Source organism: Strongylocentrotus purpuratus, unplaced genomic scaffold, assembly GCF_000002235.5.
Source record: "Strongylocentrotus purpuratus isolate Spur 01 unplaced genomic scaffold, Spur_5.0 spur5_scaffold_18, whole genome shotgun sequence".
In the NCBI taxonomy this organism is placed as follows: Eukaryota; Metazoa; Echinodermata; class Echinoidea; order Camarodonta; family Strongylocentrotidae; genus Strongylocentrotus; species Strongylocentrotus purpuratus.
The window spans coordinates 14623923-14768101 of record NW_022145603.1 but is presented as its reverse complement, the minus strand read 5'-3'; the positions used below and the strand labels follow the sequence as shown (position 1 = coordinate 14768101).

The following is a 144179-nucleotide window of genomic DNA, read 5'->3' as shown; positions in this document are numbered from 1 at the left end:
AACGCATCATAAATCTCGCAATTTGCTCACTAAATGCAAAGAATAATGCCGATGACAGACGAAACTCCCTTGCCGCTTGCAATGGCTACACTATAATAGAGTCATTATGTGGGATCATATTCAATCTTATACTGTACTGTAAAGATATAGTTATAATGGTATGTGTATTCAACGGCATAATAGCCTTGGCATAGTCTTTATGAATGGGTGAAAAGATTGTGAACATTTTAACACTCTGCCATAGACGGATGTATAATTATTGTTATATTTATCAATTATTATTATTATTATCATTAGTAGATGTAGAAGTAGTAGTAGAAATAGTAGTAGTAGTAATAGTAGTAGTAGTAGTAGTAGTAGTAGTAGTAGTAGTAGAAGTAGTAGAAGTAGTAGTAGTAGTAGTAGTAGTAGTATGATTACTATCATTATTATTATCATTATTAGTATTATTAGTATAACTATCATTATCACTAATACTACTACTGCTACTACTATTTTTATCATTATTTTTGTCGTTTTAGTTGTTGTTGTTGTTGTTGTTGATGCATTGTTATGATCGTCATTACATCATAAAAATGATGGTGTATTAATTACAAATTCGAAATGATAAAGGATCAAATTTGCAAGAGAGAATCCGATATACATCTTCTAGCAATCTAATACTCTTTGATACATGTACAAATTATGAACCTAACATTAGCTTAATTTTTAAAAAATCTCTCCGATCAACCCAACACCTGCGGCATATTTGTACGTGCTTTTTAAAATTTTTGTTGCTGTTAATGTATTCTGTTTTGTCTTGATTTATGTTGTTTTATTGTTATATTTTTTTTCGTTTTTAGGCAGTCAACTGGTTCATATGTGAACGACAAAGGGAAAGGTAGAAACAAATGAAGGGCAGAAAAGGGGAAAAGAAGGAAAGGAAAGCAAATAGAGATTTATAAAGCGCTCAACGAGAGTAAAGAGGGAGGAATTTTGAAGAAAAAAGAGATATACAGGCCCAAGAGTGAGAGAGACGGGGGGAAGAGAGAGAGAAAGAGAGAGAGAGAGTGAGAGTGAGAGGGGAGAAAAGAGAAAGAAAAGGAGAGAGAGAGAGAGAGTGAGAGAGAAAGAGAGAGAGAGATGGAGAGAGAGAGAGAGAGAGAAAGAGTAAAGTGCATAGATAAGGGTCACACAGATTGACTGACCCGGAGCCATGCAATTTTCGGCATACCAGCATGGGGTAGCCTGGATCGTGGTCCCTCGAAAAACAAGTCCTACGAAGACCCCCCCCCCCAATCAATTGAATCATTTTTTTAAAAATCCCTTTGTGTAGGAATGAGTGGGGCGTAAAGGGTACATACCCCCCCCCCCCCACCCACCCACCCACCCCCACCGAAAATGAAATGCCAAAGAAACGAATCAACAAGAACAAGAGAGAGGGTAAGGAGAAGGAAAGAGAGATGGAACGAGATAGAGAGAGAGAGAGAGAGAGAGCGAGAGAGGGAGAGATAGAGCATATATCGCTGGTCCTTTCACAACAAGTCCTTCGAACCCCCCCCCCCCGTCCCGTATTCCCTGTTGCCCTGCATTTAAAAAAGAGCATTTGTTTGAATTCATAGCCACAAAAAAGTCATTTTGTTATACCTTATCGTTTTCTGTCTAATAAAGAATAAATATTAAAATGATGAATGCTAAAAGCTTGAGAAACTGTTACAATATGTAAACGCACATACTACTTGCATGACGCTTTGGTCACGATATCTTTTTACTTGAAGAAAAACAATGAATTGGAGTGATCTGAATACAAGTACTTGGAATTTGAAGAAGAAACAACAAACGGGGGAAATGCATATTATGTCATATTATCTGCACTCATTAATTAAGAGTGCTGCACCGCACCTCAAGGGAATCTCAAGGACATGTTATCATCTACTTAAGATTTCATGCAGAAAAAGGAAGGAGCAAAAGGAACGAACTGGGACCCGTTTCACAAGGCTTTTTTTCAATGACAAATTACAAAAATCAATGACAAATCTACCGATAACCAATCAGAAGCAAGGAATTCACTAGCTTATAACAACAACTGTCATTTGTCACTAATGACAAGTTTTGTGAAATAGGGCCCCGGCCTATCAAAATATTGATGAAGAGACTGAACTCTAGCAATTTAATAAGCTTAAGGTAAATCAAGCCTTTTTAAATGACGGGATGGAGATTATACATGCCACCATTATTTGTTTAAAGAGTAACATTTCTCTCGGAGGAGGCCTTGTTCATAACGAGATTCACAAGATGAGGTGCATTTCGAATTTCTGCATCACAAAAATTGTCTGCTAGTGGATGCCACGATCATAACGAGGTACGCTCCCGTGCCAATCTACCCCTCCCACCCACTTCATCTCTCTATCTCTGTCTCTGTCTCTCTCTCTCTCTTTCTCTCCCTTTCTCTCCCTCCCCCTCTCTCTCTCTTTATATATTTATCTATCTATCTATCTACCTCCTTTTTTCTCTCTCTTTATCATATTCTTCGCTTCTCTCTGTCCTTGTATATATGTATGTCATTCTCCCCGACTCGCTTTCTCTTCAATCTGTTGTTATCTGTCATCGTCTGTGTCCCCACCCCTCCCTCCCTCTCTCCCTCTCCCTCTCTCTCTTTCTCTCTCTCTCTCTATTTCTCTTTCTCCCCTTCTCTCTCTCCTCTTCCCCCTCTCCAAATCTCCTCTCTCTTTCTCTCCGGGTCGCATGTTTAGCAGGAGCTAGAATTTCACCGGAGGCTTTGAAGTCGCCGCGCCAGCGGACCCCGTTCACTCCCTTGAGGTGGAGCGGTAGGGGGGCTGTTCCACGGACCTATCCAGAACCAAATTAGATTTGTAACTCGTTCTTTTTTAATTATTTTTTTCTCCTTTCCAGTCAGGCCCGGGGCAGTGTTGTGATACAAGATTTTTTGTGTTCGTCCTATTTTGGAGTGAAGTTCAAAATCGAGTTTAGGATGGACGTGCCATTCTGTGTACGTTCGTTTGTCTATAACTAGTATAGACCGTATTCGGTTGTCGCCCGTTGAGGCATCAAGTCTCTCTCCCTCTCTCTCTCCCCTCTAGTGCTCTCTCTCTCTCTCTCTCTCTCTCTCTCTCTCTCTCTCTCTCTCTCTCTCTCTCTTCCCCTCTCTCTTTCCTCTCTCTCTCTCTTTCTCTCTCCCTCTCATCGCTTCTCTCTTCATCTTCAAGTCCTCCCCCTCTGTATTGACTCTTCCAAAGACGATATACATGTTTCGTTTCGTTTCGTTTCGTTTCGTTTTGTTCTTTATTTGCCTTGCTTTGTTTTTATCATTTTGAAGCTTAAAACAAGAGAAAAGTGTGAATTGCAAGAAAAGAGGGAAACAATGTGATCATAATGCTTTCTTCAGTTTATTAAAAAACCATCAGGTGATGAAATTATTTTTTCTTGGAGGTTTTTCTGGAAACTTGTGTACAAACTAAAGGAAAACTGCATGCTTTATATTTTAAACTCTCCTGTATGCTTAAAAACTTACAGACTTTCACCTGTTCACATAAAATAGTCTATACAACTAGGTAAACTCACGTGACTGTAAATTGTTTCTCGTTAAGACTCTCTGATCATCTCACAGGAAGATTTTACACAATAAACAAAGAATTCCAATTTTGTTAAGTGTATCAAAGATGATCATCTCCTTATCTTTGTTCGTTTATTTCTTATAACAATAGAAATACATGTAATATATAAGGATTGTATTGATCCGAACCCTGAGGTGGTATTCTTGGCTGTCACAGAGTAACACATTTATACAGAGTATTGACACTGAAATATTTGAAGGTTTATCGTTTTAAAGTCTGGAGATATAAACAAAATTACTTGATGATATTGAGTTGGTTTTAATGAAAGAAGTAAATGATAGATACAAATAGGTAACAGTTTGAGCAAAATCGGATTAGAAAATAGGAAGGTAATGAATTCTTAAAGTTGTCATGTGAATCACAAATTGGCAACACTATGACGTATTTTTCATTTCATTTCATTTTCATTTTTTCATTTCCAACAAAATACAATACATAATAACGAATACAATGTAAAATGTATACAAAACATAGTTACATTGGCAATAAACAAATCTTAATAATAATTTATACATTTTAGGAAGACAAAAAATGAATTTTAAAATTTAACTGCATTTATATTTTGAGGAAATGGAGAGGTCCACTGAAAAGCAGAGCTTGCAAAATGTGGACCCCTCAGATTTGTACGTAATGTACGAGCTCCTACCCACTTTGCTCTGTACAGAAAATCTAATAAACTTTCATTTTCTTAGTTATTGATGACGGAATAGATTTTTTTTTATACAGGGTTTGTATAAGCAATAGTTATATTTTGAGTATTGTATGATTGAAATTGAAAATATCGATTTGTTTAAGTTTGTTAGTATAGGGCAAATGGGAGGGGAGCTTAAAAGATAGGTCACAGAGTTGCCAATTTGTGTTTGATAGATTGCACCTTCAAAAATTCATAACTTTATTATTTTTGATATGTTTTACTCAAACTTTCACTGACCTGTTTCTTTAATGTTTCTGTGCTTCAACCAGGGTAGACTTCCCCTTTAAATCTCTACACACCTCCTTTGTTTATAATTTTGCACTTGTCATTCTAGCTTTTCATCCGTTCAATCTACACCTTGGAAAATATACATTCTAATCCCTTTAAGAGGTCAGTTATGTCAAATGATTAATCAGATTAATTATTTGTTAATTAGCTTGATCCAATTTGAAGCACTAAACTCTGAAGCGCAGTTGCTACTATCAATCCTAATGATTACGTAACCGGTCAACCAGGGATCGCTAAGTCGGAAATCCTCACAAAATCACGGTTGGGGTTGTGTTAGAACGAGAGCAAAGGATTAATTCCGGCTCTCTCAACACTCACCCAGGCATGTACATAAAATGGCGTAGCCGCGGGGATGTGGATACGGGGGCTTTGCCCCCCCCCCCCTTTTTTTTAAGAGAAAGGTAGAGAGGAGGGTGGATAAGGAGGTAGATGGAGAAGGCACTATTAAAAAATCCCACTCCTACACCCTCCCCTTCCTCAACTGATTTATATTCTCTAATCCCTTCCACTGGTTAACATCGAAGCCACATCCCCCCCCCCCCCCCACCTTGGCACCAATGTCTTTCAAGTCAGTTTGACCCATAATACACTACTAATCTATTATAATCTAACTGAGGTAATCTCCAATATGATCCTTTACCTTAACGCTGCTTGGTACATTTTGAGAACTTAAAAGTACTGATGACAAAAAAATGACCTAAAAATCGATGAAATAACACGTAACAACTAGTTTATAAAAGAGTTAATTTTTCTCCTTTTAAATATAAACTCATGGAGAAAAAAAATCACCTTTAGTTGAAGTTGTCAAGAATTACACATAGCCTATATGTTTTTTCACCCAATTCGATTATGAACAATCATGACAATAACAACATTTCATTTTCATTTGGATCTAATACCATCTAACAATTAGATTGTTTTGTGTTTAGTTTGAGACTTTGGGTGACCTTTTTTTTCATCTCCATTTCCATAAATCACATGTTTTAATTTTGTTTGTTTTTAATCCACTAGACATCGTTTCGATAGTTCATTAATTACGTTAACAAACATAACACTTGGCCGATTATGAATAGAGTCATGTACGTATTATTTGCACGCTATCATAACCATGGTACAATATGAGAACTTAAAAGTACTGATGACAAAAAAATGACCTAAAAATCGATGAAATAACACGTAACAACTAGTTTATAAAAGAGTTAATTTTTCTCCTTTTAAATATAAACTCATGGAGAAAAAAAATCACCTTTAGTTGAAGTTGTCAAGAATTACACATAGCCTATATGTTTTTTCACCCAATTCGATTATGAACAATCATGACAATAACAACATTTCATTTTCATTTGGATCTAATACCATCTAACAATTAGATTGTTTTGTGTTTAGTTTGAGACTTTGGGTGACCTTTTTTTTCATCTCCATTTCCATAAATCACATGTTTTAATTTTGTTTGTTTTTAATCCACTAGACATCGTTTCGATAGTTCATTAATTACGTTAACAAACATAACACTTGGCCGATTATGAATAGAGTCATGTACGTATTATTTGCACGCTATCATAACCATGGTACAATATGATGTAACACTTGTTTTGAAGATAAATAAATTGTTATATGAATTGAAAAGATGGATTGCAGATCAAATGTGTACCTTACGAAAAATAATTCCGAAGCATCTCCTTAAAAGGAAAGCAATTTACAGTCTAGGTATATTGTATATATCTTTTGTCGAGAGGAAAATCATGTAAGTTGATGATGATAATACTAGTGATAGTAGTAGTAGTAGGGGGAGTACTACTAGTAGTAGTAGTAGAAGTATAAGTAGAAATAGTAGTAGTAGTAGTAGTAGTAGTAGTAGAAGTAGTAGTACGAGTAGTAGTAGTAGCAGCAGTTGTTGTTGTTGTAGTAGTAGTCGTAGTAATAACAGTAGTAGTAGTAGTAGTAGTAGTAGTAGTAGTAGTAGTAGTAGTAGTAGTGGTGGTAGTAGTAGTGGTGGCGGTTTTAGTAGCTGTAGTAGTAATTATGATGATGATAATGATGATAGTACTCCTGCTGCTACACTATTACCACGCTACTACTTCTCATAATAATAATAATATTAATAATGATAATGATGATGATGATGAAGATGATGATGATGGTACAACAATAGTAACAATTTGATAATATAGTGAATAAGTTCTAGGCCTATATATATTTGTGCGTTATCAATATGTGAATATTATTGGCATGAACAAAAAATCTTGTTAATGTAGTCTTATCACGTGACTTTCAAAGAAAAAAATAATGGGTAACAAAATTATTCCAAAAAAAAACGAAGCTAGAGTCTGTTTCCTAATAATGGAAGAGAACAATTATTGTGAAATTACATCACAACATTGTAAGTATAGTAGCGAGACTACATTTATACTACGAGACACTTTTTAATTGGTCACAATCATGATTCAGTTACAAATAAAATATGGGGATATTTTTCATTAGTTTCTCAAATTACATGTTTATTTTGTTTTTTTATCGGACGGAATTCAACTGAGAAACATAAATTATAAAAAAATCAAATAGTTATCGTATTCAATGACATCTTTCATGATTTTGAAATCTAACCTCAAGGTTTGGTTGCAATAAAAAAAATGGTGAAAAGGAAAAAAGAAAGAGGGGGCGGGCGACGGGAAAAGAAGATTACACAACCCCTCCCAACCCATCCAATTATGCCATTGCCTGGGTCAGTTGCATTTCAACCCCCCCCCCTCCCCAATGTTTATGGTGCCCCAATTTCCATGTCATCAGTGCCCCCTCCTCCCCCTCAACCCCCTCAATGACTGGATCCGCGTCACTCCAATGGTAAAGAGCCGGAACGAATGCCAGAGCTATAGAAACAAAGGATTCAATCAAGACCCTTGTTCACCACAGCCTGATATATGTCGCTCTATTTAAAGTCTGTCTTCACATTCACCCGACTAGAAATCAAATCAGTCGAAGAGTCTTCGTCGCCACCTGCCGCAATTCAAAATTTGCCCAATTCGACCCCCCCCCCCACACCCCCTCCCACCGCCATCATCCCGATGAACATCTATGCTTAAACCGGAGCGAGGGAAGACCTTTGCGCAAGCAGACGACCAGCAAAATCTGCGCGCCTAAATAAAATTGAACCCTCTTTTCGAGATCTCGAACTGTCATACTCTGTCTCTGGCCGCGTCTAATCTCATTACTACATCAACCCCATTTATCCACCCTGATTATCATATCAACTCTTTATAACAAAGCCACGTGGGCTCTCGTCCCTTGTTTATGTTTACTAACCTCCGGGCTCACCTGAGTCTTCGAGAGGAAACGATTAATTTCTGAGAATTTTGAAATTTCCCGCCGACTACTCACCTTTTGGGAAGGGAGAAAGAAGAGTTTTGGCAGACGACAAAAATATCGCGTATCGTTTTCTACATCACTAATCATTACCTCCGTGCAGCTATCGCCTCATCACGCACAGATTGTCGTCGAGATAACTCGCCGCGTCAACTCCTCTCCAAACTCGAGCGTTTTCGAAGACCCTTCCTCGCTTTTATTGGACAAATATTTTAATCAATTCTTCAAGTTCAACCATTAATTCCAAATTAAGAGCTTTCTTTGTAGCTCCAGTTTCTCGGCCTGGCGTTTTGGCGGCCAAAAGGAATTAGTAAACAACCTTGGATAATGCCGAAATAATAGCCCCTGCCAAATTTTGTGTTTGATTGTCGATTGTTTTTACGCGGGAAGGTGCGTACAGTGCCTCGAGTAAACAACATTCTTCTTCATGAACAGGCGCTATATGATGAAACATCCTTGACAGAAACTCCAGGTTTGAAAGATTAATTAGAAGCACAATTTTTCAACGCTCACCTTGGCACTCAAGTATCGAATTCTGGCAGTCGCTTTCCATCACAATTCAAACATCATTTGCTAGCTAGGTAAATAGTCGTTATAGTGGTTTTGTAAATCCTTCTAGCTGCTTGTAAGGGATAGCTGAATCTTTGTTTTTATCTTCGGAATCGCATCAGTAAAATCTGGATCCTATGTACAGGATGATTTTCAATAATGCCAACGGGCAAATGCCCGATGACATTGTCTCTGGTTTACACCAGAAATTACCATACGTGGGACTGGGCCCAGGTTCCGAGGACATTGGAGCCGGCCAGCATCAGCTGCTACACCACCAGCGGGCCGGCATGAGCGGTGGACTTTCGGCGATGAGCGCCATGGCTGCCTCACACCGCGGACTTTCACCGTACAGTACAGAGCATTCAATCGCTGGCATCTTGAGCGGCAGGACAAGATCGCTAAGTGGGTCCCCAGGTAAGTGCTCTCGATTTCCATCCCAAAATAATTATTATTACCCTTACAAAATGCACGATTTCACACAATAATCACACCAAGAACAGCACAAAAATGTTGCATTACTTGGAAAACATGCTATGTTGTTGATCGCAGCGCCCGCAAACCTGCCAGCTGTTCTGAAGATGTTTCTTTAAAAACAACACCCGCCTGGTTTCGATACAAAAACATCCTTTTTCATCTCGCCTCCGGTAGCTCTAGATTCTATCTTTTGCAGCATGTTTTTCACTTGAAATCAGTAAACATTGCTTTTACATTAAATGCTTTATACTAAATGTACAAGAAAGTGCAAGAACCATGTTTATGATAATGCAGCCCTCGATTTTCTTTTTCTTTTAGGGGCTTGATGAGTCAATATCATTAAATAAAAACAGTGATTAACATTTAAAATACGTATATAATTACCTTTGATTTTGTATAAAAGTCAGGCAGAGGTTTAAAATACACACCTTGTTGCGTGTAACAGAGAAAGATATTGGAATCGGATTTGATACCGATTTTGCCTCACATCTTTTTTCTTCTTCTTCACTTGTGCACTGCCACGTTATACATTACGCCAGACGGCGTTACGTGTTATAAACTCGAAAAGTACAGGAGGGAAGTCGAGTCATAATAATGATCACTCTATATTTGGATCTAATTATAACTTGAATAGAGCGGAAACCACTCTCAGAAGATGAATCAAACAACTCAGGAGTGGATTTTATATTAATGTGAACACTTCATGTGGAGTGGAATCAACGTTTAAAAGATAGTGGAAACCACTCTAAAAGCTTGATTCCACGGCTAGTTTGGAGTGGGTTTATGTATTGAGGATCACTTTATGTGGGGGTGGTATCCACTCTAATAGCCCTACTTCAATCGCTACTCTGGGATGGATTCAAGTTGAATGATTCAACTATGATTTGGAGTGGATATATCTACATAATTTGGAATTAATTCCATCATTATCAAGAGAAGATTAAACGCCAAGGAAGAGATCCGTCATAAATGACTCTAGAAATAATGGATCTCCTCTCCTCTGCATTAAAATAGTAATTGTGCCATCACGTAAGGCGGATGGAAGGTGTTAATTAAACCATTTTCGCATGCTTATTCCACTGTCTTTGTGCGCGCACGTGTGTAGTCTATAGCTCACTTAACCCTTGTACTACCAGCGAGCGATACGCCGTATATAAAATCTGTTGCCTTGGGCATGCGTGGTGGTGGGCGGGTTTAGCGAATGGCCGTAGCGTTACACGTCACTTTTTGGTAGCTCAATATTTTGTATAGACCATGTCGACCCTATTATGTAATCTTGGGTCAACGTTTAAGATGTTATCATCTCATCAATTACGAAGTAAAAATCATTCAAATATTAATTTTATAGCATTCTTATTATCACAAATATTTCATAATCATCATCAATCATCATTATCATTTTTCTCATCATCATCATATTCCTCATTATCTTCATTAGTATTTATACCAATTACTCTGATTATTATTAATAACATCACTATCTTTATGATTATTAATATTAGTAGTATCATTATCATAATAATGATTATCAAGCATCGTTATTGTAATCACACTTTACATGATTACCAAAGCTTGAGATACTGAGATGGAAAGCCTTTAGCGTCATAAAGCATCTATCTTTACAGCATGTTTTGAAAAGAGAATTATTGTCATCTACGAAACAGTAGGCTAAACTCGGTTCAGCTGATTTCATTTTCATGATGATTATATAATGTCGAATCCCCACAATCACGCCTCTCATTTATAAACACATCCCAGCACCTTGATATGGGTATATGGACCTGTACAGTGTTGTAGCAATATAATGCCTATGGCAATCAAACATCATTCACACCACTTTACTTTTGTATCGTGGCAAAATGCCCAGTTTTCTTTCCTTCGATTTCGTGTGACATGACTGTCTGCTCCTACTAATTCACCTACCAGAGATGTGTTATTTATAAACCCGTTGAAACCAATGCAATTTGAAAAATACCCAGGTCATTCTTTTTGCCTAGTAAAATTTAATAAAACTTCCAGATCGCTATACTATTCCCTCAATGTTATATAAGCCCAAGTAAAAAAACACATACGGGAGAATATGATTATTTGGAACATATACAGAGGTATAACATCCCTCGTACACCGTGTAAAAGATAGTTTACTGGGTGAGATTTTGTGCATGGAGTAAGTACGTACAATGATGTACAACGAGGCAGGAATAGCAGTGACGCGTCGCCTTTATCCCCCAGCGCTGCCCCGCTGGTTCCCCGTTGATGCGGACCATAGCTGCAGCGGTCTGGTGCGGTTTTCTCAATTATTGGCTCGATAGACGGCATAATGACTGATATTAAAGTCTGCATTCCAGCGTCTTTAAGTAGATCAGGGAGACTCTCTTTAATAAATCATCTCCTTCATCATCATCATTATCCATCAATTTCTTCATATACTTACACTTCTTTCTCATTCAGCCATTGACGTAAAAATCAAACAATGATGTCCAATTATGTTTTGATGCCAACCTTATGAATAATTTAGATTTAGAACATAAATACAGCTAAAAGAGAATAAGAACAAGATTTAATGATTTTACTACTTAAAGTATTTGTCTCAATAAAAAAAGGATATTGCCTGGATTAAACATGGGATAAACTTAATGATCATTTATTGTAATATTAACATTAAAATACATCAATGAGATGATACCGATATAAAACTTACAAAATATTCAGTTTTTCTAATTTCAATAAAAAAGTGTACATTTATAGAAAAATAACCCTGGCAAGAAAATGGTTCCGTGACGTATTCATGTAAATGTAATATCAAACTTTGCATTATATTAATCATTTTTATATCTCAAGTTCATATAAAGAATAGTTTCGACTATTTTACCTGGACATAGTATATCGAGACGGTCGTATTGCTGCCAGGAATATTATATCCAGTGAAGGTGATCTTTCCATTATGTCGTAAATATAAGCCAAAGTTTTTAAATGGTGGCCAAGAAAAGAGAATAGAAAAAAGAAAAAGATTAGAGAAGTATGAATGCATAGATGGTTGGAATTGAAATTACATTACACGCCAAGGATTTTGAGCGCCAGGGTCGAGCGTAATTGTAACTTTGGGCTTGCTTCCATTTTAAGCTTCTTTTCCCCGAAGAAAAATTACAGAGATCAAATTGAATAGACACCTAGATTATATTAAGAGTATTGACATATATCTTGTTAAACGTGAAGGTCTTCTTCCTGTATGCTTGTTTCTAAAATAATTATGTGTTGTTTTGGGATTTCATTTCATTATTTAATCTTCTTCGACTTTTTAATCTTATTACTCTTTTCTATCATATTCCATATCTGTTTTCTTTTCACCATTCTTTTTTCAGTCTTATTTTTGTTCCATTATTGCTCTGATTTCTTCAATAATCAAACTTTAATTTCCCGACTTGCTTCGTCTCGTTATGATTTAATATATTCTTCTTTTATTTCTGCATTTGAAGATAATAAATAGTCTTTGATCACTATATTTTCTTGTTTCTAGGTTTGCTACTTTTTTCTGATCTTGATAATCATTATTAATTTCCAAGTCTCCTTGAAATTCTCCTGACCCTGAACTGTATTCTGGTCATGTAAACTTCACAATTTTTTTGTTTCATAATCTCATTTTTCTGTTTTCTTTCATCCCGCTGTTATTGCCCCCCACCCACAAACACACACACACACACGCACACATTTTTTGGGGTTCATGTTTTATTCCTCCAAATAAACTGAACAAAAAAACATCAAAACAATTTCGTGCGCATAATTATGCACACTCACACACTCCCACACACCCACGCACACACACATACCCAGACAAGCACACACCATAATAGCATCACCCCTCCACCATTATCAATCACTTCCTATGGCTAAATCCCCTCTAACAATGGAAACAGGTAATATCGGAAACAAAATATATCTCGAACCTTCCACATTGGAGCATTTCGCGTCGCTTATTAATTATAACATCCGATTATTTATACCAAACGCTAAATACACTGCCCGGGAAATCGAGTCCGGACAGAGAAGTTGCGTTTGAAACTGTTCCCAAGGCGAACTGCATCGCCCGAAGACCAGAATCGTGCTGCTTCTCTTCTTACCCTTTTTTTCCTTTTGTCTATCTTCACTACTTGTTTATCAGACCCACCCCAATATCCTAAGAGTAATTGATTCTCATTAAGACACTTCCACCCCCCTCGCGTCGACGGGATGGTGGGAGATAAACAAAAATGGGTAAGAAAGTTCAAAATTGTAAGTTCAAGTCACGACAATTCGTACCTCATTTACGTTATCATCACGCTGCAATCAAATTAATGATTGTATTGTGTTGTATTGGTTCATTGAGATAAAAAAAAAAAATCATCGAACATGCAGCTGAAAACTTTTTTTTGTTCAATTTACAGAGTAAAAAAGTACATGGCATACAATTACATTGATAACACATTAAACGATATAGAAGACTTAACAAATATTAGGTATATTTAAATACAATTTACAAGTTTCGTCGATAATAAAATTGTGTCATATCATTCATGATTACATATTGTAATCAATGACTGAATACTGTCTGTTCGCGTCTATGAGATGGTGGAGAAAGAAACTGGGTGAAAATTCCCAAAATTGCAGGTTCAAGTTGAGAAATTCGTATTTCACTTTCGTAATGCAATCAAATTAATGATTGCATTTTGTAATTTATGATTGCATTTTGTAATTAATGATTGTATTTTGTAATCATTGCTTGCATTTTGTAATTGATGAGTGCAGTTCAAAATCAATGAGTGCATTTTATGTTCAATGATTGCAATTCGTAATCAATGATTGCATTTTGTAATCAATGATTGCATTTATATTCAATGGTTGACTGCTTGTCACCAATGATTGCACTTTGTAATTCATTTAAATGTATGAATTATTCTTCTCTGCTAATTGAGTAAGGAGAATGATCCATTAGTTTTAACCAATGCAGTTTATAAAGTTTGTTAAAACGATTTTTTGTAATGACCAAGAAAATTACTCAATACAAAAAAGTTTATTTCTGTTTTTTTCTAATCCACATTTTTTGAGCATCACTCACCATACTCATTATTTTGAAGATTGACTTTTGAACTATAGAAATATCTCAGTCTAAACGAATTATATTACATGTAGTTGCAAAGATATTTAGTTTTCGCTGTATAATGCTGACAAACAATGCCAATAATATCAAGAAATTGACCCGGTGTATTTCTGTTCAAACACCTTGAATCTTGCATATTGCCCCCTGCATTTTACACACGAAGAAAACGAATGAAAGCAAATAAAAGTTTGTCTGTTTCGGGAGCTGTTGTATATATTTCTTTGAGTCATTAAAAAATCAGGGATGCTTTTTTGTTCTGAGTTCAAGCTGGATGTTGCTGGATATTTTCCAGCCAAAATTTTAAAAACTGTCAGTTCCTTGAGAAAAGTTATTACATCACACTGAGTCTTCCATGTCTTCTGACCATCCCCAGTCAAATACAAAACAAGGAAAGTAATTTTGGCAAGCACTCAAATTCGATTGTCAAAAAGAGCGTGCATAGAATGACATCAGAAAAACTAAATTAGGTCCACTACAATGAAAGGTCAGGCGACAACTTCAAGAGGGAGAAATGGATAGTAACCCAGAGATTAAATCTTGAAATTAAATGTAAATTAACAGTTTAATCATGACTTTTTTTCTTTTTTTTTAAATACCTAGATTTGTACATACATGTAATACTAAACTTTTGAATGCCATTCAACCCAACTAATTGTTCTTCCCTTTCTCTCACCCTTTTTCTCTGTTTAACTTTCTCTCTCTCTTTTCGGCATTCAACTAACAGTTTTAAGAACCATAATTGTACTACCATATGCAATTCTCATGATGATTAGGAACCACTTTCGTGGTGTTGGATTTGATGTAACTTCGCAAAATACAACTCAAACATTCACTACACGATGTCATTTGCCTTTATGTCATTTCCACCCCTCTCATGTATTCCTTTATTTTTTACATACTCATTACTATTTCACGTAAATTATTCCTCCAGATTTTAGAGACACTAAAGAAACAATTATACCCGATTCGAACGATTTTCGAATCAAAATGTTATAAACTCGCCTTTTCATTCTCTAATTAATACCTTTGCCATTATTGGAAATCAATTTGTGTTTGAGCGAAAACGCACACAGCGGAGAGAGAAAGTGAGAGAGAGAGAGAGAAAGAGAAAGAAGAAAGAAAGAGAGAGAAAAAGATCTTGATTTGGAACGAGCCTGTTTTGAAGCTCAGTGGCGTGTGGGTCGAAATCCTCAAATTAACTACCATTCATATTTTCATTCATATTTTATGCGCATTGACACACACACAAAAGTGTATGTGTGGGCATATACATTGATATGTCTGGAGCCCTAATTATAGCCTGGGGGAAATGAAATTGCACAAACAGTATCCCGAGTACGTGAGGAAGATGTGCAAAATATGACTCTGATATTTTCAAATCCAAAATATATCTTCGATATTTTGCAGATTTTAGGTTTCTTGGTTAATCTGTATTTTCCAGATATTATTGGATACATCGTACTGGCCCCATAAACACGACGAAAGAGATAAAATATCGAATACGTTTTTTCACCCTTCCCAGTTGTAGGCGAAACAAATCATCCAACGTGTGATATCTAGCATAATATTCGGTCGAATAAAAACATGCATTTGTTCTTAAAATTCAAAGAGGTTAATGAATCGTGGAGTTGGATGTCATACAACAATATCTGTGTAATTTATTCTTTGCTTATTTAACACTTAGCATGTACAGTTAGGGGAACGATACAATTTTTTTCCATAAGGGATTTAGTTAATGAGGGTCCTTATTCTACAAAATACATAAGCATCAAAACGTTAGAGAGAATAAATAAACATTGGATGATTCGGAATGATTTGGCATCAAACTGCTGTCTTCTTCTTGTAGACTCTATAAATCTTGCATAACTAATTCAAGATGGCGCGTAAAATGAAAATATTATGCATGACCAGACTGACCAAAATTGAACGACTTTTTTTACATCCAAAATAATTATGTAAATGATAGTGATGAAGATGGTGGTGACGATGATGATGATGTGATGATGCTGATGATGATAGTTTTGATGATAATGTTAATGAAAATGATAATGATGATGATGACGACAACGATATCACACAACATGATTCGTATTCTGTAAACTACTGAAGCATCAGAAATATAAAATAAAAGTGCAAATTAAAAATGCTAGGGAATTCGAATGATTCGGCTGCAAACTTTCTTGGAACATATATCTGTAGACTCAATAAATCTGGCAAATGTAATTCTGTATGGTGGACATATTAGCCATCTTATGATCTAAAATAATGATGACGATAATGATGGTGGTGATGACAAAATGAGACGATCACATATCATGACTCGTATTCTATTATAAACAAACTACTGAAGTATTGAAATATATAATATAAAACGCTGGAGGATTCGAATGATAATTGAATATGTTACTCTAATTGATTTGTCATAAATATTTGCTATCTGTATTAACTTTGCTCGCAATGAATTCTCTTAGCTACATGTCTTTGGTTTAAGGTCTTTATATTCCGTTCTTAATTTGTAACTATTTAAATACACTTGTACTTGCTTGTTTTTTACTTTGTAAAGCGCTTAGAGAAATTTCGGTTTATTATGCGCTCAATCAATCTATCTTTATTATTATTATTATTATGATTCGGCTGCAAACTTCTGTTTTCTTGGAGCATATCTGCATGTAGACTCAATAAATCTGACAAAAGTAATTCTGTATGGCGGACATATTAGCCGTCGTATGATCCATAAATCATTCTCAATTTGCGGACAATTATCGATTTAACAAGCTGGGTTGTGGCACGAGTATGTGATTATGAATTAGTTCTTTTACAAGAAAGCATAATTGAATTGCCACCGAGTGTAATAAACTCGAATATGATTTGTTTATAATGATTGTCATGGAAATGTTATGTTTGGGCATATTATGGATGTCCTTATAAAATCTATTGAATGTATATTTGAATAAAGATTAAAAAACCGTATGATGAACATTCATATTTTCAAATTACAAAGCAATCCAGTCTGGCTTAGTATATATGCCATTTATTAATGATACAAATAAAATGAAAATTGCAAGTAAACGAGTAATTCTTACGTCATACCCTGTCTTGATGACGTATACAATTTTTTTCTTCTAAAAGAAAGATAATCCATTGATGTTTGAAATCCATGCTAAAGAAATGTAGGATTGTATCATTATTAATCTACCTCCTGTCAAACTATCGTGTTTACAGGGGATTTGATGTACATAAATATCTTTTGAAGATATTGTGGTAACCAAAATAATTAACAGGATCATATTGTATACATTAATTTATAATTGCTGCACTTGCAATTATTGTATCTGTTCTTTGAGTTAGTTATATGATCCACTTTAAATGACATTGGGCCTGTATTGTGTTTGTTTGAAGCACAGCTGAATCTCTTGACATGTATTCTTAGGGTGTAAAAACATGGAGATTTTCAACTTGAAGCAAAAATTTTATCATTCCTCTCGTATGTTGACACTTGGACAAATTTGTAGGTTCTACATTTCTCTAAAATGTTCAGCGTTTCAATATTATCAGAACCTCGCTACTTATCAAATACAATTTTTGTTAAAATCATTATTCGACAAAAGTAAGGGTGCTTACGAAAGTAGCCCTTTAAATATAAATGATAGACAATTTTATTGGTCCAAAATGTGATGGGAAGCTAAATTACAATGGCTCGATTGTAGAGCAGTGGTCTCATGACGAGGAGGTTTAGGGTTCGAATCCACACCGAGTCATCATAAAACTTTGATCATGTTCGTAAGGCATCGATTCTCGTTTACCAATTCACTCAAACTTTGGTTGCTTAGGTTCCATCAAACTTGTTAGCCAAGAAACTTTGGGAAATCGGGTAGAATCTTCAATCACAAGGCAAAACCGTTTTTTTGCGGGACTGTATAGAAATGTTTGTATGAGTACCTTTAAACCTGCTTACACGATGGATTAGCATTGTGGCTTTGGTTTGGTTGTTGGTTGGTCGGGTTTGCTGGCTAGCATGGCCTGGCCCAGGCAGCTAGGAGAGCATCGTCATCGGGTGAATAGATAGGTGCTTCGCTTCAGTCACTGTGTTGATGGACACCATCAAAAGCTCCATTGTTGGGCCTCGATCGCTCGCGTCACGTGACCGTTTATAGATGAGACAGACAAACTTGAACGCGAGCCCGATAATTGTTTGTCAAGTTGTTGCTTTTTTTTGGCTTTCACCCCCCCCCCCCCCCCCTCTCTCTCTCTCTCTCAAATTTGCCCCATCGTTCGCTTGTGAGCTATCCTTTTCCCTCTAACCCCCTCTCTCTCTCTATATATGTATCTGTTCGATACTTTTTCATGTCGATTAGTCTCTCTCTCTTTCTCTCTATTTTTCAAATAGGACCCCATGCCCCTATTCGCATTGAACATGTATATAACCCCCTCCCCCCCCCCCCACTCACACCACCCCTCATTTTGGACTGAAAACCCATCAGTCATCGGCACAGTAACATCCTCTGTTTGCCCGTCATGGATCACTCAATGCCACCATTCACGAGCCCAAATCAAACTCGCACCACTGATCTATTCTTCAAACGTGTATCTGGCAGGGCTATCCCATCTTTCCCAGTCGAAAAAAAGAGTAAGCCAGCTTGCCAAATCTGTTTTGACCCCCATCCCCCCTCAGGTTCAAGTATAGAAGATTAGACTGCTTTGTAGGTCGAATTGGATGTTGTCTCCTTTTAAATGAAGATGAATTTTGATGAGTCTTGATTTAGACTGCATCAAACTTCAGAGGAATAGAAGAATGAAACTAGAATCTACATTTTATATATTTATTTATTCACTTATTTAATTATTTCATTAATATTCATTGATACATCTACTTATTTGTTCATTGATTTATTTATCTATTTGTGTGTTTACTTATCCAGTCTGATTATTTATTTATTTACGTATTTATTCATTTATTTATTCTAGGCTTTCAATTGTATTTATGTAGGTATTTTACTTATTCATTAATTCATTAAATGAGTTAAGTTACTCATTTTTTCATTCATTTATTTATTCACCTATTCAATCATTCATTCATTCATCCATTCATTCATAATTTTAAATATTTCTTTCTCAACGTCTTTGTATAAGTCCAACAACATAGATTACATACACGTGGCGATACAACTGTACAAAATGCAGGTAAAATTATGATTAAAAATATACATACCGAGTCTGGATGCTAGGCAGCTAATATCAAAGGTAGTGCATGATGGTTCGAAAAAGGTCATGATTGAATTCACGGTAATCAATGCGAATATTTCGTCGGCGAGTGTTTCTATTTTCGTCGTTAAACGTGAATGAATGCTCTACGGATTACACCAGTAGGCAGGCGCGGATCCAGGATTTCTTAGGGGAGGGGGCCCAACTTTTTTTTTTTTTTTGCTCCCGAAAATTTGAAAATCGCGCCGGCCGAAAAGTCGCTCAGTGAGGGGGGGGGGGGGGGTACAGAACACATTTTTTTTTTTTTTTTTTTTTTTGCTCCCGAAAATTTGAAAAACGCGCCGGCCAAAAATTCGCTCAGGGGGGGGGGGGGGGGGGGGGGGGGGGGGGGGGGGGGGGTAGTGAGCACATTTTTTTTTTTTTGATCCTCAAAAAAATTTCAATTTGCACCCCCCCTTGAGCGCCAGGGGGGGGGCCCAACCCCCCAAAATCGTAAAAATCACGTGATTTTGCATGATTTTTTTCTCAAGGGGGGGGGCCCGGGCCCCCCGGGCCCCCCCTGGATCCGCCACTGCCAGTAGGCTATACTGGTTGAAAGTCATAGAGGTCAATGTTTACGTATATTCCTGTCCATAATATACTCTCTTCGTCACTGTTAGCTTGTCTGGAAGTATCTTGCACTTGTAATGGTAAATGGGCAGCTAGGATAATAATGAAGAAAGCAATTTTCGCCATATGATGTGATGAAAATGTTTTAACTCAGTGAAGCCTCATCAGCACCAAAGCTGTTCTTCTTTAGGGCCTTCTAATTTATATAATTACTGCAGAAATTGCCAGAGACCCAGATACACCATGGTGGAGAGTGGCAAATGCGGATAAATGTTTTACCATAGAACGGTTGTCCTAGCTGGGACTCGACCACCGGACCCTTGGATTGAGATTGAACCACAATCCCATGACACCTCAATCAAATTGTTTTAATAATATCGCAGGATGTTTCAATTCATAAGTATAATTTACAAACATTGTAGTTATACTTAAAAAATAGTAAACGATTGGAATATTTAACAATCAGACTTAAAAGAGGTATTCCAAACTGTATTCAAATATATTTTCTCTTTATGAACCATATAATGTGTCTTTAAGAAAACACGAGATCTCGACTAATCATTCGTCTTATACAAAACAACCATAAATTTGTAAATTTTGCTTATATTCTTGTGAATTCACAAGGACTTTAGGAGTTACTACAACAAGATATCTATAAAAAAAAATACATTAAGGATGGTTAAGTCCTCTTTTTATGTTGCTAATCAAATAATTTAGTTTTCTTTCGAGACACCCTATACTTATCTGTTTGTCGCTGCTGACATAATAGTTGTGTTGTACATATTGGGGTGACAAAATCACTTTGAAGAACGCTTTCTCCCCGAGGAGTTTGCCAAGGTATAAAGGCATTCACATGTTTTACCACAGCTTCCTTTTGCTTTCACTCTCCCTCCTGGTGGCCTCCAAGTAATTTATCCCTCTGGATTATTCGTGCGACCAAACTTTGATACTAAAATCTACAGTAGCAGCAGATTCTTAAAGACGACGTTCAGCACTGGCCATACAAATTTATTCTGACAGAAATTGTCTATAGCTACTACCTATCACATTAATATATTGATAATAATCAATTATTTATCTAAAGAAAGTCTTATCAGCACAAGTGCTGTTTCTTCCTAGAGGGCACTGCAATTTGAAATACCAATTCACACCTGGATAGAGAGTGGCAAATGTGGATAAATGTCTTGTTAGTAACGGCCTGGGATTTGAACTCTCAACCTTTGGGTTGAGAGTCAAGCGACACCACTACACTCCTACGGTATTTGCATTTTTGGAATATTATACAAAAAGTAGGAGCAATCATATAGTATCAGATTTTGAAGAAAAAATCTTTAAATATCAAGCAAAATTGTCTACACCGAAAATCAAGTGAAAAGGACACTGTACACAAATAAAAATAAATGGGACTACACGAACACGTATTATTAGAATTAATTTAAAAGATCTCTTTCTATTCGTATTTGACTTCTAAAAATACTTCCAGAGCAATCCCTTAAATCGGACATTGATACCATGGATTTTGTCTCAAATGGAATGAAAAGAATACGAAACTCACAACTTATTGTCACCTTTAGACAGAACTCGACTTTCTCTTCAAAACCTATTTGACCGTCTGTGTCTTAGGATGCTAATCTCAGTTCAGTAAAGCGATATTGATGCTAGGTCAGGAGAGAGGTATAGATTCTCGACCATAAAGAAAAAGAATTCTATTGCAATTTGATAGCAAACATGATTCAAGAAATCAATCTAGGGCGATTTCAATAGCCTTGTCAATCAGCTATTTATTTTTTTTAACACCCAATGGCATAATTCAAACATTGGTATCGAAATCGCCTCAAGTTTATTTCTAGAAAGTCTTTCCAACTGGATATATATTATTATGTATTTAATATATGAGACTTTTGTTTACATTTCATGCTGATCACGAAAGGCTACTTGTGTGGTGTATAGTTGGTCGAATATTTCTGTACTATTATACCAAAAGGACAACACCGAATTAAGTGTTGATTAATGCATTAAATGGATCTATTAATATCCTCATCTCTAAAACTCAAAAGTAAAGATAAAAAAGGTTGCCTAACGAACTTTGAGATTGAAGAATGTTACTATGTTGGGCAAGCTTCAAGAAAGTGGATAGGTCGACAATATATGGTAAAAGCAAAGACTCCCCCCCCCCCCGCTATTATTATGGCGTTTCGTAGCTACATGTATACCATGGATTTACTTATGGTAGGCCCTACAAGATAATTAAATCGGAATTAACAAGTGCAACGTTCTTTCGTAGTATGTCTTTGGCTATACGATGGATTTTACACGTCTGAAAGAGGGTATATGTAGTCTGTTGGTCAGCTAGTAAAATCCATGGTCAGTCTGTTGGTCATTCTACTGGTCACTCCATTGGTCAGAGTAGTTCCATGGTCTGAGTGCTCGTCTCAACCCTGGTCAGTGTCCAGGGCCCTGTCATGAATGTGCAGCATTACAGGACCTTGGTGTGGTCACTCCCCAGGACTGACCCACGGGGCTTCCGGGGGTCACCCATACTGACCATGAGTCACCGTCCACACACACTTAAAGAGAAAATTGAGTTCTGATAATTAAAGATAAAGTTGAGTTCTGGTCATTACATTGTGAAAGAAACGGTGTGGAATCGGTCAGAAAAAGTTGACCATGTAGCATATAAGTATTGGTGTGTACTGCAAGGTTCTATAATCATCAAAATGATAAGAAATTTGGCCCAGTCTCGGTAAAAGTAACAAGCACTGTACACAGAAAGATGTATATGGGATTACACAAACATGTGGCATAAAAATTTGGCCCTCATTTTTAAGCCATTACATGTCATACTTAGAATATGAAGGCATTTGAAGAGCCATGCTTTTCAGGGAACATTTTTTTCTCTGATGTTCTTCCACACTTGCATAATATAATAACAATGAAAACGCTCAACAATTATTTTCACCTCTCCCCAGAACACAACCTTCTCTTTAAAAGGAGAAGAATCATTCATTAGATTCCTCATTCTTATAATTATTTACCCTTTTTTCTCAATATGCTTTATTGATTCCTTTTAATGCATAACTCATACATAAAAAATCATCTGAAATACAAAAACCAAGAAACAGTTTATAGGGCAGAAATAAAATAGTTGCATGTTTATCTCAGCTACGACAATGAATTATTAACCTACATAAAATAATTATTGTTATCATTTAAGTACATATTATTTAGTTTGGAAGAATATCATAGTCATGATATTAGAAATGTCCGCTGCAAAGACTTGCTTTACAGATGCACTAATGTTCGACATAATTTTGAAAATAAATACATGAAAAGTTTAAACAAAATATTTGTGTATATTCCCATATACCCATTTTTGTTGAAGGAAAAGAATATTTAATAAGATTTTTCATTCTTATTATGTGAAGAATATCGTAGCCATAATAGTAGACATGATCGCCAAAAGACTGACTGTCCAAATTCCCTCTATCACAATATATAGCCCAAAGTTTGTTTTTTTTATTTGTAAGCATTACTGCGTAGTCCCATAAACCCATTTTTGTATTTATATTGAATGTGATTTAAATCATACATACGCTAGAATCAAACATAATGTAGAGAGAAGAGATCATGCAAATTTCACGATTTTACTTCCAAATGCTCATAAATCTCAATGCCATGAATACTGCATATCGTAGTATTAACTTCGGTAGAAACGTAGAAAAGTAGAAACTATAAAAATAAGTTAGATTCAAGATTCAAGATTCAAATAAGGTTTTATTCATGACTTGTCAAAAAGTCCACAGACTAAAAATGCAAGTTTACATCAAACATACAATCATATAAAAAGCAACATATGTACATATATATAAAGATAACATAGCAAATGAGAACAAATATAGAACAATCAATAAATGTTTAAATCAAAACATTAAAGTAGTGACAATAACAACAACAACAAAAAGAACCAAAAAAAATGAATATTGCTAGCCAAAAATGAACAAGTAAAATGTTTGCAGATACGTGAGTTCAATTAACTGTAACATTGGAAAATTGTGATAAAATGCAATACAAATTCCGTTCAGAAAGTATTAAAAAGTATTAAAAAGTATAGAACATAAACCTATTCTATCTTGTAGGACCAAGGAGGTATAATGTTTTTCGTTTAACTAAGGTTATAAATGACGTACTATCTGATCTCATAGGCTCGACAATATGTCTACTGTTTCTTCGCTCTTTGTTCTTGTTCTAAAAGTGAGGTTGGATTGTCCTTGCTTCGCGCGTGAATCAGCATCCCAAACAGATGTCATGAACTGGCTGTTATGACATCTGACGAGTCCTCTTAAATCTGCGCCCTGTTTTATAAAACTTGCGATCAATAACAAGGTACAAAACCTGTTATAAGCTACTGAAATCGGGCATTCGATTGGCTGAAATCAAATTTGTCATAGAAATTTAGCATTTGTTATTGATCTCCCATGTGGATTTACTGACAATTTGCTGGAAATCATTTAAATGGAATGGTCCGTGTTCTTTTTAACCTCCTGAAAAATGCCTAAAACTGGATTACATGGGTCGCGGTTAAAGTCGAGCAGCGCCACCAATGTCCTTTGGCTAGACATTAATCTACATTTGCCACTCTCCACCCTTGATAAGTCAATGGCTACCGATAGGGAGAAATTCCTTGACGCATTGCGAATCAGTTATAGCAAGGGTAATGATATGATATTTTTTATTAATCGTATAGTATAGAGTATATTCATATACATGTATTAGCTGCGCTATAATAACTTAACCTATTATTAAACATGGGTTCTTTAATAACTTAGTTTGTTTTTTTCCCTTCAAATCTTGCAAATATGCCAATAGAAGATTAATAGCTTTTGCTGTGTACCTCTTCTCATCCATGCTTACCATTATCTCTTTCTTTCTCTCACTATCTCTCTGTCACCCTTGGTAGGGGGGGGGGGGGTTGGGGGGGCTTGGGGATGGTGAAGACGGTTTGTGATTCATATCTGTGAAGGCAGGTGTTATTTTGTGGCTTGTGTGACGGTTAATCTGCGGATCAGTGTGTGTCTGATCTAGCCTGACCCGACTATACCACTATTCTGTTTCCCCCCTTTGTGTGGATGTGTCTCGTGGTACAGTGGTTCATTCATGTGACTTTCAATTCCAAGGGTTGAGGGTTCGAATCCCAGCCTCCGCAAGACATCAATCCACATTTGCCACTCTCCAGCCATGCAGGTGTAAATATGTACCTGGCAATTATTGTCCGTGTAGTCCCAAAGTAATTACATAGCATGCATGGACATATTGTTTTAAGTCATGCACCCCCGCTTTTCTACATTTTCTAAAAACGTGAACATACAATACAGTACAACTGCACGTCTTTCAAGTGTGGTAGGGGCCGATATCCATGTCAGATCTGTTAATATGAATGAAACATGATATAAAGCAACGCGATCAACATAATGTATTCGGCTTATTTTTAAAGGTTAGCGAAATTCTAGCTAAAATAATGTCGTTGTAGGCAACGACAATTAGACCTCCGTATATCCCCACTTCGCGTTTTCCTGTATCCTTCACCCGCCCCTATTTTCGGCAGTCGCAGGGGTACGCCCCTGCCAAACAGCGGGGGCGGCAGCTACCCCTCGATGTAGCCCTACTCGTCATCGCATCAGTCATACATCAAACTGATCGAGACAACCCTTCTCCAGCCGTTTAGTGAGTAAAACAATTGAGATCGCGTCACGCATGCACTGTCACTTCATAAACTTATATACGCCATATTGGCAATAGACATAATAAGTATAATGAATTGTAATTAAGTGCCATTAGTGTTGTCTTAATCGTTGTTGGTAATACATTGGCATGTGTGTGTTTGAGTGGGAGTGGCGCCCCGGTCACACTGCCGAGTCGACTACAAGCCTAACGATAACCATAGCTGTAGCGTTCTTATGACCTATATGAAGAAGAAAAAAGGTTCTTGCATATCGGGTACCCATTTACATCTGGGTGGAGAGTAGCAATGTGCATTTCTGTCCTGCCAAATGACAATAATGCCGGGTGGGATTCGAACCCTCAACTTTGGGATTGAGAGTCAAGTGAATGAACTACTATACCACGACACCGCCACTCTTGACGATTGCCAACATCTTTTATCGGGCCTACACTCGAAAGGTGACCAATTCTCCTGGCGAACCAACTATTATGGGTCTTTAATATGAAACGAGCGTAGGCTATTAAGGTTGGGTATATACGCCGGTGGATGTGTTCATCCACTTATTAATTGGGCTAAGAATGTGAAGCTGTCTTGTAGTATGACGTGATCAATTACTTCATGAACGTCGGGACATCAAGATACCTTAGCCCTAGCGCTCTTGCATCTCGAGTGCTTTTCTACAGTCAGCCATAGCTGCCCATTATGATGTCATCAGGCCTAAGCTGCTCCCTCAAGGACCAGCTGCATGCACACCAGGCGTCACTGCGTTGACGTAAGACTGTGCCAGTGACTGGCGCAGTCTTTGACGCATCATGATATGATATGATATAATGGTTATTTTACCTGACTGCTAAGAAAGCATTAATGCTTGTTAGTAAGCCTTCAGACGGCCGACGGCTTTAGGTCCTCTCCGAGGGGACTGGTAGTGAGGACTAAGGCCAAAACAAAATCATTTGGTTGTCCTCGACCGCCCGCTCGTCATTTTCGGGCCGCTCGTATTTTTTTTATTTTTTTTTTTATATATATTTTTTTTTAATTCATTTTTTTTTTCTTATTCAATTTTTTTGGGGGGAGCAATCTTAAATGCCAAACATACCATTTTATGCATTTGCAAGGATCAAAATGCGTCCCGTTGCCAGGTTGGTCTTTTCAGTATGCAATTAGGTATTTATTGAACGTGCCATTTTTATTTTTCTATGTCAAAATGTCGTTCATTCAAATCAGGTTCTGAGCATTCTTAAACTCATTTTAAAGCCCATCTGTACTAGTTTACAGGAGGGATTAGACCACCCTGCAAGGTCACTGGACAGGTGTTTATCTCATCAAATCAGCTCTGAGTTAATATAAGATAAAGAGGATAATGGGGGACCAATGGTCACCGATTAGGCATCATTTGCTACATAGAGGGCGCAAGTAGTTAAAAGTAGTACAATGGCGATTTAAAAGGTGCTGTATTTCAAAGCCCAAATACTTTCTGTGTTGGTCTTGATATTCATTGTACATTAAACTAGTCTTTTACCATATTAAAGTGTTTTTATAGACTTTGTTTGTTTAAATGCTTGACAATCCCAATGATTTTTTTTTTTATGGAAAAAAGATCATTAAAAAAAAAAAAATCAAAAAAAGACACACAAAAAATGAGGTTAAAAAAAAAATTAAAAAAATCCGCCCGCCCGCCCCTACTCCAGAATAGCAATCGAGGACAACCAAACAATTTTTTTTTTTTTTGGGGGGGGGGGGCCTAATGCCTTACCAAAGGGCACTAGATAGAGTGACATCATTAAAGAGAATGCTAAATGAACAGTGCAAACTTAACATTGCATTCATAGTGTATGGGATAATTTGTATTCACATGCTAACAGAGTAATGGTTAAAATTGAACCATCTATTTATATTATGCAGCTTATAGTTTACAAGAAGCTACGAGAACTTGGTTCTGGCGAGCCGCAGGGTGCGGTCGTTGGACCCCTACTATTTACAAAGGTGACGTTACATCACGCGCAGTCTTTGACCGTGTGAGCGTGAACGTTTTTTTGATAGCTCTCCTAGCAAGTTAGCGTGCAGGATTATTATGTTTTGTTGGCTGCAGTCGCTAGCTCTTCCTATTCATATTCAGCTTTTGCACGATACGCACGCGTCAATATGAATACCTAATCTATTCTTATATCAGGATAAATCAGATCAATGATTTTCATGCATTGTTGAACCAAGCAACAAACTCAACATGCATCACGGCGGTTAAACCTGAACGTTGCCGAGCTGCGGAACAGCTTGGCAGGTCATTATCCTGTTTTCGTTGTTTTGGACATGTTGGCCCAGACCAAGTGCTCACCTTGCCAAGTCCTTTGTGGAAATGGAACTGTCAAAGAGCGAGGGAGAGGGGGGAAGAGGGGGCAAGAGAATGAAAGAAAGGGAGAGGGAAAGAGAGAGGGAGAAGATTCATAGAAAAAGTCTAGGTCATTCGGTCAATTGGCAATGTTCCTGCAAAGTTTGACATTTCCTTACAACTGATATCCTTCAAAGGGCCCCTTTAGACAGTTTTGCTCTTCTTCTTCCAACAACTGACAATGCGTTGGGGTGTTTTTGGCTCGCTAGGTTCAACTCAGTGCCAAGATGGCGGCTATTCAGAATGAACGGAAACAGAATGACACGAAAATACAAACCTTCCTAAAAGTATCATGTTCTGATTTTCTGCTGACTCGAAATTTTATTATTGTGATGAACATGCACTAGAAGAAAAAGCAAATACAAATTTATCCACGCATACGTATCCTAGTCAAAGATGATGAGGATAAATCGAAGTGATAGATCGTTCAATGGGTTTTTTTGTTTTCTGTAAATGGTATAAAGTTATAGGACTGTTGTTTCAAATAACTAACTGGGGTTTACAGATATGACCTCCTCGACATCTTACCCCCGTAGTTCTACCAGAGGACCAGTGAATTTCAAAACATTACCCCTTTGCATCTTTAGAGCTCCTGGGAGCTGCCAGAGATAGTGCACACAATGTCTGTAATTGCAATAGAATCCCTATAAACACCCGGGAATATCCGATGCCGGAGGAGGGGTTGAATGCCTGACCTCCTATCAGAGACCAGTACATCTCCAAACATTACCCCTGTCCCCTGCATCTTTAGAGCTCCTGGGGGCCGCCGAAGATAGTGCATACAATGTCTGTAATAGTAAACGAAGTAGTATAAACACCAGCAAATCTCCGATGGCGGAGTATAGGCGTTGTAAATACATGTATGATCTTTCCTCGACATCTTACCCGGTGCCTCTACCAGAAAACCAGTAAATCTCCAAACTTAACCCCTCTATTCTTTAGAGCTCCTGGGAGCCACCAGAGATAGTGCACACAATGTTTGTAATTGCAATAGAATCACTATAAACACCCGAGAACATCCGATGCCGGAGTATAGGGGTTGAATGCCTGACCTTCTACCAGAGACCAGTAAATCTTCGGGCATTATTACCTCTCGCATCTTTCGAACTCTTGAGAGCCGCCCCGGCGATCACAGCGCGAGCATCTCACGGGGTACGTGTTTACAACAAAACTTTTCCCCCGGATCAGCCGGCCACGAACCCGCTCTTGACATGGGACTCGTGAGGCACCACACAGAGTTTATCAAGACCAGATGTATTCCCTGCCCCCATCTCAAGCGTCACGATTTGGCCGGTGGGCGTAGCCAGGGGAGAAAAGGGGCTAGGGGCACCAAGAACAAAAAACCGGGCACGTCCACCAATTATCACCCCATTTACAGCATCATGAATCGGTCTGTAGGCGTAGCCAGGGGAGGAATGGGGCTAGGGCTCACCCATCAATATCGCACCGTAAGAAATAAAATAAAGGTTGTCACCATGGTCGCAAAGTGGGTTGAAGAAATGCCCCCATAGAAGCCCCCCCCCCCCCCCCCCCCCATCGACAGAAACCATTTCACCTTGCAGCACTTCTTCTAAACCAACTATTCGTTATCATCCATCTTCCCTCCCCAACGTTTCTGCAATCTAAAAATGTTATTACTATCGAAGTCGATAAAAGACCTGATAACCACCATCCCCTCCCCAACCCCACTTATGCCCAAGCTGGGATGTATCCTCTTCCTAACCCCTAGTAGTATCTATCAAGTCTAACGGAAGAAGGGGGATTTCAATTCTAATAATCTTTCACCGATTACCATTCATTGTACACGTAGATGAGTGGAGGGGGCTCAGCCGGCCTGTGACCCCCCCCCTTTTTTTTAAATAAATCAAGTGGCATCCCTGAAGTACACCATACAAGAATTAAGTTCTCCCTACCCTTCCAATCTTTTCAAAACTTCGACCCAAAAGTCATAAAATGTGATTCCCAACCCCTTGTTTTTTCCTTGTTTTTTCATAGGGGGCGCTTGTCAGAGATTTTTCTGAATATTGTGCCTCCCCCCCCCCCCCTTTATGACAATCCCGGATTTACCCCATATTCATCGTGTCAGTTTGAAACATAAGCTGAACCATTTGGAATCAGGTCACCCCACCCCTCACGACTCGAAAAAAAAATCCACAATACCCTCATTGATGATGGTCCCTAGATCAGTTGTACTTTTTTGGAACATTTGGGTTCGTGAAGCTCCGTTTATATCATGATCATATAAAGCAACCAGATGAATATGTGGTATCGTTGTTCCCTCTCTCTCTCTCTCTCTCTCGTGTTCTCTTCCTCTCTTTTTTAAAACTGTTAAACTCGGTTAACTCGCCAATGGTCACATCTGCAGTGCACGGTTTCTGTGAAAAATGAGATCAGTTAAAAGCTTGTTTTGGCATGCATCCACATTTAAGATTTCTTGTAATGGTGGTCTTTCTTGGGAGACTCCTCTTCAAATAACGTCGACTCGTGTTTTCACTTTGATATCTATCTAAACATTCAGAAATGAAATAAGTTTCCCTAAACAACAAATATGTGTTGTGTTCTCTATCGAATTTCAATTGTCTTCAAAATATATCCTCCGATCGACCACCCAATAAGCTAGCATGATCTCGATGTCAGATAAACATTCATTTTCATAAACATATCTATAAACAAAACACAACCCGTGGTGTCATTTCGAAATTCGATATTTCCGTCAAAGAGGGACTACAATCATAAGTCATTCTCGCCAACATTCGCGTTCAATTAGCATCCAAAGAATGGTAACAAATGGTAATTTTAGAATCGTCGTACATAACAGCCCCTTGGGGAATAAGGAGAGATGTGGTATTCTACCAGTCTGTCCCAGTTTGCCTGAACCAAATATGATTGGTTGGAGAGAAAAAAGAAAGAAGAAAAATTTCAACACCAATTATTTCTTGACGGGACCACCTAATGTTAAAAATATAATTCCTTTGGGTAAGTTTATAAGAAATTCGTACAATTTGGGGGAAATATGATAAATAACCAATCAGTGTGGAATTTGCATTGGTCATGAATTCAACATCAGTAAGGTCATATTAAGTGGATTTATATTCGTCAGATTTATGTAAAATGATGATCATTTTATATTGAACAAAAAATGGGTACATAATCGCTGATTGATAATGATGAAAATTTTGAATTCGTCTTCAATACTGATTAGGCGGGTAAATGACTATACTTTGTATTTATAACCACATTTCATATTAAACCGTGATATGACATATGGTAGGTAATTTGTCCTAAGGATGTTAATCATTGGGTACTTATAGTACCAGACTTACCAGTACTACTCAACGACCGATTTCTTAATTTGACTCCAGTCAATATGTCAATTTGATTTGATAATCAATTAAATGAAGTAAATCATTTAATCATTATGGAGAGATTTATTTATCCAGGGTTGCCATATCACTATCAAAATTGCAATTATCATTATCATTACCCCAGCATTGCCAGGAGCCCATTTACACCTGGGTGGAGAGTGGCAAATATGGAATTAATGCCTTGCCAAAAGACGTGAATACCAGGCTGAGATTCGAACCCTAAACCCTTGGCTTGAGAATCAATTGAATGAATCACTATACCATGGCACTTCCACAACATGAAATAAATGAAATCAGGACTCCTCAATCCTCCCTCTCTCTCTCACATGGTGCACCCGCAAGCCTACTGTATATGAAATAAATTGCTAGATATTAATTGTTTCATGTTTTATTTTTGTTTAAAGCACATCGAGCACATCAAGAGGGCATAAATGATTGTTTCTAACACTGCTGGTCTATCTGTTTAATATAACTGGGAGCATTTAACCTAAACAATTAAGACAAAGACAACAGTGTGAAGCGCGTAGAAATGATGCACAGGTATATGGGAGTCGCGATAGCCGATTGCTAACTTAGCTCTGTCCGTCCCGAGAGATAGAGGGGAGAAAATTAATTGTTCCACGGAGGGGAAACGTCTCATCTCTCATCAACGGGATAGAGAGAAAGAGGGGGAGAGAGAGAGAGATAGAGAGAGAGAGAGAGAGAGAGAGAGAGAGGAAATAGTGGAGATGCGGATAGGGAGAGACAGGGGGCTATGAGAAGGAGAAATACAGAGGAAATTCATAGGGAACTGAGAAAGGGAAAAAGATAGATACAGAAAGGGGGAGAGAAAGAGAGAAGAGCTGATGGAACTAAATAAATAATAGCAGTAGAAGTAGTAGTGGAAGTAGAAGTAGTAGTAGTAGTAGTAGTAGAAGTAGTAGATGTAGTAGTAGTAGTAGTAGTGGTGGTGGTACTAGTAAAAGTTATAGTAGTAGTAGTAGTAGTAGTAGTAGTAGTAGTAGCAGCAGCAGATGTAAAACTAGTAAGATCAGCAGTGGTAATAAAAAGTAGCAATAGCCCCACCCTTCCCCTAGAAAATGGGGTGGGGATGTAATGGTTATAGGAGAAGAACATAATTACCGAAACCCCGCGTACTGTAGACAAAATGGGCTATTTTGGGTTTGGATGGTCGCCCCTCCTCTGGGGCATAAATATTATGCTGGATACCCCACTGAATATTGGAGATAAGTGAGAAGCATTGGATAGGTACACTCTTTAGCAGTGCTTTGTAGTGGAACGCGCGCAGACAGCGTGGCGCCGAAATTGGGTTAAAGCGTAAATCGGTTGACTTGTGCTCAATATTATATCATGATAACCTATGGCAGTTGAGAAGTGTTGCATTTGGGGGAAATGAAGTGACAATAACCACCCCATCCTCCAACAATCGACGAGCTCTTTCTTCCCCCCCCCCTCCTCTAATAATAGTAAATAAATAAATAACTATATAATTATATAAATGAATGAAATATATATAAATGAATGAAATATAGTACATCCGACACAAACACATGACGTAACAATGCAAGATGAATTTCGGATACGCTTACGTTGATATATTGTATTGATTGTGAAAGTCTACTCTTGCATACCAATGCTTTAACTTGATTTTTAAACGACGATGTATTGGATTACATAGGGTATTTATATGTATAAAATCTAAAAATACGATTCTACCCTTAAAGTTTCGAAATGGATGCGTTGTTGCCATGGAAGAAATATGAGATTATTTTCCAAACGATGACAAAGGGGTTATTTATGTAGTATTTATTTATAGCTGATGCTTTAAGAGGTCGATTCTACCTTTAAAGTTCCTTAGTGGTTGCACGGTGGTGTTGTTGCCATGGAAGGAAAATGAAGATTAGTTTCGGGATGTTGATCAGGGGTGATGAAAGGTGGATGTGTTGGTATTATGCCTGACACTGTTTGGAGTATCACGTCTGTTGCCTTCCTTTCTCTTTCTCTCTCTCTCTTCTCCCTCCATCCCTCCCTCCCTCTCTCTCTCTCTCCCCCTCTCTTCTCTTCTCTCTATCCATCATTTCTCACTTTTCTCTCTCTCTCTCTCTCTCTCTCTCTCTCTCTCTTTCTCTCTCACTCTCTTCCTCCCTCCCTCTCATCTCTCTTCCTTTCTCTATGTCTTTCCCTCCCTATCTTTTTTCTCTCTCTGCATGTCTGTCTCTCTCCCTCTCTCTACCCCTCTCCCTCCAACTCTCTTCCCTCTCTCTCTCTCTCTCTCCTTCTCCGATCTCACTCTCTCTCTCTCTCCCAAACTTTCTCCCTCAATATCCCTCCCTGACTCTCTATTTACAAGTATTTTCTACCCCTTACAGACTACAGGCCTTTGTCATGTATACATTCGATTATTTTGTTTATGTTAATTGTGTCACTTAAATTTCACAGTTACCCCCCCCCCCTCTCTCTCTCTCTCTCCCTCTCCCTCTCTCCCTCTTTCATTTCTGTTTCTTTGTGTCATCATTTTTCTTTTCATGAATATCGCTCTTTCCTTGAATGGGTATTTTTTCATCCCAGTTACCGCAATTCTGAAACATGTAGTCCCACACATTCATTTTCTTGACTGTTAGCCCCAACCTGCCTCAAGTTGCAGTCTCCGTGGCCACTCCGCAGCAACCACACACAAGAAGTTCTAATATTCTCTTCTAAAATGTTGAAACCGTAAAAATATTAATCTTTATCTAAGGGGGAACTCAAGAAATTAACAACTTCCCTAGTTTATTATGATATTGCGTTCTATGCTTAGTAAAAAGCACCGGTTTTGGTCAATTAACCTAAAATTTGTACACCGGAAGTTTGGGAAAGTCATACAAAGACGAACATGGAGATGGAAGTTAGAGATTCCTACAGACGATTTTAAACACGCTAACATTTTGACTAATTACATGAATATCTGGTATTCAACTTATCCGTATACCGGAGAGTATGTATACATATAAATAAATACATTTGATACCATCACATCCTTTCACGCGTTCAGTCTTTCCGCTCTAGTTTTTAAAAATCGATAAATACAAACGTGAACAAGCATATAATTTTGTCCTCCTCAGTTTTTGTTATTTTATTGTTATGTATTTTTCTCTGTTTGTTTATTTATATTTATTTCGTTGCTTTAGTTTAACGCCCCGGTGTCGACATAGCCTTTTCAGATTTGAAAAACTTTACTGTCATAAATGATACCACACATCCCAATTTATTGTGAAACATATTTTTGATCAGTTATGATGATTCGATTAAACAAGTTACACGTTTTGTGCCTGACTTTCTGACGCATTTTTCTCATCATAATTATCATTGCCCCAAACCAGCGTCAAGCCACATACAAAAACTAATATATGTCTTTTTTCTCTCCCTCTTCTTTGCTTCATCACACTCTCAGTTTCTATAACTGTTATTGCCCCTCGTCCTCTCTCTCTCTCTCTCTCTCTCTCTCTCCCTTTCTCTCTGTATCTATATGTGGCTGTTGTCTACTCCTTCCCCCTCTCTTTCTCTCTCTCTCTCCTTCTCCTATATAAATGAACCAATCACCGATCATGAAATTAAAGAGTTAATCAGTGAAGAGTAAGATTAGAGAATGATCCTTAGCTTAAGTCGATTAGTTCAGAGCGGGCCGTTTGAACGCCACGGACAACCCGGGATCTAATTGGTTAATTGCACAGATAAATACCATCAACCCTTTATCTCATTTACAACCGCGAGTTATTCTTTTCGATGGTACCCACGTCCACTCTCTTCGCCATTCTGCTCGCAATATCGCCCGGAGCTACAGGCGCGGTGTTTGCCGCTTCGGGGCGTTCGTCCCTGATCTGCCGCGCCGTAATTGGCTCATCGAAAAAAGATTGAAAACAAAATTACTCCGCCTACCTTAATTGAAGACACGCGTGTAGAAAATTAATGGTTACACCCCAGTCGCGATTTCATTGACGGGATAGGGTTAAGGATTGCTCTATGATAATAAGTACATGTTTACGTTTGCACATCTTGTTTAGTTATTGCATCAGTTTACAAGTATTATGGGTAGGGATATCTTACTTTTCAACATCTGAATGAATAATTAAAAAACGGACACTTATTCAAGTTAATTGATTCCTGGGGATGGCAAATTCCTAATGCTCCCACAAACGAAAATAAATCAAACCTGTACTCGTGATAATAATATGATGATGATGACGATGACGATGGTGATAATGATGAGATAAGGATAAGTAACACGAGGCTCGTGAATGTATTAGTATTTGTATGCATAATGTCAATGTCATTAGGATTATCATATACAATATTGTGTTAATTATTCATGGAGGGGTGCTAAGTAAAATATGCAACCATGCATGAAAAGAAGAACTTGTTTTTTTAAGTATATTATATCGTGAGATTAAATCCCATTATCATTATGTAGATCAAAGTATCTTGAATTCAGTTTAAAACATTTCATCTTGTAGCACTGGCAACAACAACAAAAATTCTACGTCGAGATAGTAGCTCAACTGCAACTCAAAGCATAACAGTATGTCAGAGTATTTAAATATTGTTTTCTTGGCAATGGGAAACTTGAAGACAAAACTCAAAACAATGCCATCATTACCATTTCTCATAAAATAACGAGAAAGAAAATCCCTCAAATGTACGGAGATATAAACCTTCATAGTTTCTTTTCTTCCAAAGTTACTATGGCAACTGTTGTTGTCTACCAACATACTAAAGAGTCACTGCTGTCTCACCTAATAAATCTGCCCCTCCCACCAATTTAGGAGTAAAATGCGATGAAAACGAAATCACCCCCAAATCGTATCACTTTTAAGCACATCAGCGGCAGACAAATAAGGCGCGTAAATTCCTGTTGATTTTAGACAATTATTGAATTTGGAAAAGTGGATTTGGTCGGCTGCAAGCTACTCCAAGCGACCAACGACCGCGTAAAAGGATAAAATAGAGAAAGAGGGGCTCGGTTGCAAATTGGAACCAATTTGATAAGCCTCCGTAATTGTATTGTCACTATTTTCGTAGCCCTTAAACCCCGTTGATTGGTTAAATGCTCAGCGCAAAAGTCGGACAAATCCGATAAAAGAATGGACCCAGTTTCTATGTTATGTCTTCCCTGTTTCTGTGTACTGATAAAGATGAAAAAGCGTAGTACAATCTGTCATGTTCACGGTTTTTACGCAGTTGGCTGCATTTGGCAGACGATGGTTGAATGTTGTTGTTCATGTGAAATTTATGCTATAAACTCTCCCGCCAAAAATATAGCGAAGATGCATTCGGGCTTGTTTCTTGTGCTAGGGTATATTCCTTCTCGTAAAAGCGAACTCCCCCCTTAATACTGTAATAACACATATGGGAACAAAGAAAGGTTACATGTATGGTGTAAACACAAATGAATTTTTATTCAACAATTTTTTTTTTTTAATTCATTATGTTATTATTATCAGCATTAATATTTTGCTCGCTTGTCGGATTTTTAAGAGATAACGATGGAAATAACTCGGTAGTTTTACTGGCGGCCCCATCCTCCCTTCCTCCTGGCATTTTTTGTGTCTGCCCATGTAACAAATAACGTTTTCAAGAATGAAATTTCGCCGTCCATACGGAACCAATGTATCTCTTTAAAATCGACTTTTTGAACTGGCACGTGGAGAAAAGTAATTGAATGATATACAGTCTTAATCTTATTCCATGTATACGGCAGTCTCACCACCAAAACCGACCAATTCTCGGCCGTTCAGGGGAATGTAATTCTTGTTCAGTCACTGTTCGTTCATGTTGGTGTGACGGAGGACATTGGAGCAGTGACTAGAAAATTGCGATAGACGGACATGATCGGAGAAATTTAACGAAATTGATTTAACTTTGACCAACCGAATTCCCGACTGAGGTGTCCGATTTAATCGGCTTACACCTTTCCAAATGACCGTCCCTTCGTTTAAAATTGATTTCCCAATCATCCGATTACAAAACGATTGACCGATATCTCCTGAGAGAAATAGTCAAGTGCTATTTGACCGCTTGGACAAATTGGCTTAGAGTGTCCGTGGCATGTTATTGTCCAGTCGTTATCAATCGGAATTATTATTTCATAAAAGGATTTGATCCGGTCGTAGGTCAGTCAGTTGCGATTAGGTGGACACTTTTTGAGACTGTATACTGGTAGTGTTGCTTCTGAACAAATGAGGGCCAACTGTCCGTGTTATACTGGATATTTATGTATACTTTCTATTGTGTAACTTTATACCTTCGACCCTTTCCTCACGGCAGGTAATAACTTCCCTAAAAGGAATCACTTTTCCATGAACATTTCGGCAACTTGTAGATTATGTTATTGAATATTGAATGGTATATCGGATTTCTTGTCAAAATTACTGTTCTGTTGGAAATGAAAAATAAAACTGAAACTGAACTGAAACTGAAACTATGTGACAACCAGGATCATAATGTACATGATCTGTATTTAAGTCTTGTGGGACATTACTTTAAACGTACCATAATATCGTTACAAAATATCACTCATAATGAATTGCAACCAAAATGTACACAATACACACTGGACGCTGAAACAGTCGCCATGTATATCTCGCAAACAGTGAGATTTTGCGAGATTTTCAACGCTTTTTTTGGGTATCTTTCGATATTCGAGTTGCATAATGCCTTTTGAGAGGTGTTATTCGAGGTTGAATTGAACCTATCATTATAAAGTCTGAATCTCATAAGCCAGCAGGAACAATGTATATTCCAGAATTACGACTTGTTATTGAGTTTGCATATTTATGAGGCTATAGGCCTTAATAATTATACAAATCGTACTTGCTTATGTTATAAAAATACTATAAAACGCTTTTACATTTTCTCTCGTTTCGTTCGGTTGTAATCTATGAAAAATCACGAGGCTCCTTTGAATGGACAAAAACATACCCGCTTTTTTTTTAACTTTTTATCATTTTGATCAGCATGACCTAATCTGAAGGTGATGATGGTAATTTCAATAATGGTGACGATAATGATGATGATGGTGATGATAATACTGGTGATGATAATGATGACTATGATTTTGATGGTGATGGTGATGATGATAGTGATGAAGATAATGATGAAGATGATGATGCTATTGCTGGTTTGGGTGCTGATAATCTTTAAGATAGTAACAACGATGATAAATCACGAAACAAAATGGCGAAAAAACTCAAACTCAACCCAAAATATTACAAGACACTCTATGCTCGACCAACGCTACAATACAACCCATGGCAACGAAACATATGCTTTCATCAATGTCAAACTTTCCCAATCCTTCCCCAGCGCACACTTGATCAACAAACTCGTATGTTTTCAAACATGCTCAGAGCCTCAGACCATAATGGTGGATGATAGCTAAAATATCCTATGTCCCAACCACGGTGGGCTTAGCATATTTTCTTAGCTCCATGGGTGACAAATTACGAAGGGATGAGAGAGAATGAAAAATGATGACAGAGACAAGCGGAGAAAATCCTCGCAAAAACAAGGGACTCAGATTCACGTGTCTTGTCCATAGAAAGGTAGAGAGCGCAAGCCATGGTCTTTTGGAGCGGCACAGCGGTGGCTCAGCGGATCGCTACGGGAGCGCGCCGGGGGAGTACCGGCATCTGTCGCCGCTGCTAAACTCTCTTCTCTTTCAGTTCAACCAATCGGTGCACTAATATTAGATCGCGTCTAAACTCAGTCGGGGGTCTGATGTTGTTTTCTTTCTTTTATCCTTCTTTTCTTCTCTTTCCTTCTTTCATCCTTTGTTAATTTTTTTCTTATATTTTCCTCTCTAACGCTGATTCTCTTTTTCTCTCGAATTCTTACTCTCTTCTTTCTCTCTTTCGTTCTTTTGCCTTTTTTTTCTTGACCCGTCTTCCATTCTTAGTATTTTCTTATTGTCCTCGTTTCTACTGTCGATTTTCTCTCGTTTTCTCATTTCCTTTTTCATTCTCCATTTCATTTTTTCCATTCTTTGACTCTTTTCACTACAATTTATTCATTTATTTATTTATTTTGCTCTTTTACTAGTGCTAGTCGCTTTGTTTGGATGATTCCCTCCTATACTTAACTCCAAATTTGAACTACATCCTTTTTTATTTGTCTTTAACATTAACAATACATTGCAATACACTGGCGAATAAAGGACGCTGTAACAGTCCCGAGTACCATTGATAAAAATAATTGACACTCAACCTCCCCCGCCCCCCCCCCCCCTCCTACTTAGACTCAGAAACGTGTCCCGATTTCAATTCTTAATTTGATCTTGTTTGAAATGTTTCCCAGTAAATAAGCACAAAAAATTCGATACCCTTTATTGGGGGGGGGGGGGGTTGCTCTCCTCCTTCTTCTTCTTCTTTTCTTGCCTTTTTTTCTCTGTTGTTTTGTTCCTTTGTTATCGTTTGTCTTGTTTATTTTAGGGCTCCCCCTCCCCATTTTAGAGACATTTTATTTTTTTAAATCCCCCCCCCCCTCTCATTACAAAGCTTGCAATATCATTGTCTAGAGCGTTAGCTTCGAAAGATAGTCCACTCATGACGTAGAGCAGTAGTAAGAGTAGCGGGCAAGACAAGTGTTATCAATTTAGCTCGCTATCATTGGTTAATGGGCGACAATTAAAGAACGGATTTCTTTGCTTATAAGTCATTACGGAGACAGTGAAACCGCCCGGCACGCCTCGGACGTGTATACACATACAACATCGGAACAAGACTTAAAGAGAAAGTCGAGTTCTGGGAAAGAGTGACAAATAATTTGTGGGCTTTTTTATTCCTTTTTATGATAGTATGGAAGACAATCATAGAACAAAAAATGTTCCCTTTAAAGGATGGCTTTTAAAATGCCCCACAATCGAAATATGCCAAGTGATAGTTAAACGTTTTGGACCACACTTTCATGCCACATGTTTGCGTAGTCCCGCATAGACTATTCTGTGTACAGTCCATCTGACTTTTCAGAAACTGGGCCAATTTCTTATCATGTTAAGGATTCAAAAACCTCACAGTATACACCATAATATACTCATGTGCTACATTATCTACCTTTTCCAATCGCTTCCACGAAATTTCTTTCAAAATGCGTTCGCATGGCCAGAACTCAAATGTATCTTTAACATGAAGGAGGCGGTCTCGGTATGTACTTTTTCACCGGCGCATAGGAATATGGCGTGACACAGGCATCTTGGTCATCTTGTTTGTATTTATCTTATTTCCTTCGAGACTCCTTGAGGGGTTTAAGCATGGCTCAAGATTCCGACACCTGGCAAAAAATTGTTTTGGGCAAAGTACTTTGCCCACATGAATTAATTAATTCATTTAATCATTCATTCTTTTCTTTTATGATATATGTATATTTATGAATATTTATATTGATTAGAATTTTAGTTTATTCATTTATCTATGACTATTCGGTCTGCTCCACTTTCAAATAGCTCCCATATCCCCCCTCCCCCCCTCCCCCCCCCCCCCCAACAAAACCCTCTCCTTCTCTCTCTCTCTCTCTCTCTCTCCGTCTATCCCTTTTCAATTCGGCATGTGTATCATGTTTCAGAAAGGATATATTCTGCCCCATTCACTACACTTATCCTCCGGGACTTATCCCCACACCAACCCCTATGAACCCTCTAAGCGCGTTCCCCTCAAACTCCCTTCTTTACCCATCTTCGGCGGATCAGATGGCTGCACTATGCCCCTTCACCACACTAATCCCTACTCGACCCTCATCACCCCCTCTTTCAATCACCGCGTACCCCTCGCTTACCCCCTCAAACTCCCTTCTTCACCCCTATCTTCGGCGGATCAGATGGCTACACTATGCCCCTCCGCCACATTAATCCCTACTCGACCCTCATCACCCCCTCTTTCAATCACCGCGTACCCCTCGCTTACCCCCTCAAACTCCCTTCTTCACCCCTATCTTCGGCGGATCAGATGGATCATAGGGGGCGAGGGAACGTCCCCTGTGTACGACCACTGCACTTTCGCGTGGCTTGGGAAACAAGATACATCCGTAGTATCTCTCCCAAGAATGAGATCCCGTAATGAGTGAAGACCATAGATAAGCCCAATCCCGACTCCTAAAAAAGTTTGTGCTAAATCAACCCGAACACAGAATATTCAACATCCGAACTGGGTACTATAGAACAAGCTTGGATCACGGCCTTCGTCAGATTGATGTATTGACATGGATACCATTATGATCGACTCTTACCGCATCTATTTCGGTCTCGTAGGCTGTCGGTTTCGTGGCCAGTCGGCCGGTCTCGGGCTCTGTCGGCTTCGAGCGTTGTAACCGCACTTTTTTCAAACTCGGATGCACTCACTCTTTCCCATCCTTAGTCTATGGTTCACAATTCTTCCGATATTGCAGGTCCTTCCTTCTCTTACTCATCCCGTTCTTAAAACAATCAATTAAGATAATTGATGACGAGCCCTCTTCGCTCAACACTCTAATCAAAGACTCGTTACACGCTGACGTGAATAAGATGGTTCGACTTGACCAAGACTTTCACCATGTCTTATCTAAGTCTTGGAGGTTTTTTTTTTTATCCCACCCAACCTATCTGCTTCTTTTCTCTTCTCGGTCCACCTTTTCGAAGAAATTGCAATAGCATTCATTATTGAAATTCAATATTGTCCTGATTTAGGTTAGAGGGTTAGTGTAAGGGTTAGGTTTCATGTGACTTTCAGACGAGGGTTTTTGTTGCTCCTCAGGTATTTTTCCGTGGAAAAGCTGTACGTGGCGTTATGGTTCGAGTGCCCAAAATCAGATGTCTCAAAAAAAAAGAAAGATGAGAAAAATAAGAGTAAATGAAAGAGAGAGGGCGAAGGGATGGGAGAAGATAAGAACACCACACCTCTCCTAATTTCGCGTCCTCCAGTACTAGCCTTGTTTCAATGAGTTAGACAACCCCCCCCCCCCTCCCCCACTCCCTCTTCATACGATACAAGTGGCCCCTCCATAACTGGGCCCACAGTACACCATTATACATCTTCAATCTATCCATATTTAACACGATCAAAAAGACTTTGAAGAAGTCCCCTGACCCAGGAAATTGCATAAGTCTTTGCGATTGTGTTATTAGGGACTTTTAGATTTGCGTGGACTGATACGTGCGACGTCCATTCAAGGCAGTGCATTAAAAGGACGTCGACGATAGCAATTCCCATTGTCTTCGTGCGAATCTAAAAGTCCTTTATATTCAACACGATGGCAACTAATTTTGACCAGGCAACCGAGGACGTACATTTTCGATAACATTTAGGGTTACGTTTTAAAAAGCATGAATAAATAAAATTTGAATAATCCGAACAGAATTTTTAAAGCAATGCAGTAGATAAGTAAGTGTATTGACATCGACATTCAGTTGAATTCATGAAAGTCAATGCAATCGTGTTATTTGTCATGTATACAGTCCCATTCGTGCTCTTTCATGCCATGTCTTGGAGGTTGTTGAACTTGTCTGCGCTCTCTATAATAGATCGTGATTAAGGTTTTGATAGCGTAGAGCTTATTCAATTTTCTTTCCACAACTTGATACGAAGGACCAGGTTCGGAACACAACAGGCGGGAAAAGTTCTCACGATTGTATAGATGCCAGAGAAAACTAGATCAGTATTGGTGGCGAAGCTACGGGGGGGGGGGGCACAAGGGGACAATGCCCCCACGCTAGTGCGAAAAAGAGGAGATAATGACAAAAAAGAGGGAAAGGGAACCTAGCATAAATATCAGGAACCGTGGTGTATCTACAGGGGCACTGAGGCACTTTCCCCTAGCCCCATTAAATGGCAAAAAATATAAAATTAGAAAGAATGAGAACCTTAAATGATGATCGGGAGATGTGGCGTAGCTAAGAAGGACACAAGGGGAATGTGCCCCCCCCCCGCACACACACACACACAGAAACACACACAACTTTTCTTGATCATGAACAAATAAATAAATTTAAGCGAGGCACGTCATAATGAAATGTATGCGAGGACCCAAAGCCCAAAGAGAAAAATTAATCTTCTATTACCGCCACTTTTCTGGGGACGCGATATAGAAGGAGGGAATGATGTTGTCTACATTTAGATATTACATAGTTCAATCATTATTATTACTATAAGTTGTAACTAATGTTAGCGAGCTATTCTTGGTTGTGAAGGATGTGGATTCTATACCACGGGGGCCATAATTTATATACGTAGTCAAATATCAATTTCTGGAGTATTTTGGTAAAGGACATGAATATTTCTAGATATCAATCAAAGAAAAGTTTAATTTTGCGCGTAAAAATGGCGTATGATTAAGTGTTCATTTTCTACAGCTATCCTGGTAAAAAAAACACGAAACTTTCTCGATGTTTACGTAAGAAAAGACTTATTTTATACACTTTTTATGTCATCAAATGCAAACTTTCTTCAGTTATCTATCAATTGTTTTGGTACAAAATGAAGTCGTCTTGTTCTTTGTAATGTAATATACATTTATATTCAAATTGACTGATGATTTTACCATAACATTACCACAAGAATGAGAAAATCAGTTGAATTTCAAACCGTGTAAATGTAGGAAAGATGCCGTATAAAATATGTACAGAACAACTTGTAGTAGTATAGTGGTGGTTATTTTACCCGACTGCTAAGAAAGCATAAATACTTGTTAGTAAGTAACCAGTACCAGTGATGCCTTGTTGTCACAGTTTGGGATATATATTGTGTTATAACCGTCTGATATTTATTGCAAAACTTTTTTTCTTTGACAAAGGCAAGAGTAGACTTTTATATTACAATGGTTCCTTTCTAGATGCATAATACATTCACTGAAGGCAAACTGGATTTGTATTTCATATGTCCAAACAAACAAAAATGAATATTTGGGAGAAAATATATTCTCACTTTACGTTCAACGCACTTTGCGGGTCCTTTATGTGTATTTCCTGAGTTCGCGGACCCCCATCGTTGAAATAAAAACCGTTTAATTTACGACATCTTTCATAGCATCACCCTGCACCTGACCTCAGCGAAATATCTTGGATGAGGAGATAGTAAAGTATTTCATAGCCCGAATGGCGGCCTCAATTTCCGTCGCAGCCGTGTATGATTAAAGCGTTTGATGCAACGCTTCCCAAAACGAGAACACCTTGCCGCAATTTGCGACCTGCCCTCGGCAAGAGTCACATTTTTATGACGAATTTTTCGTTACGGTAATTTTAACTTGAAGAGATTGCATTTGTTTGCGAGTGTTTAAGTAATAGGGGGACTATTCCCTCCAGGTCCGCTAAAAAAATATGGACCGTGGTCGGTCTCTCGACGCGCGCGCACGGATAAAGGCCAAGGAAAATTACTTTCGTAGGGACACGACTGCAGTTGGAGTTTGAAAAAATGGCTAAAGAAAGTAGACATGTATTATACAAATACATAAGTGTAGATTATTTTGTCTTCGTGGATCTGAACGTTTGAGAATATTGTCATCGAAATTGCATGATGTTGTGAGCAATTTAAGTCCTAGAAGAGGGACTAACGTGTGCGAATTGATGTGGCGTCGTACCGTTCGTACGCTTAACTACAGACGCATCGAGGCCCCGTCGTATAAAACTTACTATTGGAGGTAACTTTGCCGTTCCTGGTAACTTCCATGCATGAAAACCTGGATTTGATGGGCAGTTGGGTGAAGTTGCCATACTTAGTTAATATTGATAGCAAAGTTACCACCAGTGGTGAGTTTTATGCAACGTGGCCCTGGTACAGTATTTTCTCTAGCTAAAATATTGTATATACCCCGCTGTTCTGGTATTATGTACCAATCTTTTGACCACTTTAGGCTCAAGCAGGAGCAATTTTTATTTTTAGAATTTCATTCTCGATTGAATCACTTTCACATTCTTTTCTAAGTCGGGTTTAATGGGCTGAACTAAAGCCAATGGCACAGGAGGCGTTACTTTGCTAACGCGGGACTGTGTCTCTGACTTGCGTTGACGTTGACGCACCATGTGAAAGATGCCGGTTCGTAGTTCGGGTCATGCGCTTGAGATTATTGACGCATTGTGTCTCGATTGAGCAACCAGGGTGCCTTTCTCGAAACCGTCATAAGTCTAACTTCGTGGACATCCCGTTGAAACGCGTGTTAATTCTATATCGTGTGTTTCTATAGGGTGTTCAAGAACTAAGACTCGTGACGGTTTCGAGAAACTAGCCCCAGACGACCGCACACTACCTACGACAAATGAAATCCCCGCGCTTTTCAATCAATCTCTTTCTCGTACTACAAAGTGAGCTTGCGGACAGAGGAGCTACGGAGAGTAACACCGCCATATTATGTTCCATTTTGTTGACAACCTACTCTCCGAGATTTATGCGTCGGGCGAACTTGACAGAGCGCATAATACGGGATGAAGTTTCAATGGTATTACGTTCCAACACATGTTCTATGCGTCCAAACGCGGCATGCCTCTCATTCCCGTGGTATGACAAGCCCGGCTAAGATTGCGTCTGTCGCGTAGATCCAGCGAGCGCATGTATTACAAGACCCCCAGGACTCCTCCGATGGAGACCACCCAGCTGCACGGTAAGAGCAGTCGGGCTTTGAGAGTAACAGCGCGCGGCTTCGGCTGCTATACAGAAAGAGAGAGATATGATATGAAATATGGAAAACAATACCGACCTCCTTGCAAAGCGAGGCCTTGTCAAATCTCTCCGCAAGGCTCACAAATTATATGTCTCCTTCTACGACTGTCTAAATGCATACCATGTCAAGTAGGAATAGAGGAAGTGAAAAGTACAAATTGCAATTGACCCTTGGTAATTGCTTTCGCGGTAGTACCCCTACTTGCACCCCCCCCCCCTCTTCTTTCTTTCAATCACCAGTCAAAGATTCTGAATAACTCTTACAACCGACGACAAATAAGTATGGTCAATGAAGATGATGAATTACCCCGACAAAATTCTAGGCACGTGGGACTATTATACTGAAATATGGTACATGCTGTATGCATGGTTTCACAATGGTTATAACTGTTTATACAAAAATAGGCTCCTACCACACATCGTCTCATCAGGAGACGTGATGGCTCAGTGGTAGAACAGCGGTCTCGTAACCGGGAGGTCCCGGGTTCGAAACAAAGTCGGTAAGGCATTAATCCTCATTACCAATTCCCTCGAAGAGGATTTAAAGCCATCGGTCCCCTGATTGTTTACCTACGAGCATACACGGGCTTTCCTAGCAAGTGTAACGTTCTTGAAATTTCTTGGAATTTAGCTGTCTCCCCTGTGTCATATCTGTCCGTTTTGCAGCGCTCTTCTAATAATTATGCGCGTTGCACAAGAGGCGTCATTCGACCGTTAGAACTCAATTAGCCAGTACGTCAGTAATTGAATGACTGAATGTTTTCACGTTGTGCACTATGCCTCTCTCATGTAACGCGTCACTACGTTACTCCTACGTCAGATCTATCATCTACGTCAGTGTTCCTGCGTCAGCGAAAGGAGTGACGCTCCGCGTGCAACTGACATGAGGAGAAGAGTGAGTGGGTGTGTGTGTTACGCGACATTTGCTTCGGGTTTAAATTCCTCAAAGATAGATTATTGTGAATAGGGTTCACATTTGGTTTTACGTTAGGTTTAGGGTTAGTGTTGTAGCTGGGTTTAGGTATAGTGTTTGGTCTATACGGTGAAGTTATGAATGCGCTTAGTATAGGAAACTGATTGCGGAATATAAATCCAGAAGACATTGTTTCAAAAATGGCCTTACATGATCGCGAAGACTTTCAAGAAATCAACCTTAGGCAACTTCAATGTACAAGGTGATTACATAATCCGAACAAGATTTCCAAAGACAATTGACAATGGGGTATTGAAATTGCCCTTAAGTTGGTTCCTCGAAAGTCTCTACGATCGTGTGTTGTACTTATTTTAGGAAAGTACAGGTATGATATGGATCAAGTTTTATCTGCCGAATCACATTTTCGTGTTTGAAGTTGGACGATTCGTTTGACTGTATTTACTTTTAAATCATTATCTCGATAAAAAAAATCTGTGACGAAGCTATAATTGCATTGTCTTCTGTGGAATGTCGTCGTCTATTGCTCGCACGCGATGAAAAAAAGTGTGTTTGTGCATGTTTTATACACCCAACCCTCGGGCATGTATGGTGTCCTCAACAAAAGACGTAGAAATAAGAGGAAAATCTGAAATTATTAACCCGATAGCTACTGCTTTCGAAAATCACCTAACGCAATTTCAATAGGCTTGTGCGTCAGCTGAAATTTGCCAACACGACAGTGCACTCTAAGAAAAAGGGTGCAAAAAAGGGTGCAAAATAAGAGTTTGCACCCTTTACATAAAAATGAACCCTATTGAAGGAAAAGGGGTTAAAAAAAGGGTGCAATATAAGATTTTGCACCCTTCCCACAAAAATGAACCCTAGCAACCCAAAAAGGTGCAAAATAAAAGTTTGCATATTGCATGCATATTCATGATTACTTTCCACGTGTTCACATAAAAATACATTTATCATATGATTTGTTAAGCAAATTATGACAATGCACATCAATTTTGTGATTTATATTTTCCTTCGGCAATCATTAACCAATAGATTATTTTGTCTGATCATGTTACAATTACATTCACGTTTTAGCAATATATATATATTGATTATATGATTACTAACCAAAAAACATCATGCATGTTTAATATGTATATGTGTACGAGCAAATGTCACGAGTATTCCTCGATGATGGGTGCAGGATTGAACCCCTTAAGGTGCTGCTATTGCATCGGTTTGCACCCCTAAAGGAGCAGGATTGAACCATTAAGGGTACTAACATGTCTCCTAAAAGGTGCATTCTGGCACCCTCCTAAAGGGTGCAGGATTTAACCCCTAAAGGTGCTGCTATTGTTGCATCGGTTTGCACCCCTAAAGGTGCAGGATTGAACCATAAAGGGTACTAACATTTCCCCCAAAGGTTCAATCTGGCACCCTTTTGAAGGGTGCAGGATTGCACCTTTAAAAAGGGTGCAGGATTTAACCCCTAAAGGTGCTGCTATTGTTGCATCGGTTTGAACCCCTAAAGGTGCTGCTATTGTTGCATCGGTTTGAACCCCTAAAGGTGCATAGTTGCACCATTTTTTCTTAGTGTGTGACGTACATGTATTACGTAATCAGAACATGATTTCTATGGGACATACAATAGGGTATTGAAATTGCCCTTGAGTTGAATTTTAGAAAGTAATTGCGATTGTGTTAATTGAATTGTAGTTAGACTATGATTTCGAACCGACAAAAATGTATAATATAGAAGTGATACAGAGTAAGTTTTAGTATTGTGCAGGTCTCAGTAATAATGGTTTGTTAACTGAAGAGGTATCGCTGCTTAAATAAACGTATTAACAAATATATATACAGGTATATATTAAATCAATTAATCAATAAATAGATGAATAACTTAATTAATTAATAAACAAGGAATCAAACTTAAATGGAACCATGGCTTTGATTTTGAAAGATTATTTGAGGAAATATAATATAATATAAATATAATTTTAATTCAAACTTTCACCAGTCTGATTTGCTGATGTTTCTGCTTTCTTTTAGAGTATTTGTCTTTGAAGGTTGGATTTCCCTTTTAAAAAGGACAAATCACAGTTTATAATTAGTTTTAGACATCTTGCTATTCATCAACTAAGATAAAAAGATACTCTTGAAAAGTTTTTGGGACCTTACCAAATCTCTGAGCTTTTGAAGACAGGGCAAAGTGCAATGGCATCCGTTAGACTTGCTGTCCGAGAAATTGAGAGACAGGGGGAAAAATCGAGAATCAAAATACATCTCGAAGAAGGATGACGAATTAAAATAATCACGCAATGTGGATTTGTTTTTCTTGAATCATACTTTTTCCTCTTCCTCGTCTACTCTCTTCCTGTCTCTCGTGCTACTCTCTCTCTCTCGGCTGCTGTTTTCCTCTGTCTTTTCATCTCCCTTGTACGGTCTAGCTTTTTCTGTCATCCTCGTTCTTTGTCTTTCTGTCAGTTTGCCCCCCTCTCCGTCTTTTTCACCTTTTGCTTATTTGCCCCCCAATGCCCCCCTCCCCTCTCCTCTTTGTGATAACTCTTCTCTCTGACATCCCTCCCCCTCTCTCTCTCTCTCTCTCTCTCCCTCTCCATCTCCCTTAAACACATACACTTTCTCATATTCTCTCTTACCGAAACACACACTCCTCCCTCCGCCTCCCTCCCTAACTCTTTCTCCCTCACTTCCCTCTCTGTTTCCCTCTCTCCCATCTTTCCCTTTTCTCCCTTCCCTCTCTTTCTCTCTCTCTCTCTCTCTCTCTCTCTCTTTGTCTCTGTGTTTCTCTTTCTCACTCTCTTCCCTTCCCCTTCTCTCTCTCTCTCTTTCATCTCTCTACCTCTCTCTCCCTTCAACCCGGAGAGGAAGCTTGAAGACGGTTTCCTCTCCCCCAATTCTCGGCGGAGTTCCCGTCTTAGCCTGACATCCAAACATCCCAACGATCCATATTTAGTCCAACTGACTCACCAAAAATACTCTCATCAATCTCATACAACCATCCATTCCTTTCTCAAAACAGTCACGGAAACGCAGAAATCAGTTATAGCTCGAGCTCCGCTGTCAAATATCCTTGATCGCAGTAGAAGAAAACAAGTTCAACTTTGAACTCTAGAACTAATGTTTCGAATGCAGACCTGTTTTGTGTGCAATAGTAAATCCAATAGGCATGATAGGGTGCACTTTCTATCACTTCTGGGCCCTGTTTCATAAAACTTGTTAAAAATAACAAATGCTAAAATTGTATGACGAATTTGCGCTCAGCCAATCAAATGCCACGATTTCAGTAGCTTATAACAGTTATTGTAACTTGCTATTGATGACAAAATTTAGTTTTATGCAACAGGGCCCTAACATGGCATGTGTGATTCCTACCGCCGAAATCTTCTATTAATTCAGTTAAAGGCCCACTGCACTATAGCTATTTGCGCCCTCTGTATAACAAACAATGCCTAATCGGTGACCATTGGTCCCCCATGATCCTCTTTTTCTTATGTTAACTGAGAGCTGAGTTGATGAGATAACCACCTGTCCAGTGACCTTGCAGGGCAGTCTAATCCCTCCTGTAAACTACGGCAGATAAGCTTTAAGTAATAGATTTCAAACCAAAATAATTGCAATACAATTTATTATTGTGCAGAACATGCTAAATGTTTAGGAAAATCCAAGTAGTGGAAAGTAGTAGCAACAATGCGTAATATGTAATTTAGCATGCAGTGGGCCATTTATGATCAAAATCACTCCTTAAGATTGCATTGAAACCAGTTTAGTTCTTACACTAATGTTTCAAGCCAATGGACATAGATAATGACTACCAGTTACAATGAAAATACGAATAACATGTACGTTTAGACTCTTGGGTAATTATTTGCAACAAAAAAAATCATAAAACTATTTCCATAAAGTATACATTGAAAATTTGCCTTTCAGCGCCTCGATTGTAACTTGTACTCAATTGGAGTACTTCACTAAAATTTACGATGAAAATCTAGATTTGTATATATCTTAATAGTGAAGGCTATATGAAGTGCTTACGATTTTAAAAAAAAGTTGTCTTTTGGGTCTTGAATTTGAAAAGGGGGACACAAAATACAATAAGCAGATAAGGGGACACACGTCCGTGTGCATAGGAAAGGAAGGTGAAAGACAAAAGCAGGGGGGCAGAGTGAAATCAAAACTCGGAACGAGTGATGGAGACATGCATGATGGGAGGTGTCACGTGACCTACCCGTTTCCTTGCCAATTCTCTCCCTCCCATCAAGAAGCCTGGCTTTGACACTTGAGATATGTACACAAATATCTTTCTTGCAACAACACCCACTTCACGACACGACATGAAAAGTATAGAAAGAAATACTGAGAGAGAAAGAAAGAAACTCCTCCTGCCGTGGCTTCTGCGTAGAGTGCGGAAACGCACGTCAGGCTCACCGACATTTTTCCATCTCCAACGGGCCAACGCAAGTTGACACCGGGGAGGATGTGGGGAAAAAGGCTTAGGCGTCTCGGCAATGCGTGTAGTCCCTCGGTTCTTTTGTTTTCACCGAGTTGCTACATGTCAATTATGTGGTCACGTGGTGGATAACCAGTGATAACAAAAAAGAAAGTTGCTCCAAAAAATGATCCTCAAAGTAAAAATACTCTATAACTAAAGCATTAACAATCATTACAACCATAAAGATAAAAAAAAATGTCAGGGGAATGATGCCATGATGTTCCTTTTGACATAAAAACAGGCATCAATGCAATCCAATCCGAATGATATTTGATATAGCGCTTTTCCATGCTGTTAAAAAGCGCTGCACACTTTGCTCCATACGTTTGTGCCACTTACACAATAACATATCACTTCAAAATAACCATGAAATAACAAACCAGAGGAAAAGTCAATACAATACAATCCATTGTCCTCTAACAAACATGACTTGTTTTCTATTTATTTTATGTTTGTATGTTTGTATGTATTTGTATGTATTCCATGTTTGTATGTTATTACTTTAATAGAAAGAAGGGGGATGGTTCTTCTATTTTCGAGAGTGTTATAACGTTCCCGAAATCTCCGTCCAGCCAACAAAACCAATGACAACGAACAATAAAACAGACATGTTTAAATAAATCACTTTTAGAAAGAGCCGAATACTGAAATGAAGCCTGTATTTTGTTGTGATGTTTTTTCTCTCGGAAGACAGGCACTGCTGAGCGTACGTTTGTGCTCCAAAGTTTCCGAATTGCGTAAGGATATGCATAGGCAAGATGGGCGTTTGGTGTTTAAAAGTGGGGATGTACTAGCCCCCCCCCCCTCCCTCCATCCCCATGGGTACTGGCAAAAAACTTTTCTTTTTCTTTTTAAATCATGATTATGGCTCATTGTGCTACCAACATAATTATGATCATATCCATATTATCGTCTAAATATAGGAACCAATATCGAAACACTTAAGTTGAAAAATTCCGCATAAGGGAGGTGAAACCGTGGCATTTACTACGCATCAATATTGCCTCGTCACACCCAAAAATCCCCTCTTTAAATGTTTCCCGTCTTCTTTTAATGTCTTCTTTAAACGCCTCGGGTTCTCCCCGAAGACACGCAATCGTTTTCAGTAACGGTGCACACATCGTTATCTTGCCTTCTGTCCCATCTATAGACATCTATGTCAGCTAAGGGAAGGATGAGTAAGATAAAATCCTTTCCTGACCAGAGCTCAAATCGAGTGTCTTCTTTCCTGTTTTTTATCTGGCAAGTATTTGTCACTTTTTCCGACTGTCAAAATCATCTTCATCAAACTCGCAGAGACATTTTTTCCTTGGCTTCTCAAAAGAAAAGTAAAAAAACAAAAACGACAAAGACCTTCACACGCGATGAACAAGGTAGACTGTGTGTAGTTATGCAGTAACAGTTATACAGCATATTTGAAGGAGGGGTAAGGGGTCACTCCCCCCCCCCCCCTCCTCCTCCACAGATTCTAAACATAGATGTTGATCAGGTATTCTACGATTGTGCACGGAAACATATCAACATAATTATAGAGGCATTCTCAAAAGATGTTTGTGGTGGTCTAGTGGATAAGTCACCGGTTCGAATCCCTGCCACAGCACGAACGTCTTTTGGCAAGACATTATTTTAATCCACAATGGCCACAGCCGATCCAAGTGGGGGTAAATGGTACCTGGCAGAAAGTAATTCTATGAAATGCTTTAAAGCACCACCCAAACCCCGGACATGACCAAGGCAAAGGTCTTGATACGCCATTGCAACTTCGCCAAGATGGCGTCGGCGTTGCCGAGGCGGGAAATTTTTCAATTGACGAAACATGGATGTTGCGGTCCCTTGGGTCGTCTGCTGTAGGAAAGAGTAAGATGACCGAGAGAAATCAATGTTTAGCGCGACGGTTTATCTCTTTTGGGCTGGGTTTATGATGATATCATGTAAGGTTACCATGGTTAAGACCCGAAGACCTTTTTTGTCGTGATGAAGCAAACAAAAAATTGTTTCTGATCATTCTGTTTGGTGTTGTTTTCCTTTTGCTGGTCTTCTTTTTCTTCCTCTTCTTCTTCTTCTTCTTCTTCTTCTTCTTCTTTATTTTCTTTTTGTCGTTAATCTTCTTTTTCTTCATCTCCTTCCTTTTCTGTGTTTATCATTTTTTCTTTGCCTTCATCTTCGTCGTTTACTAAATTTCTTCTTGTTCTTCTCCCTTTAATTCTTATAGGTTTTTTGTTTGTGTTTTGATTTTCTGTGACGGCTTGATGTCCCAACAAATTGTCATTAATACTTCCCTTCTTATATCTTTTACTCGATCTTGTTTAATGATTATCAAACTTCATTAAGGTAGGACCAATTCCCCCTCATCTCCCCCATCTCTTTCTCTGTACAATGCTTTGCCCTCCTATACTTATGTGTTGTATTCATTTGCCCCATCATATCATCAATCTCGTGAAATTCCTCATCCGTTTGCTTATTTCCTCTCACGCAGAGCTCAACTTAAAAAAATGAATCCTCGTTTTGCACACAATTCATTTATCATAAAGGTCGATTCAATACAAATTTTAATACCAATATATTTGATTTGTGTAAAGGTATATTAAACGACAATGCATCGTCTAGTATTCAAGGTTATAAACTGTGTCAGTTTGTTGCGATTCAAATCCACGACACTCCGTTCAGTCTGAAATAATGTCGCGACCTCATCGTGCAAATGGGACCAAAATCGAAGAAATGACGGACGGACAGACGGGCGTTTTTGGTCTCGCCTTTCGACGCCAACTCATTGCCTTTCGCCCCGCCTAATGCTGGACGAGATTCTGTTACCTCACCGTAGCGAGCCGCAAGATATCCTGTTCAAAACGCTAGGGAAATCGGCCGCTTCTGGTGCATGCCACCAATTATGTTTTTGGTGTTTTTGTTTATCCCAAGGGGTTTCTGACACTGGTGTATTTGCATGAGCATCGCCACGGGCTGCGACACTGCACACTTCTGATGTCGTGTAGATATTATACGCTCAAAGTGTATTTAATTGCAGGGATTCTTTTGTAGCTTAATTAGAATTAGCGCAATGATGTTATTGGTCCATTTCTCTAGCCCCCTTCACCCCCCCCCCCCCCGAAAAATGTTGAACACCGCCTTTTCATCGCTGCTATCCGTAACCAAATTACTGTTATGGGCTTTCGTACTAAAGTCTTATTTTTTCCTTTCAAAGCAAATAATAATGTCCATTGGACAAACGTGTGTTTGTTTAAAGCTGTTTCTCAGTTTGTCAATTGTTAAAATGGCACAATGCAAAAATTCTTGAGTTTATCATTATAACTGTGAAAAAGATGCCTGTCTCTGGCGTTATTATTGGGCATGTACGTCTATGAATACACACGAAGCGTAACCTCGAGTGTGTTATCGACTGCTCTACTCGAAGGCACTAAGACCATGCGTCGTTAATTTAACGCAATATTTGCACTCCTCACTTTACATTCACTTTGTTTACGTACGATGGCATCCTGGCATGGTGCGTCAAAGACCGCGCCAGCTGCTACCTGACGCAGTCCTGCGCTAGGCTGTAGACGCTCTCGTGTGATGCCGTTTTCTGACGCAGTTATACGTGAGCAAAATGACGTACTGTGTGCAACGGGCTTACACTATAAACATGACTGACAAAGAAAGCGGACAAAATATACAGTTCCTCAGGTAGACAAAGGAACATCCCTTCACTGCTATTATGTAAAAATGTGTAGAACAGGTGTCACATGCATATTCACATTTTTACATAATAGCAGTGAAGGGATGTTCCTTTGTCTACCTGAGGAACTGTGTATTTTGTCCGCTTTCTTGTCTGTCATGTTCATAGTGTTACCCCCCCCTCCCCCTCCCCCCCCCCTCTCTCTCTCTCTCTCTCTCTCTCTCTCTCGAAGCGCGTCAAAGATCACGCTAGTCGATAACGCAGTTCTGCGTCAACCAAATGACGCCTTGTGTGCATGGGCGTTATTAGAAATGTGATGTTTTTCGACTCATCTCACGGATATGTTGCATTTGGAACCAATGTCGGAATGACATGGTATATAGAAGACGGAAGGTTTAATCGGTTTAACAATGGTCACACTTGAAGAACAAATTACTTAATGATACGATGACAAGTTCTTGCGATGGGGGAAGTCAGATGGTATTTATAGTCGCGCTCATGATTGCATTTTGAGAATTAAGTACTTGTTCGCGTTACACAATTAAACAACGCCAAGTAGCTGAGTGGTAGTGTTAAGAAGGGGAAAACTTCAATTCCAATTGAAACACAATTTGCGCTTAAACGAATTACCAGGAGCGCACGGCGCGCGGACTGAAAATAGCGCCCGTAACGTCATGGCCAATTTAGGGAGCAAAGGAACTCGTCAATTTTAAGTGTAAATTAATGAACATCTTTTCAAGCCCCGCCACCCATTTGTTTTTCTCCTGAACACGGGCATGGCGTTCCTTCCTCCTTCGGCTTAATGTTCACTCCTTAACAATGGTTCTTGAAAGAGTTGGAGGGGAGTTCCCCCTGGTTATAGGGGGACAATTAACGCATCCTTGGTGGAGGGGACCCCTCCCAGTCCCAGCATCCGGCGTTTCCGTCTCCGAGTAGACTTAACTCCACAAGCGACGGAAGGACGTGTTTAATATTTTCGAGAACCCAACACGATGACACATACCCCGGGACTACACGAGGGCTTCGCGAAGTGAGAGAGGGTTGACAGAAATGAGGGAGGAGGAGAAACAAGAAAGTCAGACATAAAACAAAACCTGAACGCTCATGAGGTGTTTCGACAATTTTAATTAGGTATTGGTTAAACAGACCCTCAGCAAAAAGTACAAGGCACCAAGGGCAGAAGCCTGAGTCTCCCCCTTTGACTACATAAATCTTTAGACAAGACGCTAAATTGGCACACGAGGCTTGATTGGGTCTCATAAGTCGGTGGTAGCTTCACATCGAGTGAGCACAGTCAGTGGTATCTAGCCAAACGTAAAGGACATTAGCCGACGATAGCTGAGGCTTTCGACCCAATTTGATCAATTTCATTACAATCCAGGGAGTATCGTATCCGAGATTTTGACTCCAGCGAGCAGGGCTCGTTGTTAGCTCCTAACAAGACACTTAAGTTAATCGCTCCTTAACTGAATTCATCAGACTCAAACAGAGCTCCTAAGTTGGAAAAAGGCCACAAACTATTGTTGCAGACATTCCTCAGTGTTAACGCACAAACGCGCTATATTGAGCATCAAATCTGGTTACTAATCGAATGCAATTAGACTCCATACGGGGCTCAACATGATTAATTTATTTGGATATTTTCTCGACCGGGATCACCATGATATGGAAAGCAGAGAAGGAACGCCTATGGAGGAGTCTAGCTATTGTTCGTCGTCTGTTCTCCCAGGTAAATACCAAATCAAAACAAAGAAATGTTTGTTTGTTTTGTTTTGATATCTGTTTGTAAACGTCATAATCATGATCAACATCTTCGGCATTATCGTCGTTTTCGCTTTGTTATATGAGTACCTATAGTTGAAATATACTGGGAGAAGGAGGAATGAAGCAAGAGAGGCAGAGAGAGAGAGAGAGGGATGAGACTTGTGTGTGGGGGTGTGTGAGAGAGAGAGAGAGAGAGAGAGAGAGAGAGAGAAAGAGAAAGAGATAGATTGAGAGAGAGAAAGAGAGAGAGAGAGAGAGAGAATAGAGAGGAGAAAAGGTGAGAAGTAGGATAGTACAGCATAAACAGATAGAGAAATGGTAATGGAGAGAGAAAGAGAGATATCTGGTGAGAGAGATAGAGAAACTGATAATATGGAAACATTTTAATCGTGCTAATCATCTTCAAATTAGTTTCAGTGGCGATAACGACACCATTTAAACTCATGTCTTCAAACCACTGAAGTTAACATTTCATATTTCCTATCTTAAGATTACATGCCTATGTTGCATGTGTGGCTCGTCAGCTCACTTGCTCCTGTCCAACAGATAGCCCTGTATGAAAATGAGGGGAGCGAAACAAGAGGAAACTAATCAAACAACTTTGCAAAACAAGCAAAGAACTCCAGGTATAAAGTAAAAAAGAATCACTCATGTCGCTAACTAACTGTGGGAAGGTTTGTTACATATACGAGCTGGAAAGCGAGCTCCTCAACGATCTCCATATACGACCGCGAAACATACCGACATTAACGTCATAACTAAATGTTTAGAGATTGAAATACGATATGATTCCGACTTCGAGTCCTTGAGTTGACGATTTCGAAGAATTCACCATTTGTATGCCATTTTATTGTATAAGAAGTTTATATCTACCTTAGATTTGATAAGGACATTATTGAAAGTTTTTTTAACAAAGATACATGCTACGATGGAACAAGTTTGACCAGATCATGTGTACCTTATTTGGAGCAATGATTACACAATAATGCATTGACACTGTCGTTGTTGGTTTATTTTCACATGACAAAATCTGTCATACATACATCATAATTTGACCTGGGGGTGTTTCACAAAGATTCTAAGTTGAACTTATCTCTAAGTTGGACTTAACAATTATGGAAAGTCATTAGCATCCTTGAAAATATTTTTGTAAAAGTTATTTAAAAAAGCATAAAATGTTGATTCAAATCATTTATATTTCATTTTATCAAGGATATTTCACGTTCTTGATGTAGAATTTATGAAAAGTCTAAAATACTTGAATTTTTGCTTTTGAATATATTTTATTTTAAGGCTACAAATGGCTCTCCATAATGTTTAAGTCTAACTTAGAGTTGAGTCCAACTTAGGATCTTTGTGAAACACCCCCTGGGATGATAATGATCTATAATATATTAACTTTATTTAGCTGTTTATGGTCTCTGTCTCCTTGGAGATATTCCTTGGAAACCTACACACATTTGACTTTATTAGTAAACCGGTCTATTATTTATCAAAATTTAACATTGTTGCGAGAAGAAAAAACACTTGACTTCGACACCTTTAGCGAAAAGAGGGATGTGTCACCCCCAACGTTGCATAAATAGTACACAGGGTTCGCCGACCTCTGTAGATTTGTTTTGTTTCCGCGGATTACCCTCCAAGATCGTCTACCGAGAACCAGAAGGGCGTTTTTGTAGGGGCATTGACATATTCAGGCAGTCACCCCGATCATGTCATATCTGTTTTTAGGGTGATTCGGAATTCCCTCATTTTAATTTGGATAAATATATTTGTTTAAGCTTGAATCTATTTTAGCAAACAAGTTTAATGTCATAAAATGTGCGTTTCGTGCATTTACAGATGGTAAAGGGTAAACAGAAGTTATGTAAGCGTTACACAATTCCTCTTTTATTCCATCAGGGTTTTACTTTATTCACCATTTATTTTATACGTATAGATATACCAATTTGCTACATGCTCTTATATTGATGTGTCCTTTTTTATTGCCAGTATCATTACACAATTAGGCGAAAATCAACAATTTGCTTGCTTTGCTTGCATATCGTCAAATCACGGAATGGGAGGGGTGCGATGTTACACCCCTGCTCCCTTTAGACTCCCTTGACCTAGGGGGTTCGTTAGTACCCCTCACTCCAAGTAGAGGTTGTAGCACCTTTTCCTCCCCTTTCCCTCACCCCTTTGAACATCACTGGTTGGTTGCTTCATTCTTTGTTTTTGTTGTTTAGTTTGTTTTGTTTGTTTTTGTAGTTTTGTCCATAATTGAATAAAAAAAAAGTATATTGATCTTATCATGTTTATAGCATCATCAAATCTCTTAATATGAGGGGTGCAAGCTTACACCCCTGCTCCTTTCTTATACACCCCTGGTCCTGGGGGCATGGTCATTACCCCCTCACTCTAGGCAGCCTGTAGCGTCTCTTCCTCCCCATCTTTTGTTCTTGTAGCGTCTTGTCGACAACAAAATCTTGCCTCCACACGTCAATTTTTGTTCTTTACTAGGAGGATGTGGTTCGTTATTTTCTACGGACGAATATATTTGGGATTCTTCCTCCCGACCCCCAAATTTGGCGGGAAAAATTGTTCTAATACTAGAGGTCAATTGTATTTGTTACAATGTTCTTATGCAAGGCTATCATAATATCCCAAAATACAGCTTTACGTGTAAGAGGGTGAATCTGATTTCGCGAATTGAATATGTTTTGGTTTTATGAAGGCATATTTGATATTGGGATTATTTGATGCACGTTCTCTTTCTTAATGTTGTCCCATGTTTCTATTCTTTTCTCGGGCATTGTCAATATCTCAATCTCTCACTTTCTTTTCGTTTCTTGCGTTCGTCGTCTCCCCATTTCAACATGTTTAACTATCTTTCGAAACCACATTTTTGTCCGTTGCAAAGTATTTTATATCTTCGTAATGAATTTCGTGGACAAAAGCTCTCATCGTCGACCCCGACGTCTATGGTTCTATATCGAAAACGACAGTGATTCGATGGGCGTGGTATCAGACAAGTAAAATTTAATTTCTTACACGAATCAAATGGCGTAGCGTAAATCAGGGCATTAAAGGGGCGCTTGCAGTACAAGGGAGGGGTGGGGTCTTATTTGGTGGATGAAATGCATATTTACAATGCTATTGTTTAGGGCTTTGTCGTTATATTTATTGTAATATTCTCTTCCCTCTATCCATTATTTTCTATCTCCCACCCCCCCCCCCTTTAAACTTGCATATACTTTATTCTGCATGTTATATGAGGGGCACATGCCCCTACCGCCCCCGCCACCCTGGCTACGCTACTACACGAATGAACGGAACATTCGAGAAGTTTAAACGAGAGTTTTACCACGTACGGGGTGTCAAAACTTCAACACGCATTTTAACTCCTTAACCCTATCTCGTTATCACGTTAACTCGGAGAATGGCCAACAACAAAAAAGGTTCCTTGTTTTTCTTTCTGCTATCCATTCTGTTTTTGTTTGGATCGGTTTGTTGTGTTTGTGTCATGGCTTTGTAACCGATTAATGTCTTCGACGTTTCGGCCCCTCTCCCATCCTCTCTCTCTCTTCTTCTTCTTCTTCTTCTTCTCTCTCCATTTCTAGACTCTCACTCTCGCATTCTTATCATGTCTCTTTGATATTCGTCAACCCCCCTCCCTTCTCACTATCCCTCTCTTTTTTAAATCCCATTTGCATAGATAATGCATATACAGTTAATTATGTTGATCGATGCGTTCGAACCATATCTGTATTATTGTAATTTACCATCTCATATTGACATTAATTCATTTAAAAAGATGAAAACATGATAAAAAATAATGATAATAATAATAATTTAAAAAAAAAATTACTATGATATTGATAATGATTGTAATTGAAATTAAAGTATGTTATTTACGATATCAACAAAACGATGAAACATTTACAACACGCCCTAAGATTTGTTACATTGCGCCCGACTGAATATTTGTTTAGAAAAGAAGCAAAATAGCCATAATATAGATTATTCAGACAAACATTGCCACGGACCAAAAAAAAATAAAATCTGGAAGTATTCAACCCCATCTCTGATTTAAAACTCACCGCATCAAAACGACATCTGCCTGTATTTCAACACATCCTACACACACGCATTAACAGACGGTGGAAAAGGGAGAACGGGGAGGGGGAGGGGGGTTGTCTACGTCATGTTTTGTTCGATGGTTACGCGACGGAGAAAACGCGCCAAAACGATGTTGATTGACGAGAGCTTCGATGCCATACCGATGTGCGGGAATGTTACGCGAGGAACATCTGCGCAGTGCTACTGCAAAAGAACAGTGGAAAATTTCGCTTTGTTTATACTTATTTTCTTGTTTTTTTGTTTGTCTGTTTGTTTGTTTGTATGTCCGTCTGGGCATGGTGGCTCAGTCGTTAGAGTGCCCGCCTCATGAACGGGAGGTCGTGGGTTCGAACCCCGGCCGAGTCATACCAAAGACTTATAACAATGGGACCTTCTGCCTTCTAGCTAGGCGCTCAGCATATTAGATTGGAGAAGGGTAGTAATAACATATTATGTTATGCAGGGCCCGCTGGAAGAACAGTTTCATAACTGAAGTGGCTACCCTGGGTAAATAAAAGTTATTATTATTATTATTATTATTATATGTTTCGATGTTGTTTTGGGTTTCTTCTCGTCTCATTTACCCACAATGTTCATATCATCGTTTTTACAACTTGTTCGTTGTTATTGTTTTCGTTTCTTTTCGTTTATTTGTTACTTCTGTTTTGTTTTGTTGTATGATTACCTTCATATTCTTAAAGGTCATATTTCTACTTTGTGTTGTATATTTCAACGTGCTTTTCTAATAAGTGTTCCTCTTATTCACCTTCTACTGATTTCAGCTTTTAATCTATTTCAGGGCTAATTTCGTGCATTGCAAAATAGGCCTACATGATTCAACTAATTCAACGATCGGATTACATTAATGACAGTGTAGTTACATAGATATTCCTTATATTTAATTCCAAACCAGTGATAAATGAATAAATGAATAAACAAACAAAATCAAAGGAAAATACTTTAATTAAAGTTTTCCTAGAGATGCGTGTAATTGGATAAAGGATTAAAGCGTATCTGCCATAGTTTACAGGAGGGATTAGACTGCCCTGCAAGGTCACTGGACAGGTGGTTATCTCATCAACTCAGCTTTCAGTTAACATAAGAAAAAGAGGATCATGGGGGACCAATGGTCACCGATTAGGCATGGTTTGTTATATAGAGGGCGCAAGTAGCTACCAGTAGTGCAGTGGGCCTTTAAATGAATGGGATTGGGGCGGGGCAGAGGGGATGAGAGAGGGAGAGAAAGAAGAGATAATATAGTTAAGATTAGCATCGTTAGATCTTCATTTTATATCACCGACACATTCTACCGTTCGTTTGGTAGTCCATTCCGGGATGCTATATGGATATAATGATTTAGCTTTTTCAATCTCCAGTTAAGGCACCTTTAATTGAAAGTGGCTTGACGGTTTATAAGACCACTTTGTGGAGAGAACCACCATAACCGCAACAATCACTCATAATCACTGGTGTTGATTCCAGTGATTTTAAACGACCAATTCGTTTATTTTTCGTCATCACTCGCCACGTCAGTTTATCTTGTTCTAGAGATTATTCACCATCGTCATAATTTTATTCTCCTCCTCTTTCTCCTCCTTTTTCTTCCTCCATCTCCTTCTCTTCTTTCCTATTGTACTTCTTCCCCTTCTCTTGTTATCTCCTTCATCTTATTCTTCTCCTCTTCAACCTTCCCCTCCTCGTTCTCCCTTTCCTCCTTCTCCTACTATTAATCCTTCTTCTTCTTCTTTTTCCCTTTCTCCTTCTACTTCGTTTCTTCGAACTTGTCCTTTTCGGTTCTGTCTTCAAATATATGTATATTACCCCTCCAAATATTTACCCCTCCCATTGTCTCCGGTCCTCTTACCGTACAATTGCACCCCCCCCCCCTCAATCAGCCCTCCGATTCGTGTTCCTCCTCGCTTGTCTTTTGCTCTCATCCTCCTTTTCCCCTTCTCTCCCAAAACACAAAACTTACTTTTTTCCTCAAGTGAGAGTTCAATAAGAGGGCACTATATACGCTACCTCACGTTCTTACAAATCGCAAAAGAAGATGAAGGAAAGGGGGCAAAACTTCATTGGAATACCAACACAAAAAAGTGAAAGTTTTCCCTAAAAGATGACAATACCATGCAGTCCCTCTGGGGAAGAAAGTTGTCGAACAAATGCTCGTCTTTGTCAGAAGTCATTAGAGGGGCACTTCGTTTTTGCTTTTTTCTTTCTCCGAGCCCTCCAAAAATTGGGGGAAGAGTTCCACCGATGATGGATCCAACAAATTGCAAGGTCAAGAAGAGGTCATGTGATCACCGAATTTACAAGGTCGTTTCAACTCATTTTTTACCAAACAGTCAATTTGAATTATTCTGATTAGATTCGAATTGATGTGATTTGTTTACAAGCATCAGGCAAGTATACTCCAAATAGTGTATCAAGATTAGATGGCAATTGACATACAATATGATAGTTAGTAGTTAGCAGTTTAATGGCAGCGCTGTGGTATAGCGATGAAGGCTCTTGAATATGACATGTCCTTATGCTTATGAAAACTCTTTTAAGGGTATTTTCTATTATAAAATTAAAACATTTAAAACATTTTTAAATGCCATCAGCATTATCCGTAATAGTTCAGAGTTTGTTTTGATCTGAAGAACTAACACACATTTATGGAAAGCATGGTTTATCACTTGCACATTATCATGCAGTAATCTTCTATATTTACCATGCAGGTTTTGGTAGCTAATTCAGACAAAACGAAGTAAAAGAAGGGGGAAAACCTTATATTAATGTACCAATAACATACCCATTCCAAGGAATACTCAATACGCCTGCATAGCACTACTATAAACATTAACCTGGCTCCATCCAGGTGGCCACACCCACGTTCCCATGCACCTGGGTGGAGGGTGGCGAATGTAGATTAATGCCAGAGAACTTTAGTGTCGCGGTTGGGACTCGAACCCCCTTACCCTATGATTCAAAGTCACGTGCCCCATATACTTGACTGTTAAACCACAACACATTTGCATACATCTGTGTTACTCCAGAAATGGAAAACGGTATCTTAGCAACCGATCTCATTGTCGCATCACCCACTAGCAGTATCATCATCATCATCATCATCATATTCTCTTCAAAATAGGGTTAATGTACATTTCCTCAGCTCTCATAACATTTTCGCATCTCCTACAACATTCATGAGCAAGATTAAAGGGTTTGCGCCAAACCAAGACTCTAATATTGCATCATGATGTAAAACGCAGGAATGATAACATGTGCGAAAATGTTGCCGGTGTAAAAAAAGACGATTATTGTTCTCCGCCCGGCGCAAGAGAGCGATGGATGTTGGATGATAGTGGTGTTTCATCCACCCATCTTCGTGATCTTTCAACGGAGCGGTAGAACACAAAGATGCGATCCGGTGCGCCTCGAGGCGGTGCCATCCCGTTTCTCTTTGTAACGGTGTATCACATAAGCCTCATCATGGATGTACAACAAGATTCATATTAATATTATGACCATGGCTCTCTCTCTCTCTCTCTCTCTCTCTCCCTCTTTCTTGCTCTCTTTCTTTCTCTCCCTCTCTCTCTCTCTCTTTCTATCATTTCTTGTTTTCCCTTCCCTACAGCTCTTTTTCAATTGTTCATATTCAAATCCAAATTCCTTTTCAATCAAACATTCAAATGCCCTTGCATTTTTATTTGTATTCAAAGAAATTAAACATGCAAGACTATTGTCCATTTTCATATTTTCCCGAAGGTAAACAAAACGTAAAGATTTAAGTCGAACTGAGCCCCGTTTCATTAACCATGATATAGATAAGAAATACTTCAATTCTATGACAAATTTGATCTCAACCAATCAAATGCCGCGATTTCAGTAGCTTATAACCGTCTTTGTAACTTGTTATTGATAACAAGTTTCATGAAACAGGGCCCAGGTTCTTATATATATCCCTCTTTTATACCAACCATAATATTTATCTACACCTCAGCACCCCCCCCCCCCTCCTCATCCCTTCGTCTTCTCTCCTATCAAGTCGAGAAGGTCTAATGTTTAGCTCTTTTCGGAAATACCTGTTTCTCCAGATGCGTTTTTCCCGCCTAAAGTGTATCCACAAAAAAGGTCGTCTGCATTTTAGCTCTCTTTTTTCGGTACTCATCTAGGGATTTGCCGACACATTTAGTAACGGTTCACTTCACCAGTGCACTTTCTTTCTCACATTTTCCAGCACAATGTTTCCCTTTATCTGGTTTATTCCATCTTTAATTGAATTAATTGAACGAGTTAATTAGATATCTCCATTCCGGTTAGATATAAGATGTCATGATCCCTCTGAAGTTATCATAGTTTGTTTTTCTTCTTAACCCGTGTTTTTTTAAGATGGGATTGTTTCCCGCCCTGTGTTGAAATTGAGGATGCATATTTGCTCACTTTTACAGTTTTAGGTGAACTCGTCACAAAGTGCATCTTTAATGATGATGAAACCGGACCGTGAGGATATTTTAAAGTTCTCTTTATATATCTCAGATATATTTATATACAGTCAAATTAATCAATATGACAAACATAAAACATATTTTACACTATAATATTATGAATATATACGTACTTTTATTCTTATTTTATTTAAGATCTGCATAAAATTGACGATATAAACCATGATCATTATTTCTTTAAAAATTTTAAGCTGCATGGTCTTTTCATTGTTAACCCAACCCGTGAAAACTATGTTGTTATCTTTTCGATTCGTGGATTAATATCCATCATGATTCTTTTCATTAAAAAAGATAAAACTAGTCAATAGTGTAACCAACTTGTTTTATCAAAATCAAGAGGAAAATCAGTAGGGAATTCAGAATCTACACTAAAGTCGCGTGATCTGTAAAAAAAAAATTAAAATTTTTAAAAAAAAAATTGGCGCCCCCTCCCTCTATCGTGTCTTTTGTTTCAGATTTTCTTTAGCATGCGGCATCACGGTGATGTATATTTCATAAAAGCAATCATGACCAAGACAATGAAATGTCCCACTTGAAACATACATATAATCTACATCTGGATCTAAATAACACCTACAATGTTTTAGATTTCTTTACAAATAGGTCCTTGAATGATTAACTGAAAGAACAGGAAATCGCTGAAAACAAAGTGCACTAAATTAAGCTGGGATCTACGTCTAACAATAGCGCCTCGCGCGAGCGCCACTGCCAGCACAGTTGAAAGGGCTCGTGCGTAGGCGTGGGGTTGCGGTATTGTTCAACCAGCAGGTCCGGGGTTCGAGCAACACACAGGGCGGAGCGGGGCATTTTATCTATGAAAGTATAGAAAGCGCTATTTACAGCTTGAAAGGGCTCGTGCGTAGGCGTGGGGTTGCGGTATTGTTCTACCAGCAGGTCCCGGGTTCGAGCAACACACAGGGCGGAGCGGGGCATTTTATCTATTGAAAGTATAGAAAGTGCGATACAATAGGGTTGAGTAATTAGTGAAGGGGTGCACCTGCACCCGTTTAAGGGTCATCATTACTCCTATCCTCATCGGGTGTCTTAGATTTCGCCGTTCTTTGTCGTAAATGGCACTCAAAGTCAATAATGTATAATATATAAGCTAAATATTAATCGAATAAAACTTTAAAACTTTTTCGTCTAGTAGGGCTTTTCTGTTATTTTTATTATCATCATTCTGTCATCTCCAGAGCTATCTGAACACTGCTTATTTTTGTTTCATGCTGATATTTTGTTTTCTTTACACAGCATTTGCAGTTTCATATAAAACAAATATATGTTGCCTCAAACAAAATAGGGAGAAAGTACGAGAAGTTTACATTTCCATGCTTTGAATCGTATGATTGATAAATTATATTTAGCACGATATAATTCATAATGTACTTTAATAAAGCCTACATATTATTATCGTATGACGAATAAAATCAAATCATAAAAACATGACAAGTGTTATGTTCAGGCGAGACATTTATAAAGTTGTTGTATAAATCATTGCTTTCACTTTTATAATATAAACGCAATCCTATATTCTTATGGCCAAGTCTGCCACATTCAAGATATTCACGCGAAGACTCACGTCATCCCCATCCCCCCCCCCCTTTTCTCTCTCTCTCTCTCTCTCTCTCTCACTCATTCTCTCTTTCTCTCTCTCTCCCTCCCACCCCTCCCCCACTTTCTCTTTCTTTTCTCGCAAAACATCGCACTGTTTACTGTGATTCCACGATTGCCGGTAGTGACGAACTTTCCCGAATTAACACTTTCGCCCCATGCAACAAGTTTAGCCCTATATGTTTTCCATGTAAAAGAAAATAGTGTATACTATGTATTGCGAAAATAAGGAAAAGGGGTCCTTATAGAAATAAAGAAAGGGGTATGATAATGGCCATGATGGTTTGAAAGACGGCCTAATTTCGTTAAAGAGAAGCTGACTAATACTAGCCGTGTAAAAGTTTTGTTTGATCAGGGAAATACGTAGTTCAATTTAAGCCGACTTTAAAAACCTAATCTGAAATTGAACTTGCTATTGACAATGATGGAGATTTCATTAAACACGGCTTCTAAAGACAAAAGAAAAATCAGTTGTTTTTGGCCAGTTAAAACTTTCCCTTGGAATTTAATTCTGATATTTTTCTTCTTCTTTACAATTAACTAAAGCAAATATCTCATAGACATTTTGTTTAGTATTTAGTTTCAATAATAGACACCGTTAACCGATAATCAATAGCACACTTTTCTCTGTTTTACCCCCTTTTTGTTTGAAATGTCATGAGAAATTATGGAGGATAATCACAGAAATGGTGAATTTAGTAACATATATTTCAGGTTCAAATTTTATACCAAACTCTGTGGTAAACCAAAGTAGATTTTGTACGAATCCTCCTTAATCTATTAATTGAACAAATATGTGTGTGCTCTCACGAATGTTTCATCACTGCGGCTGTTGTCATTATTTTGATGTTGTATATCCAATTTTTGTTTTATTTCATTTTCACAGTCATGATGGTTGAATTATACAGTACCACAATGTTGAAGTTGGTTCTTATAAAACTTGAATTGAACCAACCAAGATCACCATGATCACTCTCTATGTTTTCAGTTATTCGTAGTAACATGATAGTGACACCTATCTATTTTAATCACACAAATAATTATTCAAATTTATGACTGCAGACAATTAATATTCTCATTAGAGAATTGCCTAATCAGACAATTACCTGTAGTCAAAATCATTTATTAACAAGAATAAACATTGTTTTGTTAGCTTATACGGCACTGCAAAACCAACTCCAAACCGACCGATTTGTTGGTCGTCCTAGGCTATGTATATTTTCGTTCGGTCTGTTGTCGGCCTGGTTTCGGTCCGTTGTCGGCCTTGTGTCGGCCTGGTGTCGGTCTGGTGTCGGCCTGGAGCCGGCCTGGTGTCGGCCTGGTGTCGGTCTCGTTGGTCTCCGAAGTCGGATCGCATTTCGTCGAAGCTAGAGGTTTGCGTATGGTGGTTTAGTTCAGACTTTCAACAACTTGCTGCGGTGGGGTATGTTTTAGTAATTATAAAAGTCGGTATACCCCGATAGTTCATGGTCTTCCTCGTATCAAAAAAGGGAGAGAGAGGAAGGGAGATGGGAAGAGAGAGAGAGAGGGGGGAGATGAAGAGGGAGAGAGACCAAAGTATAATTGATATTGCAGGTCTTGGAGGTGAAAATCTTGTCTGAAAAAAGAAAGGAAAAAAAGAGTGTTTGCTGAGGCATCGAATTGAGGTTCTGAAAAGTACACCCAACCCTGATTGTAGGGAATGGGACTAGGGCATGGATATAGTGAAGGTATGGTGTGTTAAAAGAGGAATAAGAGGTGGAGAGGGATGAAAAAGAAAAAGTAGGAAAAGAGAGAAAGAGAGACACTCACAACAAAAAACTACCAGAATTTCGGACATTCCGAAAAGTATTCACACTTAATAATATTTAATATATTTCACAACAGGTTTTTTCTTTTCTTTTCTTATACTTTTAATATAAGAAAAGTATGAAACGCAGCGAATTTTCGTTAAAAAATGTTATTTGAATCGGCGGGGAATTCTGTCCTCACAGATCTTATGCATTAAACAACATTCATACAACATAAGAACATACATTGCATTCATCCATGCGATGTACATTCTTATGAGTTCTGTCCATGTCTGGCGGAAGTTTGCCTGGCTGTGACGCCACAGGTGCCCGGATGTGAATCTGAGCCTATATTATGTATGCTGAACCTATACACAAGAACGAAGCACAACATTAATTCCACTATTTTGTTCTCGTCAATATTCTACGAAGGATATAAATATCACAAAATACACACTGCAAATAGATTAAGCATAAGCATTATCGGGATGTTTGTCAAACGTTTAAAGTGCTTGATTATTGTGACGTCATCGGCAATCACATGAATTAGCGGCTCTGTGTATTTTGGCCGCCCTTCTTAGAAAAGCAGCATTCGCTTTTAATAGCTTATCATAGAGGAGAGATAATAGCAGCACTTCCACTTTTCCAGTATTCAAAACTATACAAACACTCCTCCCAATACTTTCTTAGGATTAAATTATTCTTTTAAAGGGCCACTGCACTACTGGTAGCTACTCGCGCCCTCTATATAACAAACAATGCCTAATCGGTGACCATTGGTCCCCCATAATCCTCTTTTTCTTATGTTAACTGAGAACTGAGTTGATGAGATAACAACCTGTCCAGTGACCTTGCAGAGCGGTCTAATCCCTCCTGTAAACTACGGCAGATAAGCTTTAAATGTATGTCCAACAAAGGAACTCAAAATAATTATGCATTACTAATCACGTTGAATCTTTCTATGGAATCGCATTTTCAGAAAAGCTTTATCATCATAATGTAAAGAGAATGAGAACGAATATGGGGAAGTCATTAAAATCGACACAAAGCAATGATTAAGTGTTGACAATGAATAATTAAAACACGACAAACGATTCAGAGAAAACAAGTGAGGTTTACATTACAGAAGTAGGTACCAAAACCAGTAACTGAATGTTTTTGCGATCCTACTTATGTTGTATACAATTTCCGTCGTTTCTAGGCCTTTGTGACAGATTTCGGTTGTCAAATGAAATCAGATATTGAGCGAATTTGAAAAAACGTTTGATGATACCCAAAATCGTAGTATTGAAATCAGATATTGAGCGAATTTGAAAAAACGTTTGATGATACCCAAAATCGTAGTACATGAATATTCCTATTTAACTGTTTACAACACTATCGCCAACACATCCAGGCAGTTTATTTTTTACAAAGCATGGCCAGGAATAAAATTCATCTTTAAAAATCTCGTTGTGGTTTGGTAAAGTTATAATATGTAATTTGTCACTTAATAATTAAATCACTTGACATAGAACCACTCCTTGACCCTAATGGAGTTGAGGAATTTCTGTCGTCACTTCAACACGTTTCTAGATATTGTTCTGCCATTTTAATCACACACAAAAAATCCTCCACCCGCCACCCTCCTTCCCTGGCGTTTCGAACTCGAGTGCCTTTGTTCGGAAACGGGGAAATGGGGTATCTAGGGGAAAAGTCGCATTCTCATAGTATTTTCGAAATTGTCTGATAAAGTCATTAGATTTGGATATTGTTATTCCGTCAACACCTCATCATGGATATGGGTATGCAAAGTGCAAAGGAGGGTGGTGTCAAGAAGTTTGACCTGGGTTTAGCGGCCACCTGTCTATAAAGGTCGCTATGCGGTCTTAATATAATAATTGATTATCATTGTCGCGCTTGTTGAAGTGACTTTATTCATTTATTTACATGACTTAACTACCCGGTACATTGCAACCGAGATGAGAATACGAGCCCCCCCCCCCCCCCCCCCCCTCCTCCTGTTAGTTAAAGAGAAGGTTGAGTTCTGGGAAGAGGTGAAAAATAATTTGTGAGCGTAATAATTCTTATTATGCAAGTGTGGAAGATCATCAGATAAGACATGTTCCCTGAAAAACATGGCTCTTCAAATGCCTTTATATTCGAAATATTTCAGTAACATCGTAAAACTCGGGGGGTAGGATTTTTACACCACGTGTTCGTGTAGTCCCATATACATCTTTCTGTGTACAGTGTTTGTAACTTTACCAAGACTTGGCCAAATTTCTTATCATTTTGATGATTCTAGAACCTTGCAATACACACAAATTCTTATATGCTAGATGATCAACCTTTTTAGTCAATTCCACACCGTTTCTTTCACAATGCAATCGCATGACCAGAACTCAACTTCATCTTTAATAGAATGTCAGCCTTGTCAGGTTCTTTTATTGTCAAGTAATTTCTTTAACGTTATGAAGAAATTTCTCACTTTCAAAATCTGAATTGTTAAATTGATCTCTCTCTTTTTCTCTCTCTCTCTCTCTCTCTCTACCTTACTCACTGCCCCTCCTTCTATATCTCTTCATTGTCGCTTTACGTTCCTTGCTTTTGCCGACACTTCCATTGTTCACATCAGATTTATTCATAGTCGGGCCGTTCTTCATTGACAAAGGTTCTCACAACTTTTCTTTCCTTTCTTTTGTTTCCATCTCCATCTAAGCTCTTCTTTTGTTACCTCTCCTCTCCTTTGTAAAAAAAATCAAACAAAAGGTCTTTACCAGGATCGCGAGCGGATGTTGTTCTTTTTTTCACTCGACATCATAATTTTCCAAAACTGAGTTTTATCTTTCTCCAGACCCCCTCCCCACTGGCTTTGACGTCATCAATCCCAGACTCCTTTGCGAACTTCCGGCCATGACAGGCAATCGCACACCGATGGCGAAACGCGATAAAGAAGAAGAGAAAAATAAGCGAACAGAAAACACAAACAGAAAAACAAGACCCAACATTGCGTGTTCACTTCCTCTCTTACTCTATCAAACGTTTTAATCTTGCACGCGAGACGCGTTTTAGAAAAGGGCAAACGGCCATCATCATTCTATGATACTCTTTTAAAAATAAAGTTTATGAAGAAGGAAACCACAAAAATAAACATTAACAGTAGGCCTATCAAACGTTCGTAGAATATGATTTGCTATAATAAATTTATGTTTTTTAGCAAACTTTTATTTGCCTTATTTCACTCAAGAACCTGAACATAGATTTTTGTATATGATTGTGTCTTGCTTTCCTTCCTCTCACCATTGTTTTTTCTTCTCGTAATGATATCCCTATACATCTCCCTCTCTTTCTCTCTCTCTCTCTCTCTCTCTCTCCTTTCGTTGCATCCCTCATTTTCTCCACATTCACACTTTCTTTTAATTTTCACGCTCTTTCCCATTCTCGGCAGACTTCAACATTATTTATGTCTCTCTCTCTCTCTCTTTTCCATCTCGTTCACTGTAACAAAGATTTCTATTTTTAGACCAATGTCAAAATAAGTGAGATGATAAAAGTACATCAAGGGTACGGACCAACCCCCAATCCCCCCCCCCCCCCACACACACACACACCCTTTTTTTTCTCTCTCTCTCTTCCCTCCTTCTCTCTCTCCCTCCCTCTCCCCTCTCTTTCTATCTCTTTCTCCTTCTGTCTCTCTTCCTCCCTCTCTCTTTACCCTCTCTTTCTGTTTCTCTCTTTTTCTCTCTTTCTCACTCCCTCACCCTCTTACACACACTCTCTCTCTCTCTCTCTCTTTCTCTCTCTCTCTCTCTCTTTCTCCCTGATTTATTTCGTCTTACCCCATTCCTACTTCCTCATGTGTCAGCTCTCATTAGCTCATTCTTGGTATCTTTGTTAATTCGAGTCGGCCGGGGTGAATTTATCTGATCGGGACATCGATGACGAAGATGACGGCGGTCATGTTCTTGCTCAATCCTCATCAGGCTTGTTGTCATTAACGTAATCCGGTGGTCAGTCTGTTTATAAATATATAATAAGACGTTACAAAAACAAAATGTGTTTCGTCATATACATCCCACATGCTCTACAAATAAAAGTGTTAAAATCCCAATTTAAAATGGTCTAGGACTATTAAAAGCGCTTTCAAAGTGCATTTACTTTTGATATATTTGCTGATGTTACTCTAGGTTGATGGTACTATATGCTGCAAGTTTTGAAACTACAATATTAGAGAGGTACATGAATATTTACAATGGCATAGAGTTCTTTACCGTTTGAACTCTTTTATCAAATGCAATAACGTTGACAAATCTGTCATCAGAGTCAGAGTACAACATTTGCAAAAATAATGTATGTTTACTTTTTTGAACTCTCATTTGTCCTTTAACCGCATCATCATTTTCTCTCGGGTTGCTTTTAACAAATACACTATTTAGGATAGAAGGAAAATACACACGAAATTACACACAAATATCTCTAAGATTGGTACAAATTCTCCTTCTTATTATTATCAAGCCTGCATGATACATCGATTCTGCATTAAAAAATTAATGAGCGCAATCTTTCGCAGCCTCTCTGTATTTTTGCTAGCTCAGACCGAGTATGATTGATTAATTAACCACCGAAAGATGTCGAATCCATTAGGCGAATGATTAAACCCAAAATGATGCGCTTAATTAGTGCAGAAATGGTATTTCTATCATTCCGTATGCGCGCGTCACTTGGTATATTTCACCTAAATTCATGTCAGGTGTATATACACTGTTTCTTATAATGTTGGAATGATTTTCAAAACTTTTTTCTTGAAATGGTTGTGACAATAAAGTTTATTTATGATGGATATAGTCATATATATCCTCTCAGAACTGCATTGATCAATCTCTATGAATATTTAGATTATTAAAGTTATGAGAAGATATAACATTTATCTACCATGAAAAAATAAGATACTCACAATCACGTCATGCAAAGAGGTTAGAAATATATGTTATATTATAACGCTCTCTGCTTCATGTTTAAGTTTATTTGACTGGTCTTTATTATTATCATCGTTATTCGTTAGTACGATTAGATATTAAAATTCAAAACTACTTTCAGAGTATAATTATGTAGAAGGAAATGTGAGAAAAAATAACAATTATCTGCTGATGACTTAGTGGAGGTTCAGTGTACTTTATGAACAATAAAGGAACATTAAAAAAACGAATGCGATGTAAGAAGACAACTTCTGCAAATATCAATCTCCCATGAGTGACTAAAGTATTTGTTGCAAAAAGGTAATTCAACCACTCTGTTTACTAAAATGTATTGCAACCCTTTTTGCTATTTTTGTTATTATATGAAGTATTTCCCGGTTTTATAATTATTGCTTTATATAAAGCGACATAGATCACTTCGTCAGTTGCACAGTCGGAATCTTTTTCAAGTTATTCTGTTAAATTCATTTAGTCATTCACTCAATTAACTTTAAACAAATCTTGTACATTCATTTTCTTGATATAACTTTTTTTAATATAGTTCTTATATTTGAAATGCAAAATTGTATGGACATATTTATTTAGTTCATGATATACATAAAGATTGATCTTTATTAATTTAGATAATTATCTAAAAATTTACACCACTATACGATCCATATATATTATGATCTACATGTTTTTCACATACATAATCATAGCCTTATTGCTTGTACAAGTAGATACCTAAAATAGATACATGTATCATTATTGAATACTGTGCTTGTGGCCATTGTTTTGTAAGCTTACCCCCTCCCTTTTCACACCTTACCCCCTATTCACCCCCTTCCTGCCCCCTCAACCCCCGGACACAAAAGGTCATTTTGGCGGTAACATTTCCTATGATGTTTAAGGGTCATTTCTTTTGAGAAACGCGAAAGCACCTGATTTGCACTCTTGACCAATGACCGTGCCCGAAGCCCAGCGGTGTATAATAGCACAAAAAGGATGCCGCTCGCCCTATTCATAACAGATACACACGCACACACACAGCGTCACTCGTGAAGTCCTATTGTATTGTGTGTACGGTGCACTGTACCTACCCAACCGAGGACTGCTCGCGTGCGAGTGGTGTGTGGATGTGTGTACAGAAAGAATACTCGCACAATCTGTATAAAAACTTTGGCACGCGCGGGTTTAGATACCACAACTTGTTTCTTCGCTACGCCGAAGCACTCGCCGATTTTCACTCTCGCTCTCGTTGACTATCTCGTGCATTCATCGACGAATCAGTGCAGCTTTACGTGGACTAAGACAATTTTGGTTCTTTGATCATCTTGGTTTAAATCACCAAGGTCAATCGCCAAGCCTGGGACTTAATTAAATAATTAATCGACACTTACCGGAGATTTTTCGTGCTTTGGGGCAGCCTTTTCTTAGGATTTTGTCGTGCCGAGACTTAACTCAATATTGATGTTGTTTTACCCCTCAATGCCGTGCTTAGCGACGTGTAAGTAAACTCAAATTACTCACTTAATTAAGTTTAGTTTCGACCAATGACATTGTTCAATATTTTACGCTCATCTTGTTTTTTCTTACTCCCACGTGAACACATTTCCGCGGATCATTTTTATAAACTATTTATATCCCTGCTTTTCTCCATTTTCATTTGATTTCCTTAGTTACATGTTCATGGTGTACCTACTTGATCTGTCTTCGCTTTACGAGTTTAACTTTTGTTTAAACACTTATTAACATTTTTGTCTACGAGATATTTTTCGGAACTTGGGCAAACTATTCTAAGAATCATTTATTTGTTGCAAATTTGTATTCCCACTTCAATATAATATATCAGCATTATATAAAATAACATTTAGAGTGTCTTGTCAAGTTATAAATCCATTTCAATCAAACGAGTTTTCAAACGATATTTGTTTCCTATATGATTATGTGTGATGTAATATATACGTGTATACCTTATCATCAATCTCTAATTTGAAATCTGCCTTTAAAAAATCAAGTTATAGTTTAATTTCGCCATAACAGGCAAGCACTCGAGCAATTATAATCGAGACAACGCTCTCTTCATTTCTTCCTTTTATTAAAATATACAAGTCTTGTGTATACCCCTCATAATTAATAGCGCGAAATATATAAGCCAGAAACAAATATGAACCCTTTCCTTGTCGCGATAGCGTAAAAAATTCATCGCCGAAGTCTCGTCTGTACATACCCCGATCTGCTATATGCATTAGAAAGTGTAATTTGCTGTCGAGTATTTCAATTTTCAGATCGCGACTTGCCAATCCCATAAGTCGTACGGATTTTGTGCATAGCACGATAGGGCTATCGCACTTGGATTACCAATACGGGTGATGACAAAAAATGATTACTTTTTTTTTCTCACCCCAAAACACCAAAAGTAATACACAAATATCGGCAAATTATAGATTCTCGACTCATGTTGCCAAATTGATTGTTTTCACAGCATATTCAATTAGATAGCTTGTTTTATCGCGTTTTAATGGTGTGATAATGAATACTTTGCTGCTCTCAATCATATTCTACATGTACAAAGCAATGCATTTGCCAGAGGCAGGTACGATGTCATATTCACTATAGTTTATAACCATTTATCAGTTTATGACTGTATTTAACATGATGAATATATTCCAAATGAAGAATATTTAGGACTGATAATATTACAAAATTAATAGTATTCATATCCTATTTAGGAAACAAAATTACATGTTATAAAATAACAACTTTATTTTGTAGATTTTCATTGTTTCAAATTTCGAGTATATTACAATACAAATTCCAAACATTATTTTGTTCGGCGATAAAATACAAGTCATGTTCTTTGCTATACTAGAGTACAGAGATGAATAAAGTTCAAATATACAGTAGAAGGAGTAACACGAGTCTCTTCCAAATATAATATTTCACTCTTATTCATTTCAAATTCTAGCTATTTTGAGGAGAGAGACATAAATGCATATCATGTTTCCCCCGCGTCTGTGTACGATTAGTTTGAAATCATTTCTAGTTTTCCTCGCAATCCGTCTAAACTTCTTTGACACATACGGGGGCTGTGGCGTGAGAAAGAGAGAAGAAATAAATTTTAATTCTATGGAAATGTCACATCATGATAGGGTGTTTAGCTACACATCCACCCCGGGGAAATTCCATAACTAGTTATGCATCTTATAACTATAACTTGCACAATAACACACAATGTCCCTTTACTATAATATTGTCATAGGGATATTAGGATCCCTAACTGGGCACCTATTAATGTACCAACTCCTGTTAAATACATTCCGGAAATACTATTTTTTAATTTCATACTCATTCAGTATTATACCTTACTTTTGATTCAAATTTCTTTTTAAAATCAGCAAATGATAGGTGTTTACCCTATTTATTATAAAAGCATAACAATCCACTTGGAAGTATTCCATATAGGTACTCCCCATTTTTTAGAAATTATATCGGTCTTTAATTTTCAACTGAGCTATCAAGTTATGTTATAGCATTATTGTCAGTCATGTTGTTTCAATAATGTCAAATAATGTCCCCAACCCACAGCTGAGCTTGTAAATTACACTGTCTGTAACATACAAGTATATTGCAATGACCAGTTGCTGAGTGTGTATATATATCATAGAAAATACACCGCGATATGAAAGTTTAACAGTTGTTTTACGCACAAGATTTAGCCTTTTTGATGTCGATAAGTGACCGGCCAGATTAGTTGGCAAGGTCATAGCGCAATAAACCAGTAGCTCTATTGCGGGCTATTTGGAAGGGCATAAGGGAATTGTCTATCGTAATTTTTCCAACTGACCATTTGTGTCGGTTGTAAAACTTAGTTTACGCGCACAACAGTACTGATCCATCGTGCAAAATGAACAGTTGTACAACATATATGCACAACTGTTCTTGTTTATAATTCATTACAATCATGTTTCCATTCCATCGATATGGAATATCCTCATCGACTGCACAATAATTGCTTATCATTTCTCTTGAAGGATTATATATAATATTTCTATGGGCGTATATTAGAACTGGTAGTAATAGAAGTAATAGCAGTAGAAGAAATAGTACTAGTAGAAGTAGTAGTGGTTGGATAGTTTGATGTACAATATTGATGTACAGAATTATCGTAACAAATCATTATTTCTCTGCGTATATTTGTCTGTATCATCCTGAATGTATGTCTGCTATTGGGTTTATTTTCGGCTACAAAGGAAGCTTAGATCGTCATCGCCAATCCACTTCCTCTCAGATTTATGCCCCCTCCTACCACAGGCACTGCCACCCCCCCCCCCCCTCCCCCTCATCTTTACCCTTCCTCTGTAAGGCTACTTCCTCTTTGTACAGAGCTCCCTTCTCAGACAGGTCGTTTTCCTTTTTATCTTTGTTTCTTCCTCTATCAATCCCTCATTAGTTTTAAGTCAAATCATGTATCTATATCTACATGTATTTATTTTCTCTCTCTCTCTCCTTCTCTCATCATTTTCTCTCTATCTATGCTTTTCTCTCTAAATCAATATCGTTTTATGCGTAATGTTCGCATTTTTGTCTCTTTGATCATGATCCCTCTCTTTTTCTCTATTTTTGTTCTCTCTCTCTCTCTGCATCTATTTCTTCGCAATTCTCACTCCCTGCCTTTTGTCTTTTTGTTGCCCCCTTCCCCCTCCCCTCCCCTCTCTGTCTCTCTTTCTTTACCCTTCTCAATAGCAGTGTTCATCCACCAACAATACACCAACCAATCTTTCACTATTTCAAGCAACTTCCTGTCCCTTATTCCCCGATCTAGCCGGTTCCAAGTTCACGACAGGTCACGATATATTTCCACTTTTTTCACTGGGTTCACTCGAAAAATCGGCCATTATAATACCCCCTGTACAAACCTGTATGCTCCTGCATGTCTCATTAAATTAAACAAATGTACATGGAGCCGTGTAGGTCCATTTCATTCCTTATAAAACTGCTTTAATCACCTGTCTATTAAAACAAAATAATGTCACAGAGACACTTAGTTCAATTTCAGGCCAAATCCTAATTAATTGTAATCTTCAATAGATATTCCAATCTCATTTTGAGATTACTATACATTAATATTTCCAGGGCTTTTGCTTGAAATTTTTTTAAGTGATCAATGGCAACCGCTATCGTTTGAACCGTGTTTACTATTCATTGCGCAATATTGGTTATTTAATTTCATAGCAACATTGACATTGAATAAAGTATGTAGACCCGTGCAATATTAATATGTCACATTGTTGATTATAAGTTTGCGCGCCAAATCCTTTTCTCACTTCGTCAATGGAATGCAAAATCATTGGCGACAGTCCTATATCAATCTGCTCCTTCAATCACTTAGTTAAAATGCCCACAATGCGATCTTGCTTTCCATACTCCATTTGCTGAGCTCGACTCACCGGAAATTTCGATACCAGTTGGCGTCCCATATCAATGTTGCACCCGTAATGAACTGAGGCAGTTCGTAAGGCTATGCACAGTATGTTGATGTATTTTACACGATGTGATTTGAATGGAAAACTGTCACAGATGAACTGTAGGTAATATTTTATAGCTGTTGATACCTCCAAATGACGGATGTGTCACACGCGCAATCTGCGGTTAAGAGATGTTTGTAGTAGTAGATTGTGTTAAGTATTGTATTGTCTGTTTGTTTGTTTCATGTATTGTTTTGTAAAGACTATATGTTTTAATACATCTTCTTCAGCAACTTCAGCAAAATAAGGCGAAATGCTTCAAGTTTTTGGTCCAAACAACTTTCACAACTTATACTCAGTATTATTTTCAAATTGGGATCAAAATCAAAGAATAAAACTACACACTATCCTGCTTCAAACTAGCTTGCTACGAACCGGGGGGGGGGGGGGGGGTTCACAAAGATCCCAAGTTAAACTTATCTCGAAGTTGGACTTAACAATATGGAAAGCCGTTAGCATATTTCGAAATATTTGTAAAATTGTTATTTTAAAAGGCATATAATGTTGACTTTTAATCATTCATATTTTTCATTATCACACAGACTTCATGTTCTTGATAATACTTGAACTTTCGCTCTTGAATATATTTTATTTTAAGGCTACACATGGCTATCCATAAGTCCAGCTTAGAGTTAATTTCGACTTGGGATCTTTGTGAAACAACCCACTGATATACTATCCCTGTTGAAGACTTTCTCTCTCTGCACTTACTGTTACTGTTAGTAACTACCATGGACCTACCGCATGGTAACTACTATCATACAAGGTGATTGAGTCATGCTTGGCTTTAATCCTAACAACAACCACAGGTCATAGAAGGGCTTCTTCCCCGATATGATTCCTCTAGCTGATATCTAATCTCCCTTGTTCAGGTTGGCAAGGCAACAAAGTCGCGGCTTTTTGGAAAGCGCTCACAGATATTTAACGAAGCACCAAGTTCACAATGACCAAAACTATCACGTATATCGTGTTTGGTATGTACAGTACGGTGATATTGTAATTTGTAGGTATTGACACATTTTTTGGATGATTTTCTAATGGGTTTCTCTTCCTTTCTCTCTTTCGATTACAGATCCCAGCCAGAACAAAGATATGATCCCCCTCACCACGCCCTCAACGCCGAACCCCACGCCCCTGGGTCCACCTACAGGAGCCACGACGACGACCACCACCCTCAAACCGGCCCTAGACTCCCCGCTCACCGACCGCAGCATGGACACCTCCACACCGGGCCTCTTGGGCGGTGGCAGCAGTGGGATACACAAAGCCGAGCAGGACTCGACCAACAACAACGCCGGCGCCAACGGCAAGGGCAGCGACGACGTCAAGTCACCGATGGGCGATCCCAAGGATGACGACAAGAACGACAGCGATGCCAAGAGGAAGAAGAGGAGAAATAGGACGACGTTCACCAGCTATCAACTTGAGGAGATGGAGAAGGTACGAGTTTTCTTTCCGTTTAAAAATCTCATTTTCCATCGAGAAACTTGGTAATTCATCTGTGTTGCTAAGTTATAAATGTTATTACTAAGTCCCATGATTATTATTACTGTCCTATAAGTATTAGCAAAAAGCCACGAAAAGATAACTGTATATACCATGATAGCAATAATGATAATGATTGTAGTGATGTTTCATACTACTTCAACATTTTTATAAAGTTATATCAGGTGTCTAATTTCTATATCATTGTTAGTGTACAGCAATTCCATCTTGTCATTTGCAGCATTTTAATAATGAATCTGTGTTTATGTTATTTCAGGTATTTCAAAGAACGCACTATCCCGATGTGTACTGCAGAGAACAGCTCGCCCTCAGATGCGATCTTACAGAGGCACGAGTCCAGGTAAGACGACGTCACATACTACCCATTATTACGTCACAATGTGTGTTTGTCTTGTTGTTGTCGAGGATGGACGAGCACAGGTGAATGGTGATGGTGCACGCTGTTGTTTCCTCCACCAAGTGAATCTCAATTACTATGCTAATGGAGATTGATGACGAGTGTGCAATGAACGAGCAATTCATTTAGTTTGTAGACCGCATGTGCGCGCGTCCGTTTGCGTTTTTTAATTTGCGCTTTCGCAGGACCCGATTAGCTATACACTTTACTACATAGGCCTCTCATTGAAACCTCCCCCCCCCCCAAAAAAAAAAAAAAAAAACAATAACAGAACATTGTATTGGTTTATAATTGTAGTAAGGATGACTTACAGCATCACCTTTAACGCTGGTTAAAAGAGATATTTTCTTCGCCTCATTTTCTCGCCTTTGTTTGTAGAGAGGGAGGAGAAAGGAAAAAAAAAGCAAGTTTGAGCGCGAGTCGGATATCGTGCAAATTGAAGATAACCCCTTCTCCCCTAAACACCGGCGGTTAGAGATATCTACTTCCGCCCTTTCCCCCTCACGGGGTCACAGAGGTCAAATCCTAAGTGATGCGCTATGGAATGCCGCATATAACATTTTGACTATGAAATAAACTTGTAAAACCGAGTAGAGAAATTACTATAAATTCGAAAAACCACTTGCAAATTTTGCTCTGGAATTTGTAATTCCTCCGGAAAAAGTGTCATTTCATTAAGTACATAATGAGAGTACAAAAACGATAAAATATCATTAAGTAATTATAACTACCTGAATTAAAAACAAACTCAGAAACTTCCATGACACCAAAAACAGAATAAACCTAAATTTAGTAGTAATGTGTATTTGTGAAGGAATAGATACTATAAATAAACTTCATAAAAAGTAATGAAAGGGTACTTTCGGGAGTATCTTTAATTGCTGAAGAGTAGGACAGAATACTTACCCAATTAATATATCCACAGACTTCATAGTGCGATTCTTGGTTAGTTTTAGGGTTAAGTAAAGTACAAACCTTATATATATCAGAATCTAAAATAGGCAGGAGATAACTCTCAGTCAGTGTTCAGTCTGTCGTTATTGATATATACATGTAGATAGCTAGCCGTATACCGAACTCGGTGGTGATACTGAGGCTTTTCAACAGGTGCCGCACTTCCTGCCTAGCCGCCCCAACGGGTCCTCCTCACAGGAAAAAGGGGGCAAGTGATGTACCCCCTAGGGGGCAGGGGAGGGCTCCCGTGGGCCCCACCCGAGCGTACAAGCAAGGCGCGATCGAAAGGGAAGCTGATGGCAATCTTAAAAGGTTGTTTGTTAACAAATGAATTAGAAAGAAAATAAGCAATCAGACGGTGCTAGAGACAGGAAACTAAACTAACTATACAACTCAATATACAGGTTCCATTTTTTCGTTTGTTGTATTTAATCACATGTCCCACGAAAAAAGGGTGGAATCAAAATTGTAAATTTGTTAATGATATTGAATATTAGCAAGTGAATGAAAATTATCATAGGGGATAATGTTTGCTTTATATCACTTTAATCAATAGCTTTCTAAGTTTTATTTTTCACCGACAAAAATAGCGAACAGGGTTCCTCTAGATATTCCACCCGCCCCTCCAACGGGAATTTCCCTCAACCTCTTATGTCCCATCTCCAAGTTAAAAAGTTTAGCGGTTGCAAAGAGATTACAGGCTTGTAAGCCTGTTTTTCCTCCACGGTTGATATTAGCACGCGAACTTTCTCTTTACATTTTGAGCGTATGTCACGATCAGAACAAGGACACCATTAGGAAAAAACATGTCTACGATTTTTAACGAAAATAAATATCATAAACATGATCAATAACTCAATCAAAAGAAGAGGATAGCCCGTTTTACCCGTTCTTTTAATGTCAATTTCGAAGAATATTATAATGGAACGTTTTCCCGAAAATAACAGATTGCCCTAATATTCCTATGCAATTCCAAACTTTACAGTATGCATCAATACGTAACTATGTACTACATAATACATTTTGACAATTGCTACCAGACAGTTTCTTAAATGTTATCGCATGCACGACCATAACTCTTCTTTATATTTTATTAAAGACGTTGCAAAGTGTATAGGAATTCACTATATGACGGTGATGAAGTTATTACCCTCCCCCACCCATCAGAGGTGTATCCATTGTCTATAGCATTGGGCATGTGTCCAGACATGTTACGTAATATTTCCGTGGTCACTTCTTCTCCTTCCCTTGATGCATCACGCGTCACAAACAGGACATGAGCAAGGGAGCGCCCCTAAAGAACCTTCAAGGAACGAACAACAACGAAAAAGAGGGGTGGGGACCCGTTAAAAACATGCAAAACAAGCCTCAAAGCTCCTCTTTACATTCAAATATCTATGAAAAGAAAAAATATATACTTTGAGAAATATCAAAAAAATATCGCTTTAAAATTGTACTCATTGAGCAAAAACGATGCGAAAGTTTTTATTTATTTCTAATCTTTTGTAGTGGTCTTCCATGGGGTCCTGAAAAAAACATGATCATAATATGATCATGTTTTTTTTTATTTATTTACATCAAAAGGCATATATCATTAGCAATCAATACAAACTACTTTATTAAAAAATGCTCCTGCACTGCCCATGTACATATATTTGTTAGTGAACTTTTTGTTAATTTTCATAGTTTCCTTTGGTTATATTGCTCTTTGAATTGTTTAGCAGTATAGTAGTACATGTAGTAGAAATAGTAATGATATAGTATGGACTTTTTGCATATGCCACAATTCGTGCGAGGGCAGTATATGAAACGCATTTGTAAGTAAACTTCTCACCATATTCCCCAATCGAAAATGCCTAGGATTTCATTTCACAACTAAGTTCGTGGATAGCCGAAGAAGGGGAAAGTGACTTTGTTTCTAAATACTTTCGTTGCATCAACATTTTACAACCTGGCATACTGAATATTCTATCCTGATAAAGATCATCGAAATCTCGACACAAGAGTCACTCGTTTCTAGGCCAATAGGAACAGATTCCTGAAGGAAATTTGCAGATACTTGATAGCGCTAGTTTTTGCCCCCAAGGTATTCTACAAAAAAATCTAGAATAATGCAATTTTTTTATACTTTGCACACAGGTATCATTAGAGTGTCTGCCCCCATGTTCACCGGGTTCATTTAAAGATTCTGGCGATTATTTTAAGACGCGTGAACTGTGGTGGACCTTTTTACTTCTTTTTGGATACGATCTTGACGGCTTGATACAATGCCAGAATATATGATCATCATTATGTTAGATATATTGATCTTAGTATGAGGTACATTATGATTTTATTTTTACTTATCTTTTCTGGCTTGCCTTTATCCCTTTAATCAAGGCCGTGACCGGTCATAGACACCTGCATACATTTCTCAAACTCAACAAAATTAGATTTTGAATGGGATTATAAATATTAAATTGCGTTAGCAAGGTAAATGCACGCTCTATTGCTATCATTTGACATTTGTTGGGTTCAATATTACTCTCATATATCGGGCATTTGAGGAAGCTATTTGGTGAAATTGTTTCCTTTTAGGAAATAGTAAGGGTTAAAATCGGAAACAATTCACAAGGTATTACTTCCTTTTCATCTAAATGGGTTCAAATCCATTTTATTTCCGCATTAAAAAGGAAAGCTCTCTGCTAGTTTTCTCAGTTGTAATAAATCTGGTAAGAAAGAAAATAAATATTGCGATGTTTCTGTCACGATTTGAATTAATTTATTGTGGTAAATAACAGACACACTGAAAATGAAATTAAAAATTTAAATTGATAATAATTCTATTTGATTTCATAGACCATTTAATTAGTCATGGTGGCAAAAATTATTGCGATCTCAATTTGTTTTACTACGTTCCATGCCTCATGTAGACGAAACACTGAATATTATTGGAAATAGTATAAGTAGCATAGAGGTAATCCATGCTTAAGAAATTGAACTCATTTTCAACTACTGGTCTTAAGTCACAGTAATTAATACGCGTCCTGATAAATGCCTATATATATTTCTACTTCTACGTGTAAGGCTACATGAACCGCACTTTTGGCGCGTAATTATGCGCGGGAAAACATTAAAGACTTTTTGTACTCGAAATGAACAACTATATTGCTGCGATTTGTGTTTGGTGGGGGGACAAGTCAAGATTTTTTTTTGGAGATATTAATACATATTTCCGGTATAAATGTCCTTGGGGGCTTCCTCCGATCAAATTTAGATTAACGATGAAAAACAGAGGGGGGATTAATAATCAACAATTACATTTTACAATTCACAAATCGGGTATACTATCGTGGGCATATTCGGATTATGTATTATGCCTGATTCTGTAATTATACTTTTCTTACATGCCAATAGTTGACACATGAAATTTACTACGTTTATTTAATTTGTCTCAAAGGTCTTTGCGATCGTAATGTTGATAGGCCTATAGTTAACCAGTTTATTTAATATTATGAATAGCCTATACTAATAAAGTGTCAATTGGAGCGTTAAACTTTGTAGGTCTATGTTATTAGAGGCAGACATAAACTTTGTAGACCATTTTCAAGCCTGTATTATGATGATTACAACCTACATCCTAAATGCCATCAAATCATGCGTGTCAATTCATATCAACTTCTTCCTTCTTCAATCTAGCAAACATAACACTTCCTAATTCCCTTCGCTGATTCGTTTCACATTACCCTGGCATACACATAGGCCTATGCATTTTAATGGATCGATCAGGAGCAGCGAATTAGATGTTATGACGCTATCAGAGCGCGCGGAATGTTGATTTGTTTGTTTGTTGTTTTCTCGCGCGCGCGAGCTATGGTTGCCCCTCTAAAGAATGTAACAAACGATTTGACACGGGTTCTTTCTTGTACTACGACTACAATGCCAGAATGACAGATATGCGGCAACAAACATTGACTGCGAGAACAAACTATTCGGGGGAGGGGTCGCAAGTAGCCACTGCCCCCACCCCCATAATGACACTTGTCACCCTAGGACCATTGTGATTTGTTCCGCGCCATTCCCTTGTTTCTAAAAGAACATCAACTATTCGGCGCCCATTCCCCACGCCATAACCATGCGTAACTCCGTATTATAAACCATCCATAAATATGCATTTTATATTTTGTAACTTAGCTTACAATAATCGTTTTACATATGAAAATAACCCTCAAATCGAAATAATGATATTATACCCTCTCAATATTCATATGGGCCCAAATAAATCTCTCTTTTGGTTCTCCTTTATTTCCTCCTTTTATCTCCCCTCTTCTTTCACCGACATTCAGTGCTATTAATACTTGAAAAAAGGCGATTGATATTGCTTAACAGATCCTTGTGCAATAGGAACTATTAAATCAAATGTAAATTCAACTTGATGTTGATCAGAGCAATAAATATGCTCCTTCAATTACGCATTGTCGGAATGTCGATGAGCATTTCTTCTCGACGCTAAGCAAAAACCAAAGCTAAAACGAGGATGATAGAACTGCTTAAAGAAAGTACTCGTGGCCCTTGCCGAAGAGAGAGAGAGAGAGGAAAAAATGATATCATCTTGATATTTTTCCTTACCGGCGGATGTATTTTCCGTCTGCTTTTTATGCATACACTTCGTCATACGCGGCGAAAATCGGGGCAAAGAGTGTGATGTTTAATGCGTTTAGCAGAGGCGCGACTATCAACTCCCCGACAGCGGCTCCCCAGTCGCTTTCCCCGCCCAAAGTTACCCGGCCGTTGCATGGCAGGGAACAGCCCCTTTTCTCTACTTTTCCATGACTCGGCGGCGGGTCGGCAAGCTGGCTTCAAAATAATATACATTGTAATGTCGTTTACACATGTTTGTACTATGTGAGACTGGTGACGAGAACTCGAGGGAAAGAGGGTCGAGGGGAGGAGATAAGAAGGAAAGGAGAGATGAAGCAAAAGTGCAGCGTGGCTTTTTCATTCATCACATTTTCGCTCCTAGTCCCTCATGTAGGAAAAACAAGTGGGGTTATAAATTCGTCGTCTCCTCGCCGCACTCATAAGGGGAGAGTCTGTGATGATTTCGCACATGTTCGCCCTTTTCTGCACATGCTTAAGGGGGTGATAAATGTCTTAATGAACTTTCGATGAGGATCGTGTCTTAAAACATGGAACCGATTTGCACTTTGGCGAAGGTCAAATTTAATAAGCAGGATTAACTAGGCTAAATAAAGCAGTTTATAAATATATAAAGTGGTAATCTCAATAAGTTTCTTTAAATATTACCAGTATCAAGAACATGAATATTATTCATTAAATATCAATACAAATAAATAAATTGATGAAGCTTATAATATGGCACAGTAATCTATAAAAGTGTTATATTGGTTTCTGGGGGGGGGGGGGGGGGGGGTTCCATAACTAAATTTTTGAAAAATCGAAATAAAAAGAAATCTTACACACGCTACAAGGTCAATGAACATATTTGAGCTATCAATTTCACGTCGAAGTAGGGCATACACATGTAAGGGGGTATCTTCAGGGCTAGGAATAGGGGGAAATAAAAAGGAAAGGGTTTGGGGTGACATTGGTGGTACATCGGTATACCACATGTGCGTAAGACGTGCAATATGATGTGCTGTCGTGCTACCTTGTCTCCTATACTAATTAATTTCTATGGTCCAACTTTCCCTTTAAACTGCACCAGACAGGCATAAACGTAAACAAATTATTAAAGTTTTTAGTAGACGAAATAAGATTTGGCGGTGACGTAGAGACTGAATGGAATGTCCAAATTGACATGGACAGTTTTTAGTTTGGTGTTAGAATTGGATTTGCGGTAAGGGTTGTAATACGGGAGCAGGAATGTGGTTTCCAAACGTTAATTGTTATACTTTATGTCTTATACTTAAATGATAAGGAATTGATCTGGATGTAATTGGCGCCTCCTTAACATCGAGAGAGAAAAAAGTTGATTTTTTAATGGTCTCAAATTGTACTTAGGGTTGCACTGTTCTGAATTATTTAAAGTCGGTTGATTAAAGGAAGACTATAGAGTCGGAACGATTATTGAAATAGCGATATAATTATGAGTATGTCTCGAGTCGAAATATCTGGGCTGAGAGGTGACGAAAGCAACCTTCCGTGGGTCACTGCGGCCGATTAAGGCCGGATTAGATGTAAATTGGAAAAAGAAACATGGTCATTGTTAAAAATTATACTTCTAGAAACCCATATCCTTGAATGTACATTACTTATCCCTCTCCCCATAAACCTTTCCGCGCTAACTTAGCGTACGAGACATTGAATAGTATAGGCGCAGTGTGAGAGTGTGCGTTGTAAAGTCGCGCGGTGCTATATGCCGACATCGGGCGGACGCACTGCGTCCATCAGTCTCCGCCTATACAGGACCGGGCAAGCCGCGCCGAGTAGCTGAGTGATGCCGACCTTGGATGGCGCGCGGTACTACTAAAGCGATGCGGGATCCCTTTGCTGTGTGCCGCCCCAGCGCCGGGGATGATCCTGGGCAACCGTAGCGTAAACCCCCAAAAGGCAACATCGGCGCTTGGGCATGATGGAAGGAAAAGTGGAAGGAAAACATCGGGGAGATCGTCCCAGGTCCCTGATGTTTTGATTAGTGGCAGATACCGAGACAAGCATTAAAGTCGGGATCAGTGAAAAGGGAAAGTATCAGAAATAGGTCAAAAATAGAAGAACAGGCATGAAAGTTTCCTATAAAACTATTCCCCAAATTCTCTTACTATCTTAGAAGACACCCGTAGACAGCGTATGCAACTACAACACACTTTATGGCCGTACCATAAACCCGAAATTCTATCAAAAAGGCGACAAGTTTTATAAGTTTTTTAAATCATATTTTGGTTAAAGAAAATTATAGTTACAATACGATCCTGAGGCTTATTTTTTTACACTGCCCCCTCAAACCAATCACAGTCATCCCCAAGGGACTTCACCATCCAAAAACCGTCAATTGATATTTTTCTGATGCATTGCTTTACAAGCACTGAACTAATCCCAAATGTCGCCGCCTCTGCAAAAGGGCTGGATTTAGTCAGCTTTGAGCTGGACCAGGGTTAGATCTATAAAAAGCAAAAATAAAGCAACGTGGCGCGAGACCCTTTATAATTGCTGTCCATGGCGAGGGGGAGATATCCAGATTCTTTTTGATATTATCCCTTGGATTTGTGCCGAAAAATAAGAAAGAATGAAATGAGTTTACCCGGCTATTTACTCGGTTAATTAGTACGAGGGACCTACTCGAGTGCTGGTATTAGGTTTCCAAATGGTTCGGTACACTTGACAGACATGATATCCATGTCAACATGATATCCTTCTACCCCCCCCCCCCCTCTTTCTTTCACCCCATCTCGCTCTCTCCTCTTTACTGCAGCATCCCCATACTATTTTCACTTTCTGTCTATCCATCGCTTAGCGATTGGTTCATTGTCTTATACTTGTGACCCCGCCCCATTTTCATTCTATTATTCCTCCACTTCTCCCCCTCCTTCTCTCCCTTTCTCATCGTCCATAATTATCTACCACCCTCTATCATTTCTCCACCTCTCTGTCTTTCACTTAGTGTCTTTTGCTACTCTTCCTATCTACTTTCCTCTCCTATTCCCCGCTCTATATATCTCTCTCCGCTTCTCCCTCTCTATGGTAATACATATATCTTTATCTTTCTCCAACTATCTTTATCCTTCTCTCTCTCTCTCTCTCTAGGCATATCTCCCATTCTCTGTTCCCCTCTTTAGATGTCTCTGTGTAGTGAGTTCAGAAACTGTGTCATTCGGTTTGAATTTCATATTTCAACGCTTGGATCATCGGACAGAAAGCCGCGGTTCTGAGATCCAAGTCGGGATAGACGCCACTTCTGAAATCTACACTTGTGGCATTTAAAAACTGCAAAAGAAGTGCGTCTAACCCCAAGCAATCTTCAACTTTCTGACCCCCCCCCCTCCCCTCTTTCTCTTTCTCCCTCTCACACTAAAGTCCTAGCATTAACTTTCTTAAAACGTGAACCTTGTTTGAGCTACACGAAAAGAAAAAAAATCGTTTCAAATTGAACCATCGCAGATTTTACACAAAATAATGTCCGCTGTTTCGCATAAAAATGGGGGCGCAGGCGACTAAGACCAACGCATGTTTTATACATAAATATAATATAATTGTTTGTAGTTCGCGAGATTCTTTTAAGATAACATATTGCTTACCTCTAGCTTTCTTCGTTTAATCTTGAAAGTTATCTCTCCCCGAAGTTCGAAAATATCATCATGTTTTTTTTGGTCCGAAATATGAAATGGAAGTTATTCTTTCTGTATCCTATTCATTGGGGAAATCAGACGCGATCGGGTTTAATATGGCAGAAAATTTCTGATCAACTTTTAGGCGGGTCGCGTTGCACCCTGGGAAATTTCGCTAACGAACCGCGTAATTGGCTCTTGGACACGTAAGGCGGCTCTAGACGTGTTCGTCCAGTCTCATCCTTAAATCCGATCTCTAACATTGCGCGGCATTAGCAATCGTGTTATTGGTCATGCGAGCCGATGACGTAGCGTCTGGGGTGGCGAGCCTGTCGTGGCGGGTATAGGATTGCGAGTGCTCAAACAATTTTCATTTCGCATTTTGAAGGATTTGGCGCGCTCACCGGGTGGCTTCAAATAGTGATCACCGTGCAATAGTAGTCTTTTCTCCACTTAAACCCCTTTAAATATTCATCTCCAAAACAATCATTAAAATACAAATGTCTTAGCGGCTAGTTAACAGGCTACGAACAAGTTTCATTTGTAATGCCTTTTGCCACGGCTTACATACCGAAACATGGACAATTGTCACATCCTCCCTTTTTCCAGAAATGTCTATGGTGCATGTTCATGCTGTCGTCTGCACGCCAAGCTTCGATGCATGCCTCTCCACACACACTCAAACTCCAAAACCACGAATTTAACCCCTTCCCGTTTGGCCCCCTCACCTTGCCATTGCCTTGTACATGGCGCTCACCCCTCTCCGGGGCGGATGGGGGTAAACCGACGTGACTTCTTTTGTAGTCGGATTATTGTTTTTATTTTTAACTTCGTCTGAAATCAACAACTTCCCGTTTGCCAGTCGCTGTCTGTGTCTCTCCCTCTCTATGTCCTCTATGTACGAAGATTAACGCGGAGCTGGTCCTTTTTATTTCATCCGTTGGCGAGATTATGCCAAACATTGGGCGAGATTGATCCCCAAGAACTGTCATTAATAGCCCAAAATACGCGGTCATTGGGGTTATAATGTTGCTACAATGGTTGATGTTTGGGCTATCTAAAAAAGCTTATGAATAATTATATACAAATAAACATTGCCGTATGCCACGGACGGTTCGCATATTTCGAATCAAACGAGTGTGTAATGCCTGGATATGCATTTAATATCAACAATCATTATATTCCAATTCAGCTCGGGTGAGAGAACTATAAACACATTGATTGTTTATACACTGCCCGGGGGTGTTCTACTATTTACACAGGCAATGCATTTTGGTTGAGGCCGCTTAGGATAGTAAATTTTGAGCAAGTGGGTTTGAATGGCAATAGTCAAGATAGTAGCGGATTCGTTCAATATTGGTTCTAAATCGTTATTCATTATTTATTTTTGAAATATTTAATTAGCGAAAGTTATAACAAGTAAATAGTATAGATATATTGACGGCTCTGGGAGGCATATAGGTGTTTCGATCTATAGGCGCAAGGGGACGTTACATCCTGCTATTTCTGTGTACGATACTTTTGTATGTATATGCCGTAACATTAGGTGTGTATAGACATTCATGTTGGTTTTTTCTATGCACCATGTCAATATTATCACAGGACAGATACTATACTAGTGTGTGTAAGCTTATATGGAGAATAAGTAAGGAAATACAGCTTTTTGCGCTTAGTTTAAATGTAAAACAAGCTTCAGATGGTTTTAGAACAAAGCGAATCGATATGGTTAGACAATTGGGGGGGGGGGGGTTATGGGAAAGAGGGGCTATAAAGTGCATTAAACCACCGTATAGTGCAATTGTAATATGATAAGGGGGGCTTGATGAAAACAAACGTGCTTGAATATAACAGCCCTTCGAGCACAAACACAGAAATATGAAAAAAGAAAACACCGCCAAACCAAGCAGCAAAAAGAAAGAAAAAATGACAGCGAGTGAAATACACACGATAAAAACATTGGAATAATTTCTTGGTATGCGTACCGGCGAGTGAACTCAATGGAGACGGGTCGAGAAAGCGAGGAGAGAAAGAAGGATTGGGGTGTGTAGATTACTTGTATATTTCATATCGCGAAAGTATATTTCATAAAATATTTGTGCGTTGCTGGGCCCACCGACCATGCCTCTCGCGGTTGGAGGGCAGAGGCAGTTATTTACGGGTTGGCTTGCTCGTTTCAAACGCGCAGCGGGGAGCGCGCGAAAGTCCAAAACACGAAAAGAAAAAGGGGAAAGTTGTTGTAGACGAAGAAAGAAAAGGAATTTAACAAAAATGAGAAAGTTGACATCGTATCTAAGGTCATAAAAGTACAAGTGATTGTACTTGTTCATTCCTTTAGCAATATTTTGCTTTGAATTAAAGACCACGATGAAATGCATAACACAGTGCTTCGATGATTCAACATCTTCTTAAATAACATTTTTAAATCATGAGGAACTTCAACAACAAAAATACAAAATCTTGCAGTATTTATTACCAATATTTCTTTTGTTCTAGTTAATGAATGAAGAACCCATGATATGCTGATAATTCCACACAAGTTTGACCGGTGCATCACATGGCACGCTCTCCTCCTCCTCCTCGCCTCCCCGTTAGTTGCCCGAGGGTACACCGGCGACACTCCCGCTGAGTTGTTTGTGCGGCTCGGGCAATTCCTCTTCCCCCTTGCTTCTCAAATCGCAGCGTATGTGAAAGTTCATCACTCCCTCTTTTTCTTCTTCGTTCCCTATTTTTCTTCTCCCTCCTCCTCCTCTTCCTTCTCCCGTCTTCTTTTCTTGATCTTGTTCTATTTCATCTACGTTTTACGTCTTAAATATATTCTACCCCTCTCCTATTATTTTTCGTGAGCTTTCGATAATTCCTTCGGCTATTGCATCTTTCTTAGTTCAAATTTATCGTTTATGCATTTTATGAACAGGATGGAGATCACTTATTTCACAAGTTTATTGCATCTCTGACTTAATCTAAAATCAGATTTTTATGAATAAATGAATGGATGAACAAATAAATAATAATTAATTCCGCGTTAGGATGAACAAACATTGCTTTATATTCTCTGACGAAGCGCTGTTTGACATTTGGGGCAGAACCTCTGCGATTCTGTCCAAATTCCAATACAATAACTAGTAGCATTTTCATTATTAGACAATCAAGTGAATATTTAGCCCCTACCTATGAACCAGTAGGATCTCATACAAACCACTTCATAAACACTCACTTTAACCAGAGAAATTATCAAATTTTATCCAATAACCCGCAATTTTTTTAGCCCTCTGCCTAAATCAATAAGTACCCCCATTAATCTGTATAGGTGGGACTGGGGAGAGATATTTGTACGCACTTGTTTGTGATGAAGGGCGTTGCGGAGACCGGGGGTCCCCGCGTGAGCTGATGTTGTACGACCGCTGTGCGAAAAATTCAAATCAGCATGCAGCCGTAATTAGACCCGACGTGGGCATAGCAGGGCAACCCCCGTGTGGGGTAGACCACATTGTATGCATGTGATATCATTCCCTTTTTTTGGATAGGTGTATGACTTTCTTTCATCTCTTCTTCTCTTTAACTGCATCTTTTGTAAACACGGTAAAGGTCACTATTTCAAGGAAATATATAGTTTATGGAGAGAGGGCAAAACAGGAATGGACCTATATCTAGAAGAGAGAGAGAGAGAAAGACAGAAGATGAGGAGGAGGATAAACTTTTCAGGAGAGAGTTGCGCCCCTCGTATAGGTCATCGATGTTTTGGTGGTTGTATGTGGTGAGACCGCATGTTGTGCGAAAATTAAAGAAAAACAATAATTTTATGATGGAAAATTGAGCCATACTAGAACGCAATTGAGGTTTGGGACATTGTAAAACTTTCCTTCAAAACACAGCCGTGAGCGTTTTGTCATCATGGACATTTTTTTATATCTTTCTCTAACGTCATCATGAGTAACATTTTTAGAGGTTTTGGCGATGATAGTAAGGGGTATGGGCAATATGGGAAGGGTATTATTGCCCCCACTATAGTATAGTGCTGACATTTGCGTTTATATTCTTTATCCTAACCTTGGTTTGTTCATGTGCAAGAGTGGACATTCACCCTTTAAGAGGCCATATTAAATATCACTTCCTTTTGGAGTGGAAAACCACTCTCCGATCACTCCGTTGGAGTGGAATACAGCTAAAGTTGGAGTGGATTCAATTCTAAAACGAGGTAATTCCCAATATGATCCTTAATGAGTCTTCAAAAAGTAGAAATCCACTAATCTGCTCAAAGAGAGGAACGTCGTCAATCGGGCGTCGGTCAAGTTTTACGATGACGACAAAGCCGTTGACAATGATGTCGGCGTTGAGCGTCTGCTATACGTTTTATGTGCTTGTCATCGTCATGAGCCGTGCGGTGAACGAAGCCGTGGTTGACAGATGGATGCATTGTGAAAGGTTTCCACTTTGGACCCGACCGACAACCCGTGTGAATGCGTAGTGTCTCATATCCCACGCACGGACCGGTCTCGCGATGATGAAAATAACAGTCGTGTTTCAATCCTGAAAACTCACCGACAATATAGAACGAGAGAGTAGAGAGAGAGAGAGGAGAGAGATGGAGAGGGAGAGTAAAATGAGATAGAAAGAGAGAAAGAGAGAGAGAGAGAGAGAGAGAGAGAAAGTGATACTTCATGAAACACTGAAAGTAAAGTTTGGTTGGAAGAAACGGGGTGCGTGAAAGGGAGAGGGAAGACAAAAAAATAGGCGAGAAAGACGCAGAAAAGACTGATCATGCTGACAGAGAGTCGGATAGAAGGAAAGATAGAGAGAGATATATAGAAAGAGAGCAAGAGAAAGCAGAGTGAGAAAGAGAGAGACCAGAGAGAGCCGAGAGATTGTATCGTCACCTTTTCAGAAAAGTGCAAATTTTAAGTAAAAAACCATCCGGCGTTTTGTGAACCCGACGGTAGACGTCGAAAATGAAAATTTCACACGTCGGCTTTTTCGCAAAACATAACCGACCTTCTTTCCAATATGTATTTCCCCTCATTATAAATTTAAATTATATTCCCAAATATAATTTGGACTTCAATACTCACCAATAATTATAGAACATTATTGTGCGTTACAATTTGTGTCCGCTTTATTATTCTACAATGTATACTCGATGAAACTGTTTAGATACTGGAACTCAATAATATTTATGAATCACCCCCTCCCCCTTTCCTTTAAAATACCCCCTTCTTGGAAAACTGTTGTCGGTTGATAATTTTCCCCATTTCCAAGTATTTTGTCAATAAGTCCTCTTCAAATGTTAAAGTCATAAATATGTTAATGCTATAGTGACTATGGATTGACAATGTTCTTAATTTCTACTTCCCCATTTTCTTCTAAATAGCTCTGTCTTCCTTTCCTATTACGCTTTGCTTAATACAGAACGAAACATCCTAAATTCCTACTGAAAGGGCGATTAAGCTCTAAAAATAGTAGGCATGTTTGGGAAAAGACTATGGGCGACTGGGATCACAAATAGCTATGATCGGAGGGAGTCATTAACACCTGGCCATTGTGACGTCATACTCACCTTTGTTACGTCATAGTGGATTAACTTCGGTTTTCCGGTGCTATAAATGTACATTGTAAACGATAATAAAAACAAAATGTTCTTAACATGTTTAACAAAGGAGCGAATTAGAGTATGTGTGTTCGAGCAGACACAAACTGACGAAAGATGCTCTTTGAAATCACGGCGATCCTCAATTTATGAAAATGTTCTAAAATTATTCGCACAGCCTTCCAAATTCCGAAAGACACCCCACGATGTTTGATTCGAAAATCACATCACTCATTTGCGATGATAAACGCCACAAGAAATGCGACGAAATGCACCATCAAGTTCCCCCTAAAAGCATTTAATGCGAGCAAATCGTCGCCCAATTTTACTTTAATCATGATAATGGTCGTTTAATACTGGCAGCACGCGTGCACTATCACCCCCAATGAAAACAGAGAGGGATAGCAAAAGAAAACGAAAATGCTCCATTAATTTACGCCAGACACAACAGCCTAATTCACGTAATTTCATTCAAAAAACAAGGTCAAATGTGATCACGTGACACAGTCAGTGATGCACGCCAGCTACACATCGAGTTGCCTTTTTTTTTTCTTTCTAAAAGTTTAATATGGTCATCAAAATGTATCGCAATTGTCCCGGCTTGTTACGCCGAGCGCAGGTTTGACGTGAGCGAGTTATTACAAGCCATACGTCAATATGTATTTAACATGACGTTATTTACGGAGTGCGGCTTGCATGTATGGAAACCACAGCGCTCCCACGGTTTTTTAAAACTATTTTAAACCATCCCCCAAAACTTGATGATAAAATGTTAAAACAGGAAAGCGGTGCTTTGTTATAGTCAGGCTTTAACTCATGGAAAAGACGAAAATCCTTCGTTTTTCTGTTCCTTTCATTTTCATTTCAAGGTCATTTTATTTTCTCTGGGGAGAGTTTAAAATCTTAAGGACAGACAGACTGATGTCTTAAACACAAACGGCCTTATACCTTTGGAGCAATCAATCGAGTAAACCGACGAGTTTTGTCTGTTTTTCCAATAATTCTCTCTTTGCCAACTTCTCTGTGCATGCCATGCTAGTAAAGACATCTGATATAGTACAGCACCTTACATTTTGTACACATTTTGTGATAGCAACTATTCCTTTAACCATTTTGGTCCACTATAATTAAAAGGATTGATTACCACTTTTGTTGTCTGAAGACTTTATTTTTGGAAGTTATCTTAAAGACATATTTTTACTGTTAAAAATCTATATCACGTTACATTGAAAACACGCTATCAATCCTAGGATTTGGGTGTTTGTTATCAAATTACACCAATAGCTGGCGCTAATACACTTTAATGGCCATGGGTCTAAGACAATAATCGTGTGTGTAATTGGCTTTCCCGACAGATTTTTTTTCTTTAATGGAATGTGTCATTTACAGTCTTCTTTCTACTAATATTTGCATTCGTTTTATGCCAATATTGTGCAATATCAGCGAGTTGTTATACTCGGTCAAATATTTGACAGGAAATGTACATGGCTCCATCGGCCTTCGATTTTGTATTACAAGGCTATTGCGAATCCACTACATGTACTACGCCGATTACGTAATGACAGAAAAGCGCGCGCCTTTTAATGTTACGAGCATGAAATTTACGAGACACACGTTGGGTGTATTTCTCCCGACACATTATGAGAGGTACTACCCGCCATTCTGTCTCCGATTACGTAATTGATAGGTTCCAAAAGGGAATATTAATAAAACATAATAATTCTTTTCCCAAACTCAAATCCCCCATCACACTTTTCTCTCTCTCTCTCTCTCTCTCTACATCTTTCTCTTGTTGCGCTTTCTCTCTCCCTCTTTTCTTTCATCAGGCCTTAAAAATGACCACAAAGACTGTGAATGCACGCACTCTGGTAAATTACTTATTTGCAAAGTATATTATTTCCTTGCCAGTTTACTATCCATTTACACGTAATTAACAATACTCGTGTAAATTACATAATTCCAACGTATCATAATTATTATCCCCGTCATCAATTTACATGAAATTAACAATACACGTGTAAATTACATATTTGCAACGTATACTTCCCTATACCAGTTCACTATCAATTTACACGAAATTAATAATAGTCCGTCCCCCCCCCCCCCCCCCCCTTCCTTACTCTATACCAAAGCAAGACGGTCATCCTAATTGCCAAACACCAGCATCGCAACATGTTTGCGCATTCCTGCCATAGCATCGAGATACCTGCATAGATTCCCTGCTTGCGAGACACGCGCCTCTTTGTGAGTTAATTAGGCCAAGAATTTCGCGCCTTCGAATTTTCTCGCGAAGAACTTGTAGGCCTATACCCGAAGGAAACGCTCTCCCACAAATATTAATATTGCTCGTTTTTATTATTTCGTTTAAAAAATATTTTGCGAATTAGAATCTGGTCTTATGAATTATCAGTATGCTGTTGAGTTTCTCTGACTAAAAATGATAATAATACAGTGCAATAATATAAATGTCTACGTATATATAGTTATGAATGTGCCTACACATTGCTACAACCCTCTTTCTCCCCCACCCCTCTCTCTCTCTCTCTCTCTATCTCCATCTCTCTCATTCTCCTCCTTTTCACTTCTCGCTTTAAGATCCACCACCAAAATTTTTTCAATGATACCTCAAATTCTTTGATCCACCACCATCTCCATTCTCGTCTTACAATTCAATTTCATCCCTGGCACCCCGCGACCCGCTTTCGTACGGTTCCCTTCCTCCAAGCCCGCCCCACAGCTCCCCGAAGACGGGAACGTGAGATGATGAGGCTGTATGTGATATGCCGACATCTCGTTCGCATGTGCCTGCGCTAGACAGGAAAAAATGGTTTTGATATAAAGAAGAAGAAAAAGAAACAGAAGAGAGAAATCAGAAACAATATGCCTCGAAGAGGAGGATGGTGAGACGAATTAAGGTAACTGTCATGTCGAGAAAAGTATACCAGTCCTTACGCGTTTTGTTTTTTGGCGCCTCTTCAAATTTTGTTTTCTTCTCCTTTGCGCGTTTACATTCCCTTCCCTTCTCTCACCCCCCCCCCCCCCCTTCAACCCTTCTCTCTCTCTCTCTCTCTCTCAATATTTCTTACTATTTGCGACTTTAATCCTGGTTTCAAGACACATACTTTTAAATTCGTATAATGCTTCAATTTCAATTCTTAACATAGGAAAAGAGAAATTCGGAAGAAAACAAAATATACAAAAAACGAAACAAGGCAAACAATAAAAATGTAACGCGTACGCAACTAAAATAAAAACTGCACCATGCAACCCAATCAATATTGGCGATCATTTTATTTCTTCATCTTTCATTTCCCCCCTCATAACCCGGAGCTATTTCCCTATATCCCCGTCTCGATGAATGAGATCGAAATAATGAACGAATGGGGGGCTTATTATTCACCTCATTCCCTTCTTACACCGGCGACAATCTTTGCAAGTCCTCGTAAATTGTGGGCTTACCGTTGGAATGTGCTGATCGGAGGAGCTTCGGCGCGTTGACATGTCTCTGTATCGGTGGGCTCTCTGCGAGGTGGGCGGAGGGCTGTGTGCGGATACTGGGAGAGGGAGAGAGAGAAAGAGGAAGTGTTTCGTTGTATTTATTTTGCCATGGCAACCGTAATTGCAGATTTCAGTTACTCCGGGTTATTTCTGATGTTATCTGAGGGTGTGATATTTTACCTGCATAATATGCTGTCACTCGCAAGCTAGGCTAATAAGGCTTACACAAAATGATAAATAAGTTATGAGCTTGTCAACAGTTGCGACTTTGTTATAATTCGCTATGTAAAAGAGTCGCAATTTCCAATCTAAGCTTTTACGAAGGAATATGATATAACCTCATTATTTATCTTGTTCTTCATTAATATTTTACACAACAAGAATTAAACACATCCCCCCCCCCCCCCCTCTCACTCAAACATATTTGTCATGAGAATGGGATCGCCGAAACTTGGGAAATGGTGTGCTCGCCGTTTTTGTGAGCCGAATTCAGACTAAGGGCTAATTCTACGCGTTCTATTTGTGTCAAATTTGACACATTTTTCACCTTTGTATCAATTTCGTTATGGGAATTAATCGAGGCCAAGATCTACCGTTTTTGTTGGAGCATGCCTGCCTCAGCAGTGACGAGCAGGGCCGCTCCCCAGTGACCGCTCGACTGATATGCCGTGATAGCACTCTCTCGAACACGGGCAGATTGTCAAACCGCGGTTGTTCAGCAGTAGTCAAAGTGATAAATACATGGAAATTATTAAATACGCAATAATATTTATAAATAAAACATGACAAAATAGAGGGTTAAATCTCTAATTGGGCATGATTTATGTGATCTATGTAGGCCTATATCTATGTGTTTTCTGCGAATACGTGCATGTTTTACCTCATCCAGAGTTTTACGAAGCTAGAGTGTCCCATCACAAAATTCACAACATAATCCTTTTCCAATTTGTCCGTTTCGAATACCATAACATTTGATAGAATTCGTGCGAGGGAATCTAGATTTCAAATTGTGGAAGAAATCAACGTTTTATGTCCTTTGTTATTAGACCAAGCAATTGATTTCAAATAGGTTATTCATTCTATTTTGTTTCATTTTATCCTTTGTCTTTATCGTGTTGGTTTTCTGCGCTTGGACCAAATCTTGTCCTAAATCTCCATTCCCAACCTACTTTAGTAATCTTTCTATCATCCTCCTCCTCCTCCTCCTCCTCCTCCTCCTCCTCCTCCTCCTTCGCAAGCCGTGAACTCCCTCTCCCCCTTCTTCCCAACTCGGCCGACTTCTTTCTTCTTTCGTACACCACCAGTCTCGGTTACCGTAACGGAATCTCAAGGTTGCTGCAGCCCGCTTCCTTCCCGGTCTCTTTGTAGTCGCCGCCCGATGTAAAGAAAAAGTCCAGCGGAGAGGCCTGGCTCGCTTATCCCCTCATCCCGTAGTCTTTAAATTTGATTCGTAACATCGAGTGTTGACAGGGGCGCCCTCATTTTCATTTTCCCTAAACTTTTTCTTCTTCTTCTGCTTCCTCTTATTCTTCTTTTTCATCATCTTCTTCTTTTACTTCTTCTTTTTCATCTTCTTCTTCTTTGTCTTCTTCTTCTTTATCTTCTTCTTCTCCTTCTCCTTCTCCTTCTTCATCTTCTTCTTCTTCCTCTTCTTTATCTTCTTCTTTTTCTTCTTCTTCTTCTCCTCCTTCCCATCCTCCTCATCCCTCTTCTCCTTGTTCTAATATACAAATGTCTTTTCCTTTGCCATTTCTTTTTTCTTCACACATCATTTTATTTTTTATTTTTACTTTCTTTTTATAACCTATTTCTTTCTCATACATTAGGGGTTTGCATTATTATTATTAATTCATAAAGATACATTTCAACTTATGTCAAAAGATGTCAAAAAAATGCATCCCTAGACTAAATTGAGTTATCTCTTGTCACTATGCTTGTTAAAACAAAGGCGAGAAATTAATGTAACACGACTAACCCACAACCATTCAGAGAATTCCATGTACATTGCACAAGATTGGGTGAATTTCACACAACTGGCATCTCACGAATTTCAACTATCTCGCAATAGTATTGTTCTTAGGATGTAACTTTCAAGAACGCAACTTTTATATTCTGATCAGAATGTTAGCAAACTCTTTACAAGCATTGATCTATGAATCACATTTTTGTAAATGTTTCGATGAAAACACACCTAACAAAATACACTTTCACTCACAACTTGCCCTCCCTGAAATTCTTGAGTGAAAATGTACGAACCGAGCACGTAGTTCGTTCTGTTTTTCTTCCTCGCTAAATATCTCTTTGTTGTTGACGGGGAAAGTATCATGTCATGTCTTCCCCTTTTCTCATGAATCGTTTTGTTGTTATAGAAGAAAATCGGGCGGCATATGGCGCGCTGTCCCGCCTCCCATGTAACATAAACACTTGTTTTCATGAGCAACAAACACAATGCGAGTATGTATTATCCACGGGAGCGCCTCCTTTTGTTTCAAGCCGCGGCACCTGTCCAGTGGTTTCCGACTTTCAGTATAATTAACCCTCTAGCTGCCAGGGGAGAACGGGGCAATGTTGAGGGAGATGTACCGCTTTGGGGTTCGAGAGCGAAAGGCGAAGCGCGCCGCAGGTGTATCGCACAGTTATCTTTTGGGAGATGTTTGGTTTCGACGCGGTTCTATATAAGAAAACAATTCCAACACCCCCCCCCCCTTTCCTCATTCTCTCTCTCTCTCTCTCTGTCTCTCTCTCTCTTTCCCTCAGTAAGATTTCTTTTGTATTCGTTCTCTCTCGCACTGCGCCTCCCATCCCCCACCCAACCCACCGCCGTCGCATTTCAATCAAAACACTTTATCCATACACATTAAAAACAAAGCGCTTCACAGAAAGCCCTCCGAGCCCGCAACGCGTCTAGTATCCATAGCAACGGAGAACTCTCACTCTCACTCTCTCTCTCTCTCCTTTTCTCTCCGACTCGCTCTCCAATGATTTCTCCAAAGTCTGACAAGAAGAAATACAATCGCACATTAATGGTGTGTATGTCATTCAGTATACTATCTGGTTTCCCTCTTCCAACCTTATCCCCTTTCTCCGACTTCGCTCTTTTGTTTGGAAATGAAATTAGGTTTTAAAACAAAAAACTAGACTGGGAAGGACACTTGAAAGCTTTTAGCGAAATGAAAACACAATCCCGTTTTAACATACATGTATTACTCTACGTGCCGTATCGAGGTGCAGAAATTATCTTTACGTATGACCTATTTTCGTTTGAGAGAGAAGTGTAGAAACGTATGTTGGGGGGGGGGGGCATAATTCTAAATGTTAAAACATAAAATTTATAATATGCGCTAGATTAATGTACAAATTAATATGGAGTATTATTCCAAAGATAAAAAAAACAATTATTCTTTTATATTAAACTGCGTTGTCATACCGGTGTTAGCTACACAACATGTGGTGGGTGGCTGGAAGAAAAGAAACAAAATACCAGGGTATTTTTTAATCTTTCATATCGGTCTCCCCCGGGGGAGTTTCTCTCAGCGGATAGCGAAGGTAGCCCGTGAAATAGGGAAAAAAAGGGGGGGGGGGAGAGAGAAAAACATTGACCCGGTTAAGGTTACGCACTCTGGTTCTCTCTCTGTTAAAAAAAAAATTCTTTTCAATTCTTCCCCGCACCCTTTCTATCTCACTTTGTCTCTCACTCTTTCTTCTTGCTCTCTCTCTCTCTCTCTCTCTCTCTCTCTCTCTTTCTTTTACTCCTTCCTTTCCTCTGCTCTGTGCCTCCTCTTCTCGCACCGTTTCTCTTCTTCTCCCCATCTCTCTTCCCTCTCTTTACTCATCCCGCCCATCCCATTGTCATATTCTTTATCCATTTTTTAAACCGATCCCAAAGTCAAATACATGTTTTGTTCTTGTTATAGTGTAGTATGACATGATTGTTTTGTAAATAACCTCTACTTGATTTCCGGGGAAGTTAAGGCCTATAATTGCACATGTACCATAATATCCAACGCACCTCCTAAAATAATAGTATTCAAAGGATGAGTTGATAGAGGAATGAAAAAGTTGCAAAAATTACAAGAGCAAAACCGGGAAGAAAATGAGCTACCGTGCCACATTCGAGCAGAGAGAGAGAGAGATAGAGAAGAAAAAAAGAGAGAAGGAGGGAGATGGGGGAAAAAAATCAGTTTAGAACATCTGCCCAAGTGCCTCCAAATAGAATAAATATTAAAAAGATATTTTACAAATGGCTTCGGGCATTTTGAATTAAACCTCCGCGACCTTTTTCACGGCTCGCACCTCTCTCATGGGACACCAGAGCGGTACTCTGTCGGCTTGCCAAGCAGTGCCTCTCCCGTTGTGACCCCAATACTTTCCGCTACATTATCAACGTGCTGTTCTCTCTCTCTCTCTCTCTCTCTCTCTCTTCATATGCCTATTTCTTTTTTCTTTTCTTTTTTCTATCTTTCTCTCTTTCTTCCCCCTTGTTTCCTCCTTTCTTCTTTTCTTTCTCGGTGAATTATTACTGTAATGAAATTAGAATCAAGTTCTTTTGACTAAAATAATCCTCAACAACAGAAACACTATACTATAGGCCTGTCTCGAACGTTTACAGCATTGTGTAAGCTTACCAAATCGGTCAACTACTGATGTCATAACGTAGGACGTTCGACTATTTCATACTGAATGAGAAATGTTATTTCATCTCGAATAGGTCGAAATTTTATTAATTTTCATCACATTCTGGGACACCACTATATAGCATATTCAGATAGCTGGCGCTGTTGCCGATATAGTGGAACAAGGACAACCACCCAACCCGCTTGCGCGACCATGGTCAGCATTGAAATACACCTACCAAGTGTTTTACTAGCTTCCCTTGATCTTTTCTTGTTTCTTTTTCTTCCCATTAAATCTCTGTTGTGAACTTGTACATAGAAGTTAAGAACCACCTGTCTTTAAAGAGCATTTCTCTTGTTTGTTTGAGAGACCTTTGTAAAATCTTATGACTGTGTCTTAATTAACCGTACCTAATTATTTATATTTCCTTCAATTAAAATTGAATCAAATTATATTTATCTCTATCTCTATCCCTCTCTCTCTCTCTCTCTCTCTTTACCCGCCCATCCCATATATTCTTTATCCATTTTTAGCCGATTCCAAGGTCAAATACTACCCATATTGTGATAGCATGACATGAGTGTTTTGTAAACAATCTTGAATTGTATGACTGTGTCTTGTTACTTCATTCAATTTATAAACCATGCCTAATTATTTATATTTCCTTCAACTTAGATTGATTCAAATCATATTTTATTTTATGTGGCGATTTACAATCATCTTGATCTCCTCTTCTTTTGTCTCTCCTGATCCAGGTTTGGTTCCAGAACAGGCGCGCCAAGTGGAGGAAAAGGGAACGCTTCCAACAGTTCCAGAACATGAGGGGACTAGGACCAGGCTCCGGTTACGAGATGCCCATAGCGCCACGCCCAGATGCCTACTCACAGGTATGTAGTAGTGCAGAGTGGAGTTGACACCCCTGTAACACCCCTCTTCCTTTCATCATTAACCCCCAGTGTATCTAGTCACCCCCCTCCCCCTTCTTAAACCTTACAAACCTCTAAAAACCAAAGGTGATAATAATAATATATGAGATTTGTAAGGTGCCAAAATCGACTTGAAAGCAAATACTCCAGGCACATGTGAGATGCCCATGGCCATCGATACCTAGGCACAAAATCGCAACTGTGTCAGGGTGCAGTTTACTCGCCCATGTACACACCCCTCCTAAATCCATCGCTCTTTAACCTATATTTAAAGAGAGCCATTGCTTATAACACATACTCAAGGCACTTGTTATAATCTTCCAAAAAAGAAATCAATTTCTTAAATGTATTGAGCCTTCCTTTTATGTCTAGATTTGTGTTATTGCAAAATGCATAGAAACTGCTAGAAATCACTATAGCTTTATATATACATATTCTTTTGTTGAGAAAAAAAAATTGTGTTAGCATGCGCAAAACTACACTGTTGTCAATCTGTCTATATATCTGTATCATTATTCACGCATGTGCTGTTGTGGTACCATATTCTTTACACTGTATGGATATAAATCATACTACCGGTAGTTATCTGTTGTGTTGTTTGTGAAAATTAAAAGTAGTTATATTGCAGTGATGTCCAAGTGATGTAGTATCGCAAACTGTTTTTGTGCCGAATATATATATAAACCCCTGTGTCATGCTTGTTTTTGAGTGAAACACAATATATATATTGGCTTGTTCAAAATACCCTGCTAAACAAATATATACTCATAAATATATCAACAAGACTGCTTTTGTACAAGAAAGCTTTTTTGAGAGTTTAACCCTTCTGTAGTTAGCTGTTCACAAGCTGAAGTGTGCTTTCTAGAGTTAGTGGCGTTAACCTCACCCGATTAAACCCAACCACTTAACTTGCCCCCCGCTGAACAGGTCAATTCTCCCGGCTTCCACGTCCTCGGTGACTCGCACCAGCCCCCCGCACCCGTAGAGGGTGCTATGCTCCGAATCTGCCGAAACCTGCAGAACCTGCGTCGGGAATTCGACTCCAGAAAAATTGGGTGCCACCCGTCCAGTTCGGTAGGAGGCACGCCAGGCACCAGCACCGCCAACGAATCGCAAGACTCCAGCAATCACTCTTCAATGGTAAATGAGCGTTTCCATGGATACGCATCACCTCCTTCTCAAGTTCTCGGACACCATCCTTGCACCGTCACTTCCTAATTTCATCTTTTTCATCCTGCACTACTTCTCTGTCCAATTGTGGACCTCATTTTCACTAGGTCTTGGGGATATTGCCACTAGTCTCTACACTCCACCACCAAACCAAATTCCTATCTAAGATTTTTTTTTTAATTCAAAAGTAAATAAAAAGGCATCATCTGGCCAAAATTAAGCCTGTGAGCTTACTTTCTTCCTACATTAATTCACTGCCTTTGCAAACTTTAAGGGATTGTGTATTATTTCTTAACTTGGTATTTGGGAGACTTTGTTAAACCCTCTGTATCTATTCTCTTATTTGAGTTGATATTTTATTTTGCATCCGTTTTCACTAACACCACACAACAGCTAACCTCCTTTCCACTCATCCTAACCATTCCTTTTCATTTGCTTGTAAAATATAACTGGCATGCTTCATATGCTTGTGTGCATGGAAATAATCACTAATGGCTTAATCTTTGCATGATTTTGTTTGTTCAACTTTAGTTTGCATGTGCATGTTTACATACAATATTGTAGTAACTTCAGATAAATGCAAGTCAATTATTAATGGTCTTGCAAAAGTTTTGCTGCAATATTATAGTCTATATTTAAGCATGCTATAGAAACAACAGCATAACCTTTAAATATTGGACAATACTTCTAGAATGTTTTGCAAGAGCAATTTAATGAAAAACAAAACACATACACTGGTATTACAATTCTTAAACAAGGCATCAAACGTTTTTTTAACACTGACTAGCTACATTATGTAGAAAGTTATTTGTAATAAAGTTTAGAAAAATTAAAGAGCAGGAATACAGTACATGTATCTCCTCTTTGTCTTACTGAAGGTGCGATAAACATCAATACAAGTCTATTATTAGGCTCAAACTCTAATCAGAATTGTCTTCTCTTTTTCTCTTTGCATTGCCAGATTCATCAAGCATCGCCATGGGCAACCGCCGCAAACATGGCCTCGCCCCTCGCATCCTCCATGTCCCCGATCGTCCAGCAGCCCCAGATGCCCGGCCAGAACCCCATCAACAGCTGCATGGCCCCCCAGTCCAACCTCCCCTCCTTCATGGGTGTGCCCGCCCATCAAATGAACAACGCCGGGGTCATGAACCCCATGACCAACATGACCTCAATGACCTCTATGCCTACCAGTATGCCGCCCTCGTCTGTCTCCGCACCGGTCAGCAGCCCAAGCTCCAACTTCATGTCCAGCGTGGGGGGCCTCAACCCGGCGGCGTACAACGGACAATACACAGAGATGCACCCGTCCGTCGAGGGCGTCGGTGGCATAGATCGACGTACTAACAGCATCGCGGCACTCCGGCTCAGGGCGAAGGAGCACAGTTCTGTGATGGGGATGATGAACGGTTACTCGTAAATATTGTTTTAATAAATACGTATATATTTGTTATTTCACTCCACATCATGTTAATGTCCACCACGAATGCAAGAGGACCTCTTAAGTAGGAATCAAAATGTAACTTCCATTTCAAGGAAATAATTTGACCAATCCAAATCAAATATACCACCAAAAAATAGACTTATCAATAACATAATATTAATGTAAAATCGTAAAGATTTTTGTATTACGAAACCAGATTGAGACCAAACCTGAAGATTATTTACACCAAAGTTACTGAGAAAGAGAAGGAAAAATTTCAAAAGACATCAAGAAATATTGTGAATGGGTAAACTGGGCCTAAACACGATGAAATTATGAAAAGTACTTAAATATGTACATGCTTGTAAAGTACAAAGTTCTCTCATAGATAAGTTTTTATATCGCTTTTCCCCCAAATCTTGGGACCATCTAGCTTTTCTGTTTCCACTTCACTCCACCCTCCCCTCCCCTCTCCTTAATCTTTTAGCAAATGTGCAAAGAGATATATGAGAAGTACTTTGTGTAGCTTTTATTACGAATCATCTTTGCTCCCCTTAAGACTCTTGAATTTGATAAACCATTCTTCGTCATTGAAAGTTTTTTTTTCTGTACAAATCTCATAGGATATGAATTCCATAGCAATAATTTATTACAAACAAAAAGCTTGAATGCATAGAAGCAATAGAATTAGAATTGTATAGATGTGCAAAGATATATATGTTGTTGGTATGCTCAAAATCTTTGCTAGTAACCCTGTTAGGGTGTGTGGTAAGAGGCATACAACTGTCTTGAGACTTGGAAGGAATTGAAGGATGTACAAAGAGGATGGAATTTCTCAGTTATGGGGAAAAGGAAAGTTGGTCAGTAAATATAGGTGTATATATTATTAATTGTGAAAGTTAAAAGGTATTATTGCATGGTTTGAAAGGGAGTCCTGAAGCTTAGTGGCTATAGACTCCTTGGAAAGATGGTATCTTGAAAGAGGTTTAAAGGCAGTTACACAAAATGATGGGGTGTCCCCTGTAGGATGAACAAAAATTTCTCATTCATCTGTCAAAAGAGCATAGCATACTAAAAAAATATATATATTAATGTATGCAACACGCAAAATACATAAAAATCTGATATTACTTTAAACTCAAATTGCAAAAAAATGGCCTTGTGGTCCTATTTTGCTGCAAAAACTTTCACAAATATCTTCACGGACTACTCATTGAATTCACAGAAGTTTCTCGCACACCAAGGATATGAGTGGGAAAAAATTGTCGAAATTTGGCGATGCAGCTGTATTTTCTTTAGCCATACTTGATAATCAATAGGACACCCCACAGCCAGTGTATGGAAGTTCATGTTGAATAGATTCCTCACAAAAAAATCTGCTAAATTAGAGCGTATTAGCCTGATGAGTGTTTGAGTATTACTGCACTGTGATAGCTGCCTGTGCTTGTTCATTACCTGCAAAACTACTTTGCATCGCACTGTAGCGCGGGAATGGATAATCGCACGGCATCGTCACAAATAAAAACCAGATCAAAATGTATTCATTAAATTAATGTAGACTTAGATGTAGCAATGCATGTAGAGGTGCTTCTCGTGCTTATTTAGTTTTAAACTCAATTGCACGGTCTGGGTTGTGTAGGGTTTGGGTTAGTGAGATGGAAATCAAGAATTATACAACTGAAAAAGCCATTGAGTCTTGCCTGCGATGTGCAAACTGACTTACTTCATGCATCTCCTGTTTAATATCAAATCTTAAAATGTCAAGTTTCTGCTCAAAAGAGCATTTTCAGTTCCGTTTCTTTGCCATTTGTTAGTCTTTTTTGCCAATATTTGCCAATTTTGTTATCGTTATATTTTCATCTTGCCAACGACATGATCCTAACCTCATACCGTGAGTGTGCTAATAATGTGTGTTACTGAATTAGAAGTGTGCTAGCCATTAAAACTATTGTGAGTGAAAAAATGTTGCACTTTAAACGGTGCTTGCTGTAGTAGCCAATCAGAGACGAGTATCTAACTGTGGCAGGACCACTCAGTCACTCACGGACCAATAGAAACTCCTGTCTCATTCTAACGGCTCTCCAAAGCACTTTTTGAAAACACTAATTTAATGTGCACTTGGTTCTTGGTTGTGTAACCTTATCAATTTGTATTTATTAATAATTTTGAATATTTTTTTTGATTAATTTGTGAATTCCTACTTAGAATGCAACTCACTGATTCATTTGATATGTAAATTATGCAAGACCTGTATTGTAGTTTGTTTTTTTCTACTCTTTTTTTTTTTTTATGTTATCTCAGAACCAAAGTAGTATTCATATTATATCTGAATTCATTTTCACACTGTTTTCTCGGAGGCGTCCCAGCTCCTTCATATTCATTATGCAAATATTTTGTGACAAAGAATTCTTATTTGTTAATATTATAATGTGTACCTTTCTAGACATTGTTTATAACTATTCGATTGTACAGATATTTGTTTCATAATTTTACTCTGAGCGAGTTTTTATTGTGATGTTTTTATTGATTTGGAATTGTTTATAGACCTCAATTTTTGTTCCAAAATAACATTTCAGCTCGTTTGTTGATTACATGGAGCGGGTATTGAGTATAGAGTACAGAGAAAGGCTGCATATGTACATAGAAAGCCGCAAGACTGTATGTCATGTGTATCACAGTGACGAGGTCAAAGTTCAAAGTTCAAAACAGGGTCAACATTATCTAAGAGCTCAATAACGAAATATGTCTTTAACAAAAAAAAGATGTGATTTCTTCTGGCAAGAAATGAGAACAAGAAGACGTAGTGTTTTTATTCTTGTATCTTTTCATCAGTGATAACATTTATTCAAATATCAGCAATAATTTGATTTAGTTTGCTAAATAAATTAACATAAATGTCAGTAAGATCCTCGATATTTATATCACTGTCTTTTTTTGTTTAAATCAACATCCTTCCAAAATTGCCATCAGAAGAACTGAGTTTTGTAGCAATAATTATTACGCGTACATCAATCCTGCCAAAGCATCGATAGAAAGAATTCAATATTTGTATTCAAACTTGATTATTTGTGTTCTTTGATCGTGATGTTTACTATATGGGTTTTTGTTATTTTTTTCAATGTACATTTCCCGTGATCTAGTTCGAATATCCGCACCCCCCCCCCCAAGTACCTTACCATACCCTATTTTGTGTTTTTCGGTGGAAAGAGCATGGATATACTTGTACAGAAAAAAGAAGAAAAAAAGATGGTGAACTTTTTCCCGTTTGTTTGTAAAGTTGAAGATAGAGTACACAAAATATGATATGTTTTTATGTACAGAAAAATGATCTCAATAAAAGAATAATTGATGTCATTGACAATGTGGATTATATTTGTAGTTTGAAGTTTATTTTCTATGAATGTTGTGGAGCACTAGAGTGGACATGGATGAGAATATAAACGAGAGAATGAGTATATAAACGAGAGAATGAGTATATAAACGAGAGAATGAGTATATAAACGAGAGAATGAGTATATAAACAAGAGAATGAGTATATAAACGAGAGAATGAGTATATAAACGAGAGAATGAGTATATAAACAAGAGAATGAGTATATAAACAAGAGAATGAGTATATAAACAAGAGAATGAGTATATAAACAAGAGAATGAGTATATAAACAAGAGAATGAGTATATAAACGAGAGAATGAGTATAAGAGAAAGTCGAGTTCTGGTAACGATCAAAAATAATATGTTGGCTTTCTTATTCCTTTTATGTCAGCTTGGAAGTTTGAATTTCATAACGAGAATTTCCCCTGAAAATGTCCCCTGTCCCCCTCATATTCAAAATTTGACAAGAAATCTCACCAGAACTCAACTTTATTTTTAAAGAATCATAAGTGACATTGGGTGTAAGAGATTTGCAACAAAGCACAATGTGATTGCAATCTAACAGTGTGAGTTGGAGAGCAAAGAATGCTGTGAGTTTCAGTGATGTGAAAATTTGAAAGAGAATATAAGTTGAAGGATTGTTTGTAAGAACTGTAAACTTGAGAGAATTATTTGCCATTGATAATGGCATGGACAAATCTTAACCCTTGGATGATACCTTTGATGGCATAAAGCCAAGAACAATTGTAACCCTGATCCCAACACTAAACCTTACCATAACCCTAGCCTTCACCTCACCCTAAACCCAACACTAATCCTAATTATAACCCTAAACCTAACCCTAAAACCAACCTTAAACCCTAGGCAAATCTTATACCTTTTTGATGACATAACGCCCTGAGCAGTTCTCACCAAAGAAAATGTGTGAGCACCTAACATTTGTGATTAAGTAGGTCATGTAAAGGAGAACATACCTTTTACTTGCCCATCGATAATAGACTGGTTTATTAATATATTTATGGATATTTCTTTCCTGGGAACCTAGCGTTAAGTTATTCCATTAACCTGTTATAAATGAATGTACTACACCCCTTACTTGGAATCCAGTATGCATTAGTGGTGCTGCAGCACTAATGACCTTTGGCTAGACATTTATCTACATTTGCCACTCTCCACCCAGGTGTTAAATGGGTACCGGTAGGAAGGAATTCCTTGAATGCTCTGAGCATCAAAAGCGGTAGCTTAGCAGAGCCAGGATAATATTGGAGCTCATTGAGTACCTTACATGGTTGATAAGTGCACTATAAACATATCCAAATCCAATATTATTACTATGTCGGGCAAGCCTCGGGCAAGCTCTTGGGTTGTCAAAACAACCTGTATTTAAAGCCCCTCATTACCAGTGTAAAGGAAGGATTAGACCACACTGCAAGGTCACTGGACAGGTGGTTATCTCATCAACTCGGCTCTCAAATAACATAAGAAAAAGAGGATCATGGGAGACCAATGGTCACCGATTAGGCATTGTTTGTTATATAGAGGGCGCAAGTAGCTACAAGTAGTGCAGTGGGCCTTTAAGAAGTATGCATAAAATTAGAATATGATAGTAAATCTATCAATTGAGACAATTTGTTTCTATTTATCAGACTGGTGTCCAACCTACCTCTCGGTACCTTTTATGACTCTCAAAGGTCCATGTAAGCCCCAGAGATGAGGTCAGACTGGTTTATTTAAGAAGTATGCATAAAATTAGAATATGATAGTAAATCTATCAATTGAGACAATTTGTTTCTATTTAACAGACTGGTGTCCAACCTACCTCTCGGTACCTTTTATGACTCTAAAAGGTCCGTGTAAGCCCGGAGATGAGGTCAGACTGGTATATTTAAAAAGTATGCATAAAATTAGAATATGTTAGTGTTCAATGATATATTTCGTTTCTATTTATCAGACTGGTGTCCAACCTACCTCTTGGTACCTTTTATGACTCTAAAAGGTCCATGTAAGCCCCAGAGATGAGGTCAGACTGGTCGATTGAGAGTTGCTTCATCAGATCCTGAGCTATGTCTTGGCCTTCTTCTTGTGTTTGATGCTCCTCCAGAACAACCTAGAGTTCATGAAAAATAATAATAAATACAGCATTTGTTACGCGCCATCGATCTAGTGAACTATTCTGAGGCACAGAGGGATAGAATTAGAATGAGTTACATATAGAAATGAAAACAAATATGCATAGATGTACATTCAACATAACATGGCTGACTGACAAATAAGAGTATTTGCTACAAAATCAAAACTACAGTTAAGAACTTAAAGATAAAGACCAGTTATGGTCATGCGATTGCATTGAGAAAGAAACATTGTGGGATCTAGCATATAAGTATTGGTGTGTATTGCAAGGTTCTGGAATCATCAAAATGATAAGAAATGTGGCCCAGTCTTCGTAAAGTTACAAGCACTGTACACAGAAAGATGTATATGGGACTACGCTCACGTGTGCGACATGTGCGTTTATCTATCACGTCCAAAAAGATAAATTAGTTTACCAAATATATCAATTAGTAGGCGGTTTCTCAGCAAAATTTGTATCATCATGTATTAGTCAAAACATATTCTTTCACATGATTGGTAATAAGAGCTTCCATTTCATTTTTTGAGAGGGGGGAGTTTCCAAAACTGGTCTTTACCTTTAATCATTCATACCACCTTGTAAATTTTGATGTTTTTTGTGTTTTCTTGTTCCTCAAGAATGAAAGGTGGTCTGGAATTAGGGCTTTTGTTAAAGGTAAAGACCAGTATCGGAAACGCCCCAATTTCAAAAAATGAAATAGAAGCTCTCATTACCAATCATGTGAAAGAATATGTTTTGACTAATACATGATGATAAAAAATTTGCCGGGAAACCGCCTACTAATTCATATATTTGGTAAATTTGTTTCTCTCATGGTCTGTGAGAGATATAGGGTAGTCCCATATACATCTTTCTGTGTATAGTGCTTGTAACTTTACGAAGAATGGGCCAAATTTCTTATCATTTTGATGATTCCAGAACCTTGCAGATGCTAGATGCTAGATGATCAACCTTTTCTGATCGATTCCACAACGTTTCTTTCACAATGCAATCGCATGACCATAACTGGTCTTTACCTTTAAATACGTTTAGATGTAAGCTTTAATTTGTCACATTCTCAAGAAACACAAATGGGGACAAATCTTTTTTTCACATTTTCAAACTTTGAAACAAAATCATTTACAAATTCATTCCAAAGATTATTAGACCCAAGTAATTTCTCTCACACGAAAAATCACTTACATAAACAACTCAAAATTAATACAGATACATAATTTATAGAATACTTATCAAGTATTCATTATCATGATCTAAGAGGAAAATGTTCATCCATGAGCAAGCATTTCCAAGATGTCTTCTCTTTACAATTTTGTTTAAATTCATGAATTTACCTCCAACTCCATGAAGTTTCCGAGCCCTTCCACCTCATCAATGTGCAGCCTCGTCTGGCCAATCATCATTAGCGTTCTTGTTTTCTTGACCACACCCCTCACACCGCACGCCATGCCTAACGTTTCCTGTGATTGGTGGGAATAACGAGGGGAAATTAAACACAAGAAAGCAATTTAGTACATAATGAAAACAAATAAAGTGTTATAGAGGTTAGTTGTCTGGGGTGGGGTAGGGGTATCCAAGAAAATGTTCATCCTTGAAAGCTTGCTCAGTGTTTTTCTTTTATAAGCAAAAATGTCACATCGAAATACCTGTGGGGGAGGGGGGGGGGGTAATCCAAGAACACACAAATATTTAATACTGCATGCATGGTCAGGAGAACTAGATCTCACATCCAAAGTTGATACAGTCAACCCACTATCAGATCCCCGGCAAACGTCAACGTTCATCAAAGCTAGCTGAGCGCCTCGTCGTGTGATCAAAATGCAATTTAATGCACGGCATGCTACGATGATGTCATTTTGACAGAAAAGAAATGAATTAAATTTCATGCTTCGTGAGTGGCTCAAATCCCCAGGTGAGCGAGCGATGATGGGCAGAAATCGAAGACGGTTGATCGCGAAGGGCGATTGATTTCCACTTTTCTCCTAAGAACTCTTTCTTTAAATCATTTTCAGTGCATGGCGTCTGGTGGTTGAGCAGTTTCATCTTTTTCTTGTTTGTTTGTTTGTTTGGGGGGGGGGGTTCTTTGCTGGTTTCTTACTTTTTCTGTTGTTTGTTGTTTCTATTATTATATGTTTTGTTTGGTTTTGCTTCATGACACACATTTATTTTCATACAGTTACTATTTTTTCGATTACATTTGAGTGTCCAGACATTCTCTGTGTTTATCTACTACTTTTTTTCCTCCTTTTTTCCCTTTTATTCATTAAAAAATAAATCTCATATTTTCCATCTCTTTCTACCATTCTTAGGATCTTTTCTTATAAATGCTACACAAAATCTTTCTTGCTTCTCTGACTCTCCCTCTTTTTTTTCTCTTCTCTTTCTCTTTCTCTCTCCCCCTCCCGCTCTCTTCTCTTTATCTTTCTTCTCTTTTCTTTTTCTTTTTTGCCTCACTCCCATCTCAACATTTCTTACTCTGTTCTTTGATCCCAAGATATCTCTTTATCTCTCTCTCTCTGTCTCTTCCTCTCTGTCTTTATTTCTCTTTCTCTTTTTTTCTCTGCCTCACTCCCTAATCCCCTTTTTTCTAAGACTTATGCCATTCTTTGATCCCACTGCTCTCTCTCTCTCTCCCTCTCTTTGTCTCTGTCCGTCTTTCTCTCTCTCTCTCTCTTTCCCTCCCTCTCTCTCTCTCTCTCTCTCTCTCTTTGTCTCTATCTGTCTTTCTCTCTCTCTCTCTCTCTCCCTCCCACTCTCTCTTTCTCTCTCTCTCTCTCCCTCCCACTCTCTCTTTCTCTCTCTCTCTCTCTCTCTCTCTCTCTCCATCCCTCAGAGGGCACGCTCCCCTCTCTATCTCACAGAGACAGTCCACTACAAACAGGTGGATTCAATTAGGGTACTGGAGCCAGAGAGGGGGGATGTTCTGCGCCCCTCCCACTTCAGGAAGGGGCACTTAATAACACCCCCTTCCTCTCGGGAACGCAAATTCATAAGATGTCCAACTGTGGTCCGAGGGGAAGGAAACTCCTTGTGAAATTGAGTGTTTGGTTTAAACTCAAAATTGTTTGGGTTTGCGGAGCTGATGTTTTTAATGCACTACCGGACTACGATAGAAATTTATTTTATTCATTATGTCTGAATTTGTAAGTGTTACTGAAGGAGGGGGGGGGGGGTGTCTGTATAGGGTACTTGATGTTTATATTTCATTTGTATCCCCTTTGTTATCCTTTTATATGATATGTTCAGTTGCTTTCTGTTTGACTAGCCTTGTGTTTTTTTTTAAGGTATCCTTTCATCTATTATTTTGCCAATTTGTCTATTTATGACTGTTAAATGAGGTGTTTATACATTGTTTGATGATAATTAAATGAAATTGAATTGAATTGAATTGAAAGTTCACATGGATCCGTCATGGTTTCAAACTTTAAAGGTAAAGAACAGTTTTGGAAATGCCCCAATTTCAAAAAATGAAATGGAAGCTCTCATTACCAATCATGTAAAAGAATATGTTTTGAATAATACATGATGATACAAAATTTGCCGGGAAACCGCCCACTAATTCATATATTTGGTAAATTTGTTTCTCTCATGGTCTGTGAGAGATATAGGGTAGTCCCATATACATCTTTCTGTGTATAGTGCTTGTAACTTTACGAAGAATGGGCCAAATTTCTTATCATTTTGATAATTCCAGAACCTTGCAGATGCTAGATGCTAGATGATCAACCTTTTCTGATCGATTCCACAACGTTTCTTTCACAATGCAATCGTAAGACCATAACTGGTCTTACCTTTAAGCTTGCGAAATCTCGAAGTTATGAACAACAATCCACTATAAATAACAACAAAGGTTCACACAAGACTAAAACAATAATTATTCACAGTTAACTACAATCCATGAAAAGAATTCATTATAACTACAAGCTGGCGTAGCCTCACAATTTAGACCATCTTGATCTGTTTCCATTTTCTATTTGGATTACTTCATGAGGTTTGGGCAAAAAATATGACAATGTTCATGTAAAGTTGGTATAAGATATTCTACTACATACATAAGATGAAATTATCTGTTGGAGATTTTTATGCAATGAATATATACAACAGTGCCCTGCCAGAATCAATCCTGTATCACTTGCTTCTCTTCAAAATATTTGCTCATTAAACATGCATTTCTTTTTTACCAGCATTACATGGACATCACATTTATATAACATAATACATAAACTTAAGGTCTATAATATTGATCTACCGTGAAGCTAGAGTTCTTCTAAACATAGCTGGCTATGCTTTTTAAGCTAAACTGAATTTGAGCAATCATTGTTTTGGTTGATAGGAGACATAGTTTCTCACTTTTGGTACAAGATCCCCCTCTCCCTCGCCCCCTTCCTCCCTTCCAACTCCCCCTCCCTCATGTCTCTCTCTCTCTTTCTCTCTCTCTCTCTCTCTTTCTCACCTTAAGGCTTTCTGGATCATCCACTTCTGTGATAGAATACTTGGATTGTTTTGGTCCATCCTGATCTAGTCGGATATAGGCAATCAACTTAGATGGCCTGGAAGGGCGATTCTTTTTGAAGAAATATATATAAACAAAATATAACAACTTTTCAAAAAGATATAACAAAATAAAGTTCATAAAAATTGCTGCTTATGGTCAATTTTGTATTACTCCTCCTCCCTTTCCCCATCTCTCACCCTCCAAGTGCATTTGGTAATGGACTCATACATCAAAGAAGTTTGTGGACCGTCAGCAGTATTCCTTCACAGGAATCAACTATAGATGGCAGTATTTCACTTTGAATGCAAGGACATGCAAACTGATCAGTATTGTGATGCCTAAAAAAAATCTTCTTCTTCTTCTTCTTCTTCTTTTCTTCTGTCTCCTTTTCCTACTCCCAGTAAAACTGATTGAGATATGCAGGTGGACTACTGCACAGTGCACAGGGTTATAGCGCAGTGGGTTTATAACTTGGGAAGGTGGCGATTCTCTTCTACAAGGGCCCTCGATTTAATAAAGTTCAACTTACAACAATCTCTCGTAGTTTCAATCTTCCCTCCTTGCAGTTGAAGAAGGTATCAACTTGTTTCATGACGTCCATCTCCTGCTCATCGGCAAGCTTTTTGGCAAGCGCCCTCAGGCGGTCAGGGTCCTGCAATCGGGCCTTTATCTCAACATTCAACTTCATTTTGCTGCAAAGTGTAGTGCTGAATAAAGAAAATAATAAACATTTACATGTATATGGTGCTTTATTCTTTCTAAACACTTTCAACTTCAAAATATTATAACCAACCCCTAACTTCAACCAAACATGCTGGTCCTCACTCCACCTGCTTTGTCTTTTCCCCTTCTACTCTACTTATAGATTGTAAATGCTTTGCTTTGTTTGATTTGACTGTAGATCTATACATGTTCATTCTTTTTTTTCTTTAATGAAAGACATAATTTTAAATCTAAATGTGAATTTGAATTTGAACTTGACCTAGTCCACTCTGCTTTCAATAATATACATAGCCACATAATGCGTTATCAACAGAGTTTGTCAGTTATTTTGTAGACTATAGTCCCTTACCATTCTTTCATTTGAATAATGTTTATTTAAAATCTATCCGTGCCTCTCAAACAACAGACCAGTTGAGTTACCGGTTTCCAGTTTCGTGAATCTTTAAGGCATGGACAATCACAGTCTACAACACAAAAGTGTTCTTTGTACCGTAATTAGGTTACACTGTACTCGAAACTTTACCATATTCCATTTCTGCTTCCAAGAAATGACCTCTGCAGGCTCATGATTGGAATAAAGTTCAGCAAAAGCATGAGGAACTTAAACTTCTAACAATGAAAGATGATGAATTGTATGCTCAACAAAGCCGGTTCTCATCGGTCTTCAAACAGAACTTAGTACAGTGTCTGTAAAGATACAAATAGTCATAGGGCCTGTTTCATAAACTTATCATTGATACTGTCCTCTAAAGTGGTTGGGGCACAAACGAAAAAGGGCACTTTCTGGAAAAAAGAGGCACTTAAAAGCGAAAATATACAATTTTTAGACATTGGTATGTATGCGCCTACATTGTGATTACATTATCAGGGATGATTGCGATATTTGTTTCACTCTTTACATGGTCTAAGGAACTGCTTAAGCATCATACTTTTCAGCTGGGTGTGATGGTCTGAATATCAATTTTTGAGCAAGCAAGCAAAAAATTTTAATAGAAGCACGTGTCAAATTAGAATTAAAACTTATTACAAAGGATAATAGATGATCATCAGATTTTAATAGGGACAGAGGTGACAAGGGGCGTTCATGAGAAGGGGTTCTTATTAAAAGGGAAAAGGGACACTTATTTGAAAGGAAAAGTAGGCACTTGTCAAAATAAGAAAGGGCACTTATTGGGGAAAGGAGCACTTGTCGAATTAAAGGGTCCACTTTAAAGAAGGGGAAGGGACATTTACGATAAAGGAAAGAGGCACTTGTCAAACTAAAGGGGCAATTATCAGAGGTAGCATGGAGCACTTATATTACCTATATTACCCACTAGAGAGAAAATAGGCACTTTAGTAGTACTTGATCCCCCCCCCCCCCTCCCCCCTCCTGAGCACCCCCTCTGATAACTATAGCATTTATACAACAAATTTGCCTACAGCCAAATTGTTTTTAATCACTCATGCGTGAAATATGCATCATATGAGTTGCATCAAATAAAAGAGGAGGATCTAAGCTTTAAAAATATGTGTCATTTATTAATTATAATTGTGATTAAGTTATGATAAAAAATTCTATAATTCTCGGTTTCATTTTTTCTGGGACGCACTATAGTCTATATACTTCTTAAAATTAATGTTCAGTACGTATTACTTACTTACTTTATTTTCTTGCAGTTGGTTATAATAGGTCTCCAATGTGTTTGTTTTTTCTTATCCCCTCCTCGTCCACCTATTTTGTTTGTTCCATTCTTCGCTTCTAAACTTTTAGGCCAAATTAAAAAAAAAAACATGTTTAGCGTCCTGCCGCTCAAAATGGCCTTTTAGTACATTTTTCCTGACCGTTGGGCTATTTTTCAAGATGGCCGCCAGTATTTTTTTAATTTTAAGTTTTGATTCATTGAAGAAGAAAACAATTATTTTTAAAAAATATCAAAAAAATAGGAGGCGGCCCCCAAAAAGGAAGCGGGTGGGGACGCTAAACATGTATATTTTGTTTAATGGCCTTAAAAACTGTATAATAAATGATAGCACTCACTGTGGTAATTCTATTCTGGCCAGATTAGTAAAAACTTCCAGAACATATTCTAAATAAATAATATTAATAAGACTAAAATGCTTGCGAAGTGCGAACAATGATGGTTTCATGACATAGGTTTTGCTCTAGACAATCTAGTCTAGACAGAAAAAAAGATAACCAACCCCCTTCAGTATCACTGTTACAGTGATACTGATGGGGGTCTGTTACAGTGACTGTAGTCTGTACCCAATTCCAAAACCCAAATGCACACATTGAAATGCTTTTTTTATTTGCTTCATGAAAGACACCATATTCAATTTCAAACAATCGGATTAGAAAAATGATTTTTCAGTAAAGTCATGAATTAAACGCCTAGCCAGAAGTATATTGAAGATTATAATCTAAATATCTTGAGGTTCTTAACATATTGGCGCTCTGAACTTCCAAAGCTGTGTCCAAGTATCCACACCGTAAACTGCGCACGTCGAGACATGAGCTGATCGAGTCGGCATGCATCGATGGGAATCCAGCTTAAAGCTCACGGCGCGACTCGGCAGGAAACTGACCCATCCATCGCTCTTCTTACCCGTGCCGAGTACTATACCGTCTACCCACTCCAGCAAAACATAGAGTCGAGAGTCCATGCCGTCTACCTAGAACTGATCCAGTGTCAGATAATGTTACCCTTCACTTTCCTTTCACTCTCTCTCTCTCTCTCTCATGCATTACACACTGACGCAAAAATATAGATTTTTATCCGTTTATTTAGATTTAGTTAGTACATTAATTATTTATAAGCCCTCACCTTTGGCGACTCTGTCTCTCAACGTGACTAAGCGGTGATATGACGTGAGCAAGCAGGTATGAATATTCATTAGCATGGGGGGCGCAAAGTTGACTCGATCGCCTGCTTCAAAATGTGGGTACAAGAAATGACCCATTACCAGGCACGTAGCCAGAGTTTGATGTTGTTTTTTTTGGGGGGGGGCACATATATGTAATCGATCGAGGTAAAAAAAAAGGGGGGTCTATAAAAGTTTAACCGATCTTGGATTATTTTTTTTTTCTGTTGAAGAAATAACATTTCGGAGATAGTGTTCTTTAACTCGCTCGCTCACAGTCGAAACGGGATAGTGTCAGACAGCGAGAGTTCTATAAATATCCTCTCATAATAATATAGTCATGGATGGGCAGAACATAACAGTGGCGGATCCAGGGGGCGGGGGCCGCCCCCCCCCCCCCCGGCAAAAAAAAAAGAAGGAAATAACAGGGTAAAGATATCAAAATATGCTCATCTAACCGTAATTAAATGCCTAAAACCCATTGACTTCCGGGGCTCCACCCCCTCGACCCCACCAGGGGCCCTAAAGCGGGCCCCTGCAAGCTTGTCTGGCCGTTATAAAATGCCTAAAACCCCTGAGCTTCTGGGGGCTCCGCCCCCTGGACCCAACGCCAATTAGTTACCTGCCAGTGTCACAAATAAGGTATAATTATGCTCATCTGACGTAATTAGATGCACAAGCCCTGAGCGTCCGGGGCTCTGCCCTCTCCCCCCCCCCCCCCCGAACCCAACCGATGGCCCTAAGGCGGGCCCCAGGATGCTCATCTGGCCGTAATCGATTGCCTAACACCCCTGAGCCTCCGCCTCCTGGATCCTACGCTAATTTATGACCTGCCAGTGTCACAAATAAGGTATAAAAATATGCTCATCTGACCGTAATTTATTGCCCAAAACCCCTGCGCCTCCGGGGGCTCCACCCCCTGGACCCCACGCCCATTCGTGACCTGCAAGTGTCACAAATAAGGTATAAAATTATGCTCATCTGACGATAAATAAACCCCTGAGCTTCTGAGGGCTCCGCCCCTGGACCACTGGCGTACCGTATGGGGGGCAAAGTGCCCCCTTGACGGGCTCCAGGGGAAAAAATGAAAAAGGGGAAAGAAAAGGAAAGAAAGGAAAGGAAAGAAAAAGAAAAAAGGAAAAGGGAAGAAAAAAAGGAAAGAAAGAGAAAAAAGGAAAAAAAAGGAAAAGGAAAGAAAAAAGGAAGAAGAAGAGAAAAGGAAGAAAAAGGGAAAAGAAAAGGAAAGGAAAAAAATGGGGGAAAAAAGACCATGGTCGTACGCACCAGGGGGGGGGGGGGCAGTTGACCCCAGATATTTTGAAAACGTACAGTTTTTTTTCCTGAAAATGTAGTGTAGGCCTCAGGCGCGTACGCAGGGGAGGGGGGGGGGTGGGGGTTAACCCCCACCCCCCCCCCCCCACTTGAGTGTTTTTTTTATGTGTATGTTTTGTGTATGTGTATTGGGAAACCCCCCCCCCCTTCCTTTTTTTTTTTATAAAAAAAAATAAAAAATAAAAAATATGCCAATGGCTGTGACCTTACCCCCCCCCCCCCAACGGAACACAATGTCAAATTTTCAAATTTTGAGACCAAAAAAAAGTGTCCGCTTACCTCTCGCCAAAAAGGAATTGAATCGCGATTGCGTCCATCCTGACCTGCACCAATAAAAACAAGTTTATTTATTAATTTCTATTAAAAGAGATTTTTTTTTTTTTTTTTTTTGCTTGCTCGCTATGCTCGCTCACCAAAATGGAATTGACACAGGTAACGTGCCCGCCCCAACCTGCAACAACCAGTTAATAATTATGTACCAAACGTTATTCAAAGAAGTTTTGGTGTGCTCGTGCTCCCCAAACGAAATTAACATCACCTTAGACATGATTGTGTAAGCCCTGCCCTGCAACAACAAAAAATCTGAAATTTATGAACCAATTATCATTACAAAAATTTTGCTCGCTCGCCAAAATAGAAATAACACCGCTTTTAATTATCACGTCCCTGACATGGAACAATGAACCCAACTTTTATGTATCATATTTTCCCTATAAAAGAGAAGTGATTTTTTCGCTCGCTAGCTCGTGGAATTATGTGCCCACCACTAACCTGCTACAATATCATTAAAAAGAGAAATATAGGGGGTTGCCTGCCCGCCAAAATGGGATTGACATTGCCTTAAACACGATTGTGCCCGCCCCCGACCTGCAACAATGAAACAAATTTTATATAGCAATTCATTGAGAGAAAGATGTATTTTCGCTCGCTAGCTAAAATGGGTATAAAATCGCCCTAAACACAATATTGTTCCCGCGCCCTGCATGATGGGACAATTAAACCAAGTTTAAGTGGCAATTATTAAAAAAAGAAGTGATTTTTTTCTTGCATGCTACGCTCGTTTGCAAAAAAAAAAAATTAACGTCGCTAACAAGTGAATGTTCCCACCCCAACTTGCAACAATACCAGTTTATATACCAAACGTTACTTAAAGATTTTTTTTTCGCTCGCTCGCTCGCCAGAAGTGAAAATTAGCATCGCCTTTTTTGTTTGTTTCGGTCGCTTGCTCCCCCTGACGGAGTACCCCAGGTACGCCACTGCCCTGGACCCATTTGTGTCCTGCCAGTGTAACAAATAAGGTTTAAAATCTGCACATCTGACAATAATTTTATGTATAAAACCCCTGAGCTTCTGGGGGCTCCGCCCGGCCTGGACCCAACACCAATTTGTGTCCTACCAGTGTCACAAATAAGGTATAAAAATATGCTCATCTGACAGTTATTTATTGCCCAAAACCCCTGAGCTTCCGGGGGCTCCGAATTCGTGACTTGCCAGCGTCACAAATAAGGTATAAAATATGCACATCTGACGATAATTTAATGTATAAAACCCCTGAGCTTCTAGGGGCTCCGCCCCCTGGACCCAACACCAATTTGTGTCCTGCCAGTGTCACAATTAAGGTATAAAAATATGCTCATCTGACCGTTATTTATTGCCCAAAACCCTTGAGCCATGCCAGTGTCACAAAATAATAAGGTATAAAATTATGCTCATCCGACGATAATTTGATGAGGGCTCCGCCCTGGGGCGGCGGAGTGATCCCCAAAGTGTCGGGGGAGGAGGGCACCAACAAAAAGGACACTTTCTAGTATAGAAAAAAGGGAACCTACAAAGGAAAATCTCAAACCGAAAATATCCAATTTTTTAGACGTTAGTACCATTATCGGGGATGATTTTAACATTTGTTTCTCTTTATACATCATACAAAATAATGCTAAACATCATACTTTGCCGTTGGGTGTTATGGTCTGAAAATTCATTTGGGAGCGCGCGAAGCGAGCAATGAATATTTTAAGACTATTTGTGAGGTCGCAGTGCGAACAATTACATCTTATGAAAAACAAATCCTGATGTTATTATCACATTCTTACAACGGGAGACTGAAAAGAACTTTGATAAGTAACAGAACTATATCATCTACAAATGCGAGCGAGCGTAGCAAGCGAGCTGTGGGGGACTGAAATTAAGCACGGATCTAGGGGCCGAGCGGACCCCCCCCCCCCCCCCCGCAAAAGAAAGGGAGCCGAGAGAGTAAGACCCCTGTTACAAAATACGTCTGAAAGTGGACTGAGGCCGGCCCCGGAGTCGGCTCGACGTATGTGTAACACCAACTTTTTTCGAAAAGCCGGACTGAGGCCAGGTGGACTCAGTCCACCTCTGGATGTGGTTTGAGGCCGGCCTCAGTCCCGCAATCGGTATGTGTAACACCAAAGTGGACTCGGGGCCGGCTTATAAGCGGAAGTGACGTAACCTGTCATCATTATCATCATAATACATCGGGCGCGCTTGCCACCTTCTCTTATGTTATTCTTTGTTTTTATCATTCTATCACTCTGTCTTTCTGTCTTTCTTTATGTTATTCTTTGTTTTTATCATTCTATCACTCCCTCTTTCTGTCTTTCCTTATGTTATTCTTTGTTTTTATCATTCTATCACTTTCTCTTTCTGTCTTTCCTTATGTGAAATGTTTTTATCATTCTATCCTGTCTCTTTCTGTCTTTCCTTATGTTATTCTTTGTTTTTATCATTCTATCGCTTTCTCTTTCTGTCTTTCCTTCTGAAGTTATTCTTTGTTTCTTCCTTCTATAACCTTCTCTTTCTGTCTTTCCTTATGTTATTCTTTGTTTCTTCCTTCTATAACCTTCTCTTTCTGTCTTTCCTTATGTTATTATTTGTTTTTTCCTTCTATAACCTTCTCTTTCTGTCTTTCCTTATGTTATTCTTTGTTTCTTCCTTCTTTCATCTTCTCTTATGTTATTCTTTGTTTTTTTTTATCATTCTATCACTTTTTCTTTCTGTCTTTCCTTATGTTATTCTTTGTTTCTTCCTTCTTTCGTATTCTCTTATGTTATTCATTGTTTTTATCATTCTATCACTCTCTTTTTTGTCTTTCCTTATGTTATTCTTTGTTTTTATCATTCTATCACTTTCTCTTTCTGTCTTTCCTTTATGTTATTCTTTGTTTCTTCCTTCTTTCATCTTCTCTTTATGTTATTCTTTGTTTTTATCATTCTATCACTCTCTTTTTCTGTCTTTCCTTATGTTATTCTTTGTTTTTATCATTCTATCACTTTCTCTTTCTGTCTTTCCTTATGTTATTCTTTGTTTCTTCCTTATATTACCTTCTCTTATGTTATTCTTTGTTTTTATCATTCTATCACTTTCTCTTTCTGTCTTTCCTTATGTTATTCTTTGTTTCTTCCTTATACCTTCTCTTATGTTATTCTTTGTTTTTATCATTCTATCACTTTCTCTTTCTGTCTTTCTGGAGTCCGCCCCAACATCAGCTCGTCAAAAGGCGACGTGAGGCCGGCCTATGTGTAGACGCAAAATTGCGGGCCCGAGATCGTGTGTAACAGGGGTTTGATGATCTCGAGGCGGCTTCAAATTGCAGGTGTGAGGCCGCCTCCGGGGCCCGCTTTAAAAGCCGACGCATGTGTAACAGGGGTCTTAAAAGAAGGGAAAGGGAAAGAGGAGAGAAAGGGAAAGAAAGAAGAGGAAGAAGAAAAGAAAAGATGTGAAAAGAATGAGATCGGAGGAACGAAAGGACCTTGCCTCCCAGGCTATTACCTCACTCACCCCCCCCCCCCCCCATCAAAAAAATAAGAAAGAAGGAAGAAAAGGGTAAGAAAAAAAGGAAAAGAGGAGATAAAGGGAAGGGGAAAAAAAAAAGAGGTAGAAGAAAAGAAAAGGGTGACAAAAAAGGGGAGATCAGTTGCGATTAATGCCGCCAAAAACGTGTGGATCGGGGGCGAAAAGCCCTTGTCCCCCCCCCCCATCAAACCTAAAAGAGAGAGAAGGAAGGGAAGGTAAAGGGAAAGAGAAGAAGAAGAGATCATTTGAGATTTTTCCATTATCATTATCCGAGTTAAAAAGGGGTAGTTATTGGAAGGGGCACGTGTCAAAAAATAGAGGGGCGCTTATCGGATGTGAAAAGGGGAAGGGCGCTTTTACATATTAAAAAGGGCATTTATTAAATTAAAAAGGGGCTCTTTTCCTATGTAAAAGGGAGCACTTTTGGGGTCCTGGAGAACATTGTGCCCCCCCCCCGGAGAGCTGCCTCTGTATAACGGTTACCTTTCTTATTGCATTTTTATAGTTGAATAAAAATTATATGCCAAAACTTTTTTTTTTTTTTTTTTTTTTTTTTTTTTTTTTTTTTTTTTTTTTTTTTTTTTTGTTCCTCGATCGCTCGCAGCACATCTCGTAAAATAGATTTTAAGGATGATTCCTGGCAACGAGATGACCGAAAATATATATTTTTATATTTTATCTGGTTTATATTGATGAAAAAATAACATTTTTACCGTAACTCAGTTTAAAGTGCATTTTCATTCTCGCAATATTTTTGCATATTTTGGGGCAAGAGGCCCTCAACGCCGGTACGCCCGGCCTCGATCATGTGCTCCTATACGTCTTTGAGTATAGGTATACCCTTTGAGTATGCCTGTGTGGGGGAAGAAACAAAGCCTCTTTGTCTTGTTTTTGATGAATTTTGGATTGAGGTCACACGAAACATTTAAACTCCTAAAACGGTGCCGTGAAGAGGAATAATAACAAATACAAAAGTTCACAAAAAAGAGCTGGAAACTGTTCACCAGATATATGGCTATAATATATATAGGCCCTACATAGGTCTACTATATAGGCAAAAGTGCCAACTGTCGGACTTCCTGAATTGAACCATAATATTTGTACATATTGGTTTGCCTACAAATAAGAAGTAGCCTAGCAAAATTACATGGTAGGATGGTAGGCACAATTTTATAATCCTTCCGTATATGCCTCAGTTTTTTTGTTTTATACGAATGGTTTACTTACCAGTTTACCACGTACCGCCCCCTCCACAAGCACACGCACACACTGTCTTAATTAGGGCCCATAGGCAGTTATAACCATGATGCAATTTTTTTCTAAACTTCTAAAGGCCACATCAGTTCTTTGTCAATGTGAATTTCTATACAATCATAATTATAATTTCTTGTTTTTTAATCGACTTTAGTACTTTGTCGTCTGCAACGAAACCTTTGACCTCGTATATCAATATGACCGCTCACCTGCAACTGCGTAGTATATTCATCCGCACTGTATTTGGTTTTTCATATTTTTATACAGAATATTTAGATCTGGAGATGAAATCATAGCTTTTGATTACAAATGACATTATGATCGATCTGAAGCTGATATTTTCTAATTTCAAAGATTTGGAACATTAAACAAATTATGAACTATGTTTTCCTTAAATACTATACTGGCAGCCGTGCTGCGCCCTCAGCCATTTTCGAGTTCAACGTTAGTGCAATGCGAATGCACATATTGACGATAGAATTTCCCGTAATCCTATCTTTTCTACAGATAATTGCATGTTACAGGTAGGATTTTCTTGGATTTATTGACATTAAGATACATGTTAATCGGTGTGTTTTGCTTGAAATTGTTTTATTATCATTCCTTTACCATGAAAATGGAGCCTTTCGGACACCGGTATTTATTTATTTTGAATGTTGACGATGGGCGCGACATACGTAGATGTGTGTGTGTGAGTGAGTATGGAATGGATTGATAGCGGAAGTTTCCTTTCGCAACACTGATGTTTTTATGGCATTTTAGTCGCATTTTCATTATTGTGAGAAAATAGGAAGTGAAAAACCGTCATTTTAACATTTTGGAATGTTAATCTGGTATTGATTATGTTCCTTTTCTCCTGAACTGTTTTAAATTTCTTGATAATAATCCCATCATTTCAAATCTAAAAATAGATCCCAACATGCATTTCAGCTAACGTTTATGACGTCACGCTTGAGGGAACCCCTCTGACGTAGAGAAGGGAAATCCCAAAATTACTGACGCGAACGTTAGGTGGACCATTTTGAAATTTGATGCACAGTTTGTAAACTGTTTGAGGATAAATAGTATCAGTATGCCTAACAGTTATTATTATGAAAGGGACTTTGCCTCAGATTCTTAACAGCTTGTGCTGCAAAATAGAAGTTCTAGACCGAATTTTTGTGTCTCTTTTGTTCGTTAGCCTCTGATTTGGGATTTGGGTAGGGTCGGCTCCGCTCTTTAGAGACAGAACAGACCCATACGCTTTAGTGTTCATGTTCTTTGTAACGTTTCTTTACATCAAACTTGGCCAAACTGATGCCTAATTTTGATATTTTACCGGATGCATATCCAATTTATTTTATATTGTAAATTAGGCCTAGGCAGTAGGCTACATCAGTTCCACTTAGCAACATGACTGAAATAATCTGTTAAAAGGTCCCTTTTGTTGGAAATTATGGGTCAAAATCGACATCCATGTTGAAAATCTTGCAAGCCGTATTTTAATTCTCGCTGCGCATGACGTCATCTAAATCTCATTCCTTCTAGTCTACCCCGAAGGCAAAATGATTATGAAGGAAAAACTGTGTGCGAGATACAAGCTCGTAATGACGTTATCACAGTTTTTACAATATATAATAAATCAGATATGCATCTGGTAAAATATCAAAATTAGGCATTAGTTTGGCCAAGTTGGTGTAAAGAAACGTTACAAAGAACATGAACACTGAAGCGTATGGGCCTGTTCTGTCTCTAAAGAGAGGAGCCGACCCTACCCAAATCAGAGGCTAACGAATGAAAGAGACAGAAATTTTTTGTCTAGTGCTACAAGCGCAATGATAATGCAATCATATTATTAGGGTCTAGCTAGGCCTAGACTATATTATAGACCCTATTCATAATCATATTCATAATTATAAACCTTTACTCTATTATTTAGGTCAGTCAGCACTCAGCAGGGTCAGAAATCCCATGATGTTTACAATTACATGTCGATCGCCTGTCTGATTAACCAGATATTTATGATTGGAATTAAACATTTCAAAAACCGTTTTCCCCAACAGTTTTTATAACACTACGTCTACAGTCTATTGGATAAATTATGAGTGGTGTAACCGGTCACTCAAAGATTTTTATATTTTTGAGGCACTTCATGATCGTTTTGAAACAAATTTTGTATATACTATAGGGCTTCCATATTCTTGCACCATATCATAGACACTGATAAAATGTAGGGCATCTCAGATTTAACATTGTTAAACGATGCCTTTAAAGGTAAAGACCAGTATATTGGAAACGCCCCAATTAAAAATGAAATGGAAGCTCTTATACCAATATGTGAAGGAATATGTTTTGACTAAAACAAGATGATAAACATTTTGCAGGGAAACCGCCTACTAGTTGATATATTTGGTAAATTAGTTTATCTATTGGTGTGTGAGATATAAACGCATGTGTCCGTAGTCCCATATACATGTACATCTTTCTGTGTACAGTAACTACAGTGCTTGTAACTTTACGAAGACTGGGCCAAATTTCTTGTCATTTTGATGATTCCAGAACCTTGCAGTACACACCAATACTTATATGCTAGATGATCAACCTTTTCTGATCGATTCCACGACGTTTCTTTCACAATGCAATCGCACGACCATAACTGGTCTTTATCTTTAAAATTTAATGGTATTATGCAAAGTTTGGGGAAATTTTGAAATTTGGATGGATAGTAATTCTTTAAAATTTTGATATATTTGGATGCCTCTGTGGATGTATTATTAGCGCTAGAATATCTAGCCCCTACAACACTTCTGCTTTTGAGAAATTGAATGCAACATTTACCAGTGCTCCCGGTAAATTTTAAGTAATCTGAATGGCGCCTTACATGTAGGCCATTCCATGATCGCTGTGACTATGAAAATCTCAGAATATGCAGTTCTGAATTCTGATACATAATTTCAAAACGGGAATAGCAAATCGGTCGATTGTAGTCAAGGAACATTGTTTTAAAGCTAATGTATTATCAGTCTTGAGAGGAAGCTACATGTACCTATACAACATAAAGAGTTTATTACGCACTCTGCACTAATCAATCGTGACCACTATGAGAGACACCACACCACAATATCGTTGTTTAGTTGCTGAAAAGGCTTTCGACGAGGTGGGCAACGATGTTATGTTCTCTTACTTTATCCATCATTATTTGAATCTTTATTTCATCTTTTACGTTTCACAGAAAGAGGGGATGACTGAGCAGAGATGGTAGTTGGTAGAGGGGCCTCTTGTCCCGGAAGAGGCCCCGCATGTAGCTCAGGGACAAACGCCAGAGACTTGGCAATCGAACAACGATGTTTTGTTCTCTTACTCTATCCATTATTTAAATGTTTATTTCATCATTTACGTTTCACAGAAGGAAAGAGTGATTGAGCAGAGATGGTAGTTGGTAGAGGGGCCTCTGGTCCCGGGAGAGGCCCCACGTGTAGCTCAGGGACAAACGCCAGAGACTTGGCAATTGAACAACGATGTTTTGTTCTCTTACTCTATCCATTATTTAAATCTTTATTTCATCTTTTACGTTTCACAGAAGGAAAGAGTGACTGAGCAGAGATGGTAGTTGGTAGAGGGGCCTCTGGTCCCAGGAGAGGCCCCGCATGTAGCTCAGAGACAAACGCCAGAGACTTGGCAATCGAACAACAATGTTTTGTTCTCTTACTCTATCCATTATTTAAATGTTTATTTCATCTTTTACGTTTCACAGAAGGAAAGAGTGATTGAGCAGAGATGGTAGTTGGTGGAGGGGCCTCCGGTCCCGGGAGAGGCCCCGCGTGTAGCTCAGGGATGAACGCAAAAGACCTCGCAGATAACGATGACCTCGCCACTAGCCTTATACTTGACCCCTACCTCGAGTTCACCACACACAAGATGAACACTAGGTAAGTAATTTATTCAACGCTGCCCATGTTCCTTTCACGTCATGACATGAGTTTTCAATTTGATAATGAAAAGTTTCTTTTTTACTTTGTTTAATTTTTGAAGATACATAATTTTTCATCTTTTTATAATCTAACCATTCTTCAGTAACTTTGATTTCTTTGAAATGAAATCATTGTAGCTATCACGTCGGGTTGGTTGTCTCTTAGATTATTTGTCCCGACATGAATAATGACTTCTGTAACTGCTTGATCTTTGGCAATTTGTGTTGCAATGTCACATACATGTATGTCTTCAGCTTTCGCTCCAGGGAGTGTTTAACAGGAAATTTGTTTGGAGCGATACAGTTTAAGGGGTTTATTTTACGAAGCATTGAGTCTCAATCAACAATACTTCAGCCTTTTGTGTTTTTTTCCTGAAGAGCTTAATCCGTTTATTCCTACATGTACATGTATAGTCTTGAAGTTGATAAGTCACTGTTTTTGTGGTTTTGTTCGGAGTTTGGTCATTTCCACTTTCATCCATCTGTAGATTTTCAATTGTTGTCTGAGGCACTTGCTCGTTCATTGTTTCCCTGCTGTCGGTGGCTACGGGTCATTCACCTTTCGTTCCCGGGTAGGAGGGGCATTGCTTGTCTCTTTTTCTTTCGGTTGACATTCACTAACATTAGAGGAGCTCCTCTCATTCTGCATTTTCCGCTTGATTGTGTTCTCGCATTCAATCTTTTCACTATTCCTCGATTCTGGAGTTGGATTAACTTGGGCACTCATATTAATGTCAATTAAGGATAGTTGGTATTCAATAGAATCCAGTCTCTCTGGAATTGCCACTCATCGTTCACACAGCGGCTTACCATAATCGCTCTCTGTAGGCGATCCACACCAAATGCATAGAGGGCTTTCATGAACGTCGATATCTATCAAACATTCTATTGTTTGCGATTTATTCATGCATTTGGTCAAACTATCATCTTGTTCAACATGGCTGTGTTCTTCCTTGTTTCCAATGTAAACATCAGATATTAAGTTTTCATCGATACCAACTGTAAGGGAAAAGTTTTTGGAGATATTTTCCTCTAAGTTTGGGAGAATGCGGCACAATTCACATTCAATGAATTCAGTTTCATTTGTGTCCTTTCCTTGGTTAAGTTTCGATATGCGAAGGTGGGAAATAGCTATTGATAGGCTCGATTTCGTAATATGTATGTATTTGGGCAACTTGTATTTAAAGTTTGGATGTCCTGGTATACCCTTACATGTGTTCATCGTAAGTTGCTTAGCCATGATTTATCAATATCATATACGTACATAGTTCAAGTAGAAAAAAAGAAGATATGGTCAAATAAATTTCTCACCATATAGGCATTTCATCGACCTATCTCAGTTTCAATGACGTCAATATCCCCCGTTACACAGGTTCGGACTATGGTGATATCCAATCATTCGAACAGAGTGTAATCACAATAGAACAGCTCAAACACAAAACACTATTCCAGAATGAATATTCTTCTAATCGAGGAAAACTTCCAGTTCATTTTCAAACTAATAATTGAGGTCTCTCTGGCGTTGATATATTCACAAAATGTGTCCTCTTATGAATGTTTTCCTTCCAACAAAGACGAAACTTAACTGACAAATTTTATCGGCTGATGTCGCACGACTAGTATACATGTATCTCTCATCGCTCCATATATTTATGTATGAAACTGCATATTTTTACAAGTTTTTTAATACAAAGATGGAATCTAAATGAAATGAATTGAATTGAATTGATTCAGATTTCGGCCCGTGACAACACGCACAGAGCATTTGCGTTACGTCTTACGAATGTTCAAGGAAGACGAGAACTATGACAAGGCCTACAACAGGCTCATGGCCTCAGGAGACTGGGCTAACGTTTTCCTCTCCAACAAGTCAAAGCTTCAAGTACAAGTATTCAAAGAACATGTAAGTCACCAGTCTGGAGCTTAGAGAGTAGTGTACGCTTAATAACACTTGATAATTTGCCCTTTCCCCCTCAAACTATACCACCAGGGGAGTGTTTCACAAAGACTAAGATCGACTTTAAGTTGGATTTAACTATGGCAGGCTGTTCATACCACTAGTTCCTCTAACCATTCCTCGCATCAGTTTTTGAAAGGACATACAAATCATGTTCACAAACCTACAGAATTTACATGTTTTAATAGTTCATTATTGAAGGAAAAAACATTATCTAAAGATCATAATGGTGAGAGCAAACAGTGGCATGAATGGCCTGCCATAGTTAAGTCCAACTTAAAGTCAGTCTTAGTCTTTGTGAAACACTCCCCAGGTGTGATAAGACCAAAACATGCTAACTGCTTACAATGATGAATATAGATACCGGTATGTCATATAATATTACATTGTGTATATCAAATAGATCTTTTCTACTTTTCATTACCGGTAAATGACTTCATAATTTCCTAAATTATTTTGTAGGTGCAAAAAGCGTCTCTTGAAATGGATATTGTGTGCTATATGTTGTCAATATTTTTATTTCCATTATTATTATTATTATATTCATTATTATAACAATGATTGTTACTAATACATGTATATTCATTATTAGTATTATTAAAGATAAACTTGAGTTCTGGTAAAAAAAAGAAAATGAATTCTCACAGAATCTAACGAAACTTACACTGAATGTTCAAGATTACAAATAAATGTCATGTGCCAAACAATTTTGGAAGAAAATGTATACTGGCTGAGTAATGAGCATAGAAAGATAAGGAAATCAGGGTAGTACTAGCCCTGACACCATGTGTGTTGTCCCATATACATCTTTCTGTTTAAAGGGGAAGTCCACCCTGAAATTAAGTTAGTTTTAATAGGAGTAGAAAAATGAGAGAAACAAGTCAGTGAAAGTTTGAGCAAATTCCGATTAAAAATAAGGAAGTTAGGATTTTTGAAGTTGTGATCAATCAAACACAAATTGGCAACTCTATGACGTATCATGCGAGCTCAACTTCCATTTGCTCAGTACTAAAAAAATCTAAAATTTTCATTTTCCCTCGAGAAAAATTTCAACCATACATGCACCCTAAATATATTAATTGCAAATATGTTTCTATACTCCCCCTGCAAGGAACAAATATATATTCCGTCATCAATAACGAAGAAAACATGATTTTATGGAATATTATGCACAAAGCAAATGAAGGAGAGCTCGTATAATAAGTCACAGAGTTGCCAATTTGTATTTGATTGATCACAACTTCAATAATTCATAACTTTCTTATTTTCATTCAGAATTTGCTCAAACTTTCACTCACCTGATTTTCTTATTATTCTGCCTCTATCGAAACAAACTTATTTTGGGGGTGGACTTTCCCTTTAAGTGATTGTTACTTTACCAAGACTCTGCCAAATTTATGATGATTTTGATGACTCCAGAACCTTGCATTACACACCATTACTTACATACTATATGATCAACTTTTCTGATCCATTCCACACCTTTTCTCTCACAATGGTGAATGCAATCACATTACCAGAACTCAAGTTTATCTTTTATCTTCTAATACTCTTTTCTGTATGATTATTTTACAGGTATTCCGTTACCTGGGTATGTTTGACACAGACGCTGGTTTTGAGATTAAGCCTTGCTATCGATATTCACTCGAGGGTGAAGGAGGGAAGATTGTGACGACATGTCACTGGTAAGACATGGCTTCCTAAAAGATTTATTAATTTATAGACACCAAATTTGTTTTGAGATTAAACCTTGATTTCGATATTGACCGGAGGGTGCAGGAGAGAAGATTGTGACAACTACATGGCTTCCTAAAAGATTTATTAATTCATAGATGCCAATTATGATGTAAATAACTTTTTTTGAAAACGGTGATTTTTAAACCTTCCAACATGTTGCAATTTTAAGATTTTAAGGCTTGTTTTCTTTTTGATATTCTTCCTTCTTCTTCTGGTAATCTTCAAAGGGCTATGCAGCTGATCACACACATCTGTAGAAAGATTACCAGTTTTGAATAGCGTCAAACACAATGCCATAGAACAAAAGTTGACACAAGATGTGCAGAAATCTTTGCCCTTTATTTTTATGCGTCTGGTACAGTCAAACCTGGTTAAGTGACCACCTGTCATCAAAGACCACCTGTCTACAAAGATCACATTTTTTGTTTCCCTTGAAAATGGTTTCTCGATGAAACCGACATACTTAAAGAACCTGTCTGTAAAGATTTCTTTTCTTGTTTCCCTTAGGGCAATTCCACGGTAACGGAAGGACACTCAGACAAGATTTTTGAACTTCAGGTTCATACTAAAAGAAATGTTTTATTAGTATGTATTAAACTATGGGGAACAAAATGTGTTTCAGTCAAGTGGAAAGCTTCATCAACTTCACAAAGTTTGGATAAACACTAATTAACTGGAAAAACCATGTCCATTTTTATGTCCTTCCGTTACCGAGATAATTAATATGCACATTCTTAAACTACTTAACTATAATGACAATTTTTTTGGGGAGAATTAAAGGCACTTATATAGGTATTATATCTGTACTGTTTCACATCTTATACTAATAAAACAGTTCTTTTAGTATGAACCTGAAGTTCAAAAATCTTGTCTGAGTGTCCTTCCGTTACCGTGGAATTGCCCCTTAGGTGTTTTTATAGAGAGGTTCCCCTGTATATGTTAGGGCTCTTAATGAGAAGATGCTAAGCCTAACCACAAATTGAAAAATGGCTGTCCCAAAATTAGCTGACGTAATCAAGAGATAATACACCGTGATTGACAAGTGGATTTTCTGCTCTTTTACAACAGGTCCAAGCACGAGAAGATAGACAACTTGGTAGGCTGTATTGCCGAGCTGACAGAGTTTGAGGAGAACACTTTCCTCAAATCGGGAGAGAATGATTTCAGCATCATGTTTTCAATGAGGAAGAACTGTGCCCAGCTGTGGCTTGGCCCTGCGGCCTTTATCAACCATGGTAAGTGCGGCCAAGATCATGTTGTCCTAAAATGATATTTGCTCCAGGTTTTACTTACCTTTACTTCAAGGTATTAAAGGTACTATGTCCCTTTTGCAGCCAACCTCAAATTCTGTAGAACTATGAACTGCAGGAATTATGAATATGTCATGTATGTCCTTTCTGTGAAATTTAAACGTTAGCAGTGTCCTCATATTCAAATTATGCAAGGAAACCCGTTTACTTGCTAGACTTCACTGTCAGACACTATTGAGTGACTGACTGGCTTTTTTTCTTCTTTGGTAATAACATACATGAAAAGAGTTGTAAAGGGTACATAAGCATTTGTCTACATCAATAACCCACTTCTTGTGATGGCCAAGATTAAACTGATTGAGTCTTTGCGCAGCATAAAACGTATGACCATTCGGTACAATTGTCTGAAAATCAAGACTATTACTTTTGGGCTCTATAGCCCTAAAGTCGATTTGACAACTAATAGTCGTTATTTTCCCACTTGAAGACATTTTCAAGCCCCACCTTTTTTAGGGAAGTTCTAAATTAGTATTATCTTTCAAATGCAGTTGGAATTTAACTTTTTCATTTTTTTGGCCTGCAAATGGGACATAGTACCTTTAAGTAACTTTGCTTCTGATTCTAAACAAAATCCTGGATTTTAATAGCTCATGCTGCAATCATAATTATAAATCTTTTGGTCAGAAATGAATCCCATGACTTTTACAAGCCAAATGCATGTTTGATTATCAAGATATTTATGATTGGAATTAGACATTTCTAAAATCGTTTTCCTCAATGGTTTTTTATAACACTACAGTCTATTGGGGAAAATGAGTATGGTAAAACCGGTCACTCAAAGATTTTTACTTTTTTGAAGCACTTCATGATCATTTTGAAGCGCATTTTTTGTAGGGTTTCAATATTAGACCATATCACAGACACTGATAACACGTTATGAACAAAATGTAGGGCTATGCATTGCAGATTTGTTAAACTGGAAACAATGTTAAACAATGGCTTAAGTTACCATTAAGTTTGCGATCAGATTTTACATGTGTATTAGGGTTTGCGTTGATCATTATACATGTAGGTCCTCAACAGAAAAAGACCCTCCATTTTGTAAAAAGTTGTTTGACACTACGTCACAGCGAAGCTACTGATTCAGCCAATTTGATGTGCCCCTTCGTATAGTATAGTGATTCAGCCAATTTGATGTGCCCCTTCGTATAGTATAGTGATTACAACTTTCATAGCATCGTAACTTTCTATTTTGAATTTTCTCATTGAATTTTTCACCAATCTACTTGTTGTTATTTTTCTGCTTTCTTTTCAAGGACTTGTCTATTAAGGGCATTATTTAACAATGCAAAATCTGAAATGCATGTTATCAGAGTCTGTGATATGGTGTTATATTGAAGCCCTTTAAAAATTGTGCTTCAAAATGATCATGAAGTGCTTCAAAAAAGTAAAAATCTTTGAGTGACCGGTTTTTCCATACTCATTTTCCCCAATAGACTGTAGTTTAATCAAAACCGTTGGGAAAAACATTTTTTTGAAATTTTTAATTCCAATTATAAATATCTTGATAAGCAAAAATGTGATCGGCTTGTAAAAGTCATGGGATTCTGACTGACCTTAAGGTTTACAATTATGATTGCAGCACGAGCTAAGTCCAGGATTTTGTTTAGAATCTGAGGCAAAGATACCCAAATCCTTTAAGTTAGGATTTTCCTATAAAAGTTCTCATCAAAGTCATTATTATTACAACATGTTCTAATGATTCTACATGTAATAAGAAAAACCTACAGATTTGCTCCCTCTCTTGTTTCTTATTGGTTCTTCATTTTTTTTTTGTTTTTTTTTGTTGTTGTTGTTGGTTGTTTAAATTTCTTCTCGATCAGTAATTATCACTTCATTTTATTTTCATGTCATTGGTTTTATGCATCTGCTTTCTCTATCTCTCTGTCTCTCAGATTGCCGTCCCAACTGCAAGTTTGTGGCCACAGGGCGCGACACAGCTTGCGTTCAGATCTTGCGGGACATAGAGCCGGAGGAAGAGATCACCTGTTACTACGGAGAAGACTTCTTCGGGGAGAACAACTGCTACTGCGAGTGTGAAACTTGTGAGAGGTAAAGGCCCAAGCATCAGATCGTAAATGTATATCTTTTGCGACAAGCATTCCACTTTTAAGTGTCCTTAAGATATGGCAGATGCATGAGGAGAAGGTGCATACATTTTTGCACACATATATTCCATATTTGTTTCTTGACTATATTGCTTTAAAATATGCTCTAAAATCCTTTAATTGTCAACATTTATGTTGTTTTCAGAGACTTTACATTTCATTTAACAATGTATCAATACGAAAAAATTGATTATTGTTGCCAATTTGAAGAACAATATGTGCTTAATTTAGCCCTTAAAAAAATCCTGTCCTGAACAGGTTTAAGAGTTCTCCCAGGAACTGTAATAAATGTAAATGTAGGTTATCATTACCTCTTTTTCTCTCTCTCTCGTCTCTCTCTCTCTCTCTCTCTCTTTTCTCCTTCTCTTTTTTCTCTCTCTTTCTTTCTCTCTCTCTCTCTCCTTTCCGCTTTGTTTTTCTCTCTCTTTCTTGCTCTTTATCTCTCTCTCTCTCTCTTCCACTCCTCTCTTTCTCTCCTCTCTTTTTCTCTTTCTCTCTCTCCTTCTTTCTTTCCCTCTCTTTCTCTCTCTCTTTCTCCCTCTCTCTTTCTCCTCTCTTTCTTTCTCTCTCTCTCAGACGGCAGAGTGGTGCGTTCACGCCCAAGGACTCGCCGGACAAGAAAAAGGAAACGCCAAAGTACAGTCTCAGGGACACCAACAAGCGCATCATGCGACTCAAGAAGCAGAAAAAAGCCACCGGTAAAGAACAGAACAAGCCACCAAAGCACATCCTACATAGAAGCGGTAAGCCAATAATCCGACCTCGTACCTCGATATTGATGATAATGATAATTTTCTTTATGCAGGGTAGCCTCATCTGCATCAGTGCTTTTCCTCACGAGGGTCCTGCAATTACTATTACCCCAGCAATTGCCAGGTACCTATTTACACCTGGTTAGAGAGTGGCCAATGTGGATTAATGCCTTGCCAAGGGTGTTTGTGTCGGGCTGGGATTCGGACCCTCATGCCTTTGATTGAGAGTCGAGTGAATGAACCACAAGACCTCCAGAGTGGTCTATTTGGTTCTACAACTGACGTCCATGGCGAAAGAAGCTTCATGGGCATTTTCTTAAATCAAATTGCTAAGCTTCTACTATGGACAAACCCTATACCTTTTCTAAACCTAACCCGAACTCCATCTCAACCCTCGCCCTAAATTTCTATTAAATCACATTGAAAGTATCTACATATTTTATTGTCTGTAGAAAACAAAGCTTGTCCTGAATTTTAGAATATCTTTACTCTGAATGTAATTCTGCACAATTGGCTACTAACCACTTGTAATATAAAGAGAAGTCAAATAAAAGATAAATCATTAGATTAAGTGTTTTAAACGAAAAAACCCATGTCAACTTTATATAACCGTAAAGGGACTTGGTAACATTGTTCAGATGAGAGATGGTGATGCTAAGGTAGTGAATTCAATGCTAGATGTACAAATAAAGATAATCTGAAAATTTAAGTGAAAACGGACCATTATTCATGGTACAAATTGGGAAAAACTGATCTGATCGATTCCTTAATTCTCCCAACTATATTTTTACAATTTAATTATATTTTAGGTGAATGTAAATCTTCACTAAACAATAAAATGGCTCTACATTCCATTCCAGCCAGTTAAGTGATGACAGATTTTTTATAGCCTGTTTTATGTTTTTTTTTTTATGGAAAAACGGTTGGGAAAATTTTTAAATGGTTGGGAGAATTTACTCGTAATCACTGTTAGAGGGTGTCGTACATCGACGCCTTCAAAGAAAACCATAGATATCTTCGTGGTTTGAGAATTTTTTGAAGATTTTTTGCATGTCAGAGGGTTAGTACAGTAGAAGGAATATAGTAAGTAACATTTTGTACACAAAATAAGCAATTTTTTTCATCAACCTTCAACAATGTTACCGAGTCACTTGTGGTATTTCCTAATTGCAGATTCAGAAAGCAGCCTGAGCTCAACAAATAGCAACACGGTAACTTCATCCAAACAAGTACTAAGCACCAAGCCTCGTTCTAACCGACGCCCTCTGTCCCCGTCAAGGACAACCAATGAGGCTCTAGTCGACATCCTAGCTGAGCAGAAATGCCTCTCAAGATGCGATGCTGAACTCATGCTAGCCGAGGGCTACAAGGTCAGGGGTTCAAACCCCATCCCGATAAAGGATGCAAAGGTCCTCCTCACACCGCACAAGTATGATAAAGACACAAGAGTTCTGGTAGCTGGTGGTAGTGGACGATCGTTGCGAAGCCGACGGAAACTCGAGGACGTCATTGGACCAGCCAGTAGGCAAAGAAGGGATAGGCAATCAGGAAGGACTAGAAACTCCCCTTCTCGTGTCCAGAGGACTAAAGAAACAAACGTGGTGAAACTGTGCAGCCCTGCTGGACGCCAGGAATCCGTTGCTTTGCGCTCACCTTTGCGTCGTTCAGGCAACGAGGATGGCGCCCCAGTGGCGGTTGCAACGGAACTGCATGTCGACACCCACGACCGCTCAAGGAAGAAAGTTGTTCTCCTCTCGCAATCATTGCCTCGATCACGGAGGATGTCCGTATCCCCATCATCAACTGTTCATTCGTCCTCATCTTCGCCATCTTTTAAACCATCGACACCCTCGCGAAAATCGCCATTGTCTAGAGCCGCGGTATCGCCTGTAAGGACGTTATCATCTCTTCTTTTAGCTCCATTGACCCTGACAAATAGGACTATGTCAAACTCTATACTCGCAGAGACCAAGGCTTTTTCCAGTCATAGCATAGATGTACCAACAGTCAAGCTAAAAGAAGAGATCAATTTATCATCAAACTCTCAGTCGAATGCAGCGAGTGCAGGCACTTGGGGTAGGACAAAAGACGATGATGATGATGATGATATCTTTATTGTAGTCGACGATGATGACGATGATACCGATGATGATTATCTTGACGCTGTGGAGGCGGTGTACAGTACGCCTAATCATGTAAGTCCGTCACCGAAGACCCTTGGATGTGAATTCACCGAATTGTCGGACGGAGGGGGTACAGCTCAGGAAAGTATGGGACATGAGAAAAGGAAATCGCAGAAAGTGACACAGAAACGGATAATGACTTACGAGTCTAGGATTTCTGAATGCAAGACAAAGTTGACGATCCGTGGAATACCCCAACTGGTATCACAACCTGTAGAAAGTTCATTGAACCCCAAATCGAGGGGACAGTGCAACGGGGAAGTCCAGAGCGAGAGCGCAAGCTTAGCGAAGAACGCGACATCTGCCAGCCAGATGAGAAGAAGCCGCAAGAGGCAGATGACCAAGTCGGAGGACACGACCAGTTCTGGAGGTCCCCCAAGAATGAGTTGAAACCCAACCTGTTGAAGGTGCCGCGCCTTAAGATCCGTGTGAAGGACCCAAACGGTGACATCGAGGAGGTCGTCACGTCATCGTCGGACGAGGAACGCAGTCCTCATCTGCATCAGGGCATCGTCAAAGAAGCTGTTGATTCAGTAAGTCCCAAAACAACCCTGTCCAGAAGGTCCCCTGGAAAGAAAAACAACGTGCAAAATCCCAAGAAAGAATCCCGCAAGCAATCCACCGCAGGTAGTCCCGAAACCGAACCGGACACGATGGTAGAGCGTAGAATCTTTCAGCCCAAGAATGCGCCTGCTCCTTTCCAGCTTCCCAATTTGATCACGGCAGGTTGCCATGAAGAGAGACAAGAAGAGGTCTCATCGGAGTCCATATCGCCGCCCGTACTCCCCAAGATCGACGATGACGAGGATCTCATCATCGATGTCGAGGACGAGTTTGACATTCCGCTGCCTCCGCTGGAACCAGAAGGACCTGGCCTCTTTGCGTCCTCTGAAGCCATGCCCCGCGGCATCGAGACGCAGAGGGTGCGCTTCAAGTTCGGTCAGGAGTCTATGCAGTTTCACATGCCCAAAGGAGATGGTATCTCATTCCCATGTTGAACAATCTCATTCAGTACCTTATTGCTAATTTGTTGTAACTTATTCATTTGTAGGTTTATGACTATTTCTATGATCCTTTGTATTCACTCAACTGCAGGTTTTCGGCAATTCACGTTAATAGAATAGAAATTAGAATAAGATCAGAAATATGGGTGGGGGGGGGGATCTTCTTTTTTCCAACAATTATTTTGTTAACACACCATATCAAAGTACTTTTAGCAGTTATATAAGTCTGTGTGTGTGTGAGTTTTCATCTGGTTAGCCAGGAAAATAATTATGACAATTAATCATGTACCATATTGATACAATTTACAGTAGTCCTACTTGTACTGCAAGGTAGAAACAGAAAAGGCCTGACTTATTGTTCTGTTTAATTTCACTCTGTTTCGACTTTCGCTCCTTCCTCTTCTCTTTTTTGTTTTACAGTTATGTGCAATCTTAAGTAACTAGAGTAAATTCTTTTGTAGGTAATTGGTAATATGGCTTTGTGTTGTTGTTTTTTAAGTGTATGAAGACTACCAAAATTCTTGAATAATGGCGTGTTTGGCCGAGGTTTTTTTTATTTCAAAAGATACATGTAGATTCGAGTATAAAATATCTTTTTCTAACTTCTAAAAAAAAATAGTATGTTTCTGGATTATATGCGGAAGAAATAATCTCTAGGTGATTTATTTCGCCATGATTTTTTCAGAAGAAAACATTGAATATTGTCACCAATAATAGAATTAACATGTATTATTACGCTATTCATGCAATTTTCTCTTTACAGTCCTGTTTACAGCTCCGGGAGTTCCCTCCTTCCCCCCTCCCCCTCCCAGTGATTTTTAACAAGAAATCATTACATATGGTCACCAATAATAGAAATTACATGTATTGTTATGCTATTTTTGCAAAGTTGTCTTTTTCAGTCCACTTGAAAATTCCGCCCCCCCCCCCCCTTCCCTAGAAAAAACGCTGTAGAGCTTGACCTATTCAGGTTTGCATTTGCCAAAAAGGGGGAAACAAGACGATAAACCATTGAGGTTCATATTGCAGCTGTATTGTCGGTATGTGTGTATTCTCTCTATTGTATTTTCATACTGACCAGTACTTTTATGTGAAGGAAAGGAAGTGCATTTGATTATTCTGATTGGATGAAAAAACATTCAAATTTGAACAATCAGAAGAAAAAAATGTACACAATGATGAAAAATTATGGTGTAAGATGAAGTAACTGGTTGGGGGAAGAGAGTGAATGCCATGTAATCTTGGAAATCGCCCTGATTTATCCCAGCTTAAAAAATAAAATGAATAAAATTGACATACACAGCAGTGTTTTACAGATACATTAAAACCTGTCTATAGAGACCACTCAAGGGAAACAAGAGAAAGTGATTGCTGTATACAGGTGGCCTTTCTATACAGGTTCTACAGCATTCATTTCTTTTTGTGACAAAATACATGGCCACTATCGAGAGGTGGCCACTATAAAGATAGGTTTGTCTATTTGTTTTAAGTTTCATGGTAAATAATCCAGATGAAGCTGTTATTGGTCTTGTCTGTTTA

At 38.5% G+C, this 144179-nt stretch overlaps 3 protein-coding genes and 1 long non-coding RNA gene across 9 annotated transcripts; 2 read left to right on the top strand and 2 right to left on the bottom strand.

The window, feature by feature from the left end:
* The first annotated feature begins 55781 nt into the window (after positions 1-55781).
* On the top strand, positions 55782-111044 carry Alx1 (aristaless-like homeobox protein). Of its 5 annotated transcripts, none has more exons than XM_011663478.2 (6): positions 55788-56869; positions 80419-80786; positions 81109-81192; positions 104910-105047; positions 106014-106226; positions 107218-111044. In XM_011663478.2, exons 1-6 carry the CDS (start codon positions 56761-56763, stop codon positions 107674-107676), a joined length of 1371 nt encoding a protein of 456 aa, XP_011661780.1. In that variant the 5' UTR covers positions 55788-56760; the 3' UTR covers positions 107677-111044.
* On the bottom strand, positions 98679-99747 carry LOC105437179. The gene is made up of 2 exons (XR_004064722.1): positions 99508-99747; positions 98679-98853 (listed from the first exon to the last, which is right to left on the bottom strand). It is a non-coding gene; the product is annotated as an uncharacterized LOC105437179 (long non-coding RNA).
* On the bottom strand, positions 106945-121292 carry LOC586260. Its single transcript, XM_030989268.1, has 6 exons — positions 121205-121292; positions 118204-118381; positions 117633-117743; positions 114514-114639; positions 113020-113158; positions 106945-107644 (listed from the first exon to the last, which is right to left on the bottom strand). Exons 2-5 carry the CDS (start codon positions 118360-118362, stop codon positions 113033-113035), a joined length of 522 nt encoding a protein of 173 aa, XP_030845128.1. The 5' UTR covers positions 118363-118381; positions 121205-121292; the 3' UTR covers positions 106945-107644; positions 113020-113032.
* Positions 121293-128060: 6768 nt separating this feature from the next.
* Positions 128061-142134, top strand: LOC583266 (histone-lysine N-methyltransferase KMT5B). Of its 2 annotated transcripts, XM_030989266.1 has the most exons (8): positions 128061-128164; positions 131374-131548; positions 133324-133492; positions 135122-135231; positions 136352-136518; positions 138489-138645; positions 139278-139444; positions 140627-142134. In XM_030989266.1, exons 2-8 carry the CDS (start codon positions 131397-131399, stop codon positions 142024-142026), a joined length of 2322 nt encoding a protein of 773 aa, XP_030845126.1. In that variant the 5' UTR covers positions 128061-128164; positions 131374-131396; the 3' UTR covers positions 142027-142134. The 2 variants fall into 2 exon arrangements, with proteins under 2 accessions (XP_030845126.1, XP_030845127.1); XM_030989267.1 differs by lacking the exons at positions 128061-128164; positions 133324-133492 and having other exon boundaries at positions 131438-131548.
* Positions 142135-144179: the final 2045 nt, after the last annotated feature.

What these genes read in the sequence shown, in the direction of transcription:
- LOC586260 (XM_030989268.1), bottom strand. Translation starts at nt 118,362, where the DNA reads ATGAAGTTGAATGTTGAGATAAAGGCCCGATTGCAGGACCCTGACCGC. An exon ending in ATGATCCAGAAAGCCTTAAG is followed by an intron (nt 114,640 to 117,632) that starts GTGAGAAAGAGA and finishes CACCAATCACAG; the next exon opens with GAAACGTTAGGCATGGCGTG. An exon ending in GAAACTTCATGGAGTTGGAG is followed by an intron (nt 113,159 to 114,513) that starts GTAAATTCATGA and finishes CATGAACTCTAG; the next exon opens with GTTGTTCTGGAGGAGCATCA.
- Alx1 (XM_011663478.2), top strand. Translation starts at nt 56,761, where the DNA reads ATGATTAATTTATTTGGATATTTTCTCGACCGGGATCACCATGATATG. An exon ending in TTCGTCGTCTGTTCTCCCAG is followed by an intron (nt 56,870 to 80,418) that starts GTAAATACCAAA and finishes TTTCGATTACAG; the next exon opens with ATCCCAGCCAGAACAAAGAT. An exon ending in CCAGCAATCACTCTTCAATG is followed by an intron (nt 106,227 to 107,217) that starts GTAAATGAGCGT and finishes TTGCATTGCCAG; the next exon opens with ATTCATCAAGCATCGCCATG.
- LOC583266 (XM_030989266.1), top strand. Translation starts at nt 131,397, where the DNA reads ATGGTAGTTGGTGGAGGGGCCTCCGGTCCCGGGAGAGGCCCCGCGTGT. An exon ending in TACAAGTATTCAAAGAACAT is followed by an intron (nt 133,493 to 135,121) that starts GTAAGTCACCAG and finishes ATTATTTTACAG; the next exon opens with GTATTCCGTTACCTGGGTAT. An exon ending in ATTGTGACGACATGTCACTG is followed by an intron (nt 135,232 to 136,351) that starts GTAAGACATGGC and finishes CTTTTACAACAG; the next exon opens with GTCCAAGCACGAGAAGATAG.